This window comes from Acipenser ruthenus, chromosome 1 (assembly GCF_902713425.1).
Source record: "Acipenser ruthenus chromosome 1, fAciRut3.2 maternal haplotype, whole genome shotgun sequence".
Taxonomy (NCBI): domain Eukaryota; kingdom Metazoa; phylum Chordata; class Actinopteri; order Acipenseriformes; family Acipenseridae; genus Acipenser; species Acipenser ruthenus.
Window position 1 is genome coordinate 97,879,279 of NC_081189.1, and position 136,094 is coordinate 98,015,372.

A 136,094-nucleotide genomic window follows, 5' to 3' on the forward strand; every position below is an offset into this window, starting at 1 on the left:
TAGCCTCCCATTGCTGCAAGAGCTGCATACCTCACAAAATGTCGTGACAAGCAAGTTTCAGGAATGAAGCTTCTCTTCATTTAAAACTACCTCTTTTTTTTGCATAGAAGGTTAAATAACGAAATATCAATTAGTAGACAGATATACATTTGACACATTAAATGTATAATTGACAGTAGCTTCAGGTGTTTTGTGTACCGCACCGACATGAATGTTTCTTGTTTCTTGTTTTTTTTTTATTTTATTTATTTTTGGATTGTAATTTACGTATTTCAAAACGAAACAGGCATTGTGGATGCATACTAAATATGGAATTTCATGCTAATGTTAGCTTAATATGTAAAGGTAATGACAGTTCCTGCTGAACTCGTAATAAACCGCCCCAGAAATCCATATTCTAGTCGTCTGGGAAACTCAGTTTGTAAAGTGTTGCTAGCTGCCACTGTGTGCGCACACTCTACGCTCCGCCATTTTGGTTCAGGGGGTTTTCTGTTTTTGTTGTTAAAAAAAAAAAAAAAAAAAAGAAGAGAGAGAGAGAGGAGCCGAAGTGAAGCTGCAGCTGGAGGCCTGAATCAGGAAACAGCGACAGACCGGTGAGACAGCAAAGCCATGGCCAACATCGCAGTGCAGAGAATCAAGCGAGAGTTCAAAGAGGTCCTAAAGAGCGAGGAGGTTAGTCGTTCTTACACTACTCTATGAGAATGGCAACTAAATTCACGTCAGTTAGAAAATAAACATTTTAATTGGAACAACAACGAGCGAGGCCCGACGAGAAAGAGAAGGAGAAGCTAATGTCACCCCGACCGTGGCCAGCCTAAGGCAGCTCCTAGTTGTGGTTGTGAGGACCGGGCAGGGTCGAGGGAATACCGGGGATCATAAATAAATATAGGCCTATTGCAAGGGGGGGTGTGCAAATATAAATGGGGGCTTTGTTAAAAACGTTGAAATAATAAATGATGCAACATTACTGTAACTGGATGTTGAACTCAGAATCCACAGGAATAATGCAGTAGAGTGCAAGCTGGTTCATTGATGACATTAAAACACGTCCAGAATATAGTGTTGTCAGATTCTTGGCGAAGCGGTCTGAGAGGCTAGACGAGCTGTACGGTTGCCGTCATCGCGAGGGGCACCGCTGTACTTGCTATGACTGAGTATGAATTTACCCCCAAATTATTGTTGTTTGAAAGTTATGTAACAAGGCGACAATATAGATGATCATAAACATTACAAATCACGCGCATTCTGTGTTGTATAAGTATGCAGTGCCGGAGCTAGGTTTTTAAAAAAAAATGAACTCAATAATTACTGTTAGGTACATACTGTATTTGTTTAATTAAAATGTAATCCCTGTATAGCATCTCCATAATTTACATAGTCATAAAACATTTCAATCTTAACACGACTCCTCAAAAACCATTTACAATTTGCGAGTTTTTACCCGACTTACTTTTGATCTATACAAAATGTAATGCAATGCTTCTATTTAAACCTCCATCCCCTCAGTGATGGACAAACGGAATAAATATTATCAAGTGATAAAACAGAAAAAAAAGATCATTTCACGTTACTCAACGCATTGCTTTTATCAAACATTAGTTTACTAGGGAAAGCACAGGGCCAATGCTCCAGAGTGGGTTGTTTCATTGCATTTTATTGGCACTGCAAACATATTTGATTCTGTAAAATTGTAGTCATAATTCTGTTAAAAAGACATTACTCCTTCAGTCACCTAGGCACTAACTAAATGAAAGCAATAGGTAAAATGAAAACCTCTTTGTTTATATCGTTCCACATGGCTCCCAATGTTTATGGTGTTTTCTTGTGTTGGGTAGGGTATCAGTGAATGTAAATACTTCAAGGACGTTATACACAAAATAATACAACAAAGCAAACAGACTGGTTTCAGGAATCGGTTCAGAATTAATCCTTTTGGTTTTCCCAGCTTTAGCGTGCAAATGTGTAATATTGCACTTCGTATTAGCATTAATAGCAGCTGGGGACATGCGCTGCGTTAACTCATACATGCCATATTTACATGTACATGTCTGTTATTTGTTTAAGATGTTTCTGTATTATTTTGAAGTGCGAGTGCTGAGCGCTGCTAATTTCCCAGTCAGGATTGCCTTGCTTTGCTCTGTTCTTGTCTCTAATTCGTCGTAACCAGGCAACCGGTATAGTTGAGAAAGTTATGACACTGAATCGCATACTTCCATGTTGGCTCTAAATTCTCTATAGTTTATTACATGATGCTGACTATGATGGAGCCACAATGGTGTGGTGTCACTTTCATAATCTCCACTACTGAGGCTGTATCATTAGCTAAATGACATAGTTTAAAATAAACACTTAATACTCCAAAGTTTTCTCTTGATTTGTACTAAAATTTATTATTATTATTTATTTTTTTTGTATATACCATTTAATGTGTAAGCTCAACTACCCAGATATTCAGTTATCATTTTTGTACATTTTCTGTTCAGATACATTTTCATAACCAGGTAATTCTGCCAAGATGTATTTGTTTCGTGTCAGTGAATCAAATAAACAAATATTTAAAATTGATTCACTAAACTGAACTGAATCGAGTCAGTAAAAAAACACTAGCCATTGAATTACATCGGCATTGTACCCAAACTGTATTAACCCACTTGAGAGCGTTTACTGATTGATTAGACTTCAGCTCCAGCTGTTCTTAATTGTCCCAGCTTAAACTGTCTGCTTGCACGAACAATTTAAAACAAATATTTAAAAATAGCTTACCTCGATCAGATGGCAATATTACGAGCTTTCCTGCGGGCAATGTCATTGATGAGGTCAGATTAGCTTATTTCTCATGCAGTGTCATTCTCTGTGGACAGCATGGCCAGTTGAATGAAGATACGTTTTTATGAGTTTCAGTTTGGAGAAACTCCTCTCACCTGATGCCACGTTGACATGGATTGATAACAGAATTCGGAGTGTTACTCAGGCAATGGGGAAGACATCAACAAATCCGTGGGATAAAATGAGCTGCAAAGCATCCACTGGTGATGATTTCTGTGGTAGGCTGGCCACTGATAAGTTCTTTACACAGTTCAATTCCATCGATGTCAGACCCTCTTTAATCTGTCAAAAGTGTCTGAAGATTTTCACACTTGGAGCGCAACTCCCCTTTATCCAGATCTCTAACATTGTGGATGTCATACAGTATACTGAAGTATCCACAGTGTTCCTGTAACTGGTCAAAGCCATGCTCCACAGATTGCAAGGCTTTATTGACAAGAGTGTTGAAGCACTGAACATAAAATTGCTGTTCTGGATCTAGCGCTTCTTGGTTATATGCTTTCATAATCAAACTGCTGCTTCTTGCGGTGTGGTCGTTTAACGTTTTCTGCTGGGGATTTGGGTGTATTTCCCATTTCTTCAGCAAGGTCTCTGGCTGTTATTTGGCATCATTAAATCCTGTTTTGCGGTGCTTTATCAAGAATAAATGTGTTGCCTCAACAACTCAGACTGCTGCACTGATGTTGAATGATTTGCTTTGCAGGACTTTACTGACCTGATTAATGCGAAACAGGATATCGTACCACACAATAAGGAAGATCTGAAATTTATACTCCTGCAGTTTTTGTGCAAGAACTGAAGCCTCATGTCGCACTCCTGCATCAGACTCTTTTGTAAGGTTTGTTTAGTAAATAATAAGTCAGTCTTAAAGTAATCGTCAATCAAAGGAGTTTAATTTGGGAACAAAGCAAATCCAAAGGCAGTAGGCTATAGAACGCAATCGCATGCAGAAGCTGCAGGTACAATCTTGAAAAACAAATACTGCAGGTCAAAACCATCAGGTCTCCTATAGATGGAAATATTTTGAGCAACAAAATACAAGTTACAGACATCAATATACAGAGCAGGTCCCATCCGTCTACTCCCACCAATGAACAGAGTTGGCCCCCCTTTATTGGAGGCGCGCCAGCCGGCGCCCCGTGACGACACCTTTAGCCGAAGCTTTGTGTGTCAGAACCAGTTTCAGTGGGGTTAATTGTGGTTAAAACTTATGCTCAAAATCTGCTTTTTAAGTAACAAAGCAACTCATGGATAAACAAGGTTCATCCGCCTGAGGTCCCAACTGCTCTTTGAACCATAAATAAAAAAGTTTGTTATCTTGATTCTTAAATATGCAGGCACCTTATGGCTGCATGCAAATCTACAGTGAGAGCCTCAATGATTTCTCACTTTGTTTGTAATTTAAAGGGGTATATAAAATTATTACTACTTATATAAAATCTTTAAACCTTACATCTTGTTCTCTGGCAACAGCAGTGAGAGCATCATGCACCTCTCCAGTCTGAAACTGTATCGCTTTGACAGTCTCCACTTTGCACTCCAATTGTGTTTTAGACAGAGGTTTTAATGTAAGGCCTGATACATAGTCAGTGAAAAATTTCCAGCGGTGAGTAAATGCAGAAAAATAATTGTAAATTCTTTGTGTGACAGCCAAAAATGTGACTGCTTCATTGGAGCTCATAGCTGCATCACCAATGACACAATTCCAACTGTGGCATCCACAAGGAATGTAGAAAGCCAAAGGTTTCACGTCAAGAATTCTACATTGAAGACCTATTCTTTCCTTTCATATTGGAGCCGTTGTCAAAGCCGTGACCTCTTCAATAATTGATGTCTAATCCAAGGCTCACAAGTTCTTGCAGGAATGCTTATGTAAGACCCCAACCTGTTGTGTCTTCAACAACTAGAAAGCTTAAGAAGTAAGGCTGGGGTGATGCCTAATTTTTCACTACCGATACATCGTTCTCCAAAAAAGCAGATGCATTGATTTATTTGTGTTATGAAAGGGTAAAAAAAACCAACCAAAAAATGCAGTAATACATGTGGAGCTGTGGATTACTGTGTAACAATACTAATAATTCTTTAAAAACTATTATGCATATCAAATTGATTACATCTGTTTATGCATATAGTAATTAAATATATTTGATGTTATTTATTTTTATTTATTTATTTTGTTTTACCTTATTCGTGTTGCACTTTGTGACTCAAATCAGGTGTACAATCCAACATTTCAGAAAACTACTTTGCTTATTTCAGACATTTCAGAATTTTGTTTCTCACTTTCCCTGACATACTCTTATTCAGTTCGTTCTAAATGCCCTTGCTCAGTAGTGATCAAGGATTTCATGTAACATTGCACACCTGACGTGTTTCTGCATCACAGGATCAAATTTAGCAAGAATCTGAACCAAACCTAGAAAGTTGTCATTGCTCGTTTGGTACAATATGTCAACGAAAAGCAAGTGTGCTCTGCCAAGAACTGAATGATGGCTAAAAATCTTTCAAACACATTCTGCCACTTTCTTCTTCTTGGCGAATCAACATTTGATTTTGGTCATCAACCAGTGCTCAGAGATTTCAGGCGTAATTAGGCTTCCATCCTCTTTTTCTACGAGTCAGTGTGACAGAGTGGGGGGGTGTTGACTAAGCAAGGATGATACATTTTTCCAATCTCTTAATCCAGAGCCTGTAAGATTTATTGTTAGGTTTGAAAACAATTTACAGCAAAAACAGAAGACTGCATTGCTTGAAGAGGAATATACAGGCCATTTCCTGTGCCCCTATATAAGTAGTGTTCTGCATTTTCGGTTTTTATCTTAACAAATTTTTCCCAGGAATTTTTCGAGTTTATTTTATATTAAAATAGGGATAAAATCGGTAAAAATGTGTTTCTAATTGAAAAATCAGGGGGAAAAAATCTCAGTATACACGTACAAACTTTTGCATGTGGAATATAATGCGTAGCAGTTCTGGTTTCTGATTAAGTTTAACGTCCCTGAGATGAAGCAGAATCTGTGCAAATTGAGGCCACATTTTCTCAAGTTACCTGGTACTTTGCGAATGTCAAATATCAAATGAAATGCCACATAATTTCCTTTAATGTTATGTAAGTTGCATAAGTTGAATACTTTAAACCCAACCCAACTACTGAGTGACAGCACATTCCTACATTTCTATTGGAGACTGCTTGCGAGATTTCAAACGAGATTACAATCAGGATGGAGGCTTGTTAGCGGGATTTAAAGCTGTATTACAATTAAGATACGGAGGATTTAAAACAATTGTGGCGACATGTACAAAATGCCTACGCATAAAAAAGCCCCAGAATAATGTGCCTGTCAAAAGGGATATTGTTGTGGAAGACAGCAAAGGAAAGAAGGTACAACTTAAGTGTGCAAGTAATGTCGAGTTACTTATACATATTTTGACACAAAAAAACGCTCAAGCATTTTGGAAAGTAACCGAAAACACTTAATTTCATAAAAATATCGAAAACGAAAGCCCTAAAAAAAAAACAACGATTTACATAAAACTCAAATAGCTAAAAATTAGCACCAAAAATACAATTTAAAAAACCCGAAAAACAGAAGCCCTAATTATAATCCTTGCAGCGAATAAAGCTAATGTTATGGAACGACCACCCCTAATGTTACCAAATGTTTTGCCAGTACGCAGAAATATTAAAATAGCCCTTTCAGAAATTAAATCACTGTGAACAAATTTTCAGAAAGTCACTCATATCACTAACACGCCTATATGTAGACATTATTCTTGAAAATGTTTCTTTGTTATGGCTTATGCCAGAAGGTTGAGATTCAATGTTGGGTCTATTTACAAAGATACATATTCAATATAGAACACAGTAAAACATCGCAGTCCAAACGCGGGAAGCAGCGTCTTCGGAAACAGGAACCATTTATTAAATACCAGCTGGGAAATCACGGGGGGGTTTCAATTTATTGATTTTCAGATTTGCAGTGTTTTTTAATGTGTACTGTATGAATACTAGTTCACTTTGACCTGGTTAATCCAACATTTTTCGTTTGTCAAAATTGAAATATGACAGATTTCAGAAATTAATGTTGCAAGTACATCATTGCAAATCATGTTTAAGATAAATAAAAAAAAGCTGTTTAGTGTCTAAACACATGTACCATGATAATATTAATAATGCACAAAAACTTAACTGTTAATTTAATTGCCACATCTATCTTCTGAATTCCATCAAGATTTCAATTATTGCAGATTTGTTATTTTTAATAGGAGACTCATTTTCCCCCTCTACTAGAAAAAATACTTTATTTGCAGCAGACTTTTTATGGCAATATTTTTTTACAGTGTAGAAAAAAATGTACTGACATATTTTAGTCCCAGTGGTTTCACTCCTTATAGCTACCTGCCTATAGCGTAAAACAAGGCAGGTGGAAAGTGTATTAATGAAGATGCACCCTCAAAATGAGACTGAGCCATCTGTGAGGTGGAGAAAGGGGAGATGATGGGAGAATGAAGCAAGATGACAGTGTAACTAATGAAAGTACAACAGGGTTATTAACAATGTACTGTAAAATAGCATGTGCCACTTTTGCCATGCTCACTCTGCTTATTCAGGAAATTAAAAATAAAATAAAAGGTTTTACCTACCAACCTCCCCTATTTTTTTTTTTTTCCAGCGTAACCCGAACCACACATTTTTTTTTATTTGGCCTAAGTTGTACTTGATTAATTGAAACAGAAGTGGATGAGAAGCAGTGAATACCCCATTCCTAGTCTTTTCATGCATTTGTAACGCGACCTGTTATAGTGTGGAATTGGTTATAACATGGTAAGGTCGTGGCTCCAATTTGCTAGGATAAATTGTAATAGAAACTAAAAAAAAAAAAGAAATAAAAGAAAACCAACAACACTGATTTTGTTTTATTGTTGTTTTTACATCACCATATTTAAACGCATATAGTACTTATAAAGCTCCTGTGCTTACACTATTTTTTTTTTCTACAAGTAAAAACACAACTGTGTGTTAATGTTACAAAACAAGTACAAAACAATACGAGTGTGTAGAAACGCCCTTGGATTCTGTGTTTTATTTATTTATTTATTTATTATATCCAATTTAAATAAGTGATGTAAACTTTTAAACGGGTGGAATAGCAGTTTTTATTATTCCAACCGTTGCAGGACTGGTCTACAGTTGTTTGTTTGTTTGTTTGTTTGTTTGTTTGTTTGTTTGTTTGTTTGTATGTGTTTTGTTAGCAGGGAAGCGGTAAGCTTGCCTCAGCTGGGATTGGTGGGTGACGTCCGGGGAGGCAGGGACATGAAAGCATATAGGGGGGTGCCCACATCAGCGCGGGCAGAGCTGTGTGAATGTGCTGCTGCGAGAGTGCAAGAGTGTTTGTTGTGTTTTGTGTGGCCAAGGGAATAACCTCCCAATAAACCGTGGATTTGAGTACCTGCAAACTGTATGTGTCTCCTTCCTTCATTTTCCACGGTACACTGCAATATTAATTTGACTTGTGGGCATTGTAAATCATTTCGGGAACAAAAATGCCAATATTCTTTATAAGGCGAAACACAAATAACACTGTCTCTTAATTATGGACCCCCGACATCCACATTATAACAGAGTAGCACTGTACCATTGATCCTGTCACCACACTGTAACTCACTGTGCAGCACGTATTGGTACCCCAGCGATCCCACATCTGTCTTGTTTATAAGTGACATAACAAGTATGATCCTTGAATTCTCCAATTTATTGTGATCCAGAACACACATGCCAACTTCAATTCTTTTTGTTGCAGTGCTATCACACAGATATACAACCACCCACACACTGTACTATACACATTTGTGTTATATGCATGCACGTTTTTTCTCCTGTATTACAATATTTAGGATATGATTGAATTTGGAGCATTGTATTTGGCTTATGTGGTTAGTACTGTAGCTGTCTTGACCTCTGGAATAGTGGTGAGCCCAAGAACTCAAGAGACTTTGTTTGACAATTGTATTTGTGTACAGTGATTTGTATGCAGGCTGGGAAAAATCATATTTCCAGCTACCTGAATGGATATGTGGAATATCAAAATTGAAAGACTTTTCTCATGGGACACTAGCAATTTTAAATATTCCTACATTATTCAGAGTCTCATTAGCATGTGTGTTATGGCAAGTACTGTACATTGTTTGAAATTTAGCTAAGGCATCCTATAAGCAAGAGCACCGATGTGTTTGTTGGTCCACATAAGTCATTTTACTTGTTTTGTAACTTTTCTTTTAAAGACGAGCAAGAACCAGATCAAAGTCGATCTTGTAGATGAGAATTTCACGGAATTGAGAGGGGAAATAGCAGGACCCCCTGACACACCCTATGAAGGTAAGCGATCTTTATGCAGTTGCACACTTATACACAGGTTTAGTAATTGTACTGGTTTCTTTGAGTTTTTCTCTGCATATTGATGCCATTTAAAAACGTCCGTATATTACCAGTTATGTGCATGAGCTTTTTGCTCTGTTTTTATACTTCTCTTTGAATGTCTTAGTGGAAGCTTGTGACTCATGACTTGTGAACTACTAGTTGGGTTAATTTGCAAATCTCCCCCCCCCCCCCCCCCATAACACAGAAAACATCTACCCACTATCTTTTACAGATCAATGAGGATAATCCTCTGCCAGCACACATTACTGTGCTTTGACAGCAGATGCATTCCGTGCCTTTGTTTTGTAGTAAAACAAACTATTTTAACAGACAGCAGTTTTTTTCTAATGTGTTGTATTTCACTGCATCCCAAATGATTGTTTATTTTGTGCTTACTTTGACCATAGATGGATAGATGGGTGCAGTTCTTGAATTGAGTGAAGAACCTAAAGACATGTTTTCAAATATTTCACCAATATTTATTTCAAATAATAACATGAGATCCTCCTTGTAACTAGTTGGTCAAAATCCATAACAATACATACATTTAAATTCAAGTAAAGCATCTTTAGTGTAAGAAATAAAAAATGATATTGAGATTTACAATCTAGATTACAAGGGGAGAGGCTAAAATAGTAAATTTAGCAGCTAGGGTCACACTTTATTCTAGCATTAGATGGAATAATTACTGGTCAACACTGCCATTAAACGCCAGGTAAAGCCTTACTACTGTACTACTACATGAGGTATTAAAACCTCTTCTGTTGGATTAAGTAATGTTTGATAATCATGAAACTGTTAGTTTATTTACAAACAGCCTAGGGAAGTTGTATGCACAGGCAACTTTATTGAATCGAAAAAATAACTCTTTGAGTACAAGCAAATAATTTAAATCTGCAGATGTCCCACAAGTGTAGTGTTAACCCAACCACAATCCATTTTTTACCAATTGCGTGGGATATTTGTTTGTTTTTTCTCAGAAATGTGTTTCTGCAATAGTATTACGGATAAGAAATGTTTCACTTTGAATGTTTGGCAGTTACTGTACAACTGCAGAAACACGTTTTTCTGAGTTGGGTGAAACCGGCAACAATTATTTGACACTTCTCTTAATATTTAAAATGGAAGTGCTCATTCAGTTGTGACTTTGTTTGGACATTCTTCAGCACGTTATTGATAGTATCCAAATCTGGGGGTACTGTATATAGAGGCATCCATCTGTGCTGTACATACCGTGGATGTAGGTCATGGTGATACCTTTTAATGATACCGATGCCTTTTATTATCACAGACATGCTGGTTCTTCATGTTGTGGATGTACTGTAGGTCGTGATGCCTTTTTTTGTGTGTCATTTATACTCTCTATTGTGTACAGTATGGTAGCTTACATAACTTGTTTACTTTGTTCTGGTAAATTTTAGAGTTGCAAAGTGACCTGTGTTGACCGAACAGCTGGTAGTTTTGCAATATATGCAGCAAATTTTATAAACAGATGTCAATTTGTACATAATTGTGATGGAGCGGATTACCCGTCACTAAGTTAATGCCCATATTGTTTTAATATGAATTGCCTGTAAGCATGGATATTTATTTTGAAATTATTTAGCAGATGCTTTTATCCAAAGCAACTTACAGAAAATGAAGTAAAATATAGGGCTAAAAGTATGTAAATTACAGGCAATAAAAATGCAAAACACACACACACACATATAGAATAAGTATAAAGGAAAATACAGAAATATATATAAATAGGATTTTACAAAAAATGTATAGAATCTGTACTGACAGTATCCAGATGGGAATGTAAACATCTTCTGGTGGGGAAAGGGGCCGGTAAAACTGTAGAAATGCAAAATGGTCCAAAATAAATCAGGGATGTAAAAAACAGTGTTTATTTTAATGTAAGGAGCACATTTTCTTTGAAATGGTGCTAGGTTGAATAGTTGTTGTAAACGCTACTGTTTTGAAAGGGTTAAAATGTGTAAAAGTATACTGGAACTTACTGGGAGTCAAAACATTGCAGCTGCCATTAGGGGGAACTAAGGGGAAGAACTTTTTTCAATGATTTATATGGTCAGGCTGATAAGTGCCTGTGACCAGGATGTGAGTGGTGAAATAAATGACTGTCCAAACAGCGTTTTGGTTCCCAACAAAAATGTCCATGTTTATTTAATAATGACAAAATAATGAAGTTACCCTTTACCAACAATGGTATTGGGAGCGAAATACGGCGGGTTTTCAGTCCCGAAATAATATACGCAAAATATCACAGTCCAGTTCCTAGTGCTCGGGGTTTCAAGTGAAGTGTTGTGCTGTGGATTAGTGCTCCAGGTGGTGGTTCTGGCTCTGTGGCTGCAGCTCCCGGGTTCCTAATCCTCTGCAATATATAAAAACAACCCCTTAATCCAGCATAAGGGGTTGTACTCCCGTAGCTGCATCCCCTTTGTACTACCCAACTCCTCCCTGCAGTCAGCCTGGCACCCCTGTTTATCCAATTGCTGCCCAGCCTGCAGCTGATCGCATGGGAATTGTTTCACGTACACACAGCTATGTGCTTCTCCCAAGATGGCCGACTTCCTGTTTCTGCCCACCGTCAGGCCGACCCGTCTATGGGGAAGTGTACCACCAACCTTACGCAACATAATACAAAAATAAACCTAAGACAAATGATACAGACATGCCAGTGTTTAAGTAGTTTTATAGTTAAATTTCTCGAAATGATTACCAATTTTTAAAGGTTGCAGCCTTACTGTTTATCCATACATTAGATCTATTGGAAAATGAGTGCTTAAAACAAATATTCAAACAAACGTTCCTACGACTGTGTTGTGTGTTTTTTTTTTACTCCTGAGAATTATTTCTGGTAATATAGTACTAATTATTATATTGTTTTTGAATATTGCATTTGAATATGTAAATAAATATTCCCTTATGAATTGCACCAATTGCTTTAAAGGAGGATCCTGCTCCACTCCATGCCACCAGTTAGTTGAAGTATGCAGCTGCATACAAATAATATTTTTTGGCAACAAGGTGGGCTTCCAAATCACATTGGTGTGAACTGCAATAGCAAGACCTCCTTCTTGCTCAAGTTGGGCTAGACAGAACGACAGCACATTGAGGTTTGGGTAATCCGAGAGGTTTTGGTATTTTGGGGAAAGTGCATATAAATGCATTGTTAAGGGGAGTTAGTGATTTTTTTTATTTTTATTTTATATTTATTTATTTATTTTTTAAATGTTGTATCTTGACACAAACTACCAGAAACTAGTGGGGGGAAAAAACACCATTATTCTGTGAAATTAACTTTTGGTTTTGAATGACTGCTGTATTTTATCAGGTAATGTCTTTCTTAAATATGTTCTGTTTTGTTTATTGTTCATGTTAACCTAATGTAATCTTCTTTTTTTATTTTTTACAGGAGGAAGATATCAACTAGAAATAAAAATTCCAGAAACATATCCCTTTAATCCTCCAAAGGTAGGTGTGTATATGTACTGTCTTAATGTCTATATACCATATCTGTAGCAAGAAAACTGCCTCCACATAACAAAACAAACAAAAAAATATACCTGCAAGTAAATGAAAGTACAACTATGGCCAAAAGTTTTGCATCCCCCTAGTTTTAGGATTGAGACATTTAATTTAATAATAATAATAAAAAAAAGTATGTTAACATAATTTAGGTCTTTTATTTAACATCATGTAATCAAAGAAACTACGAAATGATATTGCAAATGTCAACTGGAATCCATAAGAGTAGTACTTGGTATTTGCAGTGCTTTCCATTGTGTTTTAAGGCTTTCTTAATCGTCCGGCATGGACTCAATGAGGTGCTAAAGGGTTGAGTTATCCTCTAGATTACTTCATGTAGCCTTTCCACTTGATACCAGTTAGTTTCAGCTGCATGGCTGACTTTTCCTGATTTTCCTACACATTCTCAATAGGATTGATCTGGTGAATTTCCAGGCCAAAATTGAAGTGGCGTGATTGATACTGTTGTCTTATAACCATTTATTCACTTGTTTGGCTGGATGGCAAGGGGCTCCATCATCTTGGAAGTAGAAATCACTGTTGGGAAAACAGTTCTGAGCTGTAGGGAGGATGTGGTCTTACAGTGTTTTCAGGTACCAGTCCTTGTTCATAGCTGTTCCTTTGGGTAAAACATATAGGGATCCTTTGCCTTTGGCTGAAAAGCATTCCCCAGATATGGACAGTTTCCGGATGCTTCGTCATTGGGAAGGTACACTCTGGCTTGTATCTTTCTCTTTTGCGCCTTTGAACTTTTAATCAACCTCTGTTTCCAAAACAGCTGAAGGGGGACTTGTCAGAGAATTACTTTGGTCCAGTAATCTTTGGTCCAGTCTTTGTATGTACGACACAAATTCAGGCGATCTCTGATGTTTTTCTTTCTCAGAAGGGGCTTCTTAGCAGGCCTCCGTGACACCAGACCATTCTCCAAGAGATGCCTTCTCACGGTGCGCACAGATGCCTTCACTCCAGCTTCTTTCCATTGCCACAGTAAGTGGACACTACTGGCCATCCTATCTCTCAAACTTGAACGACATTATCTTTCTTTTACTAGGGGAGGTTTGAAGGCCTGCTCTCAGGCTGGACTGCCTGTCTCTTGTAAACTGTCCATTGTAAACAAAAGGATAATTTGGTTTAAAAAGACCCCCAGCTGTGAGCACAAGCTAAGTTTATTGTTTGGAGGAGTAAACAAAATGGTTTGGGTACACAGTCTCTCCCTGGAATTTACTTCAAAGACCACTTGTGTATTGAGAGATTACAAATAGAGTGACAGATATCTGGTTTACAAGGCTTTGTCTGGAGGAAATGGGAGTAGTTTGATCGCAAAGAAGACATGAACAACTCTGTTTATTTTCAAACTGCCCAATCATGTACCAGAATTTGGAAGGAACTCCAAGGGGAGCCACCTTTGAAAAACCTTTGACTTTGTCCTTCTGAACAATACTGCAAGCCTCTGGGATGACCCTGCCAGAAAATTAATTTCTTTGAGGAATTACAAGAAAAAGGAAAACAATCATTGGAAACAAAATAATTCTTGGGAACTTTGCAAAATGTTCTTCACCCGGAGGAGTCGACATATCTGTCTCAAAACTTTGTTTCAAGACAGTATTTTGAGACTTGAAGTTATTTCTAAAACAAGTATGGTAAATATGGAGATTTTTTGAATTTCCATGGTGCATAGAAATTCTAGGATTAATTAGAAATCCTATGCTAATACTTTTAACCTTCCTAATTTTGTAACATCGAAATTAACAAAAGTCATATTATTTTTAAACTGAGAGTTGTCTGATTTTATTTTTGAATGTTAATTAAGCACTGCTAGAAATAACACCTATTTAGTCAATGGGGAATATTGTTTAAAATATTAAATTAGCTATATAACATGAACATAAAGGATATCTATAATTATGAAGTTTAATCTTGGTAATTTAATTTGTTTACATTAACTGGTAAAAGTTAGATATTTTCTTTTGAGATATTATAATTAATGTCTATACTAACCAATGTGGTTTACTTAATTTACCCTAGATAATCAATACAGTACACCCTCGCTATCACGAACCTGTTGGAGTCCAAGCCTTTTGTTCGTTATTTTAACAACCTGTATTCACGATAGACATGCCTGCGTTATTCCTTTTTTCAAATGATCAATATAGTTTCCAGCTTTGTTGCAACATGAAATTATTTGTGTTTTGGAGGCATAGTCACACAGCGTGCACTTTTTATTAAGACCAGAGAGTTAACTTCACTGCGGAGGTGGCATCACATTCGCACAGACTGGGGTGTTGACAGTGTGTGTTTATGTTTTTTTTTTTTTTTTTTTTTTTTTTTTTTTTTTTTTTATATAATTTAGTCGTCGCCAATTATTTTTACCCTGGTTTTCACCCCAATTTAGCATGCCCAATTATTATCTGTATCCCCGGCTCACCGCTCGCAACCCCCCCGCCGACTCGGGAAACGGAGGCTGGAACACGCGTCCTCCGAAACGTGCTCCTTCCAAGCCGTCATTTTTCGCACTGCAGATCCACAGCAATGCCACCAGACCTATAGTGCCGGAGGACAACACAGATCTGGCGGCTCCGCTGCAGAGCCACAGGCGCCCTATCGGCCACAGGGGTCGCTGATGCTCAGTGAGCCGTGGATTCCCCTGCCGACCTAAGCCCTCCCTACCCGGGCAGCGCTCAGCCAATTGTGCGCCGCCCCCTAGGAACTCTCGGTCACGGTCAGCTTTGACATAGCCTGGATTCGAACCTGCGATCTCCAGGCTATAGGGCACATCCTGCGAGGAGCGCCTTTACTGGATGCGCCACTCGGGAGCCCCCGTGTTTATGTTAACTTTAAGTTTTTTTTAATTTTTTTATTTGGGGTCCAGGGGCAGGTTCATTATAATGAAGGCCGTTATAGCGAGGGTGTACTTTATTAAGTTATAAATATCCACCACAGCGCGTTTCCGAGGAGGTATGGCACTTCTCTAAAGTTATAAAATCTATGTAAAAATCGTGCTTGTATAGCTTAAATCTACTCGTTACCTCTTCTAATTGTCATATTTTGATTAATTCTAATTGAGTAACATGTGGCAAGATTTGTCATGTCATTCATGTTAGATTTCTAAATCTCACATTTCTCAATTTGTCAGTTTTTCTTTAAGTACGTGTATATGGAAAACTACAAAGCGGTATGTAATTTAATATGCTAATGTAACATTATTTAGCAGGTTTCATTCAACTTTATCAAGCAAAATTAGATAATTCTAGGGTGATGCAAAACATTTGGCCACAGCTGTACATCTTTGATGCACTTCAAAGTCTACCGCAGCAGTATAAATCCAATCACAAAAACTGCTGATTTTATTAAACTTACATATTCAATATTTAATTACTTTTGAGATCAATCTTGATGTCCCAGTTCATCAGCCTTCTGCAAAAAAAATTTTATGTTACGGTTGTACAATATGTTTTATCCATAAATTGAAAACACTTAATGATGGTGTATATATATGAACGACAAAATCTGTTGGTAGTCGCAACCATCTAGAAGCAGAGGGTCTTCTCTGCAGGGACTACCATCCGTGGCTGTGTTGTATTCGATATTCCCATTGTGCTGCCTCTTTTGACAAACTCTGATGCTTGAGCCTCATGTAAAACCAGCATTGTAATTCTCTTCTCTGTTTTCAGGTTCGGTTTATTACAAAAATATGGCATCCAAACATCAGCTCAGTTACCGGTGCAATTTGCTTGGATATTCTAAAAGATCAGTGGTAAGTTTCTAATAATTCTTAGGGCACTTGCACACACTTGCAAGTGATTTGAATTTTAGTTCACTTGCAAACAAAAACATTTTTTCACTTGAGTTTCTTTAAAGTGGATTCAGATGTGTTTGTTTGGTTCACTTGCAGCTTCATCTAGACTAGAGTTATGTTGGTTTCACATTGAACTTTTCCAACTACACTCAGCTCTCTTGCTGATTACTGGAGCGGTCAAGGCTGGTCAGCGGCAGAAATAGCAAACCCAGACTCAAACTGCAGTTTAAAGCTCCTTGGCACACTTAATAACCAAAACACTGTAACACATAAAAAGAGTTTTTGCTCTTTTGTTACGCTTAGTTCAAACAGTTAAAATACAGGGGTGTGCGGTGTTTGAAAAGAAATTCTTGTCCAAGGGACAAAATCCTAGAAAAATCTACTTGTCCATAAAATCTACTTGCCCCCTCACCGTCCCACAAAACCCACATACAAATAGAATATAACTTTTTTTTAGGATTTTGCTTTTAAACTACGTCAGACTTCACGCACCAGGCCAATAGAAATACCTTTTATTGTGAGGTGCAGCATTTCAGTATCTTAGGTTTCGACTACCATATACAGCATGATTTTAAACCAAGAATGCTTACCGACTCGAAAGAAAAAATATTTTTTTTACAGATGTTGATGAGTTGACAGATCTATCTGATGGCGAACTTCTTCACATTACACACCCGTCAAAAAATTTGGTGTAAAATGAAAACCAGACACGGTATTTATAAAATTCTTTCTGATCCTACTTCCTGAGAGTTGTGGCTACATCCTGATACTTTAAAGTTTTTTTAGGTAGGAGATCACTAAATTACACTTATGAAGAAATTAATCGGAGTACATTTAAAAAAATACATTCAAACTAGGTAGTTGTAGGATACATTTCATCATAGAGTGAAAACGTTGTTCTCTTAATAATCTTCAGCTGTTTAGAAAGGAAAGGTATAATACAGAGTACTTTCAGTGGATATTTGTCTTGATATACAAGCCGAAAGTCACGTTATGTCAGTCAGACCTCAAACAGGTAGAATGTTCACCAGAGTAGAAGGGTTAAAGGATTGGTTTCTAAACTACATTACCCAGACCGATGATTGACGCTTGTTTTTAATACGTTTTGGTTTCCTATATGGCCATTGGAAAGAAATAATTTTGTTTAGTGGGCGTTGCGCTGTCACTCTGTCGCAAAGTTGTATTAAAAATAATTGTCAATCTATAGCGTTACAAACCTACTGCCAACCACCCAATTTTTAATTAGCTTTTTAAAAAATAAATAAATTGCTAAACCGTTACATAGAAAATAGTTTTTGTAATTATTATGTTAAATATTCTTCCTAAAGCTGGTGGTCAACGTTCACTGGGCTCTAACTGTAGACAAAGGCAATGTAATAATAGTATTGTTGCATTGAGGTTATGCATTTATTTATTTTTTTATTTTCATTTGTGTGTGCGAGATGTGCGCAGTTTAGAGTTTCAGGACCTTGCGTGACTCCCTAGAAATCTACAGTTTTTTCTAGCAACAGAACGTTGTGACAAAAGAAGAAAAAAAGTACTTGTCCAATGGGCAAAGTATAACAGTAAAACTTGTTGTTCCAGGCATCGGGTGATATGAAATGCACACCCTTGCTCTTATTGTGGGATGTTGTCATGAGTTCTTTGGAGTTTTGAGTTTTGAAATCCCTGTTACACAGACAGAAGTGTCTGTTGTAAGTGAAGGTAGTAGCGAGGACTATGCTTTAGTTGTAGAACATGAAAGTGTCATTGGAGAAATAAAAATGCAAACAACAAAGGACTGTGAACCGGGAACGGAGAGTAAAGTTATTGATAGTTTTGCCAAACCTAAGATAGATATCATGACCAACAACTGGTTTTCGAGAAGTACTCTGGCAAAATGTAAGTGGGCTGTAAGCTTCTTTGAACAATGGTTAAACGAAAGAATGCAAAAGCTATATGAAATTGCAAGCCCTTTTCTAAGTGTTCCGTTTGAAATGTATAATACTATAATTAGGGCTTCTGTTTTTCGGGTTTTATTAATTGTATTTTTTGGTGCTTATTTTTAGCTATTTTCAAGTTTTATGTAAATCGTTTTTTTTCGGGGCTTTCGTTTTTGATACACTGTATGAAATTAGTGTTTTCAGTTACTTTTTGAAATGCTTGAGCGTTTTTTTTTTTTCCTGTCAAAATATGTATAGTAGTAACTCGACAGTACTTACACACTTAAGTTGTACCTTCTTTCCTATGCTGACTTCCACAACGAAATCCCTATGGTCACAGGCACATTCTTCTGGGGTTTTTGTGTGTAGGCGTTTTTGTACATTTCGCCACAATTCTGTTTTAAATCCTCTGTATCTTAACTGTAATACAGCTTTAGATCCCACTAACAAGCCTCCATCCTGATTGTAATCTCGTTTTAAATCTTGCAAGCGGAGTCTCCAATAGAAATGTAGGAATGTGCTACCACTCGGTAGTTGGGGCGGGTTTAAAGTATTCAGAACGAATCAATGATAGATGCAAGTCAGGAAGGCGGGACATTGCCCTGCAGCACTGGGAAATGTATTTATTATTATTTTTGTAGTAGGTTTTATTTTTAAATGGGAAAAGGTTAAAGTCAATGTGAATTGATTCCACAGTTTTTCCTGTGTTTTCCGGTGTTTATTGGCTATCCACCGATTTCATTTTTTTCGTATCGGGTGTGTTTTATCGGTTAAAACCGAAAATCAGAAGCCCTAACTAATTAACGAATTGTTGAAATGATTGTTGCATAGTAAAATGGTATTCACTTTTTTGTTGAATTGTGTGGACTCTGGTTTAGTTGACGAATCAATAATTTTCTGTGGATTCGTAGCACAAACTGGATTTGTTAATCAAAAATATATGTGCCCCACACTCCCTTCCCTTCAAAGCCACACAGACACTTTTAGTTAGAAGATTCATAGAATGAATCCATCAAAAGATCAGAGGGTGATGATACAGAAATGTTTTAAGGCCACACAGAATACACAGCTATGGCCAAAAGTTTTGCATCACCTAGAATTAAGATTGAGACATAATTAAAAAATAATTAAAAAAATAACTATATGAACACCATTTTAATCTTTTATTTAACATCAAGTAATCAAAGAAACTACACAATTATATTGCGAAAGTCTACCGAAAGCATTCATAGTAGTACAGTATTTAATGTTAGCTATTCATTTAAGTGTATGGAAAGCTACAAAGCAGTATGTAATTCAATATGTTAATGTAACATTATTCAGCAGGTTTCATTCAAACTTTATGAAGCAACATGAGTTAATTCTGTAGGGTGATGCAAAACTTTTGGCCATAGTTTTACTATTAGGTATCTGCATTAGATCTATATTTTATTTATTTATTTATTTATTTTTCAGTTCTTTACTGGTTCTGAGCCTCACATTTTATATTCACTCGGAGATCTCTTGGAAATAATACTACTTGGTAAGGGCCTCAGGTTCGCCTAAGCTTTAGCAAAGTGTTAAACATTTTGAATTTTGCTAACATATATATTTGGTTGCAAGCACTCCAAACATGTTTTGAAATGTGTTATTGTTATTACGGTTTAAATAGGAAATTACCAGTAAACAGAATCCTACTGCTTGTAGTTTTTGTTTGACATCAATTTATTTGGGGAAAGACAAACAGTTTAATGTATACAGTAAGAATGCAAGTCATGTGGCTATAAAAGCTCACAAAACATACCCAGTTTTAAGAAGCTAAAATACAAATGTAACATGTATGGCTGTGCTCCACTAGAGCATGTTTGAAACTGTAGCCACTGAAGGGTCACAGATTAAGAACTGTAGTACTAATATTAAGAATGTGTGCTGCAAAAAAAAACTTCCTGGGACTGCTATTTGGAATATGATGGAAGGTATTGTCTGTGTTCTTTTATATTGGATAATCCAGTAGTAAGAATATGGTTCAAAACTGTTCATCTTAAAAAATCCCTCCGAGATTTTTACATTACAAAAAATCTTTCTTAACAACGTTCTTGCATTTATCATTATTATTATTTTAGTTTTCCAGTTTATCTTCATTTTAGAATTTTGTGCAGTCCATTTAATCTGGGAATCACTGCACTACACACAGCATTTCTACTTAGTATGACAATTACTTTTTTGGGGTATTTCAAATACATTATCAATCCCTTTCAGGGCGGCGGCAATGACCCTTAGAACAGTGTTATTATCGTTACAAGCGTTGTTGGCAGCAGCAGAACCAGATGACCCACAGGATGCGGTGGTGGCAAATCAGGTAAGAGACCGGTCTCAGATTTGTTAGTATTTGATACCTTCATAAAAAGGGGTCTGAAAAGCTTTACATGCTAAAATGGAAAATGGCCTAGAAAATGTAATTGATCTGATTTGTACAGAAAGTATTTCAATATGAACAACCTATTCCTTAAAAACTCTGTATACACTCCTGCTTGCACCCCTGCTTACAAGAATCATAAACCTGTTGATGGAATTAATTTTAAATACAATTACCCAGGTAGTAGTTACATTGGAGTTCAAGTTGTGTAGGATTTTTCACAAAGCAATTTCTCTCTCTCTCATCAGGTGCAAAGCAAGGTTACATTCAGAAATTGTAATTTCTGTCACTAGATGTTAACTCACTTACACATAAATGGCAAATATTTGTTAGTATCCCAATTATCCTTGCTGTATATACTTGGGAAGCTCACCTAGAAAATAGAAGTTTCTGACTTGCCACACCACAGTTAATATATAATATATATATTATAATGGATGGTTCAACATATTTTTTTACCTGTTTGCAGTACAAGCAAAATCCAGAAATGTTTAAACAGACAGCTCGACTCTGGGCGCATGTGTACGCTGGGGCACCCGTTTCCAGTCCTGAATATACCCGAAAAATAGATAAATTGTGTGCAATGGGCTTTGATAAAGTAAGTACAGAGCAGTGTAAACCGTTCATTTTTTTGTTTGTTTTTTTGTTTTAAACAGGTAAGTTTGCAGAGAAAATCCTGCAATTGGTACAACACCTGCTTTTACTTGATTAGCTGTGTTTTTCTAAAATGATCATTTAACACCTGCACTAAATTATGTACCCACACTGGTTGGCCTCTAGCCTGTTGTTCTTTTGAAAAAACTGTTTTGCAGTGTTGAGCAACAAATATTGTTTTTTCATTTTAATTATTTTTCTTTTTTCTTTTTTTGTTTACTACTGTCACTATCAGTTGTGTGACCCGAGCTAGATCTGAACCCCATGCCTGACAAAGGCAATACGTATACCCCCATTATTAATGCGTTTTTTACAGTGCACCTTTTGCATTTATTTTAGTTAACTATTGTCATGTGTTCAGTTCTGTCTAGAATGTAGTATTACAGTACTTCATTATAACTAGAATTGTTTTTGTTTTCACAGAATGCAGTAATAGTGGCCTTGTCTTCAAAATCGTGGGATGTAGAAACTGCAACAGAACTACTTCTGAGTAACTGAGTTGTGAAGGCTGCTTCCATAGGCCAGCTTGACCCTTCCTTGAACAGCACCATCTTCCCTTTTTCTTTTAGGATTACACCTAGGTTCCATTTTAAAATTGCTCTGTTACCTGGTAATGCTATCTAGACGCAACTGGAGACTGGAGAAATGCTCTGTAAATAAAGCTATTAAAAGTCTGTGTAAATTAAACATGGGGAAATACTTAACTTTTTTCTTACTAAATATTGTAAAGAATCACTATACTTTGAGCTGTGCTTAATATGAAGAAATCCAACTTTTAATTTTTTATTATTTTGTCAATGCGAGTATTTCTAAATCTCTTTTGGTTTATGGAACTATAATGTAACATGCATTTTAAACAAATGTGTTTTGAATGTGTCATAGCGGTTACACCTCTTCTATCATGTGGTAGCTGTTGTCATAGTGTTATCAAAGTGGACCCTAAACTGTAAGGTAAGCGCTGTAAAACTAGTGGTTTTAATTTGATCCTTATAGGGAATAAATATTGGATTGGTTTTGAAGTACAATATTCTCTTGCAGCCTTTAAATAAATAAATAAATAAATAAAAACTTGAATTAAAAGCTGCTCAGTTGATCACATTATAATATATACACACAGTCAATTCTCATTAAAACGAACTCCGATTAAATTCAAGTGATTTCCTGATACTGCAGATTTACTGCATGTTATTGTAAGTTACTTCTTATAATACGAATTCACCTAACATGAATTTCCTGTTTTTGCTAAATATATTGGAGCCCCCCAGGGAAGAAACATTTGAATTAAATGAATCATCCTAGTTCGAATAGCTATGTGTAAAGGATATTGTGAAATGTAATAACTTGAATTAGCAGCTCTACCCTGTTGTGTGTGGTTTATTTTTTATTTTTTTTTAGTGCTGTTTTGGAACAACTGATCCTATTATGCATTGTGAGAACCGTAGTGCTCACACATCAATGCCATTTCCATGATGTAGTGCAAAAAACTTGCAAGAAAAAGAAAGCTGTTGCTGCAGATTTCAACGTTCCCGCCAACACTTTGTCGACCATTCTGAAAACCAGGGGTACAATAATACAGTCCTCTGATCAGCAAACTGTGGATACAAGGCGTCAGTGTTGACGATTTGCTCAATACCCTGATGTCGAGAACACCTTGTTTCTGTGGTTTAAAAATACCAGTTATTACAAAGGGATATGCAGATTACAATGCAGTTAATTTGCAATGTATATGTCTAAAATGTTTACTTAAAACAGTAGTTTTAAATTTATTATTAGGTTTGCTACTGTTTTTTTTTTTTTTGTGAATTCGATTTAATATCGACGTTCATTTTAGAAAGAATTTACCGTTTTTGCGATCTTTATTTTTCAATTCAAACAGAATGTGTTAAATCGACTTTTATGCTTAACTATATATATATATATATATATATATATATATATATATATATATATATATATATATATATATATATATATATATATATATATATTTTTTTTTTTTTTTTATGCAATTGAGAAACATCTAATTTAGTGAAACCCCTTTATCACATTCAACATGCAACAATACCATGGCTACCAACATTCTAATTGAAATAACGTTTGGTCACAGCAGAGCTATACCTTAAAGATCCTACACTAATTTAAAAATGGTCTCAAATAAACCGTAGACAATGCAGCATACAAAAGTGTATTACATAAATGTAAGAGTAAAAATAAAATAATATGCACAGAACAGAACATTCGATAGTTAAACAGAACAACTTGCACTTATTCGGAGTCTGAGCTCCGCCTCTCTCCTGCTTCAGCACAGCTGGACGCACTGGAAGGCAGACAGGCCCGCTTCGTCCTGGCGCGGAGACTTCAGCCGTCGATCAGGGTATTGTGCACAATACTGATTAAGTGTTTTCCTCTTGTGTCCCATTTCCAAATCAAACTAGTACCTGTCACCGTATGCCTATAGCAAAAGCTAAACCTTTAACCTGCTAATTGCAAAGTAATTAGAATTACAGGCGCTGTAGCTGGCAAATGAAAGTGCACAGTCGGTGCAGGTCTTGATGATTGACAGTCATTTAAACGAATGAGAGCATTCTAGCGCTGCTTCAGTCAATGAGATCTGCCAGAAAAGGATGAAATGACTGACGGTGAACTACAGTAGCCTACGAAGGGACCACTGAGATGACTGACGGCGACCCCTAGCCATTTCAGAGTGGAACGGAGACAGGACAGCCAGCAAGTATAAAACTACACAAACTAGAGTTGATGTCTAAGTTATTATTTTTGGTAAGAAAATAAAAACTAGCAAGTGGTTTTTCCGACGTTTATCCTTATTTATTTCAGCTGAACTCCTATTTTTGGGGAATTCAACGTTTAGTGAGCTTTACCGATTTTAAAATCGAAAAGTAGCAAGCCTAGTTATAATACTTTTCATTGTACTGCAACTGAAAATTGAGTTCAGTGTAACTAACTTCAATACAACTGACAGTATGCATTTGGCTTAGGCTCCTGATAAGAATTACTGATGAGGCCTTTTTTTGCTGGTCCCTTGAAATTCATATTAATGAGAGTTCACTGTATACACATACACACAAAAGGTCAACTGAGCAGTAAGGGAAATGTCATGGTGCATCTCATGTTTGTACTGAAGTTCGAACTTCAGTAGAAACTTCAGCTGCACTGAGACATTTCCCTTGCTTCTGTAAATAAGATTGCATTTGTATTTGATACTGTTTGCTCTATTGCATGAAATTGGCTTTCATTGAGCCTTTTTTATTTTTTTTTTGCTATCATACTAAGAAAAATGTCTTTAGCTGTATCAGGGTCATAAAACCACTACATTTTACATTGGTTTGAAAATGTTACATATCTTATTTAAGGTTTTTCATAAGACCTGCACCATGGAGTTACTGCCTTTTTAAAACTGCCATACATAATAATCTAAACATTTAATTCATTACCAATACTGAATCACTGACCAGGCACACGTGGATGTGGCCTGTTGACATGCTGTAGCATGTATTTGTGATGCAGTACTTTTTGAATACAGCAGTGGGCTGTCAGTCCTCGTTCTCGAACGTCCATAACATTTCAGATTTAGTTTTGATTCTTAAAAAAATTCTCTCTCTCTCTCTCTCTCTCTCTCTCTCTCTCTCAATTCAATTCAATTCAAATTGGCTTTATTGGCATGACAATAAAAATAATTGTGTTGCCAAAGCACATACATGGCATAACCAACTCAAATATACAGACAAAGAATTTTTCTTAATACTAACAGTATCCCTCCTCCCTCTATATTAATACAGTAAACAGAATCCCTCCCTTCCCCTCTATATCAAACAGTACCCCCTTCCCCCCTCTATATTAAACAGAATCCCCCTCCCTCCCTCTATTAAACAGAATCCCCCCTCCCTCAATTAAACAATACCCCTTCTCTCTCTCTCTCTCTCTCTCTCTCTCTCTCTCTCTCTCTCTCTCTCTCTCTCTCTCTCTCTCTCTCTCACCTGGAAGCTGGATTTTAAACCTATATTTAGTACATTTTAAGTTTTGGAGTACTTGAGGATGAGGGTTGACAACCACTGTTGTAAAGCAGTTACTTGTTAATGCCTTTTCTCTGTAAATAATGCAATAGACATTTTGGTTGTAGCTTGCTATGCCCAGCTTCATGTTTCCTACACGGACACTGTTCCAGTTTACTGCATTAACAGGCAATGGAGAAAGCAGAAACACAACATGTCACAGGGCTTAACTGTTCTGAGAACATTTTTAAAGTTGAAAAAAAAATCCAAAATCAGATTTAGGATTTTAAAATACATTTGTCAGTTTTTACATATTTTGACAAATGTATATTAGAGTAATAATCATCTAGTTGCTGATTTCAGGATTTTTCTGTTTGATATTTGCTATTACACAGTCAAGGATTTGATCAGTTTAATTGCTCTAAATTACTTATTAATTGGGCAGTTAAGAATGGTCTGTGGGATTGCATATCGGGTAGAATTTCATTCTATTTTTGCTTGTTTTTTTTATACTGCACTCCTGGATGATGTGGACAATGCTGTTTCCTTGCTGTATATACTCGGGAAGCTCACCTAGAAAATAGAAGTTTCTGACTTGCCACACCACAGTTAATAAGCAGCTCAGAATCAACCCTACTTCCCTTTCATGTAAATACAGCCACACATTCTTTTCATATTAAAATAACATTTCATCTTAGAATGCACCTTTGATGACTGGAGTCATTATTTACAAGAAGTAAGCAGAATCATCATGTATTATTTTCACTGTGTGGAGTATAAACAACACTGCTCTACAGTATGACACCGGTGTAATACCATGTGTTTTTGCCGCTTGTAAGAGCTGTTTACAATCTTGGATTTAAAAGAAAAAGTACATAATGAATAACCTGTGAGCCACAGCATTTCTTTAAAACATTTTTTTAAAGAACAAAGCTCATTATACTGCAATCATTGTAAAATAAAATAAATAAATAAAAGGCCTTAACTATTGGGCTGCAACTATCTTATGGGAGAAGCATATATACTTTCAACATCACTTATCACAGAACCCTTTGCTGTTAGTATATTGCCACCAAGTGACTTTGGTTTCAAGGTATTGGCTTCAGATTTTCTACACAGCTGTATTCAGTAATTATCTCATGCTACATACCATGAATGTAGATTACATTGATCTTAACTTTTTTTTGGTACCAACACTTGCTTATCTAATTGAAGACTTGGGAACTGCTTGTCCAGATTGAAACTTTGAACGCACATAAATTCCACTGTGTACTTGTAAGTCAGAGTTCTGCTACAACAAAACAAATCTAAGGGGAAAAAAGAAATATACAATGTAAACGTCCATTGAGCTTAATAATAAAGTTTACAGCTGACAGAAAATTAACAGTGAGCAACAATAACTGAGAAACCAGATACTCATGAGGTTTCAGCAGAACCACTTGGAATATATTTCTCAGTACCAAAATGAATCTGTCTTACTATGTATTATAACAAATACAATAACCAAAACAGTACATACAAGGCTGTATTTACATCTCTGCTGCTGGCAATGTTAAGACATTCAGGCACTGCTCCTGTGGCATTTGTTTTCACTCAAACATATAAAAGATGTAGGAATTATATAGATTTGGGTTTGTATTAAACTTTTTTTAACACACTCCATTATTGCAAACACTTTCTATAATGCATGAAGGAACTCCGGTTAAGCATAATTGGAAGGTTATATGTATTTTGTTGTTTTGTTTTCTTTAAACCAAAAATACTTTTGTATGTTGTAAAATATCCTGTTCTTGGTTCTCATTAGACTGATTTTGCGGGATAAGGGGAAATGCAGAAACTGCGAATCATAACAGTGCATATGTTGATATTTGACATAATATTGGAATAGATGGTTCAGAGGGATATTTCATATATGATGCAAAATAAAGCTTTGATCATTTATATTTATTTAACAATTGGTATTTATAGGAACCGTTGATCTTTCAAAACGATGAACCATCTGTTGTTTAAATTACTTGTTTTCCCTTTAATGTATTCATTGGTACCAGAAATTCTTTACTTTTACTTCTGCACCATACCCCCACCCCCTCCAAAAAAAAAAAAAAAAAGCATGACTTAACAAATGTTGGGCCAATAAACATTTTAGGAATTTTAAATTGGAGGTCTTACTTTTTTTTTTTTGTTTAAACATAAATACACACATACACATACAGCTATGACCAAATGTTTTGTATCACCCTATATAATTAACTAATTTAGCTTGATAAAGTCAAATGAAAACTGCTGAATAATGTTTACATTAACATATTGAATTACATATCCCGCTTTGTAGTTTTCTGTATACTTAACAAAAAACTGACAAAAATGGACATTTTGAAATCTAACATGAAATGCTGTACTACTATTATGGCTTCCGGTACACTTCTTTAATTACATGATGTTAAATAAAATATCAAAATTATGTTCATATATATATACTTTTGAGTGTATGTCAAAAGTTTACATACCCCAATGGAAATTTACCATTTCTAGATATTTCTCAAAAACAAAGAATTTTAGAAAAAATCTTTTGTAGCAAAAGTTTTATAAGTTTTGCTTATTTGTTTCAGCAATTTGTTTGCAAAAATCAAAAAATGCTAATTCAAAAGTATTCATACCCTGACAAGAAAAATTTAATTAATAGCTAGCTGAGGCACCTTTACCAATAATAACCTCTTTTAAACAATTAGGATATTTGTCAATTAACTTTTGGCATGATTCTTTAGTGATTTTTGACCATTCTTCAAAATGCAAAATTTTTCCAGTTCATTCAAATTCCAAGGACTTCTCTTGTGCACAGCCTTCTTCAACTCATACCAAAGATTCTCACTCGGATTTAGATCGGGACATTGCTTAAGCCATTCCAGAACCTTGATTTTATTCTTCTTTAACCATTCTGAAGTAGATTTTTGATGTGTTGGAACGTCCAGTTGTGCTTTAAACCAAGTTTTATGTCGTCCTTGTGACATTTTCCTAAGAGTGGCTTTTTTAGAACATAAGAACATAAGAAAGTTTACAAACGAGAGGAGGCCATTCAGCCCATCTTGCTCGTTTGGTTGTTAGTAGCTTATTGATCCCAGAATCTCATCAAGCAGCTTCTTGAAGGATCCCAGGGTTTCAGCATCAACAACATTACTGTGGAGTTGGTTCCAGACCTTCACAATTCTCTGTGTAAAAAAGTGCCTCCTATTTTCTGTTCTGAATGCCCCTTTATCTAATCTCCATTTCTGACCCCTGGTCCTTGTTTCTTTTTTCAGGTCAAAGAAGTCCCCTGGGTCGACATTGTCTATACCTTTTAGGATTTTGAATGTTTGAATCAGATCGCCGCTTGGTTTTCTTTGTTCGAGACTGAATAGATTCAATTCTTTTAGCCTGTCTGCATACGACATGCCTTTTAAACCCGGGATAATTCTGGTTGCTCTTCTTTGCACTTTTTCTAGAGCAGCAATATCCTTTTTGTAACGAGGTGACCAGAACTGAACACAATATTCTAGATGAGGTCTTACTAATGCATTGTAAAGTTTTAACATTACTTTCCTTGATTTAAATTCAACACACCTCACAATATATCCGAGCATCTTGTTGGCCTTTTTTTTATAGCTTCCCCACATTGTCTAGATGAAGACATTTCTGAGTCAACATAAACTCCTAGATCTTTTACATAGTTCCCTTCTTCAATTTCAGTATCTCCCATATGATATTTATAATGCACATTTTTATTGCCTGCATGCAATACTTTACACTTATCTCTATTAAATTTCATTTGCCAAGTGTCTGCCCAGTTCTGAATGCTGTCTAGATCATTTTGAATGACCTTTGCTGCTGCAACAGTGTTTGCCACTCCTCCTATCTTTGTGTCGTCTACAAATTTAACAAGTTTGCTTACTATACCAGAATCTAAATCATTAATGTAGATTAGGAATAGCAGGGGACCTAATACTGATCCCTGTGGTACACCACTGGTTACCTCACTCCATTTTGAGGTTTCTCCTCTAATCAGTACTATCTATTTTCTAGATGTTAACCACTCCCTAATCCATGTGCATGCATTTCCTTGAATCCCTACTGCGTTCAGTTTGAGAATTAATCTTTTATGCGGGACTTTTTCAAAAGCTTTCTGGAAATCTAAATAAACCATGTCGTATGCTTTGCAATTATCCATTTTCAATGTTGCATCCTCAAAAAGTCAAGTAGGTTAGTTAGACACGATCTCCCTTTCCTAAAACCATGCTGACTGTCTCCCAGGATATTGTTACCATATAGGTAATTTTCCAGTAGTATTGCATGGTGAAGGTCTCAATGGTCTGTGACCATTGAGACCTTCACCATGCAATACTCGACCTATGGTTGAAATGGAAACCCCAGTCCCACTTGCAGTCAATTCACTTTGAATATCTTTGGCAGTCAATCTCAGATTGTTATTAACCTTTTTCACAATTCTTCTACTTGTTGGTGAAAGAACCTTCTTTATTCCAGACCGAAGGGAGCGTTGTAACAGTACCATGAGTCTTGTACTTCTTGATAATATAAACAATAGCTGAAATTGGCCTACTCAAATGCTTGTAAATCTTCTTGTATCCTCCTCCAGATTTATTGGCTATTGTTGCTGTATGCACAGTGTCTCCCAGCTCAGCCGTGGAAGACTGTAACTCCTTTAGAGTTGCCATAGGCCTCTTCGTGGCCTCCCTGACCTGTGTCCTTCTCGCCCGGATACTCAGTTTTTGAGGACGGCCTGTTCTAGACAGATTCACAGTTGTTCCATATTCTCTCCATTTCTTAATAATGGACGGGGGGATATTCAATGCCTTGGAAGTGTTCTTATATCCTACCCGATTGGTGCTTTTGAAGAACCTTATTCCGGATTTGCTTTGAATGTTCCTTCGTCTTCATGATGTAGTTTTTGTTAGGAAATGTACTAACCAACTGTGGGACCTCCCAGAGACAGGTGTATTTAACCTGAAATCATGTGAAACACCCTAATTGCACACAGGTGGACTCCATTCAACTAATTATGTGACTTCTAAAGACAATTGGTTGCACCAGAGCTTATTTAGGTGTGTCATAGCAAAGGGGGTGAATACTTATGCAATCAATTTTCTGTTTTATATTTGTAATTAATTTAGAACAATTTGTAGATTTTATTTTTCACTTTGACATTATGGACTTTCTTTGTGTTGATCAGTGGCAAAACTCCTAATTAAATCTATTTTGATTCCATGTTGTAACACAATAAAATGTGGAAAAGTCCAAGGGGGGTGAATACTTTTGAGAGCCACTGTGTATATATATATATATATATATATATATATATATATATATATATATATATATATATATATATATACACACACACACACAGTACTGTGCAAAAGTTTTAGGCAGGTGTGAAAAAATGCTGTAAAGTAAGAATGCTTTCAAAAATAGACATGTTAATAGTTTATATTTATCAATTAACTAAATGCAAAGTGAGTGAACAGAAGAAAAATCTACATCAAATCAATATTTGGTGTGACCACCCTTTGCCTTCAAAACAGCATCAATTCTTCTAGGTACACTTGCACACAGTTTTTGAAGGAACTCGGCAGGTAGGTTGGCCCAAACATCTTGGAGAACTAACCACAGTTCTTCTGTGGATTTAGGCAGCCTCAGTTGCTTCTCTCTCTTCATGTAATCCCAGACAGACTCGATGATGTTGAGATCAGGGCTCTGTGGGGGCCATACCATCACTTCCAGGACTACTTCTTTATGCTGAAGATAGTTCTTAATGACTTTCGCTGCATGTTTGGGGTCGTTGTCATGCTGCAGAATAAATTTGGGGCCAATCAGATGCCTCCCTGATGGTATTGCATGATGGATAAGTATCTGCCTGTACTTCTCAGCATTGAGGAGACCATTAATTCTGACCAAATCCCCAACTCCATTTGCAGAAATGCAGCCCCAAACTTGCAAGGAACCTCCACCATGCTTCACTGTTGCCTGCAGACATTCATTCGTGTACCGCTCTCCAGCCCTTTGGCGAACAAACTGCCTTCTGCTACAGCCAAATATTTCACATTTTGACTCATCAGTCCAGAGCACCTGCTGCCATTTTTCTGCACCCCAGTTCCTGTGTTTTCGTGCATAGTTGAGTCGCTTGGCCTTGTTTCCACGTTGGAGGTATGGCTTTTTGGCCGCAAGTCTTCCATGAAGGCCACTTCTGACCAGACTTCTCTGGACAGTAGATGGGTGTACCAGGGTTCCACTGTTTTCTGCCAATTCTGAGCTGATGGCACTGCTGGACATCTTCCGATTGCGAAGGGAACTAAGCATGATGTGTCTTTCATCTGCTGCAGTAAGTTTCCTTGGCCGACCACTGCGTCTACGGTCCTCAGCGTTGCCCGTTTCTTTGTGCTTCTTCAAAAGAGCTTGGACAGCACATCTGGAAACCCCTGTCTGCCTTGAAATTTCTGCCTGGGAGAGACCTTGCTGATGCAGTATAACTACCTTGTGTCTTGTTGCTGTGCTCAGTCTTGCCATGGTGTATGACTTTTGACAGTAAACTGTCTTCAGCAACCTCACCTTGTTAGCTGAGTTTGGCTGTTCCTCACCTAGTTTTATTCCTCCTACACAGCTGTTTCTGTTTCAGTTAATGATTGTGTTTCAACCTACATATTGAATTGATGATCATTAGCACCTGTTTGGTATAATTGTTTAATCATACACCTGACTATATGCCTACAAAATCCCTGACTTTGTGCAAGTGTACCTAGAAGAATTGATGCTGTTTTGAAGGCAAAGGGTGGTCACACCAAATATGGATTTGATTTAGATTTTTCTTCTGTTCACTCACTTTGCATTTAGTTAATTGATAAATATAATCTATTAACATGTCTATTTTTGAAAGCATTCTTACTTTACAGCATTTTTTCACACCTGCCTAAAACTTTTGCACAGTACTGTATATATATATATATATATATATATATATATATATATATATATATATATATAGTAAGTATTCGCCCCCCCCTTGGACGTTTTCAGTTTGTTGTGTTACAACCTGAAAGCTTGATGCATTTACATGGGATTTTTTTTTCCTTTGATTTACACAACTTACTCAACACTTTGAAGAGGCAAGAGAATTTTTATTGTGAAACAACAGTTAATGAAAAATAATGAAAAAAAAAAACAGAAATGTCTTGGTTAGATAAGTATTCACCCCTGAGTCAATACTTGATAGAACCACCTTTGGCAACAATTACAGCTGTGAGTCTTTTGGGGTAAGTCTCTACCAGGTTTGCACATCTGGATCGTGCAATATTCGCCCATTCTTCCTGGCAAAATTGTTCAAGCTCTGTCAAGTTGGATGAAGATCGTTGGTGGACAGCAATCTTCAAGTCTTGCCACAGACTCTCAATTGGATTCAAGTCCGAGCTTTTACTGGGCCACTCTAGGACATTCACTTTCTTGTTTTTAAGCCACTCCAGTGTCGCTTTAGCTGTGTGCTTGGGGTCATTGCCCTGTTGAACGGTGAATCTCTGTCCCAGTCTTAGGTCTTTTGCAGACTGAAGCAGGTTTTCCTCAAGGATCTGCCTGTATTTAGCTCCATCCATTTTGCCTTTTACCCTGACAAGCTTCCAAGTCCCTGCCAATGAAAAGCATCCCCATAGCATGATGCTGCCACCACCATGCTTCACAGTAGGGATGGTGTTACCTGGGTGATGTGCTGTGTTTGGGTTTGCACCAGACATAACGCTTTGCATTAGGCCAAATAGTTCAATTTTTGTTTCATTGGACCACAGAATCTTTTGCCACATCTTTTCAGAGTTTCCCGCGTACCTTTTGCAAATTCCAAGCGGGATTTTACATGGGCTTTTTTCAGAAATGGCGACTTACAGAGACTAGGGTGTGTGAACTATGCATCAGCTGCAGAGTCACTTACAATTACGTCTCACCCGAAAGACGGAGCACAAGGAGGTTAAGTGACTTGCTCAGGGTCACACAATGAGTCAGTGGATGAGGTGGGATTTGAACTGGGGACCTCCCGGTTACAAGGCCTTTTCTTTAACCACTGGACCACACAGCCTCGTATCTGCTTTGAATGCACTACCCATCTGTGGGACCTTACAGAAATCATGTGAACCACTTTTATTGCACAGATGGACTCCATTTAACTTTTTGTGTGAATTCTGAAGGCAGTTGGTTGCACCTGAGCTTATTTAGGAGTGTCATAGCAAAAGGGGTGAATACTTATCTAATGAAGACTTTTCAGGTTTTTATTTTTAATTGATTTTTCTCTCCCCCCCCCCCCATTTTTTCACACATTGAAAGAATTGAGTAGGTTGTGTAAATCAACCTTACTTACAACCATAATGTTGCAGTTCTCGCTCTCTGACTGTATATTATAGTATCTATAATATTATAGTATAACGTATATTAATATGTCACATACATTTTAAAATGTTTGTAAATGTTCACACTGTTCTATTATTAAAGTACTATTCATATGGTACCATTTGTAAGTCTTGTTCAATATACTAACATTACATTATATAATATTTATTCTGTTGCTTAAAGTTGCAGAGTACTTCTGGCCCTGCTCTAAACTATCCCGATTCTTTCCCCTCCCCCCTTATGTTCTACTTAAGGACAGTGACGGCAAAAAGTGGGCAGTTTTATGGTTAGCAGTGGTGTATTTCACCTTAATGATAAAGCGGGCAGCTTTTTGTTATTGTTGTTTTTTGCTGTGTCTGTCCTGTCATGCTGTATATCTCAAGTGGGTTTACAGTTCTGTATAAAACCACTTACAAATATACCATGAACTGTGGTGTACACTTATAGTATTAAAGTAGCTGTTTGAGAATACCCTTGCTGTAAAAACTACGCTAAAGTTAAACACAAAGAGCAAGTGAGCTGCTTAAATGTCTGTAACTGAATTAATTCCTGTGCTTTTTTTGATCCCAGCTATGTCCGAAAACACCACGTGTCCGCGCTCCACGTTAATAAATATAGTTGGTGAACTGGATGTCACATGAGCCAGCTCGATCGCCCAAAACAGCGCAACAAACATACAGACGACACAAAAACAGGAGGAGTGGCAAACACTGTTGCAGCGGCAAAGGTCATTCAAAATGATCTAGACAGCATTCAGAACTGGGCAGACACATGGCAAATGAAATTTAATAGAGATAAGTGTAAAGTATTGCATGCAGGCAATAAAAATGTGCATTATAAATATCATATGGGAGATACTGAAATTGAAGAAGGGAACTATGTAAAAGATCTAGGAGTTTATGTTGACTCAGAAATGTCTTCATCTACACAATGTGGGGAAGCTATAAAAAAAAGGCCAACAAGATGCTCGGATATATTGTGAGGTGTGTTGAATTTAAATCAAGGGAAGTAATGTTAAAACTTTACAATGCATTAGTAAGACCTCACCTAGAATATTGTGTTCAGTTCTGGTCACCTCGTTACAAAAAGGATATTGCTGCTCTAGAAAAAGTGCAAAGAAGAGCAACCAGAATGATCCCGGGTTTAAAAGGCATGTCGTATGCAGACAGGCTAAAAGAATTGAATCTATTCAGTCTTGAACAAAGAAGACTACGCGGCGATCTGATTCAAGCATTCAAAATCCTAAAAGGTATAGACAATGTCAACCCAGGGGACTTTTTTGACCTGAAAAAAGAAACAAGGACCAGGGGTCACAAATGGAGATTAGATAAAGGGGCATTCACTACCCGTATTTGCCCAAGCGTGATGATGAATGCTTCCTCAGCAGCTGTCAGCCATCCAGACGGGTAGGGTTTCTAAGCCAGGGTAGTATACACAGCATCACCTGATCCCCTATATGCTGTATTGCCTGAATGAAAAGGAAATATATATAACGTCTCCGCTGGTTTTCAGCCATGGCGATCTGCACTTCCTGTTGGTCAGTTTCATTTTATACCTCCAAGTTCATTTTTAATTAATGAGTCACAAGATAAATTAGTTGAAACAGTTTTCACTAACGACATGACACCTCACTAATGAAATTTGAAAAACAATTTATGCAAGAGCAGTAAAACATATTATTAAACAACCAGGCACTAGATATTTAGAAATCGCAGCTTATATTCTCTCATGTACCAGTTCTCGGTGTGCACATGGAAACAACATTTTCACAAGCCATCTGCAAAAACAGCACAAGCACTTTACGCATAGCTAATTTACTTATCAACCCACCCCTTTCCCCTTCATTTGCATGATGTCTGGTGAAAAGCATGTTTGAGTAAAATAAACAGAGCAAATGGAAACTTGACAAAGCATTTTGCATGAGACATTTTCACAAGCAAATGTCTCAAGCTAAAAAAAAAAAAAAAAAACACGCATGGAAACTCCACCAATGAAGCGACCTATAATTTCAGTCGGGAAATCAAATTATTCTGTCCATTGAATATGTACTAGGAACAAAAAATAAAAAAAATCAGTGTCCGTTTCCCTACATACCAGTTTTGATTTGTTTTTGCTAATTTGTCTTTAGCACAAGCTTTAACATCATAATACCTTTTTTCTGATGTCTGATATTTCTTGAAGCCTTCAACACAGCTTTAACTGTATTAACTATTGTTTGCCAGGTTTTCTTTTTTTCTGCTTTACAATGTTTTGTACGAAGGCCTTTTCCAAATAAAGCTGACTGATTTTGCATTACGTCTTCAAAACTGATGTGCGGCTCTTCCCCTGTGAAAATTGTTTCTTTTTTTAAGGGCAACCCGTTTGAGCCACTGTTTATGTATTAAACTCAAATCAGTTCTCTAAACCCCCCCCCCCAAAAACTTTTATTTAAAAGTCACTAGATCTGGCCACCAGAGGGATCACTTACTGATGATGTGCATCATAAACCAAAAGGTAACAGTCTGCAGTATTTTTGTTTTTTCTAGAAGGAGGATCTGGGGGTGGGAGGGAGGCATTAGTTGTGATCTACTCACTGTCAAACCCATCACCTATGGAATTAAAGCAATAGATATTGCCAAGCTACTGAACCCTTGAGGTATGGGCCCAGGCTGGCAAGTCTTCCCATGAACAGTATGAGTCACTGAAGCACGATGAGATGAATTACCTACATCCAACTATCTACCCTTACTTGCATGAGAGCAAAAAGTCAATAAAACTCTGTGGGCTTTCAGCCAAGACTGGCAACCCAATGTGAACAGGTTTGTTTTTAAAACAGGGGAAAATATCAGCACACCCAGAACGGTGCAATCTTTATTAGTACATAAAACATCTAAGACTTTTCTACTGCTCAGGGACTGTGTGTAGTTACTTTTATTTCCACCGACAAGCCATTGTAAAATGTTAACACACACCCATGTCCTCCACATCTAATCAATTTCTATTCTTAATCCTAGTAACATTAATTGACATGTATTTTATTTGTGGTATTGATGTGAACCAGTACATGCTTAGGCTTATATTTTAGCTGTTGATTTTTAGTTTCTCACAATTCCAAGGGTCTAGAAGTGAAAGAACAAAACAGCAGAAACCAAACCCAGATTTCTTTCTGTACTGCAGTTTTAGAACTGCCATAAAATGAGAGATAACCACTTGACACCTAGAAGCATTTATTTTATGCAACAAAAATTTAAATATGGTCATGGTGTACATAAACTGTACACAACTATGCCAAACAATGCACAGAATCATAATATCAATAAAATGTTAAGTATTTCACTAAAATAAAACAAAATGAGGCTTAAAACAAGGAGACAAACTGGCAAAACATGTTTAAAAAATAATTTCAGTCTCTAAAAACACTCAGAATATCTCAACAATTCTGAACTGTTCCAATGTATTTAAGCAGGCATCTAAAAGCCAATTCTTTTTTAAACCTTTACTTAAGCATCACTGTGAAATGTGGTAATAAACATTACCCGAAAGAATGGTCTTGTGCACCCTTCTCCACTGTTACAAAAATGTAAAATCTGAACCAAATTAAAAATAAAAGGCCTCTGTAAAAGAACCACATCACCTGCTACTGCTGTCGATTAAAAAATGTAGGCAAGAACTAAATCTATAAAACTTTAGGGTTAAGCATCTTTTGGGAATGGTAAAATGCAAAATTCATATCATCTAGAACAAGCAATTAACTTTGCAAATGGCTAGATTTCAATGCATGTGTTTTCACTGTGAACATTGTTTTACACAACACCAAATCCTACCAGTTATCCCTCCATCTGACATTGTATGACGGACAAAAATGAATTTGCTCTTGCAAGAGTAGGCAGTGGGATTATTTGGCTTAATTCTTTTTTTTTCTTAAAAGTAAAATTGCTTTCAGCAAACAACCGATAGACAAGATATCTCATCAGCAGAAATAAAATATGCATGTGCTGGGACCACAAATGTTGAGTACATTAATATTTTAAAAGTTCCATAAAAAATAAGTCCACGAAGCATGAACGAATGCGTGGGCCTCCATTCCACAAGTTTTTTTTTTCTTTCCCCAAAATGTTTGCTGAGGAGAAAGACTGCTTTCAAAATGTGTCTTGTATTCTCAGAGAAGAGAGCTGTATAGTTAAGGAATTTCAGCTTCTGTACAGATCTGGGTGTCCTGAAGAAATCCTTTAACAGGTGTTCTACTTTCTTGGTCTTCGTATAGTCTTTCTTTTTACCTGAGAAAGAAGAGACAGCATATTGAAATGTATACAAATGATCGTCTATGGTAAGCAGACATAGCAAAATGACTTAGAGCAAGGAGATTTACTTAATGGGATGATGGGCAAATCCCTCAACCCATTTTGGCACACTTGGATGCTGTGGATGCTGTGGACACTGGTGGTTTCTATAAACTACTATGATAGGTAATCTGCACATAGGTGTAAACTAAACTTCAAAACATTACATGCAAAATATTTTTTAGTACATATTTTAAGGAATTCCAAATCTGAGAATCATAGAATGCTGCTGTGTACCAAATACAATGTGTGCTTTCTATCATGAGGAAACTTGAAGTCTTATGACATCAATATAGCAGCCTTACTGGTTTAGAGGTCAACACAAAGGTCACAGACACTTTAGCATTAAGTGTTAACATGATCCTGCAAACATGAAGCGATTCAAATGGTGAGAGATATGACTAGGCAGTACTGTCATCTTATTTTTGCACTGTAGTTGGTGTAACTTATTTTGTAGATATTTTCCTCCAAAGTGATTCTTTTTACAACTTCAATAAAACGCGCAGTCAGAACTACTAAAACCACTGATGTCCCCAGGATAAGAGTTAAATGAATACTAAACCTCATACTGTTAAGGTTAAATCACATACATAAGCACTGGTTAATAAAGCTAGACTGGTTTGTGAAATGCTGTATCTAACAGGATAATGTTTATCTGCCTTTCCCTTGTGCACCTGAAGAGAGGCTCCCTGAGATAGTTCTGTCTCTGCAAGCTCTTCCTGGCTGCTCTCATTACTAAACTGATCCATCTCCTTTACAAAGCAATCTGGACTGGATTCTACATCCCACAGAGAATCACCATCACTGCCCAAAAACTGGCTGCTAAAAAAAACAAAAACACTTGTCATTCTTAAACTAGAACGACATTATATGGAACATTCGGTAACACTTTATCCATTATATACCTACAATGCCTTGCATAAGTATTCACCCCCCTTGGACTTTTCCACATTTTGTAGTGTTACAGCCTGGAATTAAAATGGATTTAATTGGGATTTTTACCATTTGATTTACACAACATACTTAACACTTTGAAGGTGCAAAATATTTATTGTGACACGTTAATTAAACAAAAAAAAAAGACATTGGTTGGTTGCATAAGTATTCACCCCCCTGAGTCAATACTTGGTAGAAGCACCTTTGGCAGCAATTACAGCTGTGAGTCTTTTTGGGCAAGTCTCTACCAGCTTTGCACATCTGGATCCTGCAATTTTTGCCCATTCTTCTTGGCAAAATTGCTCAAGCTCTGTCAAGTTGGATGGGGACCGTTGGTGAACAGCAATTTTCAAGTCTTGCCACAGATTCTCAGTCAGATTGAGTCTGGGCTTTGACTGGGCCATTCTAAGACATTCAGGTTCTTGTTTTTAAAACACTCCAGTGTAGCTTTGGCTGTGTGTTTAGGGTCATTGTCCTGCTGGAAGGTGAACCTCTGCCCCAGACCCAGGTCTCTTGCAGACAAACAGGATTTCCTCTAGAATTTCCCTGTATTTGGCTCCATCCATCCATCTTGCCCTCAATCCTGACCAGTTTCCCAGTCCCTGCCGATGAAAAGCATCCCCGTAAAATGATGCTGCCACCACCATGCTTCAGCGTGGCAATGGTGTTCTCAGGGTGATGAGCAGTGTTGGCTTTGCGCCACACATAGCGTTTTGCACTAAGGCCAAAAAGTTCAATTTTGGTCTCATCAGACCAGAGAACCTTTTTCCACATGTTTGCTGTGTCTCCCACATGCCTTTTGGCAAAATCCAAACAGGATTTGATATGGGTTTTTTTCAGCAATGGCTTTCTTCTTGCCACTCTTCCATAAAGCCCAGCTTTGTGGAGCATCCGGGTTATAGTTGCCCCATGGACGGTTTCTCCCATCTCAGCTGTGGATCTCTCCAGCTCCTTCAGAGTTACCATTGGCCTCTTGGTTGCTTCTCTGACTGGTCACTGAGTTTTGGTGGACGGCCTTCTCTAGGCAGAGTCGTGGTTGTGCCATATTCTTTCCATTTTTTAATAATGGATTTAACAGTGCTCCGGGGGATGTTCAAAGTTTGAGATATTTTTTTATAACCCAACCCTGATTGGTGCTTCTCCAGAACTTTATCCCAGACTTGTTTTGATAGCTTCTTGGTCTTCATGATGCTGTTTGTTTAGATATGCTCTCTAAAAAACCCTGGGGCCTTCCAGAAACAGGTGTATTTAATCAGATCATGTGACACTTTAATTGCACACAGGTGGACTCCATTCAACTAATTATGTGACTTCTGAAGGCAATTGGTTGCACCAGAGCTTATTTAGGGGTGTCACAGCAAAGGGGGTGAATACTTATGCAATCAAGACATTTCAGTTTTTTATTTGTAAATAATTTTGAAAAATACGTAGATTTTTTTTCCCCCACTTCGACATTATGGACTATTTTGTGTAGATCAATGACAAAAAATCCTAATTAAATCCATTTTAATTCCAGGTTGTAACACTACAAAATGTGGAAAAGTCCAAGGGGGTGAATACTTATGCAAGGCACTGTATCTTATTGTGCATATGTAAAATGCTTTATATATGTCCAGAAAAAAAAAACATTAAATCAAATCTTACTTCTTTCACTGGATTTTTTGGGATTTTTTTTTTTTTTTTTTTTTTTTTTTTAAAGGAAAACAGTTTTCTTGAACTTGCATAACCCTTATAGATATCTATTACATTTGTGATCAAATTCATATATCCTAGAAGTATTAAAACAAAGTGAATTAAACAATACTCAACATTTTACTAAAACTACATAATCACGCATAGTAATAATGCAAGTTTGTAGATTAACCAAAATACTCAAGCCATATTGCTTTCTTTTTCGGTAAACATTTTAGTAAACTTCCATTTTCAACAGACATTAATCTAGGCTGCCCAATATTCAGTTGGCAATTAGTTTTAAACCTTTACCTTTGCAAATCCATTTGCCTCTGTGCTGGTGTTTTCTTTGCCTCGGTGTCCTTCTGCTGTTTTGGTACTTTGATATTTGCTGCCTCCAACAACTCCCCAGGGCTCTCCGGGGTGGGTGCAGCCCTCTTCCTCCCCCTCCCACCTGTCTTTGCCTCGCTGCTTTTCTCAGTGCTGCCTGGAGTCTGTGATTTGGGGGGCCGTCCCCGCCTGGGTTTAGGGGGTACAGGTGCACCCACTTCATCTGGCTGGTTCTCCTCTGGGCTCTGATGCATGTTCTCACTTCCATCAGCAGGTGCCGCTCGCTTCTTTCCACGCTCTGCACTGGCATTGCCTGCAGCAGACTGCTCAGAATTCACCTCCTAGGGGATGAAAGAAATCAGGGATGTCCATCACCCTCTAGCACAGTCGCAGAAAATGGTTGTCCCAAAATATTGAACTCTATTCCCCTGGTGTGCAGTAGCCCTGAACTTATTGGGTTATTAAGGAGTGTGCTGCAGAATTTTAGGGGTACATTGCAACCACAGAGAACATAAGCCTGGCCCAAGCTGTTAAGGTCTAATACTGAAATGAACAATGGTTAAATCTCAAAACACTGAAAAGTTTATTTCTGACAAATTAAATGTACTTAAATGGAGAAAAATGTTTTGTATCATTGATCAGGCCAGAGGTGTGGCAGTGAAGCGGCTGATTCTTACTAAACACTGGTAATGGAACGTGGTAGAGACAAATGCAATCTCAGAGTAGTGTAGTCACTGCTAGGGCCAAAAAACAGGCCTATCAATGAAACCAAAAACTCACATGAACATAACCACATCAAGTCAGTAACAGCTGGTTTCAAACTCCGTTGGCACTAACCTTGGAAAACCTAACCTATGGTAATCCTGGTCTGTGAAAACAGATTTAAAAGATTTGTATATGGAGTCTGTTTCACAGAAACTGTCAGTAGGCGTATCTTCAAAGTGTGGATCTCTGCAAGACGCACACCTATTAAGTTTACCTTGTTTTTCACAGGTTCGGTTTTAGCTGGCGTCACAGAGAGGAGTATAACCGGGTTCTCTTCGTTTTCGCTTGCTCCCGTCTCTGAAGCATCTGTACCCTGCTCTCTTAAACAGCAAACAAAATTCAGATTTAACTATTTTAACATGCATACAATTTAGATTTGTTTTAAACAGATGGTTAGTTTTTAATTAAGTGATATGAAAAAAAACAAAACAAAAAAAAAACACATATGGATTCCTGCCTTCACCATTTTCCCGTGCACTGAGTAATCCAACAAGTCAAATCTAGGTATCAAAAATGAGTCCTCTTACCTTCCTTTGTTTCCTGATGGTGAGCTTGGCTCTGAATGTCCACTCACATTGCTTCCAGTTTCTGAACCTGCTGTCCTGTTGTATGGCCTCTTACCAGTAACAGACAGAGGCTTGTTTACTGTACCTAACACACTGGCTGGTTTGGGCTAAAAAAACAAAAACAGCTTAAAGTTACATGTAATTGCTTTTTTTTTTTTTAATGAACAGATTAATATAAAAAAAATATACCTTTCCTGTTAAAAGGACGGTTCTGGCTTCTAATGAGAGATATTCCTTGTCATTTATGAAATCCTGTAGGTATACAAATCATTAAATGTTTCTTTAGTTTGCTGCATGTTACAGTCCTATTATACCACTCGGAAAAGATAGATATAAACTGCAAGGACAAGAACCAATACCTACCTCCATAAGTGCCAAAATTACTATTCTAAAGAATACACACATATAATTAAACCTATTTTAAAATCACAGTAAAGCAGAAAGCAGTTTCTTTGGAGTGACTTGCACTACTCCGTCTTGGATATGGGGCTAAACAAACTTTCTTTCACAGGCCAGTCATAAAATGAGGGTTCTTTATTTCAATGCAAATACTTAACTATTTATATCCTTGATATTCTTGAAGGAGGGAAGGTGTATTAATACAACTCCTTTCCTAACTCTGAAATCATATTTTATTAAAAGTGCAAGTAATTTGTTTAATATATGTGTAAAAAATAACCTACTTTATCTGGTGCAGTGAAAAACTTAGTAGGTAGTACAGGATCCTTGGGCGACTCCAAATGGTAGGTTGTGCTTTTGTTAACGATTACAAACAGTGCAATATCACATACAATGTAGAGTTTCTGTAAGAAAATCCAACAAATTCAAGGGTTATTCAATACTGAAGCGATAAACCCAATAAATGTATCAGAAGCCAGGAGTTTCCTAACATGTTTACCATACAATTAAATCTTTGTGAGAAATACTATTTTCAGTGGGATGACTTCCAAGGTGGCAGTCGGTGATTAATATCACGTCTTGGTCCCCGACTATACTGAACACTTTAACCCTTTGCGGTCCATTGTCGGACTGGGTCCGACATTGCAATTATTCCTCACAGGTCCTTTGTCGGACTGGGTCCAACAACATTATAGCAACGCAATAAACGAGTGTCTAGTCGTTTTTTCTCCGGAAAAAGCCGAGAAAACCATTCAATTGCCGAGTGGGAGCGACAGGAGCAGAGACAAGTCGAAAAAAAATGGTATGATGGTATCAGGTATCACATGGTATCAGGTATCAGGTAACGGGGGCGGTCTGAAGTAAACAAGTTGGCTGACTGAATCAGCGCACAGAAAACACAGACATTTGCAGAGCTTTTTTGAGATGTTATAGTAATAAAATAATGACTTGGATCGCATTATTGAGGAGTTTGGTGATAAAACGAGTGATCCGGAGATGATCGATCGGTATGTACGACTATTATTATTATTACATATTTCTTACATAGGTGAACGCTATAGCAAACGAAAGGGTGGGGCAGGGCTGGAGATGCCTAGTGAGTGCTTTGTTGATATGCTGGGCCATTTAAACCCGTTTGACTGAAAAAAAATACTTTTAAACAGCGCGTCTAAAATTAACTGCGCGTGTGAAAATTAATTAGACCTGGCGTGCCTGACGCACAATTAATAAATGGACCGCAAAGGGTTAATGAACTAAAAGCAGCCTTACTGCCACGACAAGAAGGATCAAATCAATCAAAGTTCAGCTAACCTCGTTTGTCTTGGGGTCATCTGGAGCCTGAGCATCCTTGGTTTGTTTTATGTTATCCACCATTTTTTTCAAAAAAGCATGGCTGTTATTTTCGTTCTTTGTCATTAAAACTTCCAACATGAACCACAGGCACCTGAGAATAATGAGGGGGGGGGGGGGGGGGGAATGCAAAATTAATTCTTATATGCAAAAAAAAAAATCACATAAGAAAAAACACTGATACAGTAAATCAACTTACATGTCCAAAAAACAAAAAATCTAAATCATGTATTACAATTGAAGCAAACATTATGGAGTGTAGGACTGAAGCAATTTGTAGCTCAACTGGTTAAGCACCAGAAATAAATTGTGTTAAAGATTTATAACTACATGTTCCAACGTGCTCCTTTTAAAATTCCTTAATGCTGCATTGCAACCTTGTAGTAATTATTAGGACCTGTGCAACACTTACTCTTTAATGTCACGAAGCTGCTCAAAATCTTGAGGCTTAGTAAAATCTGGATCATGAGCCAGGAGATGGATCATGTATGGTACCACATATTCAGGTAGAAGAGACAACAGCTTTTCTTTAAAACATAAAAAAGGAACCATCAGTTTCTAAAAAGACTTGCAAGGATAGAATTCAGATTAATCTCCTGCTCCAACACTAAAAAGTGTGTTGAACAAGTAACACATACAGGTCGGGCAGCTTTTTATGACCCCCCCCCCCCCCCAAAAAAAAACCCTGAACATGATAAAATCATTAAATTGCCATAACAAAACAATCACAAATTAAATTTTAAAAAAACACACAACCTAGCATTAGTGAACATTGATTTATAAAAATAATTAAAAGAATGAAATACATGGGACAGAAATACAAATGAAAAGGTAACCATTTATTCTCAAAACACTATGAAAGAGCTATCTCTGGCAATACTAACCATGAGCCATTGGATTCTGCTTGATATACTCCCTTCGGACACTGATGTTTTTCAGCAGACACTGTCGAGCATGCGCCCTTCTCTCTTTAACAGGATCTTTGGCACATAAAGAAAAGATGCTCATGTACTCTAGAGGAAGCTGTAACTTCACCAGGGCCACGTGCACTTTCTGTGCAAATATCTGTCTTACTTGGTAACACTCATCCTTGAGAAAGAAAGAAGAGCACAACATTAACAAGAAACAACTATATATTTGTGATTGTACAAACGGGTATGGATACATTCACTTAAATTCAATTCATGAATCAAACAAATAGCTCTGTACTTTGACAAACATATATTAAATTTAAAACATTTTAAAAACACCTGCCGTTTAGTTTAGCTCACAAACAAATCTATCCTTACATTAATAACAAGTGCGGAGAGCTGAAACTGCTCCGGAGTGATGATTTCATGGTAACAGGGTTCTTGTGAAAGCTTCATGATGGCACCTCCAGCAGCTAGCCGCAGACGAGACATATCAGATTTACTGGAACAAGCAGAAAAGTCATCAGCAGGTCCATGCAATAATATCCATATATGTGTTGAGTCCAGTGTACACTATTTATTTTGTCAGACACTTAACAGTTAAAAGTAAACATCTGTAACACAGAATATATTAAAACACTGAAAACATGCTACATAAAAAATATAAATCAAGTGCCAGAGAATGACTCCCACCAAAAAACAAAACCCATATCCTACCTGATCTTTTTTTGTTCTGTTAAGTCGCCTTCACTGACCAGCATGGCCGATAGTAACCGTAGAGTAGAGTTGGCTGATTTAGACTGATTGTTTCTCATACCCAGCAACCATCGTACTAACAGCTTGATAGCATGTACCTTAAATTATGAACATTTAACATTTTAGAGCCAGTGGTATGTGTATTTAAGGACATGCATGCCATTTAAATAGTTTGTGTTAATTCAGAATGGTTTGTAGTTCTGCGCTATTGTTTACCTAGCTGAGAAATCATGCAAACTGTGACCTTTCAACTCTGAATCTACCTGCATCTATACTGTACCACACAGCAGGTGAAAGCCAATTGAATGGTCACAATACGGAAGTAAAAATGCTGTTCAAACTTTGCCAAACAATCTCACTACATCAACAAAACAATTCTGAATGTTTGAAATCATACAGAGGTAAGCATAAGGTGTGAAAAAAAAAGTTTCAGCCTTAAATAACCGCTACAAAAATATTAATCGTGATTAATTTGTCATTGTATCATCATCCAAAAAAGAACCTAGCATAAAAAAAACAAAAAACGTTGTCCTATTTCTGGATTAATATTGTTGCCTCTTATAGTTTTATATTTATTTACACAGAATTACACAAAAACTCCAGCATTTGCTGTTACAATTGTTTGAACCAACTGCTACATGACAATGGAGTCAGTTTATTACTCACCTTAATGCATTTAATTTTATTAATAACTTCAAACTGTCTAAATAAAACAAAGCATTCACTGAGTAATGGTCATATTCTCCGTAATTATTTTATATACACACACACACACACACACACACACACACACAACCGGTCAAAAGTTTTAGAACACCCCAATTTTTCCAGTTTTTATTGAAATTTAAGCAGTTCAAGTCCAGTGAATAACCTGAAATGGTACAAAGGTAAGCGGTAAACTGCCAGAGGTTAAAAAAAAAGTTTAGGTTACCAAAAACTGAAAAATAATGTACATTTCCGAGTAATGTGTTAACAACTTACAGCTGTTCTGCAGCAGTGGAAGTAAATTAAGCCTTGAAAGTTGATGCTAACAATTCCTACAGGTGTCTCAACTTGCGTTGATTACTTACAAACCCTCTGTCTGTATAAAAGTAGTGTTGGAACAGACTGTGTTACTACACCCTCTTAAGCATTATTTGGACAGTATTGTACTGCAGGAAGTAGTATATTGCTCTCATAATGGCGAGAAAAAGGCAATTAACAAAGGAAGACAGACAGACCATTATAACCTTTAAAAGTGTAGGTCTTTCCTTTAGAGAAATTGCAAAGAAAGCCAAGGTGTCAGTGAGTACAGTTTCCTACACCATCAAAAGGCACTTGGAAACTGGAGGAAACTCTGACAGGAAGAGGTCTGGCAGACCCAAAGCCACAACAGAATCAGAAGACAAGTTTCTGAGAGTCAACAGCTTGCGTGATAGGCGGCTCACAGGACAACAGCTTCAAGCACAGCTTAACACTGGTCGAAGTAAGCAAGTCTCAGTTTCAACTGTGAAGAGAAGACTTCGAGCTGCAGGTTTGACAGGTCGAGTGGCAGTAAGAAAGCCATTGCTAAGATGGCAAAATAAGAAAAAGAGGCTTGCCTGGGCCATGAAGCACCGCCAGTGGACTACTGAAGACTGGAAGGTGGTCTTATGGACCGATGAATCAAAATTTGAAATCTTCGGTTCATCACGCAGGGTTTTTGTACGCCGTCGAGTAGGCGAAAGGATGGTTCCTCGGTGTGTGACACCGACTGTCAAACATGGAGGAGGAAGCGTGATGGTCTGGGGCTCTTTTGCTGGATCCAGAGTCGGCGACTTGCACAGAGTGAGTGGCACCCTGAACCAAAACTGCTTCCACAGCATTTTGCAGCGTCAGGGGTTCATCCTACAGCAAGGTAATGACCCAAAACATACCTCCAGGCTATGTCAGAACTACCTTAGAAGAAAAGAACAAGACGGTAGGCTTCAAATCATGGAATGGCAAGCACAGTCTCCAGACTTAAACCCCATCGAGCTGGTTTGGGATGAACTGGACAGAAGGGTGAAGGCAAATCAACCTACAAGTGCAACACATCTGTGAGCACTTCTGCAACAGTGTTGGGAAGAACTTTCCGAACAATATTTGATTTCCATTGTAGAAAGAATGCCACGAGTGTGTTCGGCTGTTATATCTGCAAAAGGTGGCTACTTTGATGAGTCAAAAATTTAGATTAAATTTTGTTAAACAAAATGATTCCATGATTTCTTTTTTATCTCCAATTGTTTATTTGTTCTATGCTCTAATTTCAGAGTACATTGAGACATTAAACTGCGTAAATTTCAATAAAAACTGGAAAAATTGAGGTGTTCTAAAACTTTTTACCGGTAGTGTGTATATTATATATATATTTTAGAGCTGTCAATTGATTAATTTTTGATCGGTTAATCTTAATCTGTGCACATTTTTAATAAAGGTAACTATATTATATCAGCTGTCCTGCATAGTAAAAAAAAAAAAAAAAAAAAAAAAAGCACCCAATTGTAATTTGGTCTTTTTAAAAGCATTCTTATTTTAGTAAATGTAGCACATTTTCACAGAACATCGGTTGTTTACATAGTTACGTACTTGGCTTCCTTCCTGTACTTCTGCATCTAGCAGAACCTGAGGCACCGAGGAGATGAAGCCGTTCGGAATGTTGTTACAGGTACCCGAGAATACTGTGGCTATTGACAAGTGATTGCTTAACATGCGGTCGTAGTCACTAATCAGAGAAAGTAATTCCACATAATGACCTCTATTTGAAGAATTGGTGCCTTCATGATCAGTTCAGGTATTTTTGGTGTATACCTCAATCCAACACCCCCCCCCCCCCCCCCAGCCCCAGAGACAGTTCTTGAAAATTAATTCTTCCAAATCAACTACAATGTCTCCATTGTCTTAAGACATTTTTCTTTAATTTGTAAAAAGCATTTGAAATATTACTTCAAAAGTTCAATATAATTCTTTTTTCTTTTTTTTTTTTAATTCAGCTATGCTTACACACCCTACCCGCCTCTGCTCACTAATGATTGGACTGCCGTTCTATTGGTTGATTTTATTTGATATACAAAAAAATATAACTGCACAATTAAATTTAAAAAAAAAAAAAATCTGCAAACCAACTTTTCAGCTATAAATTGATCAGATTAATCTATTAAAATCAGAGCAGCCCTAATTATATAAGAAAGAAGAACACAAGAAAGTTTACAAATGAGAGGAGGCCATTCAGCCCATCTTGCTCGTTTGGTTGTTAGTAGCTTATTGATCCCAGAATCTCATCAAGCAGCTTCTTGAAAGATCCCAGGGTGTCAGCTTCAACAACATTACATAAGAACACACTTATATGCATGTCAATGCCATGTGCACCAGTGGTTAACGAGGTTGACTGACTGTCTGTCTGTATGTATATAATCATACTTCACTTGATTCATAGGCTTGCAGCAATCCTGAATCTCCCAGTATACTCTGTCAAAACTGACAGGCTTCATTTGTTGTTGTGTTGCTGCTAGAAAGTATACTTTGGAGAAGCGTGTTTAGCACACAGGTGGTGCTTCAGATTAGATGTAGCCTGCCTTTGTGATACTGAAAATTTAAATTTGACAGTAGATACATCATTCACAACAAGTCCTTCACTTTAGTACTTTGCTCCATAATGCATTTATATGGCTAACTTTCTATGCAGACGCAGACTGCACTCGTTGCGTTGTATGCACTTGAGTATATTAAAATGGAATGAGTTACGGTTTGGTAAGAGGGTCAAGAAAGAGTAAACTGCGATTAATTGACAGCCCTAAAAAAATGTACGTTTCATTGCCAAACTTTAATTGCAGGATCTAGAGTATAACACCTGTATTTTTTTGTGTTTAAAATCATTAATTAATTTTGAAATACTTTAGTCCTAGTTGTAAAAACTATAGTTTTAAAAAACATAAAAATTGCAGACTGCAAGGAACAATGTTTTGCAAGAATAATTCAGCTGTGCTTTATCTGGCCACAAGGTAGAGAACAAGTGGGTGTTTAATATCTGAGTTTAGAGCAAAGCCGATTTAAGACTTACTTTTGCCAATACTTCTGGAGAAACCTCTTCATCTGGACACCATAACTTCCCATTCTTATTGCCCACAGACTGCAAAAAGTGGAAAAGAATTTTAGAAGTAGTAACACTTAATATAGATGAGTATCAATTACATACTCCATTCAAACACCTAAATTCCAAAGCAAGCATACTATAACTGTAAAAAGTAAAGCAAATATATTACTTTGAAACTCACATATTAACTCAGCTATACTTTATACAAATATTTTAAAAGGCTAAAGCTATTAAACAGCAAAACGTTAGGTTATAATAACCCTGATGGGTATTTATCACTTAAAGAACCCAGAAACTGAAAAATATATCAAAGCTGCTCATCTGACCCTGTGATAATTATTATTATTTATTATTTAGCAGATGCCCTTATCCAGGGCGACTTACAATTGTTACAAGATATCACATTATTTTTTACACATTATTTTTACAGACAATTACCCATTTATACAGTTGGGTTTTTACTGGAGCAATCTAGGTAAAGCATCTTGCTCAAGGGTACAGCAGCAGTGTCCCCCACCTGGGATTGAACCCATGACCCTCCGGTCAAGAGTTCAGAGCCCTAACCACTACTCCACACTTCTGCTCTCAGGGGCGGACATGATGTAGTCATGTCCGCCCCTGAGAGCATACACAGACTGCACAGATACTTAACAGGTATGAATACAAAGCCGTCGCAAGGCAATATTGCAGAACGACTGGAATGCTATAAGGCTCAGCCAAAGGCTACCTTGCACGTTACCATTAGGAACCCCAGTAACAAGTAGGTAGGGCTAAAAAACTGTGGGAGAACCCACCTCTATGTTTATGTTGTAAGGATCGACCCTGAAGCCGCCTTTAACACTAGTTCCAAAGCCAGGGTTTTGTGGATCTATGCCATTCAGTCTATAGAACCTGGTAAAAGTATGTGGAGTAGCCCACACCGCTTCATTGCAAATGCCTGGTGACAGATGCACCCTGGAACAAAGCCCACAAAGTTGCCATGCCCCTGGTGGAATGGGCAGTGACCTTTTCTGGAGGGGCAAGTTGGCTCGCTCACAGGCAGTCTTGACTGAATGTTATCCATTTTGATAGCCTCTGCTTAGAAAGGGCTTGACAAAAAACTACCTCCAACTCTGTGTCCTGTCAACATAATACTCAAAGGGCAAAGCATATGGAGCCGTCACTCCCTGTCAGACTCTTTGACATGAAATGCCAAGATAGTTTTTGGCAAAAAAGCAGCATTGGTACAAAGTGTAACCTTTGTCCTGGCTTCTGCAAAAATTAAGCAGGCTTTCACAATCTAAAATGCTTGCATCTCACTCACCTGCTTAGTGGATGTGATTGCAAGTAAGAAAGCCGCTTTGAGCAATAATTTACAGCTCAGCTGAATGCAAGGGCTCAAATGGAGGCTTCATGCGTGCTTCAAGCATCACGTTAAGCCTCCAGTGAGGAGCAATATCCTTCACAGGCGGCTGAAGCCGCCAAGGTTTAAAAAAAGTGCCCTGCCAGGAAGTGAGAGCCTGGGGAGCCTGAATCAAATTTGACATGGCAAGCTGAAATAGCTGCCAGATAGACCTTTAATGTAGATGGGGATTTCCCCTTGTCAAACAGGTCTTGCAAAAATTGCAGTATAACTGCCATGGCACAGGTTGTGGGGGTTTTGACCCCAAGGGTGTCAATGACCCTATGATAGACCCAGATGGCTTAAATTCAGCCGCTCAGGGGCCAAACCCAGAGCTGTAGGCTTGACGGAATCGGGATGCCACAATGTCCCCTGAAGAGACTGAAGAGGTCTCACGTTTTGGCAAGCTCCATGGCTGGCTGCTCAGGAGCTGCATCAGATCTGAAAACCAGTCTCCTGGGCCAGTAAGGGGCTATTAGTAGCACCCTGGCCCGGTCCTGCCCGATTTTCTCCAGACACAGTGGGAGCACGGCGAGCGGTGGGAAGGCATGTAACAGCTGCCTCGGCCACTGGTGTGCCAAGGCATCTATCGCCAGCAGGTCCCTGGCTTCTGTTATGGAGAACCAGAGGGGACAGTAGGTCGATTCCTGGTAGGCAGAGATCTCTCTCTGCTCTTCCAAACTGCTCCCAAATGAGGCTCACAACCTCTCTGGAAAGTCACTACTGTAAGCACTCAGTTGCTCTGAAAAAGCTTCATACAGGCGGCTATTCTCAGGGGCGGGCATGACTTCGACACAGGCTCCGACAAGCAGCTTTGCTATATTATTCAGGCTCTGGGTCTTTAAGGAACTATATTTTCCATGTGGTATTAACTCTTGTGAGCTACACCATCATAAGAATCGGACATCAATCATGATTTTCTTAGTAAAGAAAGAGCTCAGCTTTACAGAATTGATAAGCAGAAAATGTTGTCAGCAGTTTGTCTTACTCGGTCATTCATGAGGAGGTCTTTGACAATAAAGTTAGCAACAATAGATTTCATTGGAGAAGCAAACTGGTCTGGTGCCAACATGGAGATGTGCCCCAAGGAGACCAGGGGAGTTATCAGCTGCTCCGGTACATCAGCATTGAGGCTTCTACTGAGAGGCTGGAAAAAAAAAAAAAAAAATTATATGTATATATATATATATATATATATATATATATATATATATATATATATATATATATATATATATATATATATATATACACACACACACACACACACACATACATACATACATACATACATACACACACACATTATTATATATATATATATATATATATATATATATATATATATATATATATATATATGTGTGTGTGTGTGTGTGTGTGTGTGTATGTATATATATAATTCTTTAAACATATGCTCTCCAATTGGAACTAGGGGTAGAACGATAACTAATTTGAGTTCAATGGTTGACACTTAAATACTTAATAAATAATGTATTTGTTAATGTGTTGTGCTCTACTTGTGAATTGTCATTAAATGTAATTTGTATGTTAATTTCAATTGCACCTCCATCCACCTGAAACTGCACGCTTCACAATTACTTCACAACCCCTTGATTCCCTTGATGTGCGATTAGTCGACTACCACTTTACTATTCAACTAGGCGACTATTAGGTGCTACACTTAGTCTAGACTTTAGGGAAGTGAAATAACTCAATGCACTAAAAATAAGTACCTGTATATCAGTAAAATCCCCTGCCTTGGCTATCACCATCATGAAAAAATTGATGACCATGACACCAACATTCATATGGCAGGATAGTATAGAACAAGAGATAAGTGGTTCTCGAGATATATACAAAAATGTATGCGTCACAGATGGATGAATTCATGGACAATTAAATAAGTGATACATACAACTGCCTCCACTATATCCCCTTTGCAATAAGAAATATCACATAAAACATATGTGGTATTTCTTACAGCTACTAGGGGCAATGTTATGGAGGTTCTACAAACTGGGATAAAGTGATGATTAAAACAGATAAATGATACTATGGGAATAAAAACAATACAATAGTTAAGATAACATTTCTTAACCATACCAGTTTACCTCAAAAATCTGTGCAAGCTGTACTTCTTTGTTGTGGAATATTGCATGTATGCAGTGGACCGCTTGCTTAGCCTGGTGAGGTGTACCTCGCTTTGCCTTTTGATGCAGGATAGGAATAAGGGTTCTGTAAAACACAAATAGATTAACCTCCTAAAGAGAGCAAGTGCCCTGCAAGTATTCTGCTAAAAATCAACTGCATTTCACAGATGGAAGCTGACCTCCTGCCCTCATTACAGCATGCTGGACTATATTAACAGATGGGTTTGCTGGCAATCTACTGGTTGAGTTTTTTTTATTTTGACTGGATGTATTCATCTTGATTTCTGCATTACAGAAAATGATGTTTCTCTATTGCAATATCAACACATTTGGAAAAGTTTTTTTATGCTGCAAGTACATATTCTTCTGTATTAATTTACTTTTCATAAAGGTCTTTCTCACCAAGCTCGTCCAGCGTATTTTGACGCCTTCAGGTTGCTTTCACATCAAAGGTGTTAATTAAAACACAAGAAATGGGCAAAACCATAATGCACGAGGTCGAGATGGCGGACAGCGCCGAAGATATTTTATTATTATATGCTGCACATCAGTAGCATAAAAGCCGTCAGTCGTCGATTTTGGGTCCATAATACCCTGAAAAGCAGAGACATGCTGGGAGAATATCATCGACTGGTTCAAGAGCTGAAACTAGATGCATTTTTTTATTTTTTTTTTATTTTTTTTTTTTACATATTTTAGAATGAGCAGACAAAAGTTAACTTTTTTTTTTTTTTTTTTAAATTTACAATCCCGCGCTGACTCGGGAGAAACAAAGACGGACACACGCGTCCTCCAAAACGTGTGCCGTCAGCTTCTTATCACTCTGCAGGTCCACCATGCAGCCACCTCAGAGCTCCAGGCAACTTACAGGCAGGCCCGCAGGCACCCGGGCAGTCTACAGGGGTTGCTGGTACGCGGTGAGCTGAGGACACCCTGGCTGACCTAAGCCCTCTCCACCCGGGCTGGAAACTCCTGTCCTGTGGTCGGCAGTGGAATAGCCTGAACTCGAACCGGCGACCTCCAGGTTATAGGGCACATCCTACACTCCACGCAGAGTGCGTTTACCGGATGTGCCACTCAGGAGCCTTAGACAAAAGTTTTCTGTTCTGCTTGACTACTTGGTCCAAGTTTAAAAAAAAAAAAAAAAGCCAACTTCCGAGAGTCCATCAGTCCAGAACAACGTCTGGCCATCTGCTTTAGGTGAGTAATATACAAAAACAATTAAACGGTCAGCTATAGAATAAATACTCATTCTGTATAAATGACATCAGTGCAGTATTGCTGCCTTTCCAGTTTGTGCACATTTGTTGTTGCTACAGTCAAACGAAATAGATTCAAACATCCTTCACTGGCTGAGTGCAAAAACATTAATTGTACAATAACTACCATAAAATACATGGATGATTAAAGTTCTAATATGAATTAGTTTTTAGTTATTACGTTCTTGTTCTCATCCAGCGATTTATTTTATACTGAAAACATTTACAGAAAACCTAAACTTCATTAGTATGGTTTCCTTAGCCTTGTGAAGTAAAACCACACAGTAATTTGCAGGTTGAACCTGTATTTTATTTTAACGTACACTGTAATATTAAAATCGAAATAATGAAGATTGGAAAGTAAAGTATACAATGTGCAGTTTATTTAAACAGGAAAACAATTTCTAAAAACAAAACAAATTCACTGGATTATTTATCCAGTGACAATTCTGTATATACTAAATTGTATTTTACTTGTTAGTATTATTGTAAATAAATGTAAGGTTTTTTTTTTTTATCTTGATCGTTAAATAGTCTATTATTTCAACATTTCCTTATTGAATATTAAACCTTTTTTTTTTTTAAATTCTGTAGCCATGTTGTTGATGTTTGTTGCCATGCCGATATGAGGGGGCGCGAGCTGGAGTGCGATTGGTTAGAGAAATATATTTACGCCCGACACACACAAAAAATAGGACACTATTTTAGTCTGTTTTGTGCGTGGTGTGAAAGTCCCATAGGATGTATAGTATTCTAAAAAAAAGAATGTTACGCTGGACGCCGATGCTTTGACGTGACGTGCTTGGTGTGGAAAAATCTTTAGATTTTCCTTCTATCAGAATGTTTACATACATAGAAATAAAATAAAAAATAAATAGTAATAGCTGGTCCATATCTCTCAAATTGACAAAAACAGGACATTCCATATCTGACAACCAGTTTTTAAAGCAAAGGTAAGTTTCTCAATGAAACTGTTCAACAGATTTAAACTTCATTAACATGTAGAACAATTTAGGAAGTTAACAGCTTATATGTAAAAAAATATTAATTAAGCTATCAGCTTTTAGTTGCTTGTCCTAGATTCTGATGTTTGCAGTTTGAGAGGTATGGGCTGGCTTTCCAATAAAACGAGCAGAGTCCTCACGATCGAATCTGCGGAAGTTCAGTTTCTATTTTGTGTCCAGTGTTTCTGAAAATCTGAATAGCTGCCTCTGCCACCTTTTCATCTTCCATTTTGAGGCACTGCAGGAGGGATTCATAAGTCTCTGCAGAGTGGAAGGAGGTAGGGTGAGTGAAAGACAGAACCTGCAAAAAAGATTATACTTCCTATTAAACCAAACTTATAAAACAGGCCAATACTACTTAAGAGTTATGCAAGCCAGTCATGAACTAAAATAAGCAAGTTACAATTGCTAGAATTGCTGTAAAGACTGTGCTTCACTTAACTGCAGTAAGCAGTGCTCTAGATTAGTTACATTAGACACTGACACCACAGTATAAATTTACTAAAGCCTGAACTGTGAGACAACACTGGTCTCAAGAAAGACTAGAAGAACTTCTACTTCTTGGGGGCTTTCTCATTACCTTTAGCAGCTCCAGCCCAGATCGGATGGCTGCATCAGGCATCACACCCTCCTCTTCATCCTCGGCAGTGCCTTCTATTGATTTATTCAGCAGTTTTACCAAAGCACTGCCAGAAAACAAACACTGCACTTAATACACAGAATATTTTAAAACTAATGAGCAAATCACCTCTGAAGCCATAAAAAAAAAACACACACATTGGCAAACATGAAACATATCTTCAAACACTAGGTGTCACTATGAGTCAGGAGCTTCTATTCAGAGCACAGTTCTCACAACCTTAAGTTATTTTCCCCACTCTTTTCCTCCCACAGCACACTGTCAGCAAAGCACAGACAAGGTATTAAGAGTGAAAACTATAGGTAGTCAGTAATTCAGCTGGTAGCTCATGCTTCCACAAACCTCTACCAACAAGAGTGTTATCCACAAATTACAGCGCAAGTGCAGAAACACTGCTTCAATCTGGCAAGCAAGCAACTATTTATCAGTATTTTTTTTTAAACAGAAACATTACCTGATGGCTTCAGAATCAATGTGCACAGGTGCAATCCTCTCCAAAAGGAATTTGACCATTTCTAGGAAGGGATTTGTTGGCTGCTTTGGATTTGCTAGCTTACGGGTTATTTCCCTCTGGGGAAAATGACAAATAAGGCAGTTGAGTAACCAAAAAAAAAAAAAAAAAAAAAAACACAAAGCAGGATGCCAAAATGGTATATTATTGAAATGACTAGGTTTGAACAATCAAGTCCCTGCTAAACCTGCTGTGAACTGAGCTCTAAGGGAGGAACAATTTAACAAACTCCTGGCTTAAGACTTAATTGAAGGTAGTGCAGAGCTGGTACGAATTTAAAAAGTTGTTTGCTGAACTTAGCTTGTACAGAGTAAAACACTGCACAAGTATTTGTCAATACAGAAATACATATACTGACCACACAGACTTCAGCCTGTTTGCAGGAACATGTTGGATTGATCAGTAACTCAAGTTGAGCCCTTAGCTTTTCATCTTCACCCAGAACCTGGTTGAACTTCTTCATGAAGTCTTGTGCTTTTCCAGGGTCAGGAAGGTTTTCTGTATGAAACATCACATTAATTATACTATGTATAAACCGCAAAACAACACAAATACATCAGCTCCCTTCAATCTAGTTAACAAGAAAAAACAAGAAAAAAACCCACATCACTTACTTGCTATAGTCATCAGCTTCCCAAACATAGCAGCACTATTTGCTTCAGACTAGGGGAAAAAAATAAAAACAAATTAAATTTGACCGACATGCACAGGTGTATGAATTTACATAGGAAAATAGACATTTAGAAATCCAAAGGCCTTTTACAGTATTGCACTTTTAGTGGATTTGCAGCTTGGGATGACAATCATTGTTATTTGAGTATTATTGTCCAAAGAAACAAAAGATATAGGAAACAAAAGATATAAGGTACTTTACTTAGATTGCTCCAGTAATAACCCAACTGTACAAATGGGTAATTGTATGTAAAAATAATGTGATATGTGAAATAATGTGATATGTTGTAACAACTGTAAGTCACCCTGGATAAGGGCATCTGCTAAGAAATAAATAATAATATTCATGAGATACGCCTTTTTTTTTTTTCCCCCCGACTTGTTTCGGCTCCTGTCGCTACCACTCGGCAATTGAATGGTTTTCTCGGCTTTTTCCGGAGAAAAAACGACTGGAAACCAGTTTTTTGCGTTGCTATAATGATGTCGGACCCAGTCCGACAAAGGACCTGAGAGGAATAATTGCAATGTCGGACCCAGTCCAACAATGGACCGCAAAGGGTTAACACTTTGCGGACCTTACCAGGTCCAACATTACAATTTTCCCTTTCCGGTCCGATATCATCAAAAAAGAAGTAAAGCACAGGTCTCTAGTTGTTTTTTCTCCAGAGAAAGCAGAGAGAACCATTCAATGGCCGAGTGAGACCGATAAGAGCCAAAAAACGAAAAAAAAAACACTTTTAAACAGTGCGTGTGAAAATAAATTGGACCCGACGCGCTTGAGACGCGCTGAATAAATGGACCACTAAGGTTTAAGGCAGTTGCTTTATCCCTGCCCTGTACACATGGTTCTCTTTGTTGTCCAACAAATCTGTCTCTTGTAATTTGGAAGAAAACACAAATGTATAGCTATTGAACCTCACCCTGGGCCACAGCAGCATAAAGGTAAAAATGCTTACAGTTGGTTGTTTATGCAAATCCAGAAGCTCTCGTACTTGACTCCTCAGCATGTTCTGACATTTCCACATTTCATTGAGCGCTCTGTGGAATAACACATTCAATGCTACTCTTAAATACTTTGAAACTTTTTTTTTTAATAATTTAAAAGATCCCACACACATTCATGGTAAATACAGAATTTCAACCAATTAACAATACTCACTTGACAGCATTAGGGTCGAGGCAAGCATACAGATAATAGAGACACTTCATTTTCTCCTCAGTCTCCAGATTATGGGGGACCATGTACTGAGCGAATATTTTTTCCACCAGTAACCTTAAGACAAAAACAAATAAAATACAGCATTTAAAATCAGTATCTGCAATTTGCCATCAGCACTTCCAAATGCTGCCTCCGCTACAGTAATTTATAACTGCAGGAAGAGTTAAGGTTGTTAATAAAATAACACATATGTCCTTAAACTTGTATTTGTAGCAAGAAACAATTAAGTTGCATTAGCTTAAAGTCTGCTTCCAGCAAACATTACATCATATCTTAAGTGCATCTTGTTTAGAATATCTTTAGTTTGAAAAACAGCCTAACTGCAATGACAGTATAATCTAAAAGTAGCTCATAAATGTACACACAGGATAATTCCAATTTATTTCTACCTAAAAACAAACACATTTGGTACAGCAAAAATAAAAAACACACGCACGCACGCACACACACTCCACAGGAGGCGAGACTTACTTGTCATCAATGCTGTTCTGATAGTAGATGTGGAGAAGCTTGTCCTTGATCCAGCTCACTTTCTGGGCGGCGTCTTTTCCTGCCTCGTGGTGAAGGCAATATTTTTTGTGCAGCTGTGCAAGTCCCATCATTGCTTCTTTCCTGACCCGCCACTACATACAAGGGAAATGCATTTAATACAAACTCCAGGATTTCTTAATTTACATTAGCGATCAATGTTAATCCAAAGGAATAAAAAAAATACTGTTGCAGTGGTATTTGTGGTAATCATACAGTAAAAACATGTCCTTTGTACAGAGGTGGCTGATGAGCAAGACGTCACTGTATGTATGTAACGTACATTGCCAGACACAGATAAAAATACATATTTGAAAGATTACGTACATGAAGACAAAATGTGAAAATGTGAAATTTAAATGTGATAAATTACGTTTTTATTGATTGTTAAAAGATGTGTTGAATGTTTAAAATCTTACCCTTTTATCCAGTGTTCTTTCCCTCACAAACCCAAGCAGTTGATCGTTGACAAGGCAAAGGTCTTTCTTGCCAGCAGTTATTATGGTAACAATTACATCATGGCGAATAGCCTCCTCAGGATCATGAGACCTAACTTTGAGGAACTCTAGATAAAAACACATACAAAAAAAGGTTAGGTTAAGAGAAAATATTACAAAACTGAATGGGGAGAGGGCCTAATCTTATTTATTTGCAATTTGACATTATGCTAGCCAATATAAGGGTGGCATAATCTAAATTTAAAATAAATAAATAAATAAAATAAAATAAAATCATATTATACTTTAAACACTACTTATTTAAAAAAAAAAACTGTTGCTCCAAGGGTTGGAAAATGTCTTTGCTGGTCACTGGAAGCCAGTCGCTTTTTCAACCCAAGGGGAAGTTGTCCACTACAAAGTGAAAACTGAAGGCAGTATTTCTTAGCAGATTTATTTCTTAGCAGATGCCCTTATCCAGGGCGACTTACAATTGTTACAAGATTTCACATTATACAGATATCACATTAATTTTACATACAATTACCCATTTATACAGTTGGGTTTTTACTGGAGCAATCTAGGTAAAGTACCTTGCTCAAGGGTACAACAGCAGTGCCCCCCACTGGGGATTGAACCCACAACCCTCCGGTCAAGAGTCCAGAGCCCTAACCACTACTCCACACCGCTGCCCAGTATCTGTTTTATTAAACCTGTGATGTTAGACGGCAAGAGTGTTTTGACTATTAACTGCCGAGTGATGGCAGAGTGCAACAGTTATTTGGCCATTAGGTTATCAAGTTTCAAGCTTTTGTCAAGTTTGTGAAAATCATTTCATGGACTAAATAAAAAGGCAGCAGTCTTACCTGTGAGATCTTTGGCTAAATCAGGGTGGTTCATCAGACAGTGGCTGGCAAATTTGACACACTCCAATCTTACAGGCACATGGATGTCATTAAACCTAAAGAAAAAAAAATAGATATAAATATATATAAATAAAATAAATACACAGGACAGGTGTTTGATTACTGGTAGCAATATTGTCAAAATAAAAAAACTATATACTGACAAAAAACAAAGTGTAATTTCTGACCTTCCAAGAAAGCACTGCCAAAGCGGTCGGTTTTGTGTAGCCAGTTCTGAGTCCTTGGCTCCAAAAAGCTTAGCCAAAAGTCGCACAACAGCAAGACGCTCCTCTCCATCATTGCTCTAAATTAAGAAATAATTGTTACCTTCCTTTGCAAGACACGTCATGTTTCCAAAGAAAACATAATTCCTAAGCCTCAAAATAAATAAAATAAATAAAATAAATAAATACTAATTTTGGTCATACTTGAATAAAACTAAGCACACACCTTCAGCTTAAACTCAAGTTGTGGCATGACAGAAAGCAGAAGAGGAGGATCGATGGCGAAAAGCTCTTGAATCAAGTCGAATACATGTTCAGATAAATCACTGACTGATGACTTTCCCAGCACTAGAACCTGATTGAAAAACTAGAACACAAAATATGAATGTTATATACTGTTACATAATATCATTTGTGTTTAAATACATCCACAGCAGGAACAGAACAGGCAATTGTCATTATGAACACAAAAAATTAAATGGTCATCTCTCTCTCTATATATATATATATAAATATACATAGATATATAAATATATATAGATATACAGTGCCTTGCAAAAGTATTCAGACCCCTGACCAATTCTCTCATATTACTGAATTACAAATGGTACAGTGAAATTTCGTTCGTTTGATATTTTATTTTAAAACACTGAAACTCAATCAATTATTGTAAGGTGACATTGGTTTTATGCTGGGAAATATTTTTAAGAAAAATAAAAAACTGAAATATCTTGCTTGCATAAGTATTCAACCCCTGTGCTGTGGAAGCTCCCAGTTTACACCGATGAAAGAAATTGCCCTAACGAGGACACAATTACCTTACCATTGGCCTCCACCTGTGAACCATTAAAGTTGCTGTCACATTTTCTGGATAAAAACCCCACTGTTGAAGGATCATTGGTCAGGCTGTGAATCTGAAGGAAAATGAAGACCAAAGAGCAGTCTACAGAAGTTAGAGATAAAGTAATACAAATGCATAGATTAGGGAAAGGGTACAAAATAATATCCAAGTGTTTGGATATCCCAGTGAGCACAGTTGGATCAATAATCAGGAAGTGGAAGCTGCATCACACCACCCAGGCACTGCCAAGAAAAGGCTGTCCCTCAAAACTCAGCGCTCAAACTAGAAGGAGACTTGTGAGAGAAGCCACAGAGAGGCCAACAATCACTTTGAAGGAGCTACAGAGTTCAGTGGCTGGGAGTGGAGTAATGGAGCACCAGTCAACCATATCAAGAGCTCTGCATAACACTGGCCTGTATGGGAGGGTGGCAAGAAAGAAGCTGTTACTCAAAAAGTACCATCTGAAAGCACGTCTGGAGTTTGCCAGAAAGCATGAGAGTGACCCAGCTGCGATGTGGGAAAAGGTTTTGTGGTCAGATGAGACCAAGGTAGAGCGTTTTGGCCAAAACTCAAAGCGCTATATGTGGCGCAAACCTAACACTGCCCATGCCTCAAGACACACCATCCCTACAGTGAAGTATGGTGGTGGCAGCATCATGCTGTGGGGATGCTTCTCATCAGCAGGGACTGGGCATCTTGTTAAAATTGAAGGAAGAATGGATGGAGCAAAATACAGGGAAATACTGCAAGAGAACCTGCTTCAGTCCGCTAAAAAACTGAAGCTTGGGAGGAAATTCACCTTTCAGCAGGACAATGATCCCAAGCACACGGCCAAAGCAACATTGGAGTGGCTCAAGAACAAAAAGGTGAATGTCCTACAGTGGCCCAGTCAAAGTCCTGATCTCAATCCCATTGAGAATCTGTGGCACTATTTGAAAATTGCGGTCCACAAGCGTCGTCCAACCAACCTGAACAACCTGGAGCAAATCTGCCAAGAAGAATGGGCCAAAATCACTCCGACACTGTGTGCAAAGCTGGTACACACTTACCCCCAAAGACTTAAAGCTGTTATGGCAGCGAAAGGTGGCTCTACCAAATATTAATGTGTGAGGATTGAGTACTTATGCAAGCAAGAAATTTCAGTTTTTTATTTTTCTTAAAAAAAAAAACAATGTCACCTTACAATAATTGATTTTGAGTTTCATTGTTTTAAAATAAAATATCAAACAGAACAAAATTTCAATGTACCATTTGTAATTCAGTAATATGAGAGAATTGGTCAGGGGTCTGAATACTTTTGCAAGGCACTGTGTATGTATATATATATATATATATATATATGCACTTCATTTATAAGAATCACTGATATAAGAATCAACCGCATATAGTGATCCAGACCACTGGGACAAAATCATTCCTATACTATGCAATGTAAAATAATCAGTTTGTAAGAATCAAGCAATCTGCTTATAAGAATCATTTTGGGGCAAACTGACCACATGTAATACAGTACTTGATCAAGTGTAATGACGTGTACAGCCAATAAAGCGTTTTTTGAATTTGATCACATTTCGCGTGATTAGGCACGTACGCAGCGTGATGCAGGAAAAACTGCATTGTTTGAAATCAAACAGTGAATGTGGAACTGCATTGTGCAGTTATGTTTTTTGTGTTCTCTGTTACTGAAAATGTGTTTCAATAAAGTGAATACACATTCAATGAATACTGAGTACAGCAGTGTTATTGTGTGATATGCATGTAGAGGGAGTGGGATCCTTAAATGCAGTGGTAGTCATGACAGTAAAATACTGTACTGTAATGTAATGTCATTTTAATTAAAAGGCCATTACACGTAACACCGCAGGGCAGTTGAACTTGGCACCCTCACAAGATGATTGCTTCTCAAGTATACTGTAGTAAAATAGGATTCTGCAGTCTTGGGTAAACATAATCGTGATCATCTAACAAGTTGCTTACCCACAAGGATTTGTTTTGACGTAATGTCCTCAGTGACTAAGCACCACTGATATCTGTATACTGTATTTTAAATTGCTGACACGCGGAGGCGCTTTTGCCATTAGTAATATGACTTGGCCGAGGGCAGGGTAAATGATCAGGCTGGAGTCTTGATTTACAGTTTAAAACTGGTGTTGGTTTTATTTTTCTTACAGTGCAGTGGGGAAACAACCGCTAATAAAACAAACAAGATAAATCTTGCTTTCAGTTGGAGAACGAACTAAACAATACTTTGTGTGGTCACTGTGGATACATGCTGGAACTCATGACATCTAGTGGTCATTCTCAACCACAGTAATCATATTGGTCCGCTTTTAAGAATCAACCGCTTATAAGAATCAAATCATCCGGGACAGATTCTTTAACCCTTTGCGGTCCATTTATTAAATGCGCATCAGGCACGCCAGGTCTAATTTATTTTCACACGTGCAGTTAATTTTAGACGCGCTGTTTAAAAGTATTTTTTTTCACAGTCAAACGGGTTTAAATGGCCCTGCATATCAACAAAGCACTCACTAGGCATCTCCAGCCCAGCCCCACCCTTTCGTTCGCTATAGCTTTCACCTATGTAAGAAATAAATAATAATAATAATAATAATAATAAGTCGTACATACCGATCAATCATCTCCTGATCACTCGTTTTATCACCAAACTCCTCAATAATGCGATCCAAGTCATTATTTTATTACTATAACATCTCAAAAAAGCTCTGCAAATGTCCATGTTCTCTGTGCGCTGACTTACTATCAGCCAGCTTGTTTACTTACGACCGCCCCGTTATCTGATAACAGGGCCATGTATGACTATTCATGAGATACGCCTTCCCCCCCCCCCACCCCCCACCCCCCACCCCACCCCCGACTTGTCTCGGCTCCTGTCGTTCCCACTCGGCCATTGAATGGTTTTCTCGACTTTTTCCAGAGAAAAAACGACTAAAACCCGTTTTTTGCGTTTCTATAATGATGTTGGACAGGGTCCGAGAATGGACCCGATAGGAATAACTGCAATGTCGGACCAGGTCCGACAATGGACCGCAAAGGGTTAAACAGAGTGTATATAACAATAAAACTTTTACACAGACGTGATGACATTTTGTAGGTACATATTAAAGTTTTCAAAAACAATTCACACAACCAGAAAATGTAACTATGTTATGCCTTTGTTTGGAGTTCTCTGCAAAATACCACAACAAGGAATTGGTTTGAGTGCAGCTGTAGGTTGATGTCAAAATACTTACGTTGGCAATGCATGTCTCAATGGTCTGTACTGTCCTTTTCAGGAGAACTTTAGAAAGATCAAATGCTTGCTTGTTTAAGTTCTGTAAGAAAAGATATAAGTTGTTAGTAAACAGCTGGTTATAAGTAACCTGGAAGTGGCAACATCTTGCAAATGTCAGGATTGAGGCGTGCTTGCCTTGGAGAGGCGAGAGCCCAAATGTAGACTAACCTTGTGTGCAGGTATAAGGTTGATGAGAATGGAATCCAATAATTCCTGAGTCACCCCATCCCCTTCCATGATAATAGAACTCATCAAATCCAGCATGTGCATATGTACTTTCTGGTTGTGGCTATTGCTGAGAAAAGTGTTATTAAAAAAAAAAAAAAAAGGTTAAGAAAGGTCAATTAAATGTAGCTTCTTTATTAGTATAGTTTATACAATATTTATACTTACTTAATGACAGAGAAGAGAGTCTTAAACAGCTGTATGAAAATCTCATTGCAGTCTTCCAGCTCAAAGCAGATGTTGTAAGATTTGACCCAAGCTATATTCTTCAAACAAGGAACACAAGACAGTTATGCATTTGCAGAAAACAGGTAACAAACCCAAGAATGATATACATCAGAATCAGTCACTGTTATCAGGGTAGGATAAGTAACTGCAAAATTTTGCTATAATATTTCAGTCAGCCAAGCACCAATAACTCAGTAGCATCCTGTGCTTACATCCTGTGAGTTAGTCATATCTCTACTTGAACCTACATTTATAGTAATTGATGAATGTGTGTGTAATTTATATATATATATATATATATATATATATATATATATATATATATATATATATATATATATATATATATATATATATATATATATACACACATATATATACATATATATACACACACACATATACATACATACATACATACACACACAGTACTGTGCAAAAGTTTTAGACAGGTGTGAAAAAATGCTGTAAAGTAAGAATGCTTTCAAAAATAGACATGTTAATAGTTTATATTTATCAATTAACTAAATGCAAAGTGAGTGAACAGAAGAAAAATCTACATCAAATCAATATTTGGTGTGACCACCCTTTGCCTTCAAAACAGCATCAATTCTTCTGAATTTACCTCCAACAAGTAAAAATATCTGTTGAACTGTGGACTTTTGGTGTCTTCCAAGCCCTTCAGCTGCCTTGTAATGAATAAGAAAATATCCTGTTGGGAAACAAGAATTTGTTTAAGATTAGTATTGAACTAGAAATTAAGGATTTCAAAAGTACAAAATATAGAAATGGCAATTACCACTTCAGTCTTTTAATTTTCATTTAAAAGAAGGAGGCTAGAAATCCTAAGTAGAAGGCAGGTGGGTCCTCCCCCAGCGTGGGTGCAGGGAGCAACGCCCCCCCACCGAAAACAAATTTCAGGGTTTTGCAGGGACCTAAAACTGCATATCCTGGGCCTAAATAGGGACCCAAAATTCAAAATAAGTGTATAACTTTGTTCATTTTTTTTTTTTTATGATTTTAGGCGTTAGATTTAAAGAGCAAGTAAAAAGTTACTTGTGTCTATGAAAAGGAATTACAAAATAATTTATTTATATTAGAATTTTAAAACCACAAACTTGTTTTAGCACACAATAAATTTAAAAGTAAGTGAAGTCCACAGATTTAAGCAAACACCATTTGGTTTTGCAGTAATTTATTACACACAGAAAAAAGTGGTGAAAGAAAGACAGAACCAGACACCAATGAAATTATATTCCAGGCACAAAAACAAACAATGTCACATTATATAGATAACATAATACCATGAGAGACAGAAGACAAAAATGTGAAGAAATTTCTAAATTAAAGACATGACAAGAAGCAGCCATAAGCTATATTTTGTTTTCCATTTTTGCTTTTGCATTTTATACAAAAAAAAACAACAAAAACAGGACACATTAAGTTTCTAAAAATATTCATGGAACCAAACAGTCCTTACATTTATTTTTAATTTTCCAAGTATACATTACTTTCCCATGTCACTGTTTCTCATTAACACTAGAACCACAGAGATTTGACTAAATACAACCGCCGCACCAGCAAAATCTGCGGCTCCATTTTAAAACGGCTTCGACATGAAAATGAAAAACAATCTGATACAACTTAATATTTTTATTTATGAACATCATACATAACATTCAGAGCAGATACACCGTATTTACATTGAAAATTAAACTCTTATTTTTCAAAGAGCACATATACATGAAAAACTAATAAAATTAACTTTACGCAATAAACGTCTGCGTAAACAGGTGCTGTATGCACATAAAAAATTATAAAAAAAATAACTAGTTATAAAAATAGCATAAAACAAAAAATAGAACTAACTTATGCAACGTGAAAGCACTTGGAGTGAAACAGTTCAAAGGCTGTTTGTCTGTTCAGAGTTCTATTACAACTTTAAGTACGATCTATGCAGAAAACACGCTTTTCAACTGTACAAGTGCATTTGCCACAGACTTGCCTTTTCACAACAGGCACAGACATCAAAAGTTCTGTTTTTATTGCATTTAGCAACCAGGCATTGTCTTTTATTCCGTGTGCCAGTGGGCACAGCGCTGGCTGAAAGGTGAGGGGGCATTTGCCAGCTGGCCTTCGTGTTTCTTATCAAAATGTTTCTGCCGTAGCTCCAGCTGCAAAATGATGTCCCTACAAGTGATTGTGTGGCTGGTACACTCCTTGTACAAAACCAAAGCGTTGATGGCTGCCACGTCCAAAACATTATAAAAAACAGGCCACCTGCAAGTACCACCTTTGACAGAAAACAGCCATGCCATTTGATCCAGTATATCCATCCCGTACTTCGTTGCATTGTAAAATGCAAGTCTCTGGCTTTCGTTTAGCATCATTTTTTTTTTTTTTTTTGCACCGTCACACTCAGGGTGGCAGTCGTTTTGCCCAATTCACATATTAATTTTATAAAACCTCAGCCGCAAAAATCAGAGAGAGTGAGTTTTACATCATTTTCTATGTTGATAACTAATAACCAACTGTAAAAAATAAAGTTTTTGCACCAACAGTTTATTTAACTGTATAATAACAACAACAATCTAAATTATACGCACTTACATCTAAGCTCTGGATCAGTAACCTTTCTTATTCAGTAACACAAGTCAGTTTTGGTATCTATAGGTGAGTGTTTCAGTCTAAAAGCAGTACAACAATTCAGTGTTTTAATCAATGTCAGAAGCAATGGTCAAAGAATTTTGTGTCTCAATCATAGGTCGGCTAACATTGTTAAACAGTAGAGGGGCAAACTGAAGGACTAACTGCCGAGTGTAGAGAAGGAAATGTTTATTTATTTATTTTACAATTAAGACACTAAGAAAACAAGCAAAACTTGCTGTTGTGAAGTTAGTTTCAGTAATTGAAAAGCTACAAAATTGGGCACGTTTCAGCATAATATGTACAATATGTACTTACTAAGCACACATTACATGCACATGCACCACACTTGGAGAACGCTTGTTTAGCTTCATGGCTCCGACTCTCCAGAACTCTCTCCCAGCTTTGGTGCGTGATGCTCTCACCGTCGCTCGCTTCAAATTAACTCTCAAGACCCACCTGTTCTCTCTTGCTCGCCATGCTCTTTAAGCCTTATATCTGCTATTAGCTGCTGTGTTGCCGCTACTACTTAATGTAATATGTTACTATCATGTATTATGCACTTTCCACTGTACTTAATGTATTATGCATTTTTCACTATTGTTTTATGCATTTTTGTTTTTTACTGTATATCATGTATTACGCATTTCTCTATTTTAAAGTATTATGGATTTTCTTCTTGTTACTGCATCTTGTAAAGCGCTTTGTGATGGTGGTCTGCTATGAAGGCACTACATAAAATAAAGATTTATTGATTGATTGCTTGACATTAAAAACAAATACATGCATGTCTCCTAAAATTCTCACATGTAGTTTATTAAAGGAAAGTGTTAAAAGAAAAGTATTGTTCTTTAGAAGGTAATTATTCCCCAAGTAAGGCAGTTCAAAATACTTGCCATGTCAAAAGCAGTTTTACTATATAAAAAAAAGACTTCACTCTGAAGCAAAAACTTTTTTTTTTTTTTTGCTGAAAACAAATTTCAACAGTATAAACTTAGTTTTTTTATACCATTAAAATGGTCTTACTGCTCTAAGAAATTGTGTCTTTGCTTCATTCTAAATATGGTCCATTGAGTTAGAGGGCAAAACAATAATGTAAAACAATAATGTAACTGCTGCTAGTGAAACAAGTCATTTCTTGCTAGTTTTAAAATATTTAAAAATTTAAATTTTACACTTGCTTCAGATTGGGTACATTACTTATATCTTTAACCAGGCTGACAGTGTGCAGAACGACGGGGAGAGTATAAACAGTTTAATTACCTTATGATTCAGGTGCGTGTCTTTAAAGTAAGATTAAACTATTGTCATTATTTATACACAAATAAGCTTAACTTGACTTGAAAAACGTCTTCAGCAAATTCCTACTTGGTTTGCTTGAATGAGTAGTCAGGGTTCCCATTGTTTTCAAGAAATAATTTTCCAGGACATTTTCAATGACATTTTACGATAAATAATAGGGAGATATTACTCACTGGAGTGGCGAAACACGCAATTACTATCAATGATTGGCTGCCACACAGGCTCAGCAGGTACCTCATGTGTAGAAACATTGTCATGTCACACCTCTCCTCTGCACTCCCCCCCCTCCCCCCCCCTCCCCCCCCCCCTCCGGTGGCAGGGTGCATCAGATTCAAGACCCTGGTGCTTGCCTACAGGGCAACTAAGGGAACATCTCCAGGCTATGGACTGTCCCTACACACACCAGCACCAAGTTGGTGCTAATCAATCTCTAAACCTAATCAATGAACCAATTTTCAAACAGCAATATTGACCCTCCCTTTTCTTTACTACTTTAATATCTAAAGATTTACTAATAGGCTTGTGTTCTTCATGTTTTTAAACTTCAATATTGATCATCTTGTTTCTTTATTAGGCTACTTTAATATCTTCCACCCAGACTTTTCATTAGGTTTGTATTCTTCACTTCATGTCTTGACGAGCTGCAGTGTGTGCAGGCTCTCTATACAGCCCACCATTAACACACCTGATCAATTAATCAGCAAGATGACCTTTGTCACCGAGACAAAATCTTGCACACACTGCACCTCTCCAGAACAAAGAGTGGAGAATAGTAGAAACATGAAAAGTCATTGTATTTATCTTGCTCTTAATTGTATTATTACTTGTACTGTGATTCTTGTATTTGTATTTGCTTATGATTGTAAGTCGCCCTGAATAAGGGCATCTGCTAAGAAATAAATAATAATAATAATAATAATGAAAAGCACACCCAATGTCATAACTTGAACTGAAATGAAACTACACACAACAAGCTTCAATATAAAAGCTGAAAAATAAATAAACGACAAGTTTAATGAAAAAAAAAAAAAACATTTCTGAAGTAAAAACGGGATTCTGTTATTTTGCAATACCAGTGCTTATAGAAGGAAAAATTTATTTAGAGTTGTTGTTGAACTTAAACCCATTCATGGCCCCACAGCAACACAAACCTAACATCCTTAGTAAAAAAAAAAAAAAAAAAAAGCATAATTAACTGTATATAATTTAATTAATAGAGAATAAAACAAACTAACAATTACCTAGCCTATAATTTAATTAATCATTTTTTGTAGTATCCAAACTGCCCAGCATCTTCTGTTGCAGTCACACCTCTGCTAACGTTAGCTGTTAGTACAGAGCGGACTATGGTGGGTCAAACCAATGTTTGTGTAGGGGCCGTTTTATTGTGGGTTTTTATTGATTTATTTTTAATGTAGGACTTATGGCGTCTTATCAATGACTTTCTTTCTCCCCCCCCCCCCCCCCATTTTTAAACCGTTTATAGGCAAAACCATAACAAAAACATAGCATAATAGTGTGTTTACACAGAGCAAAAAAAAGTAGAGTGGCAAAATATAGTTTGCTTCCCCTGTGCTATATGGGTTAGGTGCCTGTGGTCTCAATCAAGTTACAGTTCAACAGGAGAAAAAATATACTGAAAAGGTCACAAGTCATCAAGTATGTGCAAGAACATTACAGTTTTCCACACCCCCCCACAACAGATGTTTTGGCATTTCTACACGAATCATAGGAATGGGACCTGGTAAAGGCCATTTTGACAGAATTCCATCTACTGATGGAGCACTTTCACCCATGAATTTCACAACTCTGCTGTACGGTTACTGACTCGGGTATATGATTGTACAGTTTGGCCTTCATCACCAACATCGCTTGTAAGCTCGAAACGGATTGGTCCATCGCGACTCACGGTGTCCATGGAAACATAAGCCCGGAAACAAAATGCCCTCAGTAATGAATTGAGGAAATTGCCTCTATTTTACTGGAAGAAAATAAATAATTTTGAATACTATTCATTGGAACATACGAGCACTGTAAACATTTATTTTTTCTTTTTGAAAACTATTTTAGGCGGCTCATCTGGCAAAGTAGCATCAATCTCGCCAGCTGGAAACGAGAAGGCTGCCACTTGATTGCCACTGAATATACCATATCCGTCCAGATGGAGTAACACAAAGATACAATTCTTTAACTTGTAAAGGAAATGGCAATTGTGCAAGGGATTCACCTGTGTGCTGCACTCAGTTCAACTGCGGTCATTCTCTCCTGTCATACACATCTTTAACCCTTTGCGGTCCATTGTCGGACCTGGTCCGACATTGCAATTATTCCCATCAGGTCCATTGTCGGACCCTGTCCGACATCATTATAGAAACGCAAAAAACGGGTTTTAGTCGTTTTTTCTCCGGAAAAAGTCGAGAAAACCATGCAATGGCCGAGTGGGAACGACTGGAGCCGAGACAAGTCGGAGGCCTCTCTCATGAATAGTCATACATGGCCCTGGTATCAGATAACAGGGCGGTCATAAGTAAACAAGCTGGATGATAGTAAGTCAGCGCACAGAGAACACGGACATTTGCAGAGCTTTGAGATGTTATAGTAATAAAATAATGACTTGGATCGCATTATTGAGGAGTTTGGTGATAAAACGAGTGATCAGAAGATGATTGATCGGTATGTACGACTATTATTATTATTATTATTATTTATTTCTTACATAGGTGAAAGCTATAGCGAACCAAAGGGTGGGGCGGGGCTGGAGATGACTAGTGAGTGCTTTGTTGATATGCAGGGCCATTTAAACCTGTTTGACTGTGAAAAAAAAATACTTTTAAACAGCGCGTCTAAAATTAACTGCGCGTGTGAAAATAAATTAGACCTGGCATTCCTGACGCGCATTTAATAAATGGACCGCAAAGGGTTAACATTGCGCTGATTGCATTACACTTGGTAGTCGCATTCTGAAATTATCTGTATCCACTCATATTAAAACCGCTTCAATGACCAGCGTCATTTTGTTTACAGTGGGAAAACCCCTGACAGTGATTAACTTCATGAAGCAGTGTACACACATGAATCACTTAAACACTTAGGCACTTTAGATGTTAATCAAAAATAAAAGTATGTGCAAAAGAAATCCATTAACTTTTACACCTTAAAGAAAACATAATATAATGGGTAGTAGTGATGGGGTTAGTTTCAGAACCAAGTATGAATCGTCCAAAACGGTTACCTTGAGTTTATCATGCGAGGTGTATGGAGCCTCTGGAGCATAGATCCTAAAGATGTCTGCCAGGCAGCAGGCAACTAGGAGCCGCACATCTTTGTTTGGGTTCCTGAGGAAGAATTCTGAGGCCAAGTGCAGAGCCAATGGGAGGTACTGCTGCTTCTCATCCTCCGAGTCCTGGTCCATATCCATGAACGTCTTCACCACCATCTGGAGAGAAATACACAAGGCATTCATGCTGTATATCTGTATCTTAACTCATGCTTCCACGGCATAATGATGTGCATCCTCCGATTAAAAAACTTAATTTATGTATTAATTTATTTAGTTATCGCAAATCCGTTACTCCATCACCCGCTCAACACAAGGAAATTTATAGCATTGCAGTTACAACGAACAGAAGACTTGATAAGTTTATAACCAATAGCTGTTTGCTATGGATCCCAGGGGCGAGTTCAGTCTGAATGTTGACAAATCAATGGCTCGGGAGCGAGAGAATAAGGAAATTCATAGAGACTGACAGCTATTTTATTAACAGTGAAGCAATATAGCTGTGACGTTTTCATATTCTATAGAGTGGTAACTTTAACCACTATTTTTTTTCTCCAAGTATGCACTCTTCTGTATCGAGAGGAAGTCAGTGAAGAGTCTGAAAGCTTGCATTTAACATTTAAAATGACTAAGGGTATTGAGAATAATAAATTAAAATGTTTAATTAGAACAGTGGTTTTGTGTTTCTACCTAGCATCAGGACCTGAATGCCGTAGAGCCTGAAAAAATAAATCGGGTTGTTGACAGTTAAGTTTGTGTGAGCCATAACCGTGGCTATAGTAATCCCTCTGTTGTGCTGGTACAGTAGTTTAATATTACACACACCTGCACATACGTTGCACTGGTGCATTAGTCGCTCCCCCCTTTTAAGGACCCTGCAAAAATGCCTTGAAAATCGACTTAGGAAAATCGTTTTTTTATGGTAATATAATAAAATGGGTACAAAGGCATTTGTGCACCACATTAATTCTAACCATGTTTTATTATTTTGTAAATTTACAAGATTAAAAAGTATTCACTTTAAAACAATCAATTCTAACTTAAATGAAGGGCCAACAATTGTTGAATGAAGTATCCATGTTCATACTCTGCTTTTTCAGAAAGCTGAGGACAAGGAATAATTTCTATAAAAAGTAGGGCTTTAAGATCAAGCAGGCAAGCCTCCTCCTCTGGCAATCGGCATCAAGCCAATGAAGCGAGAGGGGAGGGCAGGGCAGCTTTTTTTGCATTCCAGTTTTAGCAGAGAGTATATCTGGTTTGAGCAAGTGCGTTTTTTTCTGCTTTGTATCAAGACTTGTATATCAGTAAAGAATATACAAAGTATCTTATTTGTATTTTTGATTTTTGTTGGAGCTGATGAAATAAAATATATACCTTTTTTTATTAGCATGTTAAAGCCTAACCTTTAAAAAAAAATATCTTGCTATAAAAACAAACAGTCTTCAGTACTGTTTCAGTTCACACTTCTACAGTATGTCAAAGTGGTGCTGTGTTCTTGACATAAATAAGCTTCATGGGCTGTTATGCTTTTGTTTCCTGTTTATTCTTTAAAATACATTTCTTTAAAACAAAATTACAAATCAGGGCTCCAGATTAAGTTTGTTTTAGGAGCCAATGGCTACAGGCCAGAAAAAAAAATCGGTCGACAAATTCAATTGCTGGGTGCCACTTCAGAAACAAGTTAATTGCTACCACACTCAACTGCTTAAAATACAACTTAAGACACTAAAATGATACTAAAACAGTAACTTAATGTCTGTACTCACTTGTTTGTTGCCACATTCTGCTGAATGGTTAATCAATGCAGCTGATGATGACTGCAATGAACCCAGCATGTTTATTTTAAATATTTTGCAAATGTTGTGTCTGGAATTGGCACCTCTGATTGTGTACAGTGTAACATTGGAAATAGCAAGCTGCTGCTCCAACGCTCAGGGTCAGTGTAGTCCTGATCTGACAGAATGTTACACAGCCAGCTCTTATTACATGTTACCGTTTATTTTTCAGTAAAAACAAGTTTAAAAATTGCAGCGAGTTGGTTCTGCTATTTTAGTAAATGTTACACAACACTCGAACATGTTTGGTCACTGTCACAGCTGCTGCATGAAACTGGGGTTATCGTATTCTGCTGGTGTTAATACAGTATAGCACCTATCTGCGCTTACAAGCATTTGTATGCAATGAAATTGTTATTAGTATTAGTATATTTGTTACCATCCTTCTCTCACTTCAGTTTATTAAAACATGTCATATGCGTTTTTTTCCCCCCCCTTACAAACCAACATCATAGCACAGTCATAAATATTTTCTTAAATATACTTGAAGATAGTTCAGAAACACAGAATTGTGTGAGATTAGCACGTGAAGCAATTATGTAAGGGTTGTGTCTAAAGGTGAAAGGGCATATTGGCCAGTAAGAAGCAGACAGTTTTCGTGTATTGCGCTCGTGTGCACTCAACATAGCAGCTTGTAAAAAGTAATAATACACAACAGGGCGTGCGTTGTGTTGCATTAACATAAGGCTGTAGCTGGGTTGGAGGCACAAAGCAAAGCCGATAGTCTTCAACCAAGCAACACAACGCATAAGCCCTGGAGTTTGTTTTCCCGCTTATAACAGATAATTAATTTTTATTTATCCTTCCACTTTGGATAAAAAACAATAGTCCCTCAAACAATGTTCTATTTGCTGTAAGCATTAAACTGGAGGTTTTCAACGTTTCCATTTATTGTAATTAATTAAAATGAATGAAGCCTCTGTGCTGATCTCAATCGCTTCGTGAACAGAACTGACATAACCCGCAATGTTAGCCTTGTTAGTGACCAAGCTTTAAAATGCCAATGATGTATTTTTGTTGATAATGAAAATATACAGAAAAGGAGGCAAATACAAAGTTCACTTTCCACACATAACTATCACTGACCTGGAGAAGCTACAGTCAAACCCATTTACAACGTACCTGGGATATAACATACACATTGAAGAACCAGTGTCATGGAACCAAATAAAATCTTATTAAAATCGTGTTTAGATTTCCCTTTTAGCACGTACTCTGATGCTCTCAATTACTATAATTTATGCAGTATTATCATGGCCAGCGCTAAACGATCATCAACTTCACTTAAGGACAAACTACATTATTGGAGAAATCTTAAAGGGATGAAAGCAGTCAGCATTATGTTGTCAAAGAGCTCAAGTTTAAAAAGCAGCAGTCACTGAGGCCGTCGTCTAAGGCCTTGTCCACACTGGAGCAAAAAAAATCGACAACCGAGTTCAAAACCAATTTACCTCAACCCTAGCCCGACAGTAAAGTGTCCAGATTGCCGTAATGAAACCGGGTTAGTTTAACCCAGCTGTTGTTGAAAAAACACTTCGCTGGATGACTGTATCCCAGAAACCACTAACCACTGTTTATTTTCATTGAAGATGGGAGCAGAACAGAGGAGTTACGAGAAAGTGCCCAAGTAATCAAAAGGGGAATAATTTGTATGGGAGAAAAATGCCCATGCCATAGTAAATAAATTAGATGGGCATTTGCATAAAGGGAAAATCTGGGCCGGTTAAGACATTCTTTAATTTAAATTAAAAGTCGAAATAACACTAGAAGCCCCGCGGCGGTCATTTTGACGGTTTTTGGTTTTAAAATGTCATTTTCTCCAGTCGTGTAACACACATGGGGCTGTGCGTTCATGTACCTTTCTGTCCGTATTAAATACTCACAAAGCATGAAACACGGGAGTGCAGAAATAAAGGAGATATATTACAATATACCTAAAAGCCCCGGGAGTAGTCACATTGACGGCCACACACAAAACAATTGTATTTTCATTATACAGAACAATATTCTACTTTATTATTTTTATTTACCAGTCCGCAATGTGTTTAGCTGTAATTAGATTAGTCTCTACTCTCTGCCTGAGTGAATAACTGACAGTCTATTGTTTTTCAATCAGCCTTTTGAAAGGCTGGCGCCTGCTTGCCCACTGCGCTGCTTTGGTCAGTCAATTAGCATCGGGACTAGCGAAAATAAATACCAGAGACACTGGAGTTTTACAACACAACAATATATGAAATTGATGTTTGGATCAGATGGCACGGAAGTATTCAGTGAAAGCTGGCTCCCAACGGTGGTCTGTTCAGGTGTTTTACAATGCATTGGACCTAGCAGCCATCAGCTCCTGGGTACTTTACAAAGAATGCAAGGAGAAGAATTTACCAATGAGAGAATATATTCTACAGTTAGCACAGCAACTTCGCAAGAAGCATTTGGAACTGAGAGAAACTGCCAAGCGTGTACCCACAGCTGAAGCTGGCAACCCCGCTGAGAGCTGCAAGAGACGCCAATGCCAGGTTGGCAAGTGCAATAAAAATAAAACTTTGAACAGCTGTGCCATGTGCAGAAAGTCAGCGTGGAAAAGCGCATTATCTGTACTGACTGTGAACAGTCAGACTCAAGGTAAAGGAAAACCATTTTGTCGAAAAAAAAGAAAAAATAAATCAGACTTTTTTTATAACTTCTTGTGCTGTGCGCTTCTGTAAAACATTTTCTTCTAAGTTTATTTATCTACGTTGTTCAGTCGCTTTGTTGAAAAGTAAAATGTACTGCTATCGTTTTGGTTTTATAAAAATGTATGTTGTAAACTGATGTCTGTTCAGATGTTTATTTACTTACATTTTCTTGTTTTGACTTGTGAAATAAATGTTCATATGTGTATATATATAAAATATGCTTCGGTTTTTCAGATGTTTATGCAACGTACTCAAAAAAAAAAACAAAAAAAAAAAACTACTACATCCGACTGTTTCCCCCTTCGTTATACTATTTACAGTGTTTTGAATACAGCTGTCAAAGACTGCTGTGGGGCTTCTAGGTATGAGTATATCTCCGGTCCTTCTAGTGTTAAGAGACCTTTAACTTGCTAATATGTGATAGTACATTAGCATGTCTGACTGTACCAGTGGAATATGACATGAATAAATCATATCCTCCTGAATTTTAATTTGGGCTTCTCTAGTTTCCTTTATTCTCGTCTCATGTAACCAGGGGGATTATGGCAACGTACTACCGGAAAGCTCTAGGATATCGGCGGAATCTGTGTAACCAGACTAACACGGTTCACGTCCAGATTACCGGTAAACGAGTTTATCTAACCCAGTTATGCCGACAACCGAGTTTGAGACTACCTCCCGAGTAGGTTTCAGACTCTGTTGCTGAACTCAGTTATGAACCATGTTTAGTGTGGATGCAAATTGATTTAAGCACTTTTATACAGGTTTTGAACCCTTAACTCTAAAACGCTAATGTGGCCAGGGCGTAATAGATAGCGTACAGGCAATGATTACTGTACTGTACCTGAACTGACAGTTTGTATGGTAATATTTATTGACTTGTATATTTTTATTATTATTATTGAGTTATTTCTATAATTTATTACTGTACTGTTTTTTTTTTATTTGTTTATTTTACTAATTACAGTACAGTATTCAGTATATTACATGTTTTTTTTATTTTATAATTCATTTAGCTGACCATCTTTATCCAAGGCAACACATAATTACTGTACTAAATAAATAGAATGTTACATACTATATAGTAATGTACAGTACTAGTTACATTGTTTTATATTGTTCTGTAATAAACCTTTATATTACATATATTGTACATGTACATTAATCAATTAGTACTGTACTAGGTTTTGATTTTTTGTGCTGGTTTGGCAGGTATGTGCATGTATCTGGTTATTACAGACTGTTTTTACGGTCCCAAGGAAGTACATTGTATCAGAGTTTCACTGTAATACAAAAATAGATTGGCATTTTTAAATGCTTGGTCACGAACAGGATTATATCACTGCGGTTTATGTCAGCACTATTTACAGAGCGATTGTGACCAGCACAGAGGCTAACAAAGCAAGAAACTGAATACTCTTGACCAGCTGAAATACCACAAGCATAGAATTCTCTAACAGGTTGTTAAAATGGTCAAGACAAACTGTTTTAAGTCAATTATCATTTCTTTATGTTTCATCCAATCAATAAAAACACCAGCTGCCCAAGCACTTTTGGTTTCTTCGATTTCCTTAAGTTATTGACTTGTTAGATCTTTGTGTCTCGCTTCCACCCCCCCGAGGTTTTGCTTCTTGTAATGCTAGCCACTTGTCTACTGTCAATGCAACCGAAAAGATAAAATGTGACGAAAGAAATGTCGCTAATTATTAAAAGCGTTAATAGACCTCTCACAACAGTGTATATTTATTGCAAGTTTAATATGTTGTGTATTGATAATTTATTAATCGAACTGTGCTGTGCATTGTACTATTTAACTGCATGGTAAAAAAGAAAAAATCCTCAACAGCCAATCAGCGTGCAGTATCGAAACATTCCGTTTTATAAATAATGGTTATATTCTAGATTTCTAGTTCACTTAAATCAATTTCTGCTGCAATTATCAATTTAAAAATAAAACAATCCTTTTTTCCCCCTCTCGGTACATTCGGTACCGTTCTTTAAAACACCAATCTTAAAATAACTTTGCTCACAGAAACAGGCCCACCCACCGTGTTAAAGCAAATAGGTAAATCTACAGTTATTCTTATTATAGTAGGGTTTTTTATGTGCTTATTTTTCAGTAAGCTATACTGTTTATTGTGTGGTCTGCCAAGATAAAAAAAATAAAATAAATATTAATAATTCAGGGGGTCAGTGAACAAAAAAGGTTTGAGAACCACTGCTCTAGATACATAACTCTATGCAGGTTAGTTTAATGTACACAACATTTACACACAACCCTTTCCTGGTTCCGGTACTGGTGTCCAAATATAACTGCTCCCACCTAAGGCTAACATTTCTGCTCTACTGCCTCTCTCACTCCACCAGCAGCTCCTAATCAACTATTACTAGGATGTAGAGGGAGTACTATGACAGCCTCATTTAAAAAATGCTATACTTAGCTACCTGTCTACAGTACAGCATTAACCACACACATGTTTTGTGGAGGAAAACACAAAAACACCTCTGGTTTTCTAGGAAAAGAACCTCTGTCTGATACAATGGTTTGTAAACATTAATCGTTATTGTGAAGTGGAAGTATACCGGTCTCATTAATGATTTCTGAGATTTGGCAAGATATGCGACCACAAAGCTGCTCCCCATCTCCATCCCCGTCCACAGATAATAACCAATAAGAGGATTTTCTCAAGTTAGCAATCAATTAGGAATGTTTAATTTCAACATTTTTAGAGGTGCACCGATAGCCTATCAGCACCGATAAAAGGGAACAAAACGCAATCGTCTTTCGGCAGTTTTTGTTATTTTAGCTGATAACGTACACCGATATTCATGCTTGAATTTCTTCCAGCAGAGAATTTACTGTTTGTTCAGGTGTGCTTACTAATGACACAAGAACACTGGGATAGTCATTTTTCTTTCAGTGCTGTGTAACTTGCGATCAACCTGCAGTAAATGTCTCAAAAGAGCAGTGTTTTGATTTTTTTTTTTTTTTGTTTGTTTTTTAATATATCCAAGTGCAACAAAAGGCTAGCCAAGTTATGTGCAGCAGAACAGACTTGATGCTACATTAAATCCAACAATGAACTGTGAGTAGAATATTACTCTGATGCTTTTAAAAGAAATACATTTTAAAAAAAAGAAAGCAGAATCAGAAATTGATTACTGTGCCATCTTTTGTTAAGTAATAAACCCAAGTTTGACTGATTTTTGTAACCGGAAATGTAATGATTATGACATCTTTTTTTGTTAAGTGAACAATTTAAGTTGTGCTGCATTTAACAGTGTATGATTAAAATAAGAATTTAACAAAAGTTGTTGTAGTTGACATTGTGTAGGCTACATTTCTCTTTTCTACTGTATAGGTAGAAGTTATAATACACAATGTTTGACAGCAAGTGGCTATAAAAGTTCTACAGAAGTGTTTTTAAATGCAATTGTGTTATTTGTGTGACTGTTGTAAAGCAAATGTATAAATTGTTGTCAAGCACACAACACTATTTTTTGTATTCATTTTCTGAAGTAAAAACGCAACAAGTAAACTATCTGTTCATTTAACATTTATAAATATAAAAGTTTAAATATAGGCCCTATGTCATGTTCTAGCAGTTTACAATAGGAGGCTGTGTGGTCCAGTGGTTAAAGAAAAGGGCTTGCAACCAGGAGGTCCCCGGTTCAAATCCCACCTCAGCCACTGACTCATTGTGTGACCTTGAGCAAGTCACTTAACCTCCTTGTGCTCTGTCTTTCGGGTGAGACGTAATTGTAAGTGACTCTGCAGCTGATGCATAGTTCACACACCCGAGTCTCTGTAAGTCGCCTTGGATAAAGGCGTCTGCTAAATAAACAAATAATAATAATAATAATAATAATAATAATAATAATAATAATAATAATACTACATTAGCTTATCTATTATCATCAGTATCGGCCGACACGGGTAGATAACCATCGGCTATCGGCCAAGAAAATCGTTATTGAGTATCAACAGCAAGTTTCACAGCCAAGCGTCATGACAGTTTTTTTAATTAAAGTGATCTAATTCAGCCTATCATTCAGTTATTGATTTATTTATCCTAGACATTTTATAATGCTTGTGGGTCCATGTCAACTCAACCAGAGCTTCCCACCTCAAGATTCTGATTTTGCTTATATTTTGTGGAAGATACAGGTCAGCTATGAAACCAGGCCAAATACTTAAGCTCAATGATGAAGATTTGTTGAGATACACCCCTTTATGGGGGGGGGGGGGGTAGTCCTACTTGAAACGCGTCTCATTTTGGAGTGATTTTTGAGGATCTAAAAACGATATTTAGAATATCTGTACAGATAGCCAAGTAGATCTTCTGTAGAATTCATGCAAAATAAGTACCACCGCTTTAGTATTTCTGTGTTGCTGGGGGCCTTAAGTGTATAATCCTTCTAAAGTAGAAGCGATATCATTTTTTAATTGCTTAGGCGTGCTCATAACTTTCTGTATGCAGCTCTGCTACTGTCTACCTACTTTACTGTCTCATTTAATGACCCCACAAAAAGACTTCAGGAAGAAAGTATTGAAAATGGCCCATCTTTGAAGGGCTGAAACCCCTTATGGGACACGAGTTAAACTGGCCTTTAATGGGTTTATGGATGAGGATTTGAAGGACTTGTGGTAATATAATTGACTTGGTAATCTGTCTCCTTCACAGTTTAATAAGTGTACAAACACGAACAATAAACATTTATGTTTTGGGTTATATTGTACAATATTAGCAAATCGTGGCAGGTATGTGTAGCTTGTACCAATTTCCAACTGTTTTGCTTACTACTGAAGACAGTTACTGTACCACTGCAAAACTGACTGCTTTACACTTGTAAACTGGTTACAATAAATAACCCACTGTGCAGTATTTAGTGACGTTAACAGGCAAGAACACACCAACAGGATAAGAAATCCTGTAGTCTCAAATACATTAGGTACAATAACTGTATAAACACTCTGTAACCCAACAAGTACTAAACAGAACTTACGGAAATGCAAGTTCAAGTGTCATGTATCTGTAATATGCATTTTAATTCTGCACCTAACTGGGTATTCTGTGGTGAATCAGAGGGCTAACCCCACCAGTTCTCAACAGGTTTTATTTATTCCAAAGGGAAGGCATGATGATGATGATGATTATTATTATTATTATTATTATTATTATTATTATTATTATTATTATTATTAAATGCTACATTTGGTTTAGGAAGATGCCTTTCACAAGCGATATTAAGACATCACAACTTTCTTTTTATCAAATTGTGTTTTCTTAAGCCACATTACTACAATAATTAAAGATTAAAAATAAATAAATTAAGATGAAAAGCCATATACCTTCAGTCGTTTGACAACTTCATCGTTTGTGATTTTGTCTGTGATTTCCTTGACTCCGGGTGGATAGATTATTTTTCCATCTGCAGGTTTCTGCTGCTGAGGAAACTCCATTCTTGTCAACTTTTCTTCCACAGTACTCTACTGGCCTCTATCGGTCAGAAAACAAAAGTTCAACAGGATAAACACACAACACTTTTCCATTTTATTTTCATTTCAAAAATTATTTTATAGATGTTTCCATTTACACGGTTTATAAGCACCACAGCAATGTTTAATTCCTCCCCAATTCGCACAGTGACTTCACAAAAAACTAAAGATGCCACTTAAAACACGTTGTGCTAGCTCCATGTTTCTCTCGATCATCTAATTACAAATTCAACATTTAATTAAGAAGTGCACAATTTGCAGTGGCATTTAAATTAAAAAATATACGGTTGTGTTTAATCGATGTTACTAAATAATCACTAAACCATTAAAAATATATATAACGAGCCGCAAAATGCCCCTAAAGCACAGTGGGGAAATGCAGCAACATCGTTCGTGTAGAGGCCCAAATGTTAGGCCTCAAAACTATTTAACAGATACACACATATATAGCATCAATATAAACCGGCAGAATCGAAATATACATTTCTACCCATTCTTACGTTAGCCTTTTCTGGAAAGCAACCAGGTATTTATCGCTACACCACTTCTCTAAATAAACCAACTTTATTTTGCTGGAAACACCAAATTATTTACTTATTGTTTGTTTCTTCAACTTCAGGTCTGCAGAACCTCGGCTCTAATACAATCTACACGTTATCTCCGTCCTCCACTCCCATACTTGCTTGTTGGTGTTTTTAAGACAAAAACGAGAACAATAATCAACATTACCTACAGTCCCATAATAGACTTAAATCCCGCTTCAATATTTACCTCATGAATGTGTTGTTTTAGTGCACGAGTCAGGTTTATATGGTATTTAGTTTCAACACAAAGCTCAGCTAGCCCCGTTTTTCTCAGTGTCTATTCTGAGAATGGTAACACAGCGCCGCCTTTGGTCTGAACGTAGACTGGCAGAGACAGCAGGAGAGGCGGGAGTCTACCAGACTCATAAACTTCACCACTGAAGCAGCGGCTGCATTAATCGCTATGAGATAACGCCCCCTATCGAGAAACTCGGTAATAACCACCAGACGGGAGCCTAGGTAAAAAAATAAAATAAAAAAAAAAAAACTTTAAATGGGCGGGAGTCTAATGAGAACATTAAATCGTGCAAACAGAAAGTAGAGCGCCGCCTAATAATATGCCTACAAGCAAAACACAAGGTTGCACACCCGATTCTCTTGCAGTAAGCCATTTTGATATTTATGGTAAAAAACAAAACAACTGGCAATATTGGACAAAAATAGAAACACTCGCTTTATTTAGATCACACTTCTGTGAATGGAAGCTTCCTCCAATTTAGTTTCAATCAGGACAAGCAATCCGGTTGATCTGACAGACTTTGATAGAGGTCTAATAATGGGCGCTCAGGTGGCAGGTGCTTCCATATCTAACACTGCACACATATCTGGAGGACAGACTTTGCTTGGAGGGGTTTTACCTCATTGACAGCGCTGTGGCAGGCTATGAACACAGAACAAGTAAACAATGTCATTTGTTGACATAGGAGTTAATCTGTATCTCATTGCATTACAACACAGTTTACAATTGTACATTTTTTTCTAGTACTAAAATACCATGCTAAACCAGTAATCTAACAATTGAATACAATTAAAACAGTGTAATACACAGAACTAGAGAGTATTTTGAGACGGTAGAGCTGTCAAAGGGGATGTACTGTACCACGTGATAAAAATTTGAAGCCACGTCCGCCATTACAATGCCATTATGTCTACAGCATATAGTTGCCAAGTCTGCTTATATTAATAAGCTTTAATTTTTTGAGAGTCGCGGGCTGTATGATTGACTGGTGTCAATGTATATGCACGTTGTTAGAATTTTAGAATCCTCCTATCCCCACCAGTTCAACTAAGAAAAACTATAACTACTTAAAAAAAAATGGAATTTGTATAAACACCCCCACTCCCCTCCCAGGGCCGCCGAGAGCCGTCATGGGACAGCACACATGGTACCACATTAGTCTGACTTTGTAGTACAGTATACTCATCAGCCCAAGGAAGAGCATGATGTGTACTGTGTATTGCGATCGCTTGAGAAGGTGTTTTCTCATGTGGATTATGAAGTGATCTATATTGTACTATCAGAATGCGACTTTAAAAGTAAAAAAATGTGCTCGTCGGAAGTATATATGCTACGTGTGTGTGAAAGACCTGATGTGTGTTATATACCTGCATTAATGTAATATTTATAAATCAAGATCTTATGGCCTATGTGTTGCAGTAGTGATGTATAGAAGACAACGTAGTGAGCATTGTGAAAACCAGGAGACTTCCTTTTCCAAGACAATATTGGTACCACTGCCGTCTATATTACTGTCATGTGATCAACTCATTTCAAAACAAAAACACATCAAGGTACTGCTTCTATCAGTGACACTAAACAACACAATATCCGTTTTTTAAATGTGAGTTTTGCAGAATTAATTTCTTGTGAAATGCCGGAATGTACAATGATGTATCTTTGCGAATAAAAATTGCAATGCTACAAATAATAACGTTTTAGGAGAATTGTTTGATTCATACAATGCTAGTAGCAAAATTATAACATTTCCTCAGCGTATACCGAGTGGCTACAGTGGATCAGTAGTCAGGGATGGACACTGTTGAAAATGCATGTACAGTAATTGAAATACGTATTTTCGTTACATTTGTATTTTTGTAATGCTAAGTATTTTGTATTAAAAAAACACACATGCCTGAGTATTTTGTAATTTCAAAATACTCAAAAATGCATTGCTACTGTGCCATCCAGTGCTGTTCATTGCAGGATTTCAGACACAAACAACCTTTCCGCTGTGAGAACGCAACAACGTAGAGCTTTGCAAACAATGTTTTGTATACAAAAAATATGAACTTTTCGAAGCAGTCCAATGAAAACTGTTAACTTTTCAGCACACCAGAACGATGTTTATATACAGTAGTGTATTGCTATAGGGTCATTCCATACCAACTCAAACAGAGTCGCTGCCCGACTGTCTCAGATTTTGATAGAAAAATTCACCTGGGGGTTTGTGGGCCCGCTTAGTTCAGAAATGCTAATCCTTTTTTTTTTAATTTAATTTCCCCTTCGAGCTGTGACCTGGCAAAGGTCAACCTAAAGTGAAAAAGTGACCGTGACCAGAAAACCATCCTGGTCTCAACTTAGACACATCATGTGTAGCACCTCATTCGACTCATAATGAATAGGGCTTTAATTATCATTTTCTGCAAAATCGAGCAGACAGATGGCTGATTATCTGTTAGTTTCTAGTTTTTAAAACGCAACTAATTGAGGTTTTGGTAGTTTCAGATGTCACTGTGTAATGTGGGAGATCTGTGCTGACTATCTGGTGCATGCGGGGTACTGCAGGAAGGGGGCAGCAGCCTCGTAGATCTGCCTGTCAGTCATGGCAGTGAAACGGAGAGGTGGGGAAGAGGGTGTGTTGGCGTTCCCTCTCTCTGAGTGGCTGAGAGGCGGGTCTTGGGGGATTGCTCGGCCCATAAATACTGCGCTTGGTTATGCATTCGGGTGGCCGTGATTGGGAATACACAGTGACGCTGGTGGAAGACGCCAGTGTAAACAAAGACCAGGCAAGCACGGCTGAGGGAGACAGCCTGCCTTAAAATAAATTAAAAAGTAAAATAAATAATTACGTACCCGAGGGGACGTGTGTAGTTATACAGAGAACTCTGGCCACCCCAGTGTATAGAAATAAATAGTGGCGCGTAGGCCGGAGGCCCTTACTGACCGGCTTAGCGGCAGTGGGGGCACTGCGTAAGCAACACTTTTTGTTTTGTAGTTTTATTACTGTGTTTTATTTTCCCTTTTCATTTCGCCTTTTGTTTTCATTATAATTTTGAGCACCTGTGAGTGCGCCAGCTTTTAACTGTTACCAGTATTGGTATTCCTGTGGTCCTGTGTACCGTTGTTGGTACTCAGGCCACGGACAACAGCGCCCTCTGCGGGCTAAAAGAAAAAAAAAACATCTAAAATAATAAAACTGTGCACCAGTGCGGTGTTTTCAAATAAAACTTCCGTCTCCCGTGTGTGTCAATGAATTGCCCACCACCCTGTAACAAAGAAATCTAAGTTCCACATGTAAGTTCATAACCATTCAGCTTCAAGCTAGTGCCACTGGAACCACACCCTATACCTTTTTACTCTAGATCTAACCCCAGACAATGCGAAATTGAAGAATAATGCCAGTTCGGTTTGGACTATGTGGTACTTTAGCCTCACCAAAGTGGCCATAAGCAGTGCTCGAATGCATGACAAATGCAACTTCAAAAATCTGCCAAAAATCTGCCAAAAATCTGCCAAAAATCCAAAATCCGCGGATACCAAAATGTTTTGCTTGATTCTTGTAGAGCTCATCAACATATCTTTGGGAGATTTTTTGGAGCCCCCCACGTGAGTTATTTTGGCTTAAACTTAGTAGAAATACCAAAAATTCAAATTTCAGAGGGGCTTAATGACCAGTGGGGGGACTTGAAATCAAAAGTGTTTCAAACAAATTGGAAGAGTAGAAATGAAAGTAAATTTTAAAATAAAGATTTGTACATTTAATTTCATTCTAATAATAACAAAGGTCAATGTGAGTTAAAATTAATCGTGTTCTTTATTAAAAATAATACATTTCACTGCATTCCTGTTGAAGTAGGTAGATAGTAATATAAAAAGATAAATACATAGATAATAGCAGAGAAGCTAAAAGAAAATTATACCATACTTTGTTTGAGTACGTATTTCGATTCGAGAGAAAATGCTGCACAGCTGAGTGAAATGTATCTGGATGACCAAAAAATTCACAAACATTTCTGGAAGTCTGCCATTGTCAATTGATTAGTCCATGCCCTACTCGATGGAATTCATTGTATGACAGTTTAAACCTACTAACTGATATCCATGAGAAAGTTCCCCAGTTCATAGAAAAACTCCACCTTCCTTGCTTTAAGGAAGGGTTAGAGTTCCTTGATGAGTACTCACTGGCGAGTGCTGAAGCCCATGGTCACTGCTATAGATCACCTTCAGGGTCAGAAAATCTGTTACTCTGATGATCTCATCCATACTCGTTTTGCTGTGGTCAAAATTATTGCAGGCCATGAAACTACACCACTGCAGGTCATTGTAACTGGATTCCAGAAACGATTCTGCAGTTTTCTTGAGCTGAAGACTGAGGTTAATGAATCAATTTTGGCCACAATCATCCATCCATTTTTTAAGATAAGCTGGCTGCCACACCGTTTTACTGGAGAAACAAAGAGATTCTATCAGCGTATGCGTCATGTTGCTGAAGAGTCTTGTATCTGAATTTGTTTGTGGGAGACCCAATGAAGAGAAGAGGATGACGTGTTTGTTTTCAGTGATAGCAAAGATGTTTCCCAGATAATGACTCTGTGTGATAAAGAGACCAGAAAGGGCGCTGTGTAAGGCTGGTAGTACGCTTCCCCATAGACTGGTCGTCTCGACGGTGGGCAGAAACAGGAAGTCGGCCATCTTGGAGGAAGCGTGTAGCTGCATGTAGGTGAAACAATTCCCATGGTGAGAACGTAACCTACGGCAGGAGCGTTGTTTGTTTTGGTTTTGTTAAGTGTTTGCTGAGCGTCTGTTCTCTTTTGCTGGGATGGTTTTCAGCTCCTACGCTGACTGTTGGATGACCTCTTCCAGTTAAAGGAGAACTGATGGAGAACAGCTACTGTAATCTCCTTTATTTATTTATTTGTTTGTTTGTTTATTTATTTTGTGTGCCAAATTGTTTATTTCTGTTTTCCTCCTCATTTTAGTGGTACTTAACTGAATGTACATCAGTCTCTCAGTCGCGCTTCATCGTGTCAGCCTGAGAGAAGCTCCGGACCCGCAGCGGCCCTGATACCTTTTTCTGAATATTTTGTCTTGAAAATACATTTACCTAAGTATTTTGCCCAAGCCTGATTGTAGTACTATTTTGCCATTTAAATGTAGAGTTACTTGATATTAAATTGGGGGGTGGGGTTATCATGTACACATACAATTCCAAAATAAGTAGTGAGTGTAGTGAGTAGAGCCTTATTACCCGACCGGAGCCCGACAGCACCCGACACTAAGTGTCTGGTTCGGGTCGGGTCGGGTGTAGTTTGTATATTGTGGTTCGGGCTCGGCTCGGGTCGGGTCGGGTTAGTGTTGTCAGTGAGAGGATTATGCCGTTTTTATTTTTATTTTAATTGAGTATTTTTTATTTTCCTCTGTGTGCAAGTGCTTCCTAAAACTCACTTCCTGCTTCAAGATTTTTGAAAAACTACTCGCCATGCACAGGGGTGGCAGTGTCCATGGCTGTGAATTCGTCTGACACACACACACGCACATAATTGTATAGAACTTCCGTTTTGTTTGTCTGTGGCTAAGATGTTTTTTTGTTTTTTTTAAATGTCCGTCACACTTGACATGGTGCCGACCCCTGGGCATGCACCATAGATTCTTTGAGAAATTACTAATATCGTCTCACAAGCCCACTAATTCGTTTTGTGCAGCCTGTCAAATGCTGCATCGCCAGACTTTACTAAGTAACCACAGGATATAATTAATTTCAAATGCAACTAACAACCAATAATCATCTCAGCTGATAAACTGACATTTTCTGCAGCCTGTCAACAAATGCTATGTGGGTGGTCTTAAGGGGATACAGTTCAGTTGCAAAACACCAACGTCACCACTTAACATAGTCAGTCTTATACAAATGCATGCACTAAATAAATAAATAAATAAATAAATACATCAAGTGCAACACCTAATTGATAGCTCTCATCAGTCGACAATTCAAGTCTTTTTTAGATAATGACACAAACTGTTTCGCTCCAGTTAATGGTACAAAACGTATTTGTCCTGTAGTAAACTATATGCATTTGTTTAAATGTATAGAACTACTAAATGTACAGTGTTAAAACACTGCTCTTTAATTCGCAGTTTGTTTTCTTTCTTTTTTTCTTTTTTTCTCACACTCGTAATGGGCTGTCATAGGCAAACATGAACTCTGTTTATATCATGACCTGCTTTATATCACGAATTATGCCTGCACGGCAATCATGATATAAAACGTTTTCATCTGTATTGCTGATAGAGTAAAAAAAAAAAAAAAAAAAAACTAAAACAGGCAAACGTGAAACTCGGTTTATACAGTGCCGTGAAAAAGTATTTGCCCCCTGTCTGATTTTCTGCATTTCTGCACATGTTTCACATTGTATTTGGTCAGATTTTTTTGTGGGTTGTAGTAGTATATAGAGGGAGTCTGAGAGAAAAAATGACACCAGAGTTTGGTGCTTCTTTCATTTGTTTGGTGTGCAAGGTAATCAAACATGCAATCTTCAGGTGTGAAAAAGTTATTGTCCCCCCTAGTTAACTCAACCCAATTAAAGGGATAATTAGGGTCAGCTGTTTGAGTACTTTGGTTAACAACCAGGCCTGATTTGGCCCTTACCATCAGAGTGAAGTTGTCAGCACACAGGTTCTAGAGCAGGGGTGGGCAATTCCGGTCCTGGAGGGCCGGTGTCCCTCCTGGCTTTTGTGTCAACTGTGCTCTAAATTACTTAATTAGACCAATAATTGGTAATAATTGGTCCAATTAAGTAATTTAGGGCAAAGTTGGAACAAAAGCCAGGAGGGTCACCGGCCCTCCAGGACTGGAATTGCCCACCCCTGTTCTAGAGGCACATCATGCCACGAACAAAAGACATTCGTGAAGACCTCCGAAAAAAAGTTGTTGATGCCAATCAGTCTGGAAAGGGTTACAAAGCCATTTCTAAGGCTCTGGGGTTCCACCGAACCACAGTCAGAGCCATATTGTCCAAATGGAGAAGGTTTGGGACAGAAGTGAATCTTCCCAGGAGTGGCCGTCCTGCCAAAATCTCTCCAAGAGCAAGGTGTAAAATCGTCCAGGAAGTCACAAAGAACCCTAGAACAACATCCAGGGATCTGCAGGCTTCTCTTGCCTCGGCTAAGGTCAGTGTTCATGACTCCACCATCAGAAAGACACTGGGCAAAAATGGGATTCATGGCAGAGTAGCAAGGTGGAAACCATTGCTCACTAAGAAGAACATGAATGCTCATCTCAAGTTTGCCAAAAAGCACCTGGATGATCCTCAAGAGTTCTGGAACAATGTTCTATGGACAGATGAGTCAAAAGTGGAACTTTTTGGCCGACATGCGCCCTGTTATGTCTGGTGAAAACCAAACACTGCATTCCACAGTAAGAACCTCATATCAACAGTCAAGCATGGTGGTGGTAGTGTCATGGTTTGGGGATGCTTTGCTGCATCAGGACCTGGACGCCTTGCCATCATTGAAGGAACCATGAATTCTGCTCTGTATCAGAGAATTCTACAGGAGAATGTCAGGCCATCCGTCCGTGAGCTGAAGCTGAAGCGCAGCTGGGTCATGCAGCAAGACAATGATCCGAAACACACAAGCAAGTCTACATCAGAATGGTTGAAGAACAAGAAATTTAAAGTTTTGGAATGGCCTAGTCAAAGTCCAGATTGCACGGCAATCATGATATAAAACGTTTTCATCTGTACAGCTGATAAAAAGAGTAAAAAGAAAAAAAACTTTCAACAGGAGAATGTTGTGTGTAGCAGTGGAATGTTCCATTGCTGGAAAGGGTACGTCTAAATCCACTGTTTGGAAAAATTACAACATTGTATTCAGCGATAATAAAAGTCCATGTGGCGTTGTACAATGCAAATATTACTGAAATATGACAGCAAAAAGACGGGAAATTAATCTCTGCAGTGGCACACTGAAAAATTATGTATTGGTCCTGTACCTGTATTAAAAGAGAAACCAGGCCTTATTGCTATCCACTGTTTGATACATCAGCAAGCTCTGTGCTCAAAACTGGGAAGTGGTCACTTGCAGGAAGTTATGAAAACTGTTGTTGAGACCGTAAACTAAACTCGCAAACATTCACTGAAACATCGTTTGTTTGTTCAACTTGTTTTGAGTGCACAGGATAGCAACTATGAAGACCTACTTTACCGCACAGATGTACGCTGACTCAGCAGGGCTCGGGTTGTGCAGAGATTTTCTGAATTGCTCCCAGAAATACGCAAAATGCACGATTTAGCTCAGTGCAGCGATGACAAGTGGCTGCCCGATTTGTCATTCATCACGGATTTAACTCTGATACTAAATTGTCTGAATTTGATACTCCAGGGAAAAGACAGGCCTCTGAACATTATTTTCCAGAAGATGAGAAAACTTGATGTGGTCATCATGCAAGTGCAAAAAAAAAAAAGATCTAACACACTAACAAAAGTTGGATATGGAGGAAAACCTGGACACTGGTGGCTATGCTGTGTTGCTTACTGAGGTAAAAGAAAACTTCGAATCCAGATTCACTGAGTTGGAACGACTGAAGAAACCAGTTCAGTTTGTCGAGAATCCCTTTGATTTCCCAGTTGCAAATGCAGGCGAGATTGCTGAATGTCTCGGCATTGCAAAAGAAGACATGGAAAACGAATTGCTTGAGCTGCAAACAGAAGGGAGAAACTACAGAGGAGCAAATGCAGAGGGTACTTTAGAAAGGTGGAAATGCATTGAAAAAACAAGTCTAAGAAATGCAGCAGCAAAAATCCTATCAGTGTGTGCTTCAACATACACATGTGAATCAACATTTTCTGTGATGGGGAGGATTAAAACAAAGCTCAGATCCCATCTAACTGACAAGCATTTGGAGGCAGAGCTGAGATCCGCTGTTACTTCACTGGATTTTGAAACCATCACTCGAAGTGTTAATGCCCAGCAGTCCCATTGAGCCACAGTAAGTCCATTTTAATTTTGCTTTGTTCTACTATGCTTTGAGTGTGTATATGGTAACAGTTCACTGTGATTAAAAGGTCATACATACTAGTTATATATATAAGAGTCTACTTAAATCGCGGTAAATTTACATATTTTTCGTGGGTAGGTTATGGAATAAAATTAGAATTTCGCGGACATTTCGCGGACCTGTTTAAACATTAAATAAACCTAAGTAGACAATATTTCAGAGCAATATAAAAGCCTAAAAATAGTGGTACTTGCTTCCTTACTAAAACAGAGTTGCTGTTATTTGTTAAAGGCAAGCATGCAACATCCCCCAGCAGTTGCTGTCGACATTCTCTGTCTGGTGTGGACTTGCCCATACATTGAGACTGCACATCTGCATCCACTGAATTGGTTGGAAGTGTAATGCAAAGCTTTGCCAAGTTATACAGATGTGGACATCAATTAGAAACGGTGCCAAAACTCGGTTACCAAGGGCATGTGGCATTCTTTAATAAAGGCAATATATAAGAATATAAGAACATAAGAAAGTTAACAAACGAGAGGAGGCCATTCGGCCCATCTTGCTTGTTTGGTTGTTAGTAGCTTATTGATCCCAGAATCTCATCAAGCAGCTTCTTGAAGGATCCCAGGGTGTCAGCTTCAACAACATTACTGGGGAGTTGGTTCCAGACCCTCACAATTCTCCGTGTAAACAAGTGCCTCCTGAATGCCCCTTTATCTAATCTGAGAGAAGGTCCGCTGCCCAGTGCACCAGTCCGACTGGCTTGCACAGCAAGGCCGCCACTTCCTTCTGAAGTACCGAGGCCTGGAGAGAGTCTGTCACGAAAGTATTTGTGATACCTCGAAAGGGAGGAGGTCCCAAGCGGAACTGAAGTGTGTAACATTTTTGCACGGTGACGAGCACCCAGGCGTCTGAGGTGCGAGCACGTCAGTACTGCAGCCGTTGTGCTGAAAAGGGGGTCTGAGACTGCCAGCCTTCAGGGACCATGCTCGGGCATTAGGTCACCCAGCGGAGCTGTGGGGACTGGAACTGTCCTGGTGACAATCCGCATCTGAGGAGCTTGCCAGTGGCTCAACCTGCCCCACGCGGAAGCGCGGGGAGGGAGAAACGCGGCCACCTACCGTGACGCCTTGCGTTCCCGGTGGGATCTCTGTAAGATCTCCTCCACGGCTGGCCCAAAGGTATGTCCTGGGGATATAGGCGTGTCTAGCAGTGCAGCCTTATCCGCATCAGGAACTCTGGTTTGTGACAGCCACAGCTGTCTACGAACCACAATCAAGCTAGCCAGGCTCCAGCTAAGAGCTTGCCCTTGGAGACCGGAGATCTGCAGCAGTGTGCTGGACAGGAGACAAAGTTCTGTGGCCACCAGCTCAGGAAGCAGGGCCTCACGCAGTGCACCATACATATAAGCCGTGAGCACACTCGCCATGTTTGACAGGCGAGTTGCCTATACCTCCGCTGCATATGCCCGCTTGAGATGCGTTTCTGTTACCTTGCAATGAGGATTCGGGTATGCCGGGTCTCTAGCCAACCCACCCACCGGCGAGGCCTTAACCAGGGCCGCGATGGTGGAGTCTACTGCTAGGCCAAACTTTTCCATGCCTTCTAGAGAGGCAAGCGGTGCGGCCTGCTTTAGCAAGCTAGGACCTGAGGCCGGACGATCCCAGGAGGAGCGTACCTCCTCCATGAAATCTGGGAAGGCCGGGAACTTTTAAGGACGAGGAGCATTGCCTGCGTCCAGAAAACGGACCGGTGTGATTCTGCCGCTGGCGTCCAGGGGACCTGCAGGAAGGCTGCAGCACGTCACATAAGTGACGAAACCGAGCTAGACAACAGGGGAGCACAGGCTTCCGAGGCTACCTCGAAGCCAGGTTCTTCCTCAGCAGGGGGTTTGCCTACGTGCTACGTGCTCCCCAGAAGCCGCTATATAAAGTGTATCCTCTTGCGCCTCTTCCTATCCACCTTGAACTCCCCTGGGGGAGGGGGGAGGGTGGGGGTATGGCAATTGGGGCTGCAACAGAGCTGGGACATCGGCCGAGGCTGCAGGTGCCTGTTTGGCCAAGAGCTCCAGGACCTGGGTCATCTGGGCTTTGAGATCCATAATGTCCCTCGCCTACCTGGAACGGAGATGGGGAGCGACTACAGGAGGCCTGCGCATCGGGGATGTCCAGCAGGGGGTCCTGGGACAGGTCATGGAGGAAGGGCTCAGGGGCTCCAAGACTCACCGACAGTCCAGCCATAGGGGACGCGGAGCTCGCCTTCGTGGCCCTATCCAACCTAGCTTCCTTCACCAGGGGCTGAAAAGCCGCGCAGATGCTGTAGGCCACATCCCTCTTGAGGGCCAAGGTTGCATGTTGGACTCCCAAACACCGTGCACAGAGGGTATGTTTATCCTCTTGTGGGATATTTGCATTGCAGGCTGTGCAGGGGTGGAACCCCGACTTGCCTGACATGGACCTGGTGTTGTGTATGGGCTGTGCACTGAACACCGCTTGCACTGCGCTTAAGCACTGATTAATAGTGCGACGCCATGCGCTCACCCACTAGCGCTGTAGCAGAGGGTACCGAACACCGTTCACTCTGTGCATACCGAGCACTGTGCGCACTGAGTACCGTGGGCACCGCGTACCGTGCAGCACTGTATGCCCGTGCACTAGTGTAGCAGTGGCACCAAGCACCAAAGGTAACAAAGAGTGGCCTACCATGCAAGCGAAGAGGCTGCTGAAAGACAGAAAGGCAAAAGGCTCTGTCTTTTCAAAGTCGTTGATTCCTGGAAAGCGGCGAGCCAGCTTTCAGCACGAATGCAAGGGAAATACAATCGACTCGATTTGACTCGAGGAGCTCTTTTCTATCAATACGCTCAGCTAAACACAGAGGTCTTACCGTACCGTCTTTAGAAGGAAAAAGAGAAATGACTTCCTCGGGATGACAGTTTTATTCCCTCGGTGGGCAGGACCGAGTGCATTATCCCAGGAAGGAGCCTATCGGCAGCTCTGGTATAGAGAGCTCAGCGATACCTACCCAATGAGCAGGCATATCCCATACGTAATGTCATTGGTGGTCGTCTTTGAATTGAAAGGGAACTAGATTTTAGCAACCTAAATCAAAACAATGCAGCATTGACTTTGTCCCACCCCGTACTGTACAGTACAGGTCATGGAAAAGCCAGTACAGACATGATAAAAGTTGAGTTGCGCACCTTTGCTCTACACTGAAGGTACTTGGTTGCACTAGCGTATGTTAGGAATATATTTGTTGAGATAGTCGGGTTGGGTCGGGTATGCAAAGATTTCAATGTTCTCTGGCTCTGGTCAGGTTCAGATTTTGATTGGTCAGTGTGGCAGAGTGTCCCGCCCCTTTGTTTATTATTTATTTATTATGATTTATATGTTTATATGACGGCAAAAGCCAATATTATTTGTTATTGTTTTGTATTTCTATTTTAAAAATCTTGTGAGGATGCGTGACTGATCAGCTACTGATTAGCTGACAGTCATGCATCCTTACTAAACTCGTTCAGACTGTGGCCGAGGGGTAATAAGATAATTAACAGCTAGTTGATCACAGTCAGGTTGGGTTCGGATCGGGTTTTAAATTTAGGCCTGAGCAGACCTCTACCCTGATGGCATTTGAAAGGGAGGATCACAAAAATAAAAAAAGTTATAATCCCCTCTACCTAGAACCGCCAGACATGTTTTTATACACACCCATAGAAAGTTCCACTCAAGTCTGTCAAACGCCTTCTCTGCATCTAACGACAGGACCGCAAAGGAAGTGTTCAAATCTTTTGCTTCATGTACAATATGCAGATGGCAGCGAACGTTGTCTGCAGCAAGGTGCCCCTTCATAAAGCCAGACTGATCAGGGTAAATAAGTTTCCCCATATATTTTTCTAGACATAAAGCTAAAATTCTAGAATACAGCTTGTTCATGTCTGAGTTCATGAAAGAGATGGGATCTTTCCCTTTTTAGTGATTAGAGAAATTAAAGCAATATTAAGATCACGATGAAATGCACCTTTCTTGACTGGCGAGTGTATTGTGTCAAGCCAGACTGGGCTGAGTATGTCCCAAAACAAAAACAACAGTGTTCCGGGGGGGTGCCGTCAAGTCCTGGGTTTTTGCCTTTTTAGCATTCTCCCGTGCTGTTTTTAACTCATCCAGTGAGATAGGTTTGCCTAATTCTGCTGACTCTGCCTCAGATAGTTTGGAAGGGGCAGGCTTTGCAAGAAATTAGTGCATGCCATCTCATTTAATGTGGAGTTAGAGTTATACAAATCAGAACAAAAGAGCGGAAAGTTGTACTAATCTCTTTCGGGTCACAAATTAGTCCCTGTGGCAAAGTGGTTAACAGTGTGCAGATGCAGGTGATCAATAAACAGACAGACAATGAAAATCCAGGTGCAGTGGTGTTTTATTTTATAATCCAATTGCCTGATGGTGAAATTGCCTGAGTAAATAATAACAATGATAAGCAATACAGCGGTGTGTATTGCTTCACTGTATTTATTTTTTTTTTTTCCCAAACCTGTTCGTAGATTCCTTCTATGAACCAGTAGTAGCATTGCATTCAATAGAACAAAATAATGTAGTTTAACAAAAGAGAAAAGGATTTGCTACCTTGGTAGATTTTTGAATTGCCATTTTTCACTTGGCACGTTCACAAAGAAAAATGCCACAGTTTTGTATTTCTACTTTTAATTTAAAAAGCATTCAAATACATGTTTACTTAATGAAATCTGTCTTCTAAAACAGTATCTCATTTACAGTAACTCGTTATAGCATCTACAATGTCACTGCAGCAACTTGGATAAGAACAAAGAAGGCCTTCTAAAAATGAGTTAGCATTATCGTTATATAGCATTATCGTTATATAGCATTATCGTTATATAGTCTTTACGTTTAAAATACCAGTAATTGGAAAGGATTAGTAGCTGCAATACAATTTAAAGATAGGCATTTGCTAACTCTCAGTTTTAAAACGTAGCTCTGGTTCAATAACATAACACAGTGGAATTTACTAATTGTAGTAATTGCCACGTGTGAAAACTTTAACAATAAAGACGAAACAAAAATGCTTTAAATTTAAAACTAGTTAATAGACTAGCAAGCACTGGCAAAATCAACTCATTTTTATACGGTGCAGAACTAATTTATTTTATCATATTGTTTAGGGACGAAAAAAAAAAATTGTTACACGGTGTTATCCTTGGGGTATTGCTTGTTTTTTTTAATTTGCTATGAAGTGTCAGAGGTGATATAATCTGTCAATTGATGCATTGATTTACATTCAAACAACATAAGAGAAAAACTTGATACTGAGTGACGACTACTAAGTTTTGTCAGTTACTGATTTTCATTCATAAATCTTTATTTACCATACAAGCTATTCCCTGTAGCAGACAGAACAGTTCCTGAAATCTTTACTTGATGAAGGAACTGTAAAAACAGTTGTAGCCCAAGGTTCCCTCCATCACAGTGAGCCTCCCCGGCCACAAAAGGAAAGGGAAAGTTCTTAAAATGATCTGAATGAAAAATGCAATATCTGAAACACCGTAAATACAGCAGTGTATTATGTCAATACCTACATAAGAAGTGCATGATTTTTTTATTTTTTTTTCAGAAATATTGCAACATTCTTTTAAATATCCTGTAAGATATGAAATACAGTTTTTAGGATTGTATTTATTTTATTTATTAATGTATTTATACATTTTGAAAACATATTTAGCCAGTGAACTAGCTACAAAGCTTGCTTTACCAGAAGTCTTTTAAGACTGGTTTTACATGACATGTATATTTTTTTAGTTTTTAAAAGAAAGTGAAAGATAGCGAGGCAGCTGAAGACAGCAGGAATGCTTCAGCAAGGCAGCCAAGGCCTATCGCAAAGGCATAAAGGAAGTGGCAACTTATTACGCACAGCAGGTAAAATAATAAACACACCACTTTTGCTTTTACTGCCTTAAAGAAAGGTTTCCATCTGTTCTCTAGTGCTGTTCCATTGTAGCTTCTGTCTTAGTAGTGCCACCTTTTGTGGCGTCAATACTAGGTGTGGAAGAGCCTTTTGTACAAAGTAGAATTTGCTGGGGTTAATTGTGGAGATAGTGGCCAGAAGCACCAGAATCCATGCAGGCCAGAATGGCTGCACTGTGTTAATACAGTAAAAAAAAAAAAAAAAAAAAACCTGCACAATTTATTTTTTGCAATTCTTTTAAAATTCTTTAAAATATTATATTATAAATACACTGTGACAAGTATGGCTTAAGCGGTGACGTCAGACCAGGAAATAAACCCACTACACAGGAAGTATTACGGGGCGAGATGCAAATGCGCTCGGTTTTCTTTTTAATAAATAAAAAGTTTGAACAAACGAAAAACACTTTGACAAAACAAATGGCATGAGGGCCAAAAAAAACAAACAAACAAAACAAATAAATGGAGCAAAACAAGTATGATGCTGGTGTAGGCCCAGCACGTGTAGCAATTGTTTAAGCTTTTTAGTTTTACTATCTTTACCTCCCGACTCGCTCTGCTTCTTGAACACACTAACCCCGTGCAGCCAAAGCTGCAGGTCTTTTACATTATGGCCGAAGGATTAACTGGATATTAATTATCTTGTTAACCCCTCGGCCATAGTCTGCACGAGTTTATTAAGGACGCGTAACTGTCATCTAATTATATACTCAGTAGCTGATCAGTCACATAATACAACAAAAACAAAATACAAATCATAATATGCACAGGGGTGGGGAGCACCCCGTCACACACACATTAAATATTATGGACAATTTAATAAGAGCAACAAAGTTTGTGGTACTTGTGGACAAGACCTGTTTTATTCCACTCAGAGCCTTTATTTGCCAAATCCCCATAAATAATAACAAAAAAAAAACAACCTTTATATGATTCATATAAGACCTGACAATAGGTACATATGTGATGTGGCTCTAGGCATTCTGCCAGTCTACCACCCGGCGCCTTGAAGGTACTTCTCTCTCATCAATATTTTATAGGTTGATTTTGTTATCCAGTAAGTTAACATGTCTTGCTGCTGTCCTTCAAGAGATAAAGCTTGCTATGACCGCTGCGATATCACAGTTCTGTGGGACAAACCGGCATCTCATACATTAATAAAACATGTAGGCAAAACTGTAAATAAGAAAGGCTGATAGGACATTGCTGGTATGTTTCAGACTTTCAGTTACTAAAAGTAACGTTTAAGTTACCACAAGCAGTTCAAATTGCCCTTCCTTACCAAGTATTTAGCTTTTTGCATTTAACCAGAAAGGAGAACAGTTATGATGACAACATCCTGCTTGATGAAGAACCGAAAGTTGAAGTTTATGACAGTGGAACCCAGACCGCTCTGGTCCGTGGATCTCCACCAACACTTAGTCGTGTGCACCCTAGTAAAAGTGTAGATGAGATTGGAGGATAAAAACTGTAGAATAACCAGAACCATAAAGTCTCTGAAATGCACAAAAGGGAATCCTGCAGGAGGCATGTCTGAAATGGGAAAACAAACTGCAAAACACAGCATGAGAAAGTTTGTTTTTACTTAACCTGAAAACGAATGTACATACAACACTATGAAAGTTAAACTGTGATATTGGACTTTCCAGTTTGAGGCTAGTTTTAGCTGGGTCTGCCCACACGGTAATGCACTTACGTCAACTTATTTAACATTTACCTGCTGATGGAAACTATAGGTCACTCACAGAAATCACTCTGAAAATGTTTGTCTCAATAACAGAATAACTTCACATACACTGGTTGTAAGCTTATTTGATGCTTTCCAGAAACATACATAGTCAAAATCTTAATTACAAGTGAAATACCGTTCTTGCATCATGTGTTTACTCCCACCCTCTTACCAGGTAGTTTGCTAAACTTGAATGAAAATAATCAATATACTGTAGTGTGGTAAAAAGTAAAAAAAAATCTAAGGGTGTGTGGGGGAAAGCAAAAATGTTGCTGTTAATAAATTAAATTTGTTTTAAGGTTTTGACAAGCTGTAATTAAACAGAAGCGCTTTTTTATATTAATGGAACTGTTAAGTAGCTTAATTAATATGTAATGACTTAAATTACTTTCAGGTAAAATGCAAAATGCACCCCCATACTTATTATTTCTGCGCTCTGGGTTTACCATTTACAAAAACATAACATTTATTTATTTATTTATATTTATATAGCGCCTTTGACCAAGGCGCTTTACAATTATTAAGCTAAACGGTACAATCAAGAGAAATGGCGGAAGGAAGAAGGTACATTTATGGAGCAAGGGTGAGGAAGTAGAGAGTGGTGCTACTGTGAGAACAGAGGCTAGGGCAGGGTTGGGCAAGCAAGCAGGGTCCTGACTGGGGGTTAGGTGCTAGGGCACGCAGTGGGATGGGCTAGGGTGAAAAGATGAGTTTTAAGGGAGGAGAGAAAACTGTGTAGGTGACTGTTTTATATGGAGTGGGAGTTTATTCCAATGAAGGGGACATGTTAGTAATGTATAGCTATGGCCAAACGTTTAGCCTCATCCTACATAATCAACTCATTTTGCTTCATAAAGTCGAATGAAACCTGCTGAATAATGTTACATAAAACTGACAAACAGAAAAATTTGACATTTCAAAATATATTACTAAATACTGTCCTACTATTATGGCTTCCGATAAACTTTTGCAATATTATTTTGTAGTTTCTTTGATTACATAATGTTAAATCAGGAGGCTGTGTGGTCCAGTGGTTAAAGAAAAGGGCTTATAACCAGGAGGTCCCCGGTTCAAATCCCACCTCAGCCGCTGACTCATTGCGTGACCCTGAGCAAGTCACTTAACCTCCTTGTGCTCAGTCTTACGGGTGAGACGTAGTTGTAAGTGACTCTGCAGCCGATTCATAGTTCACACACCCTAGTCTCTGTAAGTCACCTTGGATAAAGGCGTCTGCTAAATAAACAAATAATGATAATAATAAATAAAAGATCTAAATTATGTTCATAATAGTTTTTTTTTGTATTTTTTTAAATGATGTCTCAGTCCTAAAATTCTAGGTGATGCAAAACTTTTGGCTGTAGCTGTTAACATTGATTTAACTCTGAAAGAACCCTTTAACATTTCTACATGTGAACAATTTTAGTTGTATTTTGTATTGTATTTAATGATGTTAAACACAAGCAGGGCTATTATAGATTCACAGGGTATTTGTTACCTGGTTTTTAGGTTATTAAAGTAGGACCAGAATAATCTGCAAAAACCTGGTCCTTGAGGGTGCTCCTGGGATGGTCTGAAGACAATAAAGTAACGTTAAGACTTAATAAGTAAGCCGCAATCTGCAAGGTGCAGCTGGTGTTCTTATATTTGGGCTTGGCAGATACTAACTCAAGCCTTGTTATCAATATAAGCTCTAGGGGATGCACAGATGGACTGGAAACCGTTTATTTGGGGTTTTCAAGCTTCAGTCTTTTTTCCCCCGCACAGAAGAATAAGTCACGCACAGTAAAAGCTCATTTAACCTGTCCAGTTCCTGCTTCTCTAGTGCCAGCAAAGTGGTGGTAAACCACACCTCTCTGTGATTACGGGAAGGGGAAACCGCAGCCAAAGAGGAGTAGCTTGCATTAAACCAGCCGTCACGGACTACCTTGCTAACCACGACTTCAGTTAAGCTGACCGATCTCCTTGACAGATACAGGACCTGCAGTTCTATGCGCAGGTTTGTGGGGGAGTGCAGACATACCCGTATACACTGTGAAGAATTTAAGTAAGATGTCTACCAGGGGTGTGCCAGTGCTTGTATTCCCTTTAAGAAATGTGAAATTGTTAGGTATTAATTAAATGGAATAAAACATGTTAATTACAACACAAAACATTAAGATCCAGTATTGAGTATCAGTCAATAACAATCTGACAGTTATTTAAAATGAAACTAATCAAACTAACTCAATTCATTTATATTGTCTAAGTGATTAATTTGCCTTACCGTTCTTTTATCCTTCTGATATGAAATAATTTTGTTTTCACTTTCCATAGTTTCCTTAGAAATCTGTCATCACTGCAGTGAATTGTGGAATTGTAATGCGGGGCAAGGTGTGTTATCTCTGATTAAACACGACAAAGAAATACATACCCCAGTTTCCACAGCAATAGCTGCCCCGGATGAGAGGAAAATTTGCTTCAAAATGTTAGGTTACTTACCATAACCCTGGTTCCCTGAAAGAGAAGACGACCACCACAACATACGTATGGGATATGCCTGCCTATTGGTAGGTATTCACTGAGCTCTTTATATCAGAGCTGCCGATAGGCCCCTTCCTGAAGTGACACCCTTGGTCCCGCCCACCAAGGGATTAAACAGTCAACTCACGGAAGCCATGAGGGCGGCCGATGCGACCTCGCTGGGTGGTGGTCGTCTTCTCTTTCAGGGAACCAGGGTTACAGTAAGTAACCTAACGTTCCCTTTCAATTCAAACACAACCACCGCCTTCAGGGCCCCTGCTGGGGCTGCTGAGGTTGGGGCGGAGCACGCAGAGGCGGCTGCCTAGTGCGACGGCCCTAGAACTACCTTCTAGAACGCTGTTGTGTGAATGCACCACACCCTGCGTTCCCCGTGCCTTGCGGGAGGGCCCGATATCCTGCTGCCACGGTGGACTGCAGGCAGGTCAGGCCTCAGGTCACCCAGCAGAGCCGCGGGGACCAGGACTGTTCTGTAAATGGTACGTGCCTGGGGAGGTTGCCGACGGCTCGACCTGCCCCGTGCCGGGGCACGAGGAGGGAGCAGCGCGGTCACTTGTCGAGATGCCTCGCATTCTCGGTGTGAGCACTACAGGATCTCCTCCATAACTGGCCCAAAGGTGATACCAGCGTGTCTAACAGCGCCGCCTTATCTGCGTCGGGGACCCTCACCTGTGACAGCCACAGCTGTCTGCGAGCCACCACCAAGCCTGCCAGGCTCCGGCCTAGAGCTTGCCCTTGAAGGCCGGAGATCTGGAGCAGCATGCCTGAAAGGAGGCGTAACTTGGAAGCCACCGGCTCGGGGAGCGGGGCTTCCCTTAGTATACCATCCATGTAGGTAGTCAGTATGCCCACTGTGTTTGCAAGGCGGGTCACCTGTACCTCTGCTGCATACGCCCTCTTGAGGTGTGTCTCCGTGACCCTGCACTGCAGGTTCGGGCACACAGGGTCTTTAGGCAATCCCCCCACCTGCGGAGCCTTGACTAGGGCCACAATGGTGGCCAACTGAGGGAAACCCTGCCAGGCCCAGCTTCTCCGTGCCTTCCAAGGAAGCAAGCTGGATCACTTGCTTCAGCACACTTGGCCCCGAGGCTGGACGATCCCAAGAGCAGCGCAGCTCCTCCATGAAATCGGTGAATGCTGGAAAAGACTGTGAACGGGGAGTCACTGCCTGCGTCCGGAATACGGACTGGCGTGGCTCAGCTGCTGTCATCCAGGGGACCTGCAAAAAATTTGCAGCACGTCCCATCAGTGCCTTCATACATCTTGGTGGGGAAAGAGTCCTCACCCCAGGAGGCCGCTATCGATAGCGCGTCCTCCTCTGCCATCATTGATGGCGCTTCCAGATCACCCTGAGCTCCCCTGGGGGAGACAGGGGAAGGTACTGGGGCAGGTGATGGTGGAACGGGTGCCTTCTGCCTTGCCAAAAGCTCTAGGACCTGGGCCATCTGTGCCTTAAGGTCCATTATATCCCTCGCCTGCCTCGAGCACTTAACCCGCCTCGCTTGCGGAGATGGGGAGCGGCTACGAGGGGTCGGTTTTCAAGTCTGTGCACAGGGAATATCCTGCAAGGGGCTCTGGGACAACTGGAGGAGAGGGGGAACAGGGCCCCCCAGGGCCGCTGACGGTTTGTCCACAGGGGATGGATTGTCTGCCCCCGTGGCCCTCTTTAGTCTATTGTGACAAACCCGGGGCTGAAAAGTCACGCAGATGTCACAAAAATTCTCGTCCCCAAGGGCCAAAGTGGCATGCTGGACACCCAGGCACCGCACACGCACACAGAGTATGCCCATGTTCGCCCTGCAGGACGTGCAAGCGTGGAACCACGGAATGCTCATCATTGTGCCTGGTATTTTGGCCTTAGGTGCCGCACCACGCTCCTGCACAAAGTGCAAGGTGCAGGATCGGTGAATCACTGCGTGCACTGAGGTACCGAAGCACCGCGTGCACTGACCAACACCGTGCACCGTGTGCACTGAGCACTGTGGGCGCTATGCGCACCGAGCACTGCGGGCGCTATGCACACCGAGTTTACGGAGTGCACCGAGTACCACGTGCACCTAGCACTATGTGCACCGGGTGTACCAAGTACCACGGGCGCTATGTGCGCCGAGGTACCAGAGGCCACGTGCACTGAACACTGTGCACACTGAGTGCACTCTGCACTGAGTGTATTTAGTATCGTGCGCACCAAGTACCCAGTGCACAGAGTACCGTGCGTATCAATCACTGTGTGCGGCAAGTGCCGTGTGGACCGAGCGTCTCGTGCACCGAGCGCCACGTGCAACGAGTGCCACGTGCAACGAGTGCCAAGTGCACGGTGCACCGCTGGCGCTATTGCACCGTGCGCACTGAGTGCAGCAAGCACCGCGTGCACCATGTCTACCAAGCACCGACGGCGTTATGCGCACTGAGCACCGAGTGCACCGATGTGCCAAGAGCTGAGCATGCACTGATATATATCTTTATATATATATTGTGATAGAGAGAGAAAGGATCGATGCTGTAAATCTCCCTCCCGATTAGAAAGGGCGCTGTGTAAGGGGGAAGGTACGCTGCCTCCCAGATCTACCACCTCGGTGGTAGGTGGAAACCGGAAGGTGACCATATTAGGAGGGGCGCGTAGCTGCAAGTACTCCGGACGATTCCAGTGCAGTCAGCTGCGGGGCAGCCCTCTATTGGAGAAACCAGGCGACGCTTTGACTGCAGGGAGGAGTTTGCTGGGTACAAAGGGGAAGCAGCTACGTCAAAACCTCCCCTTGCGCTGAGTTAAAAAGCGATCGGTCGGAGCCGGTGTTTGTTTTTTGTGATTACGTGTTTTGTGTTTGTGTGTCAACAGAGGAGCAGGAGGACGGGAGGCTGTAGCCAGCGAGCCAGCACATACCCCAGAGCACGCCCCTCATCGCACAGCACTTCACAGCACAGCGCACGCACCACAAACCCTGGAAAAGAAGAGCACATTTTCGTGCACGGAGGACTGTGGTTATTGGAGTGTGTTTTTGTTGCTTTTGTTTTGGCTGGATGTTGCTGATTTTTGCCCCATTACCATCGCTGGTACTGGGGCTTATTATTTATTATTAGTATTATTATTATTACTTATTTTTCCAAGTGGATTTATTTTATGATCTTTTTGTTTGTTAATTATTAAAACCTTTTTGTTTTTGGGAGAATTCAGTCTGGACATTCACTTTCTACAGCACCACACCATTCACCGTGTCACAATATATATATATATATATATATATATATATTTTGTCCAACTGCGCTCACAGCAGCCAGCGGAATCGCTCAACAGTGGGGATAAAGCAGAGCCTAGCCCTAGTGGAGGAATTGCGTTCTCCCCAAGAGTGTAGGCTAGAACAGACAACGCACACACTATTTAAAAAAAATCAAGACTGCAAAGGCAGTCGCTCACATACAACAGACAAAAAGAAAAGGCAGCCTGCAACGCAGGCGAGCAGACTGCTGAGGACAGGAGAAAAAAGAGACTTTGAATTGGAGCCGCTGATTCCACGAAAGCGGCAAGCCAGCTTTCAGCACGAATGCAGGGGAACTGCAGTCAACTCTTTATCAACAAATACAAAGGTAAAGTAAAACAAATACAAAGGTAAAGACTTATTCAGGCAAGACTTATTTAGGTCACATAGGGTGAATAACAATGTTAAGTACAATAAAATAAGACATGGTTTTGACTTTCATGTATTCTGTTGAAGTTCTAATAATTTATTGCAATACTCTAATCGTGTAATACTGTACATTGATTAACCAAATGCAATACAATAAAAAGCTATTTTACATGTATTTATATTGGTCTAGCTGTGTAAATATGCATATAGACAACCTTTGAAAAGTTAAATGGGAAAAGGAGTAGAAAAGCGGCTGTGTGTGAAGTGTTTCAACCACAGCTTCATAGAAGCTTAGATTTCAGTTGTAGATAATTTCACCTGCATGTGAACTTCGCTTTATTGAGGCTTAAGGTAAACGACAGAAGCCTGTTAGTCTGCAGCACATGTCTTAATTTAAGCAAGTTGTATTCTCTTTTTAAACACTGCATACTTGTTATAAGCATGATGCTGCTAAATATGAGTTGGGTAATTGTCTTGCAAGTTGCTATTTAAAAAATAACATTACTAGGTGTTAGGTATTTTACTCATTTTCACAAACTATAATTCAGTCAGGGTGTAACATTTTTTTTTGTTTGGAATCGGCAATTGTAAATTGTATTTTACCCCATTTTGAAATGCCCAATTCATAAGCCTGGCTCACCGCTGCAACCCCAGCGATGACTCGGGAGAGACGAAGACGAACACATGCGTCCTCCAAAACATGTGCCGTCAGCTGTCCTCTTCTTTTCATTCTGCAGCCCCATACATATATATGGTTTCCTAATAATGTAGAGGAATCCTATTGCTTTTCAAACATACAGTATAGGTTCAACATTGCATTGTGACACAGTACATTAACTCTTTTGCCTCAATCTCAGTCCAGGCTGTGCAGATCTGCAAGCAGGTGATGACGTCACTCACAGACAGTGTCCCTGAGTTTACCGCTTACAGTTCAAGGGGGCAGGAGCACGGCTACCTGTAGTGATGTTGCCTGACTTCTCGAAGAGCTGCCCACAGTTAGGACCAAGCCCTCGGCAGGACGAGGTCCGTGTCGTGGTGACGTCACCGCCACAGTTAGGTGAGACCACGTCATGGTGAGGTAACCCCCAAGGCTGGGCGCACGGCACCCTCAGGGACATAGAGTTAGTAAAGATTGAATACATATAGAAAAGGGGTCCCCGTCTCTTGGAGGATCCACATACGAAAGAGGGGTCCCTGTTTCTTGGGGGCCCCGTACATAAATAGAGACTCGAGAACCTGAAAGGAAGGTATATATATATATATATATATATATATATATATATATATATATATATATATATATATATACCACAGCTAATGCTGGACTACAATTGTTTAACATCACAGCTAATGCTGGACTACAATTGTTTAACAACAATTACACAAGTATACTTTTAAACAAGCACTTCATATGACAATATGAGTTAAGCAGCTTAGTTACTTTTTAACAAGGTTCAAACTCTGAGGCTTTTCATACACTCATTAAATGTGCAATTTAAGATAACTATTTTATCAACTTCTATGTGTTGCGCTTACAATTAATTAATCTAGTTCCACAAGGCAAAGGTAATGAATTTTATACTCAACGATTCCTTGACGTAGACCAAAAGTCTGTAGAATAAATCTTCCATTGTAGTTCAGTTTTCACTTTGTTGCAACAAATCTTCAAACCCAAGCTGGGGCTTCACGCACTTACAGTGTGTTCCTTTATCTTCAAAACCCAAGTTGGGGTTTTAGCACACTGCCTGTGTGTTACTTCTTTCTTTGATTGCTTCGCCCATAGGCAGACAACAGTCTCTCAAGCTGCTGTGTTTTACGGTTCAAACAGAAGCTAGTCAGAACCGGGAATGGTTCTTATTGACGTGTAGATAAACTGATTTACAGATGTCTCTTTCCTTCCAGTCCAACAGGGAACTTTCTTGAACGATCATTTATTGCAGGGTACAGAATCTTCTTGCAGTCAAGAGGTATAAAGGTTGTGTGGTCCAGTGGTTAAAGAAAAGGGCTTGTAACCAGGAGGTCCCCGGTTCAAATCCCACCTCAGCCACTGACTCATTTTGTGACCCTGAGCAAGTCACTTAACCTCCTAGTGCTCTGTCTTTCGGGTGAGACGTAATTGTAAGTGACTCTGCAGCTGATGCATAGTTCACACACCCTAGTCTCTGTAAGTCGCCTTGGATAAAGGCGTCTGCTAAATAAACAAATAATAATAAAGCTTAACACTATCCTCTCTTATGGAGCCATGTTAGACCCAGAAACCAATCTGGGAACCAAATCAGAAACCAATTCAAAGTTCTGGCTGCAAGTTGACAGTTTTTATAGGACTTTCACATAATGACCTATAAATTACCCCTACAACTGTCTTCCATTGTGTTGGACAATGGATTGCCTCACCCTGCATGGGATGAATACATTATCTAATTATGACTTCCTTCCGCTGTCCCCAGCTTTCGTTTCCTCCATGAATTCTGTTTGGATGCTTCAATCTATTTATGATTCTAGAGGCCTTTTGTGCTGGGTCCAGTTAAAGTCCACTGGTCAGAGAGCTCACTACCCCCTCCTTTGTGCTGGGTGCTCGGAAGTTGCTCCAGTCGATAGTTCACATGCTGCCCTGCATACTGTGCTCAACAGTGAATCCAAAAGATTAGTTCAGATATGTAATAGTTACACCGTGTAACAATTTTTTTTTTTTTTTTTGTTCCTGGGTAGTAAGTGTTATTTCCTAATTGCTTATGCCTCAAAAGTATAGAAAATGGCTATTATTCCCCACAACCTTTGCTTTTGTGACCAGGACAGTGATATTTTGAAATTTACCTATTTTCCAGAACATTCCAGATAGATTCAGTGCTGAGTAAACTTGGAGTAACTTCTAGAACTTTCTAGAAGTTTCCAGTAATATAAATAGTAGTATAAATACAGGGGCCTTAAGCCCACCAGTTCAGTTTAGTTCCAGCTGCCTAAGTGGATACATATCTGCATTTTTCTGAGATGGCATCAAGGTCATAGGAGACTTCAAAATGGTGGCATTCCTGATGACACCAAGGCGCACTACCACAGGCGGGACTGGCCACAGCGGACCGAGTTCTCTGTGGGGAGGAACAACGTCAAGTGGGAGCCACTGGTGGACCCCCGGAAGGTGCTGATGCCACCACTGCACATCAAATTGGGCCTTATGAAACAATTTGTCAGAGCTCTAGATAAGGAGTCGGCAGCCTTCAAGTACCTTCAAGACTTCTTCCCTAAGCTGTCTGAGGCAAAGGTCAAAGCCGGTGTTTTCGTCGGACCACAGATAAAGAAGATTCTGGAGTGCAATGAATTCCCCAAGAAGCTCACTAGTAAGGAGAAAGCAGCTTGGAACAGCTTTGTCGCAGTGGTTCGTGGCTTCCTGGGCAATCACAAGGCCAAAAACTATGTGGAGCTGGTTGAGACTCTGGTGAAGAACTATGGCACAATGGGCTGTAGGATGTCCCTCAAAGTCCATATCCTTGATGCTCATCTTGATAAATTCAAGGAAAACATGGGAGCGTACTTGGAGGAGCAAGGCGAGCGCTTCCACCAGGATATACTGGACTTTGAATGCTGCTACCAAAGACAGTATAACGAGAACATGATGGGAGACTACATTTGGGGGCTGATTCGTGAAAGTGATTTACAGTATAATCGTAAATCTCGAAAAACTACTCACTTCTAAATCTTTTGTAGTCATTTTTGTATTACTTTAGTATAAATACATGTTAATTTGGATTCATATGTTGTTTTTTTCTGACTTTATGTGAACGAAAAGACACAAGTTTTCTCATTGGAAATAGGTAAATTTCAAATATCACTGTCCTGGTCACAAAAGCAAAGTTTGTGGGGAATAATAGCCATGTTCTATACTTTTGAGGCATAAGCAATTAGGAAAAAACACTTACTACCCAGGAACAAAAATTGTGTTACATAGTGTTATTAATTACAGGCAATTGTGCCTACAATCCCATCCTCTGTGGAGTTATGCTATAAGCGATGGTTTACCAGCTAAACAATTCACTGTTGAGAAATGCCTTAATACAAAACACATCAATTAATAAGTCATTTTGCTAGATACCCTTATGTTTTTTTTTGTGAATATTTTTACCAGGTTTTGGTATTTCATTTTTCAAAACTTGAGTTTTGATTGAACGTTTATGTACAGTAGCAATACTAAAAGAAGCCAGTTAGACTGGTACTCTTGAAATTAAATGTCTTCAACACTTTCGTTACATATGTTGACAAAAGGTGACCTTATTCTAACTTCTAATAAGAATGTTTAGGTAGACACTAAACTGGCAGTAAGGCTCTGTACTGAAACAATGTATCCTCTTAACATCATATGAAAGAGCTCCTTTTTCAAGTTGGAACACCGCACTGAACCAGGTTATGAAGTAAGATGATGTACTGCTGTTAATATTACAATAAAATCAAACCAGGCAGTTACCCTGTCTCTTAAGCTGTAAACAACTTTGAGAATAGGCCCCTAACATCTAGTTTCAGAAAACCTGAAAAGCGCTAATCTTGTCCATAACTATTAAACACTCAATAGTGCTTATAAACTTAATAAATTCAATGACTTTTGTTTTGACAAGAAGTCTTTTTCAGTGTTTTCCTCTTGCACTACATAATGTTACCTTAGGAATTTATGGCTGTAAATGTTTAAGCATTGGTATTATAATTTTGCTAAATCCTTTATACAGTCACTTGCCAAAAGAGACAACACGTGGACTGTAATACATTACATACTTTGAAATCCGGTACGTATTGTATAAGCATGTAAAATTCCCCATTAACGACAAAACAGCAAAATGAAATCAAAATGTTACCCATTTGAAAATGCACAAAAACAACTAAAGGCTAAAAAAAGTGGGCTGTGATATTCAAATAAATTGTAATATTGAAGAGATGGGTTTTGTATCAGAAAACTGGTGACAGGTAAGAGCATTAATTTGTTATATATTATATATATATAATGGGGATTGATTTTATTCTTAATACAAGAGCGGTAAAGCGTGACTGAAATGTGTCTGGGTTACGGATAACCCCGTGCTGACTGTACACATAAATGTTGTACACATTTTAACCTTGCAACAACATTCATGTTTGTTGCTTAATAACATCGAACAGTTAAACAAAAAAAAAAAAACATTTGTACTAAATTAAAGTAAACCATAAGCAATGAGGGATCTGAAGTTTTAACAGATTTATTTGAGGCAAAAGCTTATAATGAATCTGTTTTCTTTGTTTTGCAGATTTACTGAACCGAAACCAGGCCTTGTGCACATCATGCTAAGATAAGGGATACAGGATACCAGAAAACCAACGTCTTAGTAATTTGAAGTGAATATCTAAAAACACCATGTACACTGGCACCTTTCAACTTTGCTTTAGTTTATTTATTTATTTTTTTAACATGTATGTAAATATTTGTACTTCCCTTTTAAAAAAATATATACATATAATTTTTTTTACGGTTTATGCCACAGAAATGTATGAATCCTTTGTTTAATAGTGTATTATATATATATTAAAATTTAGAGTGACCAATTATTATTTTCTATTTATTTACCCCCAATTTGAAACGTTCAATTACGTTTTTTCTCCTCACCACACAGACATTCTGAGGGCGTATGAGCGTCCTCCGATCTCACAAGCCTAAAGCCTGAATAAGTCCCTGCTGGTTTCCGATCCCCCACCCCGGGGGTATCGGAGCCAATGAGACGCCCCCCTCGGAGTCCCCAGCAAAGTTCGGCCTCTTTGCACAGCCCAGACTCAAACTAGCGCCGTCCAAGCTGTGTGACTCATCCTGCGCTCCCTGCAGCAGAGATTTAACTTGATGAGCCACTCGGGGACCCCTAATTGTAAATATTTTTCAAGCTATTTTACTATATATATATATATATATATATATATATATATATATATATATATATATATATATATAAACCATGAAAGGCTATTTTAATTATTTAAAATAAAACATTAAAGCCAAATAACTTTTAATTAATAAAAGAAAAAACATAATCATGTAAATGCAGAATGTACATTATGTATATGATGATGTACAGACACGATTCTGATAATCCCATTGAAAACCCAGCTGTTTTCATACTACAATAAATGCACAACCATTCACACATTCACAAACACACATACAAATAATTTTAAAGTTATAATTAGGTCTTCTGATTTTTGGTTTTAACCAATAAAAACCAATAAAACAAATGAAATCGGTGTTTATCAAATGAACACCGGAGAAACACTGGAAATGGTTACTCAATTCACATTGACTTGACCCCTTTCCCCATGAAAAAAATAAATAAATAACCCACTGTACAAAAAAATAAAATCCCAGTGCAGTTGGGCAATGTTCCTCCTTCCTGACTTGTATCTCGCATTGATTCGTTCTGAATACTTTAAACCCACCCCAACTACTGAGTGGCAGCAAATTCCTAAATTACTATTGGAGGATTGTACCACGCTTGCAAGATTTAAAACAGAATTGCAAATTGTGGCGAAATGTAAAAAAATGCCTAAACACACAAAAACCCCAGAAGAATATGTCCGTGACCATAAGGATTTTGTTGTGGAAGACAGCAAAGGAAAAAAGGTACTGTTTTGGAAACCGAAAACAATAATTTCATACAGTATACAAAAAAAAGAGAAAGCCCCGAAAAAAAAAAAAAAAGGTTTACATAAAACTAAAAAATTGCTAAAAAATAAGCACCGAAAAATGAAATTAATAAAAACTGAAAAACAGAAGCCCTAGTTATAATACGAGCACTTTCCTGGAAATGTTCAAATAAACACTGAACCGTCTAAGGTACTGCAGTATTTGCTTTGTTGATTCTTCTTTATAAGTATTTATATGCCTTACAAAATAAGTGCACTGCATTTTCAGTCACAGTCACTTCAATAGTATTCCAAAATGTATTTCCATGGTTGGTTTGATGCTAATGCTTGCTTTGTTCTGAAAATATGGTGCTGTGTAATATGTTTAACAGTTGGTCAGTGTGTTTAACTTGGCTTGATTTCTACGTTTGTGCTTTTAGTGTATTTGAAGATCTATTTTAGTTTAAAGTAAACCCAACTGGGGAAGCATTGTGGGGAAGCAAAACTGCTACAGTAGAGTATAAATACCAGTTTAGTGTTACATCATTGTAAAACTTTTGGTTTACTCGATTATAAATGCTTGCACTCCACATACATTGAACAAAATGTTTCTAAAATGTGACAGATTTTGTAATGCATTGTTTGAATATTTAAATTAATGTTTTATGGACCAGTTGTATTACTGCAATTAACCTTATTTGTAATCCTGTCCTCAAATGTATTTTGCAGATTTGAGGACAGTCATTTTTTTGAGCATTTTTAACTGGCATCTACCTGTTATTTTAACTATATTGTTATGATAACTTACTCAAATTTTAAATATAAATGTAATGTATCAAATTACATAAATATAGCTTGTGTTCTGATTTTTTCAAAGAAAAATAATTTGGTACTTAATGGGTTAAAGGATCGACCATGAGGGAATGGCCTTTTGTTTTTGTTTGTTTTAATTATTTTATAGTAAAATACATGTATATTTTGGAAAGGGAATCTTTTTTAAAAATACTGATTTATTCTTTGTGTAAAACTTTAAATATGGTTGGTTAAAGTTTTTTTTTTTTATTATTTAAGACTAATAAAAGAATGAAAGCTTTTTAATTTCTAATACTCTTCTGTTTTTGTTTTGTTGTTTTTAAAACCATTTAAAACTATTAATTGCAAGAGATGCTAAAATGAAAAAAATAAATAAATGAAGAAAAAATATATAAATGTCTTTAACTATGAATCTGGGCCTGAAAAATTCAGTGATTCATTCCACTGTGCTCCCCAAGAGCCATTCGTATTAGCTAATGCTGGTAAAGAAGGCACACACACTAAAGAGTGCTTTATTAGAATTCATAGCTCAAACGTTGAGTGGTTAAAAGTGGGTATGAAATGAATACAATACAAATACATGTAGGAATTACATGTTCCATTTTGTTATTATTTTCATTGAAAAATATTTTATTTCTTAGCTTCCTTAAATGCTTTGAAAATCATGTATACAGCCAGGTAACAATAAAAAACCAACAACAAATATTTTGTCATTGTCCTGGTTTGTAATATAATCATTTCCCCTCCATTTGTACAGAAAATGCTTTTCAAAAGCAGTAGTGCATTTGTTAATTTTGGAACTATACAAACTTACTTTGTATGCCATGAAATCAATCTTTTAATTAACTTCAAAGATTTAACCTAGAAAAAAAAAAGAAAACTACTTTTTTCTTACAAAAAATGTAGCATTGTACAGTGCAAGGTTTGGACGCTGTAATTTAGCAAATCTCAGATTATTGCAAATTTGCATTCTCCTCTGCTTTTTAAAACCAGAGGAACGCACCAAATTGCAGGAGTGGTTCTGATACTCAAGTATTGTTTACCAAGCTCAAGAATAACTCCATTGTACATTTACTAAATTGAATAAGTACCATACAAGTGACATAAGGAATATAAATCAACAATGTCAAATGTATTAGAATTGGCAATCAGATATAAAATCATAAAAGCCTAATAGCTTTTTCAGTTGTAAATGTTGTTTTCCCCAGCTTCAATCTATAGCTAGTGTCTGCAGTGCTTTCAGATTAAGGCTTGCAAAATTCTGTCGTCTGTTCTTCTTTGACTCTGTTTGTCAAATTTGACAGCTCATATGTAGGTGTCGATATTATCCTAAAGGATTCTAGATGTGCCAGCACACAAGGCACATTATACTACTGCCGATGTAAGGGGTTATGGACATGATTCTGGTAGTAAAAATGAAATGTGTTGGGATGTAATATTCAGCAAAAACCGCTTCCTTTGTTAAACAAGGTTTCACACACCGGATAACAGCCCCTTCCCCCAAGAAAGGAAGATGCTGCAACAACATGCACTTGTTTCACTTTCTTGTACTTGTCTTGAGACGAGTTGACAGTGGAGTGAGTTCAACATCTATCAGTTTATCTGACATACAGAGATCACAACTTCCAGTTTGAAAGTGAATGGGATTAAACAGTTTTTGCAGAGTGCAAAATACAGAGTATCTCATTGACTTGTTTGTAATTCAAGTATTTTTTTAATACAGGCTACTGTAAAATTGTTCTTTGAATAGTTCTGCATCCGCGTCTTGTGTATTCTGAACATCTACTGAAGTTGCGGTGTGAGAGGTAAGACAATTCTGTTGTCTGTGATCTTAACACATGTTTTCACATTTTTATCCTTTTTACAGTTTGGCGTTTACTATTACAGTAACAAAAAGACCAATACCTAAAAGCGATTTGACATAATATTGTGCACTTTTATGCACTTTTTGTTACTTAAAAAAAAAAATCAGTTTCAGTGTGATCTTATAATGTCTAAACAGGGAGATACACATAGATGTAGCTTATAGATTTAACTTTGCTTGTTACTGTGAAGACTTTTGCTTTTTGGTTTGTTTTAACAATTGATAACTTAAATAATTATTATATTTGAAGTCATAGCCTTAAAAAGTAAGTACTTCGAAAAGGTATAAAAGGAAGTGCTAGTCTGTTGCTTGTTGTAATAATGTGAAGGTGTTTTTTTAATGTTTCCACAGTTGCTTTATTTTACTAGGTGTGTGGGTGGTGGGTGAACTAATACATCCTTTTCCATAAAAAGCAACATTATTTATACACACAATAAAGTAACATTTTAGATACTTAAAACTAATTATTGTCAGGAAACAGTAAAGCAGGCTACAATGAATCATAAATAAAATGGCGCCTAAAGCCATACATGACCATACTTCCTTAGAACTGCATGACACCGTTGTTTTTAAAAATGGCAATGTGTGTTTGTAATTGGTATATTAGTTAAAACTTTGGTCTTTGTCAGGGAGAGTTTTAAAAGGATAGTTGGAAATATGCTTACGTCTTGGCTTGGATAAAACTAGAAATACAATACCAACAAAAGAGTAAGGTCCATCTTTTGTGTACTTAGCACTTGTTGATTTTGATTTACAAAAAGCAGCCCTCCATTGTCATTTAATTATATGACAATCCAAAGGTAGGCCAGGTTGTCCAAATAAACTAAATAAAAATTGGCCAAATGGCCAACATAGATTACAACATAGAGTTAATACCTTGTAGTGGTGGCCTGCCAAAGGGCAAACTCTAATCTCTTTTGAGAAGTAAATTATTTATTTATTCTGTATCTGCCAAACTTTGGTGTAAATGATATACTCCAACCATCACTTTTCATGTACAGAACCCAGTCCTCACAAGGTCTACACTGTTGTAATTTGCACAACTAATTAGGAGAAATTCCCCTCTTCTGAGTTTCAGAACCCTCTTGTTTTCTTCATGCAGCTGTCATTAATGTTGTTGTCCTTATTAAAAACGGGCGCATCTGTTAAACAGTGTTTACATGGTACCCCCTGAGACACCATTACTCAAAAACAAAAAGAGGAAATTAGACTGGGAAACAGCTTAACTGAGAAATTCGAGTAAGTTAAACAGTCAATGGTTACCATCAATTATAACTGTTAGAAGATATTACCAATTACCAGTATTTTGTATCATTTCATTTTATTACGTTAATCTTGACCTAAGCATTATTAACAGTTACTACTGGTAAACAGAAAATTACAGATAATCATTGCACCTTCATTATTTCTTTGTTAATATGAGTCTATGTACTGCTAAATTAGGAACACTGAGCCATTTCTGTCACCCAGCTAATAATAAAAAACAATATACATATGTTGGTTGCACTTTATATTAGAGATCTTCTAGAATTATGTATGAATTACTGCACTAGTTAACTGTATATCATTTTCAAGTCTGACTTGAAATACTTATTTTTTGTTTAGGCAGATCTTACAACCATTTGGGTCTTTTTTTTTAAAAATATAACTATGCATTTCCATTTCTCTTAACGCAAGGGCAAGAAAATATAAATATTTATCTTTCTTCGGTCCTGATGTTAAACTACTGGCAGGGTTATTATAAAGCCCAAATACTGTAGGCTGCTGCCAGTAGTAGGTTCATTCATGAGGTACTAAAATGTAAATGGTTTTAAGTTCAAGATTACAGTGTCTAAAAAATGATTCAAAATAAAGTTTATCTACATTTACTGTAAACTACCTTTTATTTGTGTGACATTAATTGAATCTGGACTTGCGATGTCTGTTTAATAGCTAAATTAAATGGTTGATAAAAAAAAGAATAAAGTTTGTCAAAACTCACACTTTTTAAACAAGTTTTACGTCCATATGTTAGGGTTGCAGGCGTGATGCACGTTTCATTTAAGTTGGATTAGGTGCACAGGCACAAACATGCACAGGCACAAACAACAATCCAAACAGGACCTTTCAGAACCAAAAAACAAAAGGCATTTGTTTAGTAAATACTGATAACCAAGGATCATGGCTTTGGTTTTTGATCTATACATAGATCAGATGTTGCTTCATCGAATGGTTTGAGCACCACCTGTCTAGCAGTAAATGGACACACCAATGTTCTTCCCCATAGGCCCAAAGTAATGGGCCCAAGACAGAGCTTTGAGGAACCGCACACTTTAAGTCAACAGCAGAAGACAAAATGCTTACAATATGCATCAGGCCTGTTTTCCATCATGTATCCAAGACAGAATAGAATACTGAGAAATGCCTTTAAAGGCCTCTTTGTTACTTAAGAAATATTTAGCATTTTATGACCCCTTTGTTGCACAAGTGAGTTAGAATTAAGAAATTGTTTTAGAAGTATTTTAAAGGTAATGTTTAATGTAATGTTAAGGAAGTCTTCCTTAATTTTACTGTATCTTCTTAGAGATTTTTTTTTTTTAAAGGTTGTGAATTTATGAATTTGTTACCATTTTCAAATTATTTTACATAAGAGATATAGAACAATAGTATGATAAGATACCCGAATAGATAATATAGCTATAGATAGGGAAGTGGTAAGTTATCTTAATTTCCCCACATTATTTTGTTAACCAACAACCAATGCCCATCCTTAAAACAAAGCTGCAAAATTAAGCAATAATGTGTTTTTAAATGTAGTGTACAAGGAGGTCAATATTCTGAATTCTAATAAACAACAGGGCCTGCCGAGCTTTTGATTTCTGTAGTGTATAAAAAGGAACTAGTTTAAGAAAAAAAAAAAAAATCCATCACAACGGCAGCTTTGCAGATTACCACAAAAAAGAGCAAAGTAAAAAGCAAAAATGTCTCAGAGGCAAACATTACAAATTCTAAAATAAATGACTCGGCAGGCCTCGTCTTTTATTAGAATTCTGAATGTTTATCTCCTCGTTCACTACACTTAAAAACAAATAGTTGCTTAAATATAAACCACCACCATGTTTTTTTTATTTTTATTAAAAATAACAAGCAGGTATTTTTTGCCAATGCTCATGAGCAGCACTGTATGCCTATTATCCATGTGTTTTTGGCTATGGAGATTTAGATCCTCTTAAAACAAGTTCAGGCAAATCGAGTTCAGAAGCAAGTTCAATCAAACAAATTAGTTCTCTAAACCACTTCTCCAAATACATGCTAACTAATGATGCAGTTAGGGTGAGAGGGTTTTATAGTGAAGTAGCCAGGGGCTTTTAGTCTCTGAAAATGATTATAACCCAGCTATCACTAAAACTAAATGTTCAAATAAAGGAACTCTGTAATACCAAATGGTCAGAAACTAGACTGAACAATTAAATGCTGAGACAGTTTAGAAGCCACCACTCGCTGAAACATTAGTTAGACCCATTTTACATTTCTATCTAAATATCTGTTTGACTGTCTATTGACAGTACAAAAATACGCCATGGATGTACGTGTGCAATTTTACAAGAGTTGAATGATCCGGTTTATCATCTGGGTTATATGTATTTTTCTTACTATGTTACGAGGAGTTTCAACATATCATATCTATAATATATTTATTCACATTATTTGTATTGTCTTAAGAACTGGCATCACATAGCAAGTATTTATTGGGTCAGATTGAGAGATGCCCAAGTGCTCCTATTTTATTATTATTTATAAAGATAGCAACTGGTGGTGAATAATGGAAACAATGTTTCTTGTCCAGTGTTAAAAGTCTTTGTGAGCTGGGCCCTTGTAGCACATCTGTTGCATGTCACAATGTGTTGCACAAGTCTGCAGAATCAAGCCATCACCTAGCTTGCAACACAGTGGACAATGCAGCCACTGTGTTAAGGTATAAGCCCACTATTATCACTCATTATTTTGCCTGTTGTGAAATTAGAGATCCTTCTGATTTGTGTTGCATGCAGTTCTTACGTGTCACATGACCACATTTATTTGTATACATTGAAGACAAGGGTTTCTTTTAATTGTACTCACATTCTGAAGTTTTTTTTTGGGCTGCTCACTGTATATGTAACTTATGTCGCTATTTGTGTGGTCCTTAAGAGTTTAATCATGTTATTTGTTGGTGTGTACAATACATGGGAGAATCAGTCTGCTAAACTCTATATCCCTAGTACATCTTTCCATGTCTCCATATATCCATATTTGCTCATTTATACAAACTTTCTTCATTACATTAATGCCCTGTGGTTCTTTGCTTTTATTTATTTATTTATTTATTTATTTATTTATTTATTGGGAAAATGTTAAAAATGGAAATCCTATAGCAATTTCTGTCCTTATGTCTGTCTGTGTGTCACACTTTCGTTTGTACATATGGTTAATCTAGAAACACTGGCTGGCTGGCTGAGGACATTTAGAATCGGGTTAAACTTGTCCAGGACCAAGGAATCAGAAAAAGCCATTGTTTTTGTTAAAGTTACATTTTAGATAAAAAATCCCCTTCATCAGTTTATTTGGTCCAAGTTGAGAAAGTTGTGCTTTTCAATCATTGCCTCCTCTTACGGTTCACCCAGTGCGCACACATTCATACAAACTATGTTGCTATCTATGGGCTATGTAGTAACAAGCAACAAGTAACAAGTGTGTTATGTAACAGATTTTCCTTTCACAAAAAATGATGCAGCGTAAACAAGCTGGCATCCCTTGTATGAAAGAGACACCCTGCTCACAACGCATCAGCTTACAACGCAAACCCACTCTTTGCTGTATGACCTGCAGCACTGGATATTTTACAGTAAATAAGTAATTTCATACTTTCAAAATGTGTATCTTAAAGAGTAAGTAGAGTAACAATAGCGTTATTCGTCCCCACGTGTTGCAACAACTGTTTAAATAATGTACCTGTCATTTTTCTTTTCATTGTTAACATCCTGACAACTTTTTAAAATGGCCACGCTAGTACACTGAGGTTTGACATCTGTCCTCTAATCACTGCAGGAAGAACGATTAAAAAAAAAAAAAAGTGCTCTGGCTTTTCTTTTCTATACCACATCGTGGATCGTTATTGCTGTGTTACCTGTGTGACAATGTGGACAATAATCCTTACACTATCAGTGTACTAAAGCGGACATTTTGAAAAGAGCTTTGAAACAGACTTTAAAGTTATAAGTGTAAAAAATGGTCTGGATGTTAACAATGAAAAGAAAAATGACAGGTCCATTATTTAAACAGTTGTAGCAACACGGGGGGGACGTGTAACGCTGTATTTTTTGGAACCCCTCTACTTACTCTTTAAGCAGCCCTGTATAAACTGGTGGTGTTGTCCTTAGGTGAGCCATGGAGGGAACACATTTCCACACAGGGGGGTTAATGTAAAAGCTAGCTCTGTCGGTCATCATGGACACGGACTGTTTTGGTGTCTGATTTAATTTTTTTCTAAGTCTAAAGAAAGTAAAACCAGTACTAGTTTACCTTATCATAATGACTGTATACAGCTTTGAGTTAGACAGAATCCCACCTAAAGGATGGAATAAATTAATAATAATTCCTGTGTTTTGTAGACACATATTTCCTGGATATTCACTACATCCTTAACTGGGACACATAACTGGTTGCTTTAGAACAATTGATTGAATCATATCATTGAAATTAGGTTACATTTGTTTATGTTAATGTAGTAATGTTTAGCAAATCGGATCAGGTTTTTATTTTAATATACTAATAACTGATAACATATTTAATATCAATTGGACAATGTAAAAAAAATCATCCCGGATAGGCCTATTTCACTTATTACTAGCATGTGACATGATAAACTACCGGTGACCTAATACAAATTAATTTTGGCTCTGCTCCTTCCTGATTGGGCCAGAAAACCCCAATACCAGCTGATACTGTACATTTCTAGCTGTGAGATGCTATGTTTATGTTAGATCATATTTACCACTGTTATCATACAAGCACTTAAAGCAACATAACTCAGATACACAACATAAAAAAGAAATCAACGGGAGAAGCTAGATGTTCTTACTGCAGTCCCACAGCCCAAAACCCTTCATCGTCATAGTGATTTATACTAAAAATGGTTAGTTGTGTGAAGTTTCACACGATCACAGTACTTGTTTGCGGGCAGACTGAGGGCTTCCTATAAATGATCATTCAAATGGAACGACTTGCTGTACAGTTGTGGCCAAGTTTTGCATCACCCTATAGAATTAATGAATTTTGCTTCATAATTTCGAATGAAACCTGCTCAATACTGTTACGTTAACATATTGAATTAAATTCCGCTTTGTAGTTTTCCATATACTTCACAAAAAACGACACAAATAAAAAAAGTTGACATTTCAAAATCTAACACGAAATACTGTACTACTATTATGGCTTCCGGTAGATTTTTGCCATATCATTTTGTAGTTTCTTTGAAAACACGAATGTTTCTTTTCTTTTTTTTTTTAATTATGTCTCAATCCTAAAATTCTAGGTGATGCAAAACAGCTGCACACGTGTGTTTTAAAAATATAAGTAAAAGCTCATTCTGTTGAACTTTAAAATGAATCGATACCCAGGTTTTGTTTTTTTTGAATAATTTTGTAGGTGGCATGTGGGAGGATTGGGAGTTAACATGATGCATATTAAAAAAAAACCTAAACACTTTAGTAGGAAACAAGTTGAGAACCATATTCCGGTTATGTTTGTTGTACAAGGTGATTGAAGTTAAACTTGTCATTCCAGTTGTTGAATCAAATGAAGACATACAAGACCATATTCACAAACTTTAAGGGCTGTTTTAAGGAATGGTTTCTCTCAGATCAAACTGCTAAGCCTCTCTTTAACAGTTATAAAAAAGCTTCATGAATGGCAAACTTTAATTAATTAATTAATTAATTAATTAATTAATTAATTAATTAATTAATTAATCCATTAATTAAAATACTCCTTAAAAGTTTTTAAACATGGTCCCCAATCTAGACTGCATTATCAACTTCTTCCACCAGGTATTAACACATTGATATGTTTGTTTTTACTTTATCTCTGATAGAATCAAGATTCAGTGGATGTGGATGTGTTAAGTGGCTGCCACTTTAACGGGTACACGGATTTGGCGTTCTGCAGAGAAGGGAAGTCAAAACGGGTGACATTCTTTTTTTTTAGGTAACAGACAGAAGTCTCATGATCGTTGAAGCCTTATTTGCCCTGTGAGACATTGTGCCATCGGCACTATCGGCAAACATGAACTCCATTAAATGTGTCCTGGTCGGCGACACTGCGGTTGGGAAGACGGCCCTGTTGGTGCGATTCACCAGCGAAACTTTTCCAGATTCATACAAGCCTACAGTGTACGAGAACACAGGTGTGGAAGTCTTCATGGACGGAATACAGATCAGTCTGGGGCTGTGGGACACCGCAGGGAATGACGCCTTTAAAGGAATCCGTCCGCTGTCATTTCAGCAGGCTGATGTGGTTCTGATTTGCTACTCTGTGACTAACCACACCTCATTTGTGAACATTCGCAACAAGTGGATCAATGAGATCAGGAGTTACTTGCCCAAAACCCCGGTGCTGGTGGTGGCTACCCAGACAGACCAGCGGGAAATGGGACCAAACCGCGCCTCATGCATCACCCCTGCCGACGGCAAGAAACTGGCTCATGATATCAAAGCCAAAGGGTACTTGGAGTGCTCTGCACTCAGCAACAGAGGGGTGCAACAGGTTTTTGAATGTGCTGTTCGCACTGCAATCAACCAAGCCAAAAAACAGACCAGAAGGAAGCTTTTTGACATACATCAGTGTAAAATATCTTAAAGTTCCCTGTTTGTTTCAGCTACTGAAAATACTAAAACTGGTATTTTTTGAAGATGCCACATGCCAATTTATTTTCACTTATATTTGGACTAATTAACTGTGAGATCTGGAAACGTATACACAGACAGTGAACATGAGCTGTTCAGCTAATGAATTATATGGACAGTCAGTATTTGGTTCTATAATTTATTAATCAAACATGTAGCTTATGTTGTAATTTATATACACATTTGGTTTCACTTCACAACTACGTGTCAATGCAAACTGTATACAGTATTTACATTACACATGTAAAGCTGAGGATATTGGCATTTTGCATCAAGTTTTATGTACCTTGTTGAAATTTTGTTAATAGGAATAACAGCACTAATGTGAGTGTGTGATATATTGCAAACTAATTTACCTGGCAATTCTGCTTTTTTTGTTTTATAATTTTTAATAATAATAATAATAAAAACTTAAATAAACTGGAAAAGAAAAAAATAGCTTATTACTATATATTTGGCATAATGGTACTATTAAGTGTTGTATCCTTTGCAGTTAAACATTGTTAAATAGGTTGTTAGCTAATGCAAACTAAAGTTTGCCAATTATTGAATCAAATAAATAAATACAGGGACCTATTCACAAAACTTTAAGAACAGTTTCAGGAATTTTTTTTTGAAGAATGCTTTTTTTAAAAGAGAGTTTTGTCTTAGATTAACCTCTGCCAACCCTCACTATAACAGTAAAAAGGCTTCATACACTGTACTGCAAATTTGATTTAATTTATTTAATGGAAAAACAGTGCCTTGCAAATGGCCAATAAATGCAAACAGGTGTATTAAAAGATGAATTAAATGAAACACTATATGCTTTTATAATTGTCCATCCATTTCACTTTTTTTTTTTTCATTTATATATTAATATAAAACTTCATGATGTAAAGCTATGGTGGATATTCTAACTGTAGAACTTGACCCAGAGCGAGAATACCTTATGTGACACTGTAAAAGCTTTAAAGACTGGAGGTATCAATACATACATATATATATATATATATATATATATATATATATATATATATATATATATATATATATATATATATACAGTACTGTGCAAAAGCTTTAGGCAGGTGTGAAAAAATGCTGTAAAGTAAGAATGCTTTCAAAAATAGACATGTTAATAGTTTATATTTATCAATTAACAAAATGCAAAGTGAGTGAACAGAAGAAAAATCTACATCAAATCAATATTTGGTGTGACCACCCTTTGCCTTCAAAACAGCATCAATTCTTCTAGGTACACTTGCACACAGTTTTTGAAGGAACTCGGCAGGTAGGTTGGCCCAAACATCTTGGAGAACTAACCACAGTTCTTCTGTGGATTTAGGCAGCCTCAGTTGCTTCTCTCTCTTCATGTAATCCCAGACAGACTTGATGATGTTGAGATCAGGGCTCTGTGGGGGCCATACCATCACTTCCAGGACTCCTTGTTCTTCTTTACGCTGAAGATAGTTCTTAATGACTTTCGCTGTATGTTTGGGGTCGTTGTCATGCTGCAGAATAAATTTGGGGCCAATCAGGTATTGCATGATGGATAAGTATCTGCCTGTACTTCTCAGCATTGAGGAGACCATTAATTCTGACCAAATCCCCAACTCCATTTGCAAAAATGCAGCACCAAACTTGCAAGGAACCTCCACCATGCTTCATTGTTGCCTGCAGACACTCATTCGTGTACCGCTCTCCAGCCCTTCGGCGAACAAACTGCCTTCTGCTACAGCCAAATATTTAAAATTTTGACTCATCAGTCCAGAGCACCTGCTGCCATTTTTCTGCACCCCAGTTCCTGTGTTTTCGTGCATAGTTGAGTCGCTTGGCCTTGTTTCCACGTCGGAGGTATGGCTTTTTGGCCACAAGTCTCCCATGAAGGCCACTTCTGACCAGACTTCTCCGGACAGTAGATGGGTGTACCAGGGTCCCACTGTTTTCTGCCAATTCTGAGCTGATGGCACTGCTGGACATCTTCCGATTGCGAAGGGAAGTAAGCATGATGTGTCTTTCATCTGCTGCAGTAAGTTTCCTTGGCCGACCACTACGTCTACGCTCCTCAACGTTGCCCGTTTCTTTGTGCTTTTTCAAAAGAGCTTGGACAGCACATCTGGAAACCCGTCTGCCTTGAAATTTCTGCCTGGGAGAGACCTTGTGTCTTGTTGCTGTGCTCAGTCTTGCCATGGTGTATGACTTTTGACAGTAAACTGTCTTCAGCAACTTCACCTTGTTAGCTGAGTTTGGCTGTTCCTCACCCAGTTTTATTCCTCCTACACAGCTGTTTCTGTTTCAGTTAATGATTGTGTTTCAACCTACATATTGAATTGATGATCATTAGCACCTGTTTGGTATAATTGTTTAATCATACACCTGACTATATGCCTACAAAATCCCTGACTTTGTGCAAGTGTACCTAGAAGAATTTATGCTGTTTTGAAGGCAAAGGGTGGTCACACCAAATATCGATTTGATTTAGATTTTTCTTCTGTTCACTCACTTTGCATTTAGTTAATTGATAAATATAATCTATTAACATGTCAATTTTTGAAAGCATTCTTACTTTACAGCATTTTTTCACACCTGCCTAAAACTTTTGCACAGTACTGTATATATATATATATATATATATATATATATATATATATATATATATATATATATATATATATATTATTATTATTATTATTATTATTTATTTCTTAGCAGACACCCTTATCCAGGGCGGCTTACAATCGTAAGCAAATACATTTCAAGTGTTACAATACAAGTAATACAATACAAATTATATATATATATATATATATATATATATATATATATATATATATATATATATATATATCGCCCCATCTCCTCTTTTCATGTTGCTTCCTAGACTAAACAATAGGTTAAAAATGTAACTGATATGTACTGCTAAAGTTGTATCAGTGATTTACATGCCTGTTTGTCTCAATGGACATTGTGTTAAGCAGGCTTCAAAGGGACAAGGACGCTTCTGTAACTACAGCTAAAATAATAAAGTAGAATGCTGGCTTAAAGTAGAACATGATTGCGAGCCCATACATGTTTAAATATTAACATGTGATGTCATAGAATTTAAATACAATGGAAAAGGTATTCAAAATATTTGGTATACATGAACATTAAAAAAAACCCTAACAACAGTAAAAGAGATAACAGATTATGCAACTCATGAAAAATGTTACACACTACTTTGCTTCATCAGCATGACTCGCATAATCAGAGGTTTTGCTACTAATTCAACAGGAAGTTTATCTAAAACTGGGAAATTAAAAAGAAAAACATAATTTAATATAGAGCTGATGAAGTCATTTAGCTACAAAGCAGTTAAAAGAAATTGCAATGGGAATTTTGCTTATGGTCAGAGTTCTAATTTCAGCATTCAGTTTTACTTCCCCTTCAAGTTTTGTTACAGTATTTAAAATAAAACATTATGTAATGTAATGCATTTATTTCCAATGTTTCCATTTTTTCCATCTCTTTCTCTATCTCTTTTTGAGAGTACTAGGCTATTTAAGAATTATAGAGCACTCTTTCTCCTCACTCAACCACTCCTAGAATTAGATTTAAAAAAAAGTATTTGCGTGAGTTAGTTGTGTGAAACAAGCAACACATGCTTAGTACTTGTATTTAAAGTGTGTTTGTCTTGAGGACCAGGGAAGTAAATGCTCTCTTTTAAAGCATCGTCTTTCTGTTGTCTTTTTTTTTTTCAGTACTCAGTACTGTAAAACGGACAGTACAATTATGCCTAAAAGGAATACTTGGGCTACGCAGTTGGTCAGTTTATTAATATACATTAACTAAAAGTAATTAAGAAATGATTACCTGAAATTGATTCTGCTCTGCATGAAGTCCTGCATATTCACGGTTGTTTCAAACAGTTATTGTATTTTAAAATTGTAATTAGTCAACAAAGTAGGGTGCAGCAGCCAAAAGAGATCCCCTTTCCTTGATAGCAATCTGTTACCACATTTCTTTACCTGTCTGAAAAGGAACCATTACAGTTACAAGTTACTGAAAAATGTAATCAGATTACAATAACGTGTTACCTGTAATGCGTTATTCCTCAACTGTCCCTTTCCAGCTTCGTCATTCAAGAGGTTAAAAATGTAAGAAAAATCACCTTTTTGAGAGCTGCACCACAACGGTGCAGGTAGACTCCCATATATACTTTAATCCCATATGCTATCTTTATTAATCAGTAAGGGATTAGATTCAAATGAAACTTTTAAAGTACTTTCTCGTGAAACAAATATTGATGTATTGGACGTTATGCCACACAGATTGTCAGTTATTTATTTCATGTTGATAAATGGTTTATTAGCCTTGGAACGTGTATTGAGTAGATGTAATGTCTAATAGAGACTGTTAGAAACCTAAATGCTGATGCTACTCAGCCTTGTCTTAATGTGCAGTAAAGGACACAGGTGTGCTCTGCTCTGCTACACACATCCTGGTTAGGGTTGAGCAGTGAGAAAGTACTGGTGGTGGCAATCGCTATGGAAGCAAATAAAGGAAACCATAGCAAGACAGGGCTGCTCTATTATGTTGTACATTCAGAGATATTACAAGTATTATGTCAGCAATAACACAGGGTGTGCAGTTGTCGTGTAATATACCACAACTGGTGTGATGAGTCCTGAGGTGAAGCCAAGTGCATTTTACAGTCCAGAGAAGTGATATATTACAGTGACTGCAAACCCTGGTGTTATTGCCTGTGTAGCGTTAAAGGTAAGTTTTAAAAAAAAATGCTTTAGTATTATTAATTTCTTAGCAGACGCCCTTATCCAGGGTGACTTACAATTGTTACAAGATATCACATTATTTTTACATACAATTACCCTTGCTCAAGGGTACAGCAGCAGTGCCCCCCAGCTGGGACTAAACCCACGACCCTCCAGTCAAGAGTCCAGAGCGCTAACCACTACTCCACACTGCTGCCTTTAGTAGTATTATTATTTACTTACATGGATTTTATAATTGTATAAAATGTATCCATCCACAAAAAAAAAAAACGAAAGGTAATCGCCCCACCCCCATCCTCCTGCTATTACATATATTTGTACACACTGATATTGAAAGCTGATGTTCCCTAAACATTAATTGTGCACTGTAAGTTTTACTTAAATCAATAATCAGTCAACATTTCTTGTTTTAAGGATGGTGAAGTTCAGGATTTGGTTTTGGAATCGTGCCATTATGGTGAACAGTGTAAGGTATTTAAATTAGAAACGATTGCCTAATTTTACCACTATGTTTCTCTGTTGTACTGCTGAATAACCTGTGATTAAGAGCTAGATTCTCAAAGCTATTTACTCCAAATCATCATTTGGACATATTTTGTCTAATAGAAAAAAAATACAATTCTAAAACAAATAAAAAACTAAGTATGACTCACAAGCCTCTAAATTAAATGTCTGAATTGTTTATTTATGATTTAGTAACTTTATTTTCGTCCCCCCCCAAAAAAAAGTGCTAATTTCAATCTGCAGTAAAGAGCTTTGAGAATGTGGACCTAAGTGTTTAAAGTTATGGATAATAGTCATACTTATTGACCAACTAAATACATTTCCATTATATATGAATTATAATAATTTGTGACATATTGCATTTGGGCTTTATAGTTTTAGAGGAGAGTTTCAGCTGCAATACCTCAAGGCTTTAATAAAAGGATCTTAATTAATAATTAATGTTTGTTTGCCTGTCTCCTTCAACAAGTCCCCTTCCCGAGAATGTACCAGCTCCTGCCCCGTGGCCGCACAATGTTAAGTAGAGTGAATCGAAGTAGAGTGAATCGAAACACGTAACAAACCTGAAGGCTGGAATTAAAAGCCTATGCTTTTTGGAATCATACAAAGTTGTCAAACTTGTCTTTTTAGGCCAGTTGCTCAGCTCAGGCAGGAAATGGTTTAGTGAGTCGCTTATGACGTGGCAGGTAGTCACACCAATGAAGGGGAAGGATTACACTTCACTGGGGCGGTTTGGCAAACCACAAAGAAGTACAGTACATCTCAGCAATCATGTTAACCCTTCCATTTTTGCATTTTTTAGTCACCCAGATGAAGTTTATGTTATTCCTTTAAAGAAGCCAAATACAAGTATGCAAAACAGCCTAGAAATAAAGAAATACATTTTAACCCTTTTGCGTAAAAAAGGCAAGTAAGTCTCAATTCTGTTCTTGTTTGCTGGCATCTGATACTTCAGTGTTTCAGAACCAAACACGACTTTTCCAATGACTCGCATGGTTTTAATGTCGCTATGTCCCTTCATGGGACCTCTTGAAGTAGAATGCAGGGGTGGGGTGGAAGTGCAGCTTTGAAATAGCTGTAAGGAGCAATCCATAATGTATACATCCTTTATATAGTACATGTCAGAATTATTTTGTCTGTAACACTTACTTCTAATATATATTGATAACCACTCATACAATTGTGATGAATTGGACATGGATATTCCTTTTAGGGTATATTAATGTCAGTAACAATGGCGTATATGAGTTATTGTGTATTTGCCAGAATTTAATACCATTTAGATGAATAGATTGAATACAATTTAGATGAATAGTTGCTGGAGTTAGTTGGAAAGGGTATGTACTGTGTTCTCCAGCACAGCACACATTCGACTGAAAAACATATATCGAGCAGAGTCCAGATCCTTCAAAGTTGTTTTGTTGCTGGGAAGTTAGAAGCACAATAAGGTCAAAGGACCTCCCACAGATATGAGTCAAAGGTTGAGTAGTGATACTAGCCCAGAATCACCTCAGTCCCTTGTTCTACCCACCAGACCACATGTCAAGATCTGCTCATATTTCAATCTTGCATTTCAGTATTCATATCTTAGTACAGTATTTCTGTCACATAAAGGAAAAAAGAAACATTGCAAATACATACATACAAACATACATACATATGCAGAACCATAAAAGTAGTTAAAGGGTCAAACATCTATTGAATTGCAGCAACACCTTGAAATTGTAACAAGAAACTGATTTAGAGATCATAACCAGCTTGGTAACCTTGGAGACAAGTGGTAAAAATGAGGCAGGTGACTCCTTAAAATTTAAAATGGTGTGATGTGAAAGGGTAACATCACTGGCAAGGTTTGTTTCTGTCAGGGAGAGAGACTCAGACACAAGAAGCTGCAGGTTTAGGTGCTATTGCACACTCTAATTAAACACGAACAAAAAACAAAACACGCCAACAAACAAAAAGGTGCAGTGGCCAAAATAAATGGTCTGAACAACCGACAAAAACTACTGTACATAGACCCTTCAATCCACCAAAGCACAGCACAGCACACATCACCAACACTATCACCAACATTAACTAACTTAACGCCTGTGATTTTCCTTTTTATACACCTGTGGCTGGAGCCTAATTAATGATCAATTATTCCATTTTGGCCTCAGCCACATTCCCATCTGTGTTCTAGTAGGGAAGAATTTACCTCCCTGCCAACCCAATATCCACCCCCCACCCCACCACCACACACATTACACCGGCAGGGCTTCTGCCCTGCCACATATGGGTACTACAACCTTGTTACTGAAATAATGAGATATGTAAGTTTGGAAAAAAAAAACAAAGTCGAGAAAGAAAAAGTGCAGTCTTTGGTTGGGATATTGTCTCAGCCAGACAGAGAAGGAGAGAGCAGACAAGGGCTAAAAAATATCATCAGCTAAAAAAAGCCTGAATATTGTTAACAGGATTTAAAAAGGAACTAAATTAACCTGAATCACCACTGAAGAAAGGAAACAATTATAATTGAGGAGTTAACAAAGGACTAATTTGGCCTGCAAGACTGATCAAAAGTCATCATCCAAGGGATCAACACTGTGAAACATTAAACTAAAAGAACAGAAAAGAGTTACAGAGAATATACTTGGGGGATGTAATACATGTATAATTGCAGAAAGGCTGAGGTTTAAAAATATTCAAACATTGATCTTCTCACATTTCTTTAATTCCCTAATGACTGCAGTACCCAAAGACCATTACAACTTTTCCACATGTTGGTTCTCCTTAGTAACCAATCACTTTTTTTCAATGTCAATGTAAAAAGCTGAATTGGATATTTAATTTACTCGCTGCATAAAAATGGAAGAAAGCTGCGAGTACAAAGTATTACTGTTCTGTAGACTCCTTATGAATTCAGAATGTGACTTTTTCTTTAGTTTATCAACCCAAGAAATATTTTCTAACCTCAACTCTAAGACACGTTCACTTTTGAAACGTCACAACCACACGCATACGTCAAACACTGCTAAAACTGTAATACCAGGAAGAACATTTGAAAAACACCTTTTAATCATTAGAAAGGTTAACAATTATTCATTTGAAGAAATGTTGTAAAGACTTAATATAGTATAAGAAATATTTTCTTATAGCCACTGTGACACACCGGGGTAAGTCCGTCACTTGCAGGACCGTCTTCACTGTCTTCTTTGGTGTAAGATAGAATCACAGGACCACAGAAATGAAATAAAACAGTACGGTGCCTGTATATTTATTTGTACCAAACAAAACAAAACAAAACAAAATAATATCTATCTCCGTTTGGAGATCTGACTTCACTCTCCCCCCCCCCCCCTTTATCTATCTTATTCACTGGGTAGCTAAGCTACTTACCAGTTTTAAATTTGTTGCATCATATTTCTTTTTGTCTTTTCCTTAATTTCTCCTTTCTCCACAAAGTCTAACCGCAACCACCATAAGCCTCCCCCAGCTCGACCCTGAACAAAGGAGATCATTTCCTTTTATTGTAAACCAGTCCAGCCACTTACAAAACTAACACATCTTAACCACCTGCAGCTGTGCTGGTTTACATTTCAATTAAACCCTTGTAGTTTCTTTGGTGGCTGCCATTTTTGTAGGCCCTATTAACTACAACTCCCGCATTGTCTCTTGGGAGATGTAGTCTTTCCCTGCTCAATCCGACACTTTCCAGTGCCCCGGTCCTGTATACCATAATATGCTAGGACCCACATATTTACCATTCGTGACCAGCCCACGTCTATGGTCACACCACATAATTTCAGTACCTAGTCACTAGAGTGTGTTGTATGTCACAGAAAAATGACATTTTGGTATTTTGGGCTTTAAAAAAAAAAGCAAATAAAATGATCCTTATCATCATTTAGGACTTGTGGAGAAACATCGCTGACAGTTTGTGAGTTCTCAATGAAAACTCTGACAGCACTCTGGTCAACATATAGACTATGTCGCATATACTTTTGCTTTGGAAAACGGTTCTCCAGCCACAATTGCTTCTTCTTTAAAGTCAGCTTAGTTACACTAAGTTATTTCCGCTTTCCTACACTGTCTGGGGTAGTATGGGTGAAACTTGAGATTTGTCGGTTCCTTTTTCCCAGAGTTTCACATTTTTGAGGCCATTCGAGGAGGTGTTCGTGCCACACATCACCTTGCAGCTTGTGTTTGTCCCCAATTTACTTGGCTTCATCTTTTGTTCCGAAGAAGATAATACTTTTTCTAAAATATTATTCCTGCTTTAAGTAACTTGAGAAAATGTATATTTCAATTTGAAAGACAGGTTTACTGGTAAAATATCTTTGTTTGCCAGGTACAAATTTCATATTAACTATTCTACCTCTTGTTATGGACAATGAAGTGTACTATAGTGAGATGTATGAATTTCCAGTCATTGACACCATGCAATATCTAGTAGCTGATCAGAATGCTGCCTGAGACCAATTCCAACAGAACTAAAATGCAGGCCAACCCATACAGAAGTTTACTATGGTATAATTCCATGCCACTTTTGTAGTTTTACCCTGCTTTTCTTATACTTATTTTAAGCATTTACTACAGTTATGTTTTTTTGGCAATGTTGAAGCCCATATGTGCATATTGCATGGTTAATTACCGATGAGCAGCTATAGAGCTATGTTTTGAGGCCTCAGCTCAAACATTCATCATTATATCACTCAGTAATGTTAATTAAGTTGCGTCACTGTTCCACATTGCTCATGCTAGTACTAAAATTCAGTGCTCTGTCAACTAGATATACCCCAGTATTTGTGGATATACAATAAGTGCCTTTATCCCAGCCCTATACATGACCATACTTGAGTGGTCTGTACCATGCTTGTCTACGCTTTACTTTGCCTCCACTATGTTTTACTACACTTCCTTATGCCTTTACCAAGCTAAACTTCTATCAGGGATATGCCTCAAATAATTAGTCTCACTGCGGCCTTCGACAGAGCATCACTGTTAATGACACATTGCAACTCAGAGAAAGGTTCATCTTAATAAACCTAAAACAATTAAAGTAAAATAAACTGACTATAATGGCAGACATCAGAGTTACCAGTGCTGAAACATACTTTAAAAAATAGCAAGAACATGTGTGGTTTAATCGCTCTACTCTCTATGTACTCATTTGTATATTGAACCGAGATGAGTAATCCCTGACTGCCAGACCACAGACAAGGTTTTGTTTTCTACACAGGAAACACCTGTGATACTTAGGGCCTTGCAACCGCCATGGTGCTTTGAGAGCACACCGCTTCAAGCTTTGTCTGTAGCTGTATCTACAGGCTTTTAGAATGCATTTTCATTTATTTTTCTGAACAAAATACAAACCCTACCAGATACACTTCCAAAAAGTTAAACGCTTCACATGGTGCTCATCCACAAAGGAGATGGATACCTAGCAAGCTCTACAGTAGCAGTAATCTACTTTCTAAACCTTGTTGCTTATTAAAATTATTATTATTTTATTCAGATTAACTGAATTGTTGGTAAAAACACAAGATATGCCAACAAATTATTAATTGACATCTGGTTCAGCTTTTATGTAATATATATATATATATATATATAATATATATATATATATATATATATATATATATATATATATATATATATATATATATATATATATATATATATACACACACACACACACATACACATACATACATACAATATATTGTAAAATTTCGGTTCCCGCAGGCAGGGGTTTCTCACAGGCGGAGGTGGCACCCGAACCCGGGACCTCACACATTAAAGCATAGCACTGATACCGCTGTACAAAAGTGTTCAGATTTGATTGCGTCACCTACCAACCCAGAGCCCTACCCCATGCACGCTACTATATATATATATAGTAAGTATCCCACACTTCAGACTACTTTAAACCTAAATCTCAACTAATATTTCAATCTGTATCTTTCTGAAATTTTGAAATGTCTATGAGGGCATGATGAGGGATAATAAACGTGCCTTTCTAGTCAATGTTGAACAATGAATCTGTGATAACCTGCCAGCCACAAGGATTTAATTAATTTAATTGAAAGCTATGGGCACTGCTGCCTTTTGAGTATTAAACAATAAAATGTAAAGCTGCAGTGACTCCCGATCACATTTAATTTGACATTAAAATAGAATTCCTTGGTGACTGTTTACAACCTTCTTCCATAGTTTATCATCTAAGCAGCTACTCTTGTGAACCAGTTTGTTTAGATTCACTGAAAGTAGTTTTAGTTGTGTGGACACTAATAGGCACTTGCTAATTAGTGGTCCCCACACTGTGGTTTGGTTGAATGTCTGTGGTGCAATGAGTAGATTTTCATGCAGTAGCACATGTGTTTTATGAGTGTTCTCCCTGGCTAACCTAAAGGAAAATGTGCTTGGTCCGTTCAGTTCCAAAATGAGCCATGTGAGGAGAGCTCAACCCAGGAGACAAAGGGTTGAGGGTTGGGGTACTTATCCAGTTACTTTAACCCAGGTCTCTTTTTAAAGGGGCCCCAGAATCAGTCACAGACAAAAGAATTGGCACCCTAAGCTTATTATACAATTCAAGGTAACAAATTAAAGAGAATTATTTAATAAACCACTTTTTAATAAAACAAAAAGCAATCTAGCAATTTAACAAATAATTGTCATCAAAATACAAACAAACTTAAGAAACGTCATCACTGCATGCATCACTCTGTACCACTTCTGTCTTCTGCTTCTAATCCACTGCATGTTCCCAATGCTTTTTTTTTTACAGATGACCCTGACCATCAAGCAGCAACTCCCTTGGCTTTCACTCCAAAACACCCTGTTGGCATAGATTGAGGAAACATGAGCCAAGCTCTCAGATCCACAGCATCCAAACTGACCAGCAAAAGAGATTTTTTATGTAGTTTTTTACCCAGGCCATAGTTACAGATATTTGTGCATTCACTACAACTCTGTAAGAGACAAACCCTTGTATGGTAATTACCATGGTTCTTGGGATGAGGTAACACCAGAAGAATTTGTGAAGTTTATAGGATTGATTACTTACATGGGGATTGTATGTCTTCCAGACCTCCATAGGTATTGGAGTATGGCTTCTCATCATCACGGTTTGTGGGCTTTCATGACTCGAGATCGTTTTAAATCTCTAATGGAT

General features: G+C 37.9%; 3 protein-coding genes across 7 annotated transcripts; 2 read left to right on the top strand and 1 right to left on the bottom strand.

Moving 5' to 3' along the window:
- Positions 1-382: 382 nt before the first annotated feature.
- On the top strand, positions 383-22,232 carry LOC117420780 (ubiquitin-conjugating enzyme E2 K). 4 transcript variants are annotated; one of them, XM_034034415.2, is made up of 8 exons: positions 386-593; positions 9,109-9,202; positions 12,666-12,724; positions 13,662-13,765; positions 16,450-16,532; positions 20,735-20,834; positions 21,361-21,489; positions 21,969-22,232. In XM_034034415.2, exons 4-8 carry the CDS (start codon positions 13,733-13,735, stop codon positions 22,041-22,043), a joined length of 420 nt encoding a protein of 139 aa, XP_033890306.1. In that variant the 5' UTR covers positions 386-593; positions 9,109-9,202; positions 12,666-12,724; positions 13,662-13,732; the 3' UTR covers positions 22,044-22,232. The 4 variants fall into 4 exon arrangements, with proteins under 4 accessions (XP_033890305.1, XP_033890306.1, XP_058888615.1 ...); XM_034034414.3 differs by lacking the exon at positions 13,662-13,765 and having other exon boundaries at positions 383-672; XM_059032632.1 differs by lacking the exons at positions 386-593; positions 9,109-9,202; positions 12,666-12,724; positions 13,662-13,765 and adding an exon at positions 17,196-17,286.
- Positions 22,233-37,156: 14,924 nt separating this feature from the next.
- Positions 37,157-83,794, bottom strand: LOC117421269 (sister chromatid cohesion protein PDS5 homolog A). Of its 2 annotated transcripts, XM_034920983.2 has the most exons (33): positions 83,586-83,790; positions 82,668-82,815; positions 72,763-72,966; positions 66,208-66,294; positions 65,523-65,620; positions 65,298-65,424; positions 65,089-65,169; positions 61,220-61,360; positions 60,958-61,073; positions 60,731-60,825; positions 59,847-59,992; positions 59,371-59,522; positions 58,840-58,953; positions 58,637-58,718; positions 57,623-57,671; positions 57,367-57,506; positions 56,952-57,067; positions 56,438-56,543; positions 55,998-56,158; positions 53,556-53,679; positions 52,430-52,588; positions 50,028-50,096; positions 45,932-46,068; positions 45,593-45,716; positions 45,188-45,392; positions 44,716-44,830; positions 44,265-44,397; positions 43,238-43,357; positions 42,744-42,806; positions 42,516-42,661; positions 42,203-42,308; positions 41,206-41,564; positions 37,157-38,223 (listed from the first exon to the last, which is right to left on the bottom strand). In XM_034920983.2, exons 2-33 carry the CDS (start codon positions 82,776-82,778, stop codon positions 38,220-38,222), a joined length of 3,990 nt encoding a protein of 1,329 aa, XP_034776874.1. In that variant the 5' UTR covers positions 82,779-82,815; positions 83,586-83,790; the 3' UTR covers positions 37,157-38,219. The 2 variants fall into 2 exon arrangements, with proteins under 2 accessions (XP_034776874.1, XP_058888617.1); XM_059032634.1 differs by lacking the exons at positions 37,157-38,223; positions 41,206-41,564; positions 42,203-42,308; ... (8 more) ...; positions 50,028-50,096; positions 52,430-52,588 and having other exon boundaries at positions 55,998-56,118; positions 83,586-83,794.
- Positions 83,795-115,447: 31,653 nt separating this feature from the next.
- Positions 115,448-124,661, top strand: rhoh (ras homolog family member H). The gene is made up of 2 exons (XM_034034873.3): positions 115,448-115,696; positions 122,867-124,661. Exon 2 carries the CDS (start codon positions 123,058-123,060, stop codon positions 123,628-123,630), a length of 573 nt encoding a protein of 190 aa, XP_033890764.1. The 5' UTR covers positions 115,448-115,696; positions 122,867-123,057; the 3' UTR covers positions 123,631-124,661.
- Positions 124,662-136,094: the final 11,433 nt, after the last annotated feature.

Excerpts from the sequence above, each read along its gene's own strand:
- rhoh (XM_034034873.3), top strand. The coding sequence starts at position 123,058 with ATGAACTCCATTAAATGTGTCCTGGTCGGCGACACTGCGGTTGGGAAG.
- LOC117420780 (XM_034034414.3), top strand. The coding sequence starts at position 610 with ATGGCCAACATCGCAGTGCAGAGAATCAAGCGAGAGTTCAAAGAGGTC. Across the intron at positions 673-9,108 it reads AGGTCCTAAAGAGCGAGGAG|ACGAGCAAGAACCAGATCAA; the intron begins GTTAGTCGTTCT and ends TTTCTTTTAAAG. Across the intron at positions 21,490-21,968 it reads GTGCAATGGGCTTTGATAAA|AATGCAGTAATAGTGGCCTT; the intron begins GTAAGTACAGAG and ends TTGTTTTCACAG.
- LOC117421269 (XM_034920983.2), bottom strand. The coding sequence starts at position 82,778 with ATGGAGTTTCCTCAGCAGCAGAAACCTGCAGATGGAAAAATAATCTAT. Across the intron at positions 57,068-57,366 it reads AACAGGCTGAAGTCTGTGTG|AGGGAAATAACCCGTAAGCT; the intron begins GTCAGTATATGT and ends CATTTTCCCCAG. Across the intron at positions 44,398-44,715 it reads CAGCTTCGTGACATTAAAGA|GTGCCTGTGGTTCATGTTGG; the intron begins GTAAGTGTTGCA and ends CATTATTCTCAG.